Here is a 144179-nt window from a genome sequence, read left to right on the forward strand (position 1 = left end):
TCGGACAGACCCCTAAACAGGGCCCACCCAAGCTCAATCCAGCACAAAACCAGGGACTAGGATCCCTAAACAAATTCCAACAGCCCTACCAAGGGAGATGGGTACAGCTCACTCACACCAGCTGAGACTGAAAGAAGACTGATAGGAATTATGTACTATTCCACAGTTTTGTTTCAGTCGCCACCTGCTGGTCATGATGAGATATATACTAGACAATGACACGGTGAAAAAATTGGTCCCCGTCACCGCCCCGTCCCCGTCTCACCATCCCCGTCACCGCCCCGTCCCCGTCTCACCAACCCCGTCACCGCCCCGTCCCCGTCTCACCATCCTCTTCACCGCCCCGTCACCGCCACTGCCACCCCATTCACCGCCCCGTCACCGCCACTGCAATCCCATTCACTTTTCTTTATTTACGTATAAAGGAAACATTCTTTAAAACTTTAAAACTTTAAAACTTAGTTAAATATTAGTTAATAACTATACAAAAACAAAACACGCAGAGAAAAAATTAATTAATAAAAATTCTCAAAACTGACACATTTTGATCACTAAATTTAAAATAGTTATTTTTCATACAGTTTTTCAATCACTAATCTTCCACCACCCCTGGGGCTAGCAATGCAAAAACAAACACGACATGTACTTTAAATGCTGCCGTGATTAGCATAGTGACCGCGGCTACGGCTGCAAGTCTCCCCTCCCCCCAGCGATCACGGCAGGAGGGCACCCAACCCCTCATGTAGACCCCCCCAACGGCCCTCCCGACAATCGCAGCAGAAGGGTACCCAACCCCTCCTGCCGGTCCTCCCAATGGCCTCTCCTAAGATCGCCGGCAGGAGGGTACCCAACCCCTCCTGCTGGACCCACCCCAACGAACCCTCCCACCCCGGAACCCCCTTAGTCTTACTTTTCAAGTTGGACCGGACAGCTCCTCGCTCGTCTGGCCAGCAGGCCTGCCTCCGTCCAAATGAGGCGGGCCCGCCCCTACCCTGCCCAACCCACAGGATCCTAGGGCCTGATTGGTCTAGGCACCTAAAGCCACTCCCGCTATAGGAGGGTCCTTAGGTGCTTGGGCCAATCAGGCCCTAGGATCCTGTGGGTTAGGCAGGGGAGGGGAGGGGCGGGCCCGCCTCATTTGGACGGAGGCAGGCCTGCTGGCCAGACGAGCGAGGAGCTGTCCGGTCCAACTTGAAAAGTAAGACTAAGGGGGTTCCGGGGTGGGAGGGTTCGTTGAGGGGGGGTCCAGCAGGAGGGGTTGGGTACCCTCCTGCCGGCGATCTTAGGGGAGGCCATTGGGAGGCAGGGGAGGGGAGGGGCGGGCCCGCCTCATTTGGACGGAGGCAGGCCTGCTGGCCAGACGAGCGAGGAGCTGTCCGGTCCAACTTGGAAAGTAAGACTAAGGGGGTTCCGGGGTGGGAGGGTTCGTTGGGGGGGGGGTCCAGCAGGAGGGGTTGGGTACCCTCCTGCCGGCGATCTTAGGGGAGGCCATTGGGAGGCAGGGGAGGGGAGGGGCGGGCCCGCCTCATTTGGACGGAGGCAGGCCTGCTGGCCAGACGAGCGAGGAGCGGTGAAACACAGGTAAATAGCGGTTCCTAGAAGGGGGTACATTGGCCCGCGGGGACAAACCTGTTCACCGTTTCCGCGGTCGGTGAATGGCCTTGTCCCCGTCACCGCAGCGACTGCTAGTTTTCTTCCCCGTTTTCGGCGGTGACCCGCGGCTTAAATGCGGTGGCCGCGGGTAAACCGTCACCGTGTCATTCTCTAATATATACCCACTTGTAAGATTAACCTATTCGGGTCTAGAGAGTGCTAAAGAAGCTTCTTGTCAAATTTTCTTGTAGCCTTCCTTATCAATTTGCATTTAACTTGCCAGTGCTTATACTGCTTTCTATTTTCTTCATTTAGATCCTTTTTCCACTTTTTTTTTTTTTTTTGCAAGATGTCTCTTTCACCTCACTTTTTAACTTCTGGAATAAAACATCTATAGCTTATTAATGAGAGTTGTAAGAATTTTCCTTACACAACTCATTCATGTTCAGTTTAAACAAGCCTTTATGTGCAGCGGGCTATGAATGAAAGGTCAGGGCAGAACTGTCTCACTTGTCCCTTTTGCAATTTTTTTCACAGAAGGGGCTTTGTGAATAAAAGACTGCAGATATGCTGACATTTTTGTTTTTACAGATACCGTTAATGTGCAAATTTGCCAAAAAAAATATATATATATATATCTTACTCCAGTTCTTTAGCCTTGCGGTTTGTTACTTACAATTTTGCTCATCTCCCTTTTATCCTTGTTGGGCAGACTATACAGGTCCTTATCTGCCATCATCTACTATATTACATCCACAGCATCCTAGGCACCTGTATCCAACCCCATCAATTTTTTTCAGTATATTCTGTGATCAAAGCCTACGGCCTGGCTGCTCTGAGTAGGCCCGCTCTTACTATCGGAAGCTAAGCAGGGTCAGGCCTGGCTAGTACCTGGATGGGAGACCACTTGGGAATACCACTCCCGTACTCTTCCATGAAACGTCACAAGGTGGATTCCTTACTGTGTATGTGGCCAACTCGGTGGCACAATCCATTCATGCGTTCTGTGATCCGTTTCCTGTTGCTTTGATTAACAGAGAAAATATTTTTAAAGTTTGTGTACAATTGCGTTGTTGCCAGAGGATGCGGTCAAGGCGTCTAGCAAAGACGGGTATCAAAGGGGTTTAAGACAAATTCCTTGAGGTAAAATACCAAAATTGTTATTAGTCAAGGAGATCTAGGGGACAGGCAGCACTTATCCCCCGGGAGCAAGCAACAAAGAACACAACTACACAGCAGGATAATTGCGATCTTCATTAGATATATTCAAGGGCAGGATGTTCAGCTTGATGGACCTTTTGGTCTGACCCAACATAGCACATCTTATGATCTTGTATGACAGTTTTACAATGGCCTAGCCCTGTAGCAGGAGTAAACTTTTATCTGAGGAGTTTACTGCGACTATCACCAAGGCAAAACAAAGAAAAATCCCAACGAGACTGCACTGAAAGTGGAGCGACAAATCCAAAAGAAGGACCGTTTTTTCACAAAATGGTTCTCATTTGTAAGAAGACAGGATGTGATGCGGTCCGTGTTTCGGAAAACACTCCTTCCTCAGGGCTTTGTAATGTTAGGTGCTTCACTAAATCGAGAACCTTGTGAAGTATAGCAATTTCACATAAAATTTGAAAGAAAGAAACAAGAGCGTGTTGGGTCCTGTCTTCTTACAAATGAGAACCATTTGGTGAAAAACATTTTATTGACCTCAATTTAAAAAGTTCCTGAACCTTGTGAATCATCACTGCAGTCCTTCTTTTGGAACCGTGACCATCACCAACCTCGGCCTTGGTGAGAAGCAGATTTTTATCCTAGGCAATGAACAGCAAATATGGTATTATGTTTTCTATACTCTGTTTTAGAAGACTCATGAAGTTTTGTACAGATGTCATGGAGCTAGGTCTCCGTCTGTAAATAATTCAGCAAAACTTGAGTAAATCCTGTTTTTTTGTTTTGTTTTTATAACAAGAGCAAAAGAAATTGACGCTGGAGAATCCACAGAGAAAAAGTCCAAGAGAAACCAAGAAAAACTGTGGAGAAGTGATGTTCCTGATATAGACTTTATTAAAAAAAAATCAACTGAGCAATCCACATCTTTTTTCACTGATTTGGATACCGAAGTACGTCTCACATACAACTCCTGCGGATCAGTTCTCTTGGTTTGTTTAGTCATTCCACATATCCTCTACCCCAGGACTAGCAGGGACCCCTGAGGAAGACATCCTTGTCAAAACATGGACGTGTTGGGTCCAACACTCTCAGCGGACTGTGTCCTAGAGGTTTTTATATGGATTGATCAGTTGTCTTTTTATGTGGATTGCTCAGTTGTTTTGCTTTTTTACTCATATTCCTTTAAGCGCTATAGTCTCTCTCATGTGTATTCTCTGGTGTGATTTCAGATTTGCTTTCCGAGTGAATCTTTTCTTACATTCAGAACAGGAAAAGGGTTTCGCTCCCGTGTGGCCCTGCTGGTGTATAATGAGATTGTATTTCTTTCTAAATGTTTTATCACACTGAGTACATGTAAAGGATCTCTCTCTCCTGTGAATTAGCCGGTGAGAATCTAGGCTTGTTTTCTGAGTGAAATGCATGCCACATTCACTGCACGAGAAAGGTTTGTCACCTCTTTGGAGATTTTGTTGCAAATGTAAAATCACTTTAGAAAAGAAACTGTCCCCATACACGATGCTTGAAGAGGGTTTCTCTCCAGTATCTATTTGCTGTTGGATTAAATTATTATTGTGTTGAAAGTTTTTTTCACGTTCTGTACATAAGGGGTTTTCTTCTATGTGACTTTCCTGGTCCATTTTAAGGCATTCCTGCCCATTTAATCTTTCTCCATATTTATTATACAAAAGTGGCTTCTCCTCCGTATGGTTTCTCTGGTGCATTTCTAGAACGTCTTTCTGAGTGAAGGTTTTTGCACATTCTTTACAGGAAAATGGTCTCTCCCCCTTCTTATGTTTTACCGTTAGATTACATTTATTTTCAAAGAGTGTGTCACTTTTAGAAGACGAAAATGTTTTTTCATCTGGGTGGATTCTTGGGTGCATTTCTAAAGTTGTTTTCTGAATGAAGAATTCTGCACATTCTTTACAGGAAAATGGTCTCTCTCCTGTGTGAATTCTATGGCGTAACAGATGGATTTTCTGGTGCACTTTTAAACTTGTCTTCCGAGTAAACCTTCTTCCACATGTAGTACATGATAGCGATCTCTCTGTATCATGGACTTTCTGGTGTTTTATTAGAGTATGCTCCCTGGTGAAACTTTTCTGGCATTTAGAACAAGAAAAAGGCCTCAGTTTTGTGAATATTTTCTGTTCTTCCTGTAGGTTGCTCATTCCACTGAAAGTTCTCCTACTATCTGTACCTGTGGATGGTCTCTCTTCAGTGTAAGATTTTTCAAAGGGTGTGTCACTTTTAGAAGAAAATGTTTTTTTATCTGGGTGGATTCTTGGGTGCATTTCTAAAGTTGTTTTCTGAATGAAGAATTCTGCACATTCCTTACAGGAAAATGGTCTCTCTCCTGTGTGAATTCTATGGCGTAACAGATGGATTTTCTGATGCACTTTTAAACTTGATTTCTGAGTAAACCTTCTTCCACATGTAGTACATGATAGTGATCTCTCTGTCTCATGGACTTTCTGATGTTTTATTAGAGTATGCATCCTGGTGAAACTTTTCTGGCATTTAGAACAAGAAAAAGGTCTCTCTTTTATGAGCATTTTCTTTTCTTCCTGTAGGTTGCTCATCCCACTGAAGATTCTCCTACTATCTGTACTTGTAGATTGTCCCTCTTCGATGTGAGATCCCTGATGCACGTTCAGAGCTACAGAATCCATAAGGAGCATCCCACATACATCACATAAACATCTCTGTCCTTTTATGTGTTTCTCCCTCGCGAGTGTGACATTATTGGCAATTTGCACACATACAGTAGAATTCCCGGCCGAGTCTCCTGTTGAAGTTCTTCGTTTTTTCCCTAGGATGTATTGATCCCTGCAATTTCCTTCCCAGCCTGAGCATGAAGAAACATCTTCTCCGCCTCCTTCTGGCAACACGTTGCTGGATTCCATATTCTCTTCCAGACATGTCGGTTCATTTTGGCTCCCTGGTTCATCACTTTCTAATAAAGGAAGATAAAACCACATTATTACATTACCACCACCCAAACCTTTGCCTCATCCTTATTTCTCCCATTTTGATACCCCACCAAAATACAGAAAACTCCACACTTTCGCCACACCCTCCCCCCACAGAAAACTCCATACTTTCGCCACACCTTCCCCCCAACATGCACAACCAACCTGTTTCATACTCCCCATGACTATATGTGTAAACTAGTTTCAATTTAAGAAACAATTAAAAACTTGGTTATTACTGTATTTCTGTGAACTGTTAGCCGGCATTTGAAGAGAAGGAACTATTTAACTATGTCTGTTACTGTATTCTTGAGATTAGCTGATACTTGAAGCGAATAAATTGTTTAATTATGCAGATTTTAAGATTTTAAATATGTTTTTATTGATGCAAACCATTCAGTTTTTTTGTAAACGGTATAAAAAAGGTTTGGTTTTTAAAAAAAAAAAATATTCAGCTCCCGCACACCAGAGCAAGCAATGGGTCATGCAAGTTTATCCATCACCCGTTTGACTCAAGTGACCAGCGACTCATGATCCATGACGAAGACACAAAACTGAAAATCAGAATTTTGTCCATTTTTAAAAATACCGCATTTTGCAAATTTTCAAAACTGCTATTCTAGTATTGTGTTTCCGTTATTTTAATGTCAGACAAACCAGGAGGATAAAAAAAAACCTCCACGGTCCAAGCAGAAACAAACAAACCAAGTGGAGATACGTGGGGATGTTGATGTGCAATTTATTTAGCAATAATGGGAGTCTGTGCGATGGCTCGACAAGCATATCGGCCAATATGGCCTGCCTCAGGAGCCTAATTTGAGTGAACATAACATAAGAACATAAGCATTGCCTCCGCCGGGTCAGACCAGGGGTCCATCGCGCCCGGCAGTCCGCTCCCGCGGCGGCCCTCCAGGTCCATGACCTGAAAATGTTCCCTACCTAACCTAAAATGTCCATACCCTATTTGCTCAATGTCCTGTGAGGTAAACCTCTATCTGTACCCCGTTATTCCCTTCACTTCCAGGAAGTCATCCAGTCCCTTTTTGAACCCCAGAATTGTACTCTGGCTTATCACCTCTCCGGGAAGCGCGTTCCAGGTGTCTACCACCCGTTGAGTGAAGAAGAACTTTCTTGCATTTGTTTTGAATCTGTCTCCTCTCAGCTTTTCTGAGTGACCTCTTGTTTTAGTTGCCCCTGCTAGTCTAAAGAATCTGCCCCTCTCCACCTTCTCTATGCCTTTCATGATTTTATAAGTCTGTATCATGTCCCCTCTCAGTCTCCGCTTTTCCAGGGTAAAGAGCCCCAGCCTGTCTAACCTTTCGGCATATGAGAGGTTCTCCATATCCTTTATCATCCTCGTGCAATTACATTAAACTGGCATAGGATGATTAATTGACTGCCGGCAGTTTAATGGTTTGTTTTCATTATTTATAGTTCATTTCTTCCTTATTTGTCACCAAAGGTCAATGAAGCTCTGTGCATTCCGGTTTCGACAATACATAACGTTGCAGCCCACCAAGCCTAGTACCGACATTCATGTGGCCCTCTCTATATAAATGTTGCTCTTCCCTGACTTAAGAGTCTTGGATCTTTAACAAGGAGAACGTCATTCCCAAGCATTCTGCCACCTTGCTGAGCCATTCCCATGTGTTCCTCTTTCAAAACCACTACTGTAATAGATAATTGTGAAAGACTATTTGAAGAAATTGAGCTTGACGAGGTAGCACAAAAAGGAATAGTGGATGAAAATGAAAGAAGCCAAGAGAGAGAGAGACATCTGGTGAAAGTGCAGGTATCATTTCAGGTATGTTAGTGAAAGAAGGAAGATGAAAAATGGAATTGTGAGACTGAAAGAAGCTATGAACTAGCTATGTGGAGAGTGATGAGGAAAAAGCACACGTGCTAAACAAATACTTCTGTGTTCATGGAAGAAAATCCTGGAGGACTGCAGTTGGCTGGCAAAATTACACCTGAGAATGGCGTAGATACCGCACCATTCACGGGAAAAAAAAAAGTGTTTATGAACAACTCGAAAAATTGATAATGGACAATGCCATGGGAAAGGACGGCAACCATCCCAGGAAATTGAGGGAACTCAGAGAGGTTCTGGTGGCTCCACTTAAAGATTTGTTCAATAAATCCCTGGAGACGGGAGTGGTTCCTTGGGTTTGGAGGAGAGAGGATGTGGTTCCTCTTCACAAACGTGGTCACAGAGATGAAGCAGGAAAACTACACACCTGTAAGCCTCACTTCAGCAATGCTTCCATTATTTTTCCAACAACCGAAGGAGAGGATAGTAAAATTCCTAGAATCAAATGGGTTACAACAGTGGTCTCAAACTCCAACCCTTTGCAGGGCCACATTTTGGATTTGTAGGTACTTGGAGGGCCTCAGCAAAAATAGTTACTGTCTTATTAAAGAAATAACAATTTTGCATGAGGTAAAACTCTTTATAGTTTATAAATCTTTCCTTTTGGCTAGTCTTAATAATAATAATATTGTAATTTATAGTTAAAGAGACATATGATCAAAAATCTGTTTTATTTTACTTTTGTGATTATGATACACATACCAAAGGCCTCAAAATAGTACCTGGCGGGCCGCATGTGGCCCCCGGGCCGCGTGTTTGAGACCACTGGGTTACAAGATTTGAGACAACATGGCCTTAGTAAAGGTAAATCGTGCCAAACGAATTTGATTGAATGCTTTGACTGGTAACCAGAGAATTAGATTGAGGAAGTGCGCTAAATATAAATTTACTTAGATTTCAGCAGAGGCTTTGACACATTCCCTCATAGGAGGCTCTTGAACAAACTTTACCGACCGAAGTTAGGTCCCAAAGTGGTGAACTGGATTAGAAACTTGTTTTTTTATTTATAAATTTATTCATTTATTACGCCAAATAAAACTAGGAATATACACAAATGTAAAGAAGAAATTATTACAACAAAAGAAAATAAACTTTTCAATTTCAAGCCCACATCATTGGGACTTTAATATCACCCGAAAGATCACACATGTAAAGAAAATTTAAAATATAACTTCTAACAAGCAGGTAGCACATCTGTTTTCCATTCTTTGTCACTTCTTATCAACCTCTGCAATAATCTCAGGCAATGTGTTTAATTTAGGGTTATCTTGTAGGAAACTTTCCAACTGAGACGGATCAACAAAAATATACTTGTTACTCTCGTATGTAATCAGACATTTACAGGGAAACTTAAGAAAGAATAAAGCTCCTGTTGCCAAGACACGGACGGGTCTTGAGCTGCAGGAACCGTCTTCACGTCTGGAAACACATTTAGTTTCTGGCCACAGAATAGAGCTTGTTTATTTATAAAATAAAGTTTAAGGATAGCTTGCTTTTCCATTTCAGATTTTAGGGCTCCTTTTACTAAGCTGCATTAGGGCATTAACGTGCGGAATAGAAATATAGAAACATAGAAGATGACAGCAGATAAGGGCCATAGCCCATCAGGTCTGCCCACTCTACTGACCCACCCCCAAGTCTACTATCCTAGGGATCCCACTCTTGGTGACAGGTTCCCTTGGCTTAACCCTCTAAAGCAGTGTTCTTCAACCTTTTTACACCCGTGGACCGGCAGAAAAAAAAGAATTATTTTGTGGACCGGCAAACTACTAGGACTAAAATTTAAAAACCCCGTTTCCGTCCCATTTCCGCGAGTCAGTCCCCACAAATCATCTGATCCCATCCACACAAGCCTCAGTTATGATTTTATATTGAATGTATTTTATTAAAGTATAAAAAGAAACAATATTCTGTACAATTGTCATTTTATAAATACAAATAATTCAGAGCAGGATCAACAAAACCCCTGTCTCCCCTCCCCTTCACATATATCCCCTCTACTATCAAGAAAACTGAACAAGCCAAATTATTACAGAATGCTACACAGAAATATCATGCTAACAGAATACTGCAGTCACACATGACAGGAATAGTTTTAGGGGAGTGCAACTAGGGCAACTGCCCCCTGGTCAGAGAGCGCCCTAAGCCAGCTGGAAGCTAAAGAAGCACTGCCTGGGTTTTGCAGTCCCCAGTTATGTCTAACACCAGCTCTAGCAGGATATATATTTCAAATCTGATATATTCTAATCACAAAATAGAAATAAAATTATTTTTTTCTACCTTTTGTCGTCTCTGGTTTCTGCTTTCAATCTTCTTTTCACTCTCTTCCTTCCAGCGTCTGCCCTCTCTGTCTCTTCAATCTAGCATCTGCCCTTTCCATCCACTGTCTGTCCTCTCCCCCTTCAATATGGTATCTGTCTTCTTTCTATGCCCCTCTCCCCTTTCCATCCAGCTTGTGCCCCCCTCTCTCCTTTTTACATGATTCATTCCAGCTTCACTGCTCTCTTCATTTTTATCTCTCCTACACCAGATCTATCATCGTTGTCCCTCTCTGCTTATTTTTCTGCTGACCCCTTCCTATCATCAATCTCTCTACTTTCTCATGCCTGTGTCTCCCCTTCCCCTCCTCTAATCTCTCTGCCAGCTGTTTCCTTCCTTTTTTCATTCTCCCTTCCCTCCTCCTCCTGTCCAGCAGTAATTCTCTTCCCTCCCCTCCCAGCAGCATCTCTCCTTCTCCCTCTCCAGTAGCAGTTGTCCCTTTTTTTCCTTGCCCAGCAGCTTCCCAGATTCCTTTCCCTCCTCTCCTCCCAGAAGCATCTCTCCTTCTCCCTCTCCTGTAGCAGCTGTCCCTTTTTTTCCTTGCCCAGCAGCTTCCCAGATTCCTTTCCCTCCTCCCCTCCCAGAAGCATCTCTCCTTCTCCCTCTCCAGTAGCAGCTGTCCCTTTTTTCCTTGCCCAGCAGCTTCCCAGATTCCTTTCCCTCCTCCCCTCCCAGAAGCATCTCTCCTTCTCCCTCTCCAGTAGCAGCTGTCCCTTTTTTCCCCTGTCCAGCAGCTTCCCAGATTCCTTTCCCTCCTCCCCTCCCAGAAGCATCTCTCCTTCTCCCTCTCCAGTAGCAGCTGTCCCTTTTTTTCCTTGCCCAGCAGCTTCCCAGATTCCTTTCCCTCCTCCCCTCCCAGAAGCATCTCTCCTTCTCCCTCTCCAGTAGCAGCTGTCCCTTTTTTCCCCTGCCCAGCAGCTTCCCAGACTCTGATAGTGGTTTTCTCCCCTCCCAGCAGCTCTTCTTACTTCCCAGCGCAGCGATTAACGAAGGCAGCCTCGGGTCCTTTGTTGGGTCGTGCCGCCTCTGAGGAAAGAGGAAGTTGCATCATCAGAGGCAGCCGCGACTCAGCAAAAGCCCCGAGGTTGCCTTCGTTAATCGCTGCGCTGGGAAGTAAAGGAGAGCTGCAGAGAGGGGAGAAAGCCACTGTCGGAGGCTCCCCAAGATCTCTCCGGCCCAGCGCACGCTTCACATGTTGATCTTGCCGGCCCTGCGCGGACCGGCAGGAAATTGAAGTGAGTCAATCTTGCCGGCCCTGCGCGGACCGGCAAAAATTTCCTGCGGACCGGCGGTTGAAGAACTGTGCTCTAAAGGATCCCACATGAGCATCCCATTTGCTCTTAAATTCTTGCACGCTGTTTGCCTCGATCACCTGCACCGGGAGCTCGTTCCAAGGATCAACCACTCTCTCGGTGAAGAAATATTTCCTGGTGTCGCCATGAAATTTCCCGCCTCTGAGTTTGAGCTGAATTGCCCCCGCGCGCTAGACCTTAATGCCAACATTGAGCTGGCGTTAGTTCTAGCCGCGTAGCACGCGGTCATATCCTGCGTGCGCTAAAAACGCTAGCACACCTTAGTAAAAGGAGCCCTTAGTGTTACTAATAGCATCATAATTATAAACTGGTTGATGGACAGATGCCAGAGGGTGGTGGTGAATGGAATTCGCCTGGAGGAAGGATAGGCTAGTAGTGGAGGGCCACGCATAGGAAGTGACATCAGAGGGAGAGCCGATGGGGGTCGCAAGGAGCATGTTGTTGACCACCGCGAGCAACAACTTCAACTAGAGGCACGGGATGGGAAGGGAAGGTGCGCATGGCAAAAGGGGGGGGATCAGGGAAGGAACGAGGAGACGGAGATGAGCGTGGGGGAGGGACACCTCCCACCCTCGCTACGCCACTGGCAGCAGCCTAAAAAGCAGGTTGCTAGGAAAGGGATGAAAAATAAGACCAAGAAGACTGTAATGCCTCTATCACTCCACGACGCGACCTCACCTCAAGTATTGGATCCAATTCTAGTTGCCGTAGCTCAAAAAAAGATACAGCAGAATTAGAAAAGATTCAAAGAAGAGCAACCAAAATGATAAAGGGATGGAACTTTAGCTTGGAAAAGAGGCGGCTGAAGGGGGATATGATAGAGGAATGATCTTCCACTTCAGGTAGTTGACGCCAGTAACGTGACTGACTTTAAGATCAAATGGGATCAACACTTCAAAGAAGAACTTAGAGGGGAGGGTTATTTGAGTGGGCAGACTTGTTGGGCCGAAGGCCCTTTTCTGTCGTCATATTCTATGTTTCTATGTTACAAAATCCTGAGTGGTGTAGAATGAGTAAAAGCAAATCAATTTTTAATCTTTCAAAAAGTACAAAGTCTAAGGGGACATTCAACGAAGGTACACGGTAATTCTTTTAAAACAAATAGGGGGAAATTATTTTTCACCCAACAAATAAGTTTAATCTGGTTTAGTTTATTGATTTATATTGCACCTAATTACCTAGGTGGATAACAAAAATTCACATACATAAAGCTCTGGAACTTGTTGCCAGAAGATGCAATTACAGTGGTTAGCATATCCAGATTTTTAAAAAGATTTATTTATTTGAGGACTTACTATACCTCTTAGCTACAAATTCCTGGAGGAAAAGTCCATAGTTTGCTATTGAAATAGAAATAGGGAAAGCCACCGCTTTCCCTGGGATTGGTAACACAGGAACTTACTATTATTTGGGATTCTGTCAGGTACTTGTGACCTCAATTGGCCATTGTTGGAAGCAGGATACTGGGCTGGAAGGACCATCGATCTGAGCCAGTATGGCTATCCTTATGTTCTGTGAGGGATAAAAGTTCTCCAGAGGAGCTTGTGAAGGGGCCATGGCCAGCGAGCGATGAGAGAGCTCTCCAGAGGAGCTTGTGAAAGGGTCACGGCCAGTGAGTTATGAGAGAGCTATCCAGAGGAGCTTGTGAAGGGGCCACGGCCAGCGAGCGATGAGAGAGCTCTCCAGAGGAGCTTGTGAAGGGGCCACGGCCAGCGAGCGATGAGAGAGCTCTCCAGAGGAGCTTGTGAAGGGGCCACGGCCAGCGAGCGATGAGAGAGCTCTCCAGAGGAGCTTGTGAAGGGGCTACGGCCAGCGAGCGATGAGAGAGCTCTCCAGAGGAGCTTATGAATGGGGTCACGGCCAGTGAACGATGAGAGGACTCTCCAGAGGAGCTTGTGAAGGGGCCACGGCCAGCGAGCGATGAGAGAGCTCTCCAGAGGAGCTTGTGAAGGGGCCACGGCCAGTGAACGATGAGAGAGCTCTTCAGAGGAGCTTGTGAAGGGGTCACGGCCAGTGAACGATGAGAGGGCTCTCCAGAGGAGCTTGTGAAGGGGCCACGGCCAGTGAGCAATGAGAGAGCTCTCCAGAGCTTGTGAAGGACGGCCAGCAAGCGATGAGAGAGCTCTCCAGAGGAGCTTGTGAAGGGGCCACAGCCAGCGAGCGATGAGAGAGCTCTCCAGAGGAGCTTGTGAAGGGGCCACGGCCAGGGAACGATGAGAGAGCTCTCCAGAGGAGCTTGTGAAGGGGCCACGGCCAGCGAGCGATGAGAGAGCTCTCCAGAGGAGCTTGTGAAGGGGCCACGGCCAGTGAACGATGAGAGAGCTCTCCAGAGGAGCTTGTGAAGGGGTCACAGCTAGTGAACGATGAGAGAGCTCTCCAGAGGAGCTTGTGAAGGGGCCACGGCCAGCGAGCGATGAGAGAGCTCTCCAGAGGAGCTTGTGAAGGGGCCACGGCCAGCGAGCGATGAGAGAGTTCTCCAGAGGAGCTTGTGAAGGGGCCACGGCCAGTGAGCGATGAGAGAGCTCTCCAGAGGAGCTTATGAATGGGGTCACAGCCAGTGAGCGATGAGAGAGCTCTCCAGAGGAGCTTATGAATGGGGTCACAGCCAATGAACGATGAGAGAGCTCTCCAGAGGAGCTTGTGAAGGGGTCACGGCCAGTGAACTATGAAAGAGCTCTCCAGAGGAGCTTGTGAAGAGGCCACGGCATGTGAGCAATGAGAGAGCTCTCCAGAGGAGCTTATGAATGGGGTCACAGCCAGTGAGCAATGAGAGAGCTCTCCAGAGGAGCTTATGAATGGGGTCACAGCCAATGAACGATGAAAGAGCTCTCCAGAGGAGCTTGTGAAGGGGTCACGGCCAGTGAACTATGAGAGAGCTCTCCAGAGGAGCTTGTGAAGAGGCCACGGCATGTGAGCAATGAGAGAGCTCTCCAGAGGAGCTTGTGAAGGGGCCACGGCCAGTGAGCAATGAGAGAGCTCTCCAGAGGAGCTTGTGAAAGGGTCACGGCCAGTGAGCAATGAGAGCTCTCCAGAGGAGCTTGTGAAGGGGCCACGGCCTGTGAGCGATGAGAGAGCTCTCCAGAGGAGTTTGTAACAGGGTCTCTGCAGTTCTCAGCTGCTCATTCCACTCTTCAACTCAGCAGTTTTACCTCAGTCCCTCTTATTACTGGACTCACCAGAGCAGCTGCTTTTCCCAGTCTCTCTTTCTTCTGATTCCAGCTCATCCTTGACATACGGCTCTTCTCTTTGCTCTATGTGGGGTATAATTTCAGGGGTGATGGTCAGAAAGCCTGCTCAAGAAGTAAGAACACTGTATTAGGTTTCCCAAAATTACTCAGTAATCAGCATGGAGTGGATAAGTAGTTTAATGGTTAGTGCAGTGGGCTGAGGACCTGGGTATCTGGGCTCCTTGTGACCTGGGTAAATCTTCTAGAAACGAGCTATGTCGGGACTGCATCTGCATATGCGCAGATACTGTCTCAATGAGCAAACACATTGAGGAGGCAAGGCTGGGGGCAACAGTCAAAGCACTGCTGACCCCACCTACAGTCAGAAACAGACTGTAACTACCAACAACCCTGCAAAAGCTGTAAAGCATAGTTTTCTCCGCTTCTAACATAGATTTTTGGATTTGGACAGCTCACAGCAAGTTACATTCAGGTACAGAGCTGTATTTTCCCCCCTCCCCCACTGAAAGGCTTACAGTCTGTTTGCGTCTGAAGCAAAGGAATGCCAGAGGGATGTGAACTGGATTCCCCGATTCACAGCCCACTGCTCTAACAATCAGGCTGATGCTCCACTCTGTGTCAGACACGGAGCTTCAACTCTTTTGATGATTTTTTTTTTTTTTTCCCTTTCCTTTTATTTATTTATTTTTTTAACACCCTCTCCGTTTCAGCAAAGGCAATTTTTTGTTGAAGAATTGCAGCCGGCATGAGATCTCCTCTTGCTCTAAGAATCTTAAGAGAAAATGGTTCCTTACATGCTCCTCTATTCTCTTTTCCATCACAGCTGCTGACCCTCATCCTCCATGGGAAATGAATAAGTCAGAAAAAATACCCAAACATAGGGTTACCACATGCCCGGACAGCTTTTCAAAACCCAGCACTTTGTCCGGGTTTTGAAAAGCTAGTGTGATCGGGACCGAGGCTGGAGTGCATCTATGCATGCGCAGATGCACTCCAGCCCTGGCCCAAAGAGACGAGGATTGTGTGGGGCTGAGTTAGGGGTGGGGCCAGAGTGGGGCGGGGCCACACATCCTCTTTTACCAGATGAAAAATCTGGTAACCTTACCCCCCTAACACCACTATGGTACTTAACAAGATATTAAAAATACAAAAATAGGATCAGAGGGCTGGCCTGTTGGACTCCAAAAACCTAAGTCCTTGACAGTTACAGTATAATATTAATATCATTTTTTTCTGTTTGTTTTATGTGAATCCTCAGTGTGAAAGGATGAGTTCTGAAGAGAAAGTTCCAATAGAAAATAACTCTATTGCTCTATTCGGCCCGGTCTTAAACCGGCAAAGAAACCATATTTTGATTTCAGCCACACACCATCATTGGATTCACAAGCGACTCAAACTGTGATTAGTGTCATATGGCTTTTGGCAGGGGGACTGTTCTGTTGAACTCTGAATTAATTTATGACACAATATCTATGGAATATCATTATTGAGTATTATATGACACTAATTACACTGAGGATTCACATAAAAAATCTCCAAAACATTTCTATATTAATATTATACTGTGACTGTCAAGGACTTAGGTTTTTGGATGCCAACAGGACCAATTTTTTTGTATCTTGTTAAGTACCATATGAATAAGTCAGGCAGGGATAGGACTTTTTATGTGCTTGTCAAAGAATTCAGCATGACTTGCTAAAATGCCTCATGCTTGCCCATCGCCCGTTCCTATGCTCCCCATCTCAGCATAGTTCCCGAGTGCCCATGCTCACATTTGCTCTCGACAACTATAGATCAAATAGTGCTTTATCCAACATCACAGGCCCAGCTATTTGATTCAGTTCAATGATGGTGGAACTAACCAAAACAGCCAATTTGTTGCAGTTTACCATATACCAAACGCCCATCTCTAAAAATAACTCACTGGAACTGGAACTGCCTCACTAGAACCCACTGACGCAGCCCTGTGCGACATCCATTCTACCCTTCCTTACTATAACCCCACGTGTTATTAACTTTTTATACCCTGGTCTAGTCACATATCCTGCATGATGATAGCCGACGTGAAGCAAGGTGATCATTGTAGCACTCTCTTTTCACTAAATAAGTGCAAGAATCACTCAGACTCAGACTTGTCTTTTTCATCATGGTGTAGGGTGCAAAATTAAATGTGAAATTTTCTCTTACCCAGTGAGATAATGGTCTCATAATTCTCCTTCATCACGTCCTTGTAAAGTTCCTTCTGCCATTCTTCTAAATCCTCCCATTCCTCCTGGGAGAAGTTGACAGTGACATCTTCAAAAGTTATTGGGACCTGAAACACAAACCATTCCAAACTCAGCAGCACCTCTGGATCATGTCCATTAGCGACCGCCTATTGCTGAATATTCAGCATGGCAGGGGGAAGGTTTTCTACATAGAAAAATGACATCAGAAAAGGGCCAAAGCCCATCAAGTCTGCCCACTCTAGTGACCCTTCTCCTTGATTTTGCTCACCACTCCCTGCCCTTACATCATTAGAGATCCCACATGAATATCCCATTCATTTTTGAAATCCGCCACGCTGTTGGCCTCAATCACCTGCCGTGGGAGTTCATTCCAATGATCGACCACCCTCTCAGTGAAGAAATACTTTCTGGAGTCACCATGAAATTTCCCTCCCCTGATTTTCAGCGGATGCCCTCTGGTGGAAGAAGGTCCTATAAGACGGAAGATATCCTCTTCCACCTCGATACGACCCATGATATATTTAAATGTCTCAATCATGTCCCCTCTCTCTCTTCGTTCTTCAAGTGAGTACAGCTGCAATTTATTCAGCCTTACTTCATACGGAAGATCCTTGAGCCCCGAGACCATCCTGGTGGCCATCCGCTGAACTGACTCAATTCTCAGCACATCTTTCCGGTAATGTGGTCTCCAGAATTGTTTGTAAGTTGCAGGAAGAGAACAGGGTTACTATTCTGCTTTTTCCAGTAGCTGCTGTTTGTCACCCCCCAAAAAAAAAAACCCCACACAATTCCTTTCTTATTCCATCCCTTCATTACATCTGTCTCTGACATATTGATCTTTCCCATTTTTGCTCTTTCCTTCTGTTCTTCCTTCCCTCCCTACTCAAATTTCATCTTTTCTCTCACCCTCCTGTCCTCTATCTCCTCTGCTTACTTTCCAACTGTTTCTCTCACCCCAGCTCTCCCATTTCTCCTATCTTACTCCTTCAACCTATTCTCTTCTGTCTTTCACCCACTCCTCTTAAGATCATAAGAATAGCATCTGGGTCAGACCAATGGTTCTCCTAGCCCAGTAGCCCGTCCCCGCTGTGGTTAATCCAGGTCACTAGTATTTATTTATTTATTTTAAAAATTTCTTCCCCCGCTTAACACCTAAGCTGGTTACAGTATCTGGCAAAAAAAAAAACCAGGTGTATCCAATACTTAACAGACCATACTGGGACAGACTGAAGGTTCATCAAGGCCAGTATCCTGTCTCCAACAGTGGCCAACCTAGGTCCCGGGTGCCTAGCAAGATCCCAAGAAGTAAAACAGATTTTATGCTGCTTGTCCTAGGAATAAGCATAATTGTTCCTGATCCTTCTTGCTTGTTACATATGAAGTGGAGTCCCTAGGTCTCTTCAGCTTCGATAAGAGACAACTGAGGGGGGGGGAGGATAAGATAGAGGTCTATCAAATATAAAGTGGAGTGGAAAGGGTACATAAGAACATTTGATATTCCAAAGATAGTGTGTCATAAATTAATTCAGAGTTCAACAAGAACTGCCGCTGCTGGGTCAGACCAGTGGTCCCTCGTGCTCAGCAGTCCGCTCCCACGGTAGCCCCTAGGTCAAAGACCAGTGCCCTAACTGAATCTAGCCTTACCTGCGTACGTTCTGGTTCAGCAGGAACTTGTCTAACTTTGTTTTGAATCCCTGGAGGGTGTTTTCCTCTATAACAGCCTCCGGAAGAGTGTTCCAGTTTTCCACCACTCTCTGGGTGAAGAAGAACTTTCTTACGTTTTCAAGTTTCCAAAAATACTAGGACTAGGGGCATGTAATGAAGCTACTAGGTAGTAGATTTAAAACAAACTGGAGAACATATTTCTTCACACAACGTGTATCTAAACTCTGGAATTCGTTGCCAGAGAATGTGGTGAATTAGTTAGCTTAGCGGAGTTTAAAAAAAGGTTTGGATGAATTGAGATGGCTTGTGGAAATCCACTGCATACTTTATACCACATTCACATCATCTGCGTACAGGTCTTACCTATCTCGGGGTGGGAGGAAACACATCTTACATTAGAACTTTAGCAAGTAAAATTAATAATTACTGGTTTGTTGCTTCAACATTGCCTTGAAAATGAATGTGACTGTTGGGCAAACTGGAAGGACCACGCAGGTCTTTATCTACTGTTATTTACTATATTATTGTTACAATCAGGGCTCAACTATGCAAGATCTTACCCCCCTAAGACATGTACTTATACCAAGAATGCCTAAAATTGTCCTATACTTTGATTACATTGTATTTCTAGCTGCTCTACTTATAGGGCCTATCGTTTGCCATGCTCAGTACCCAAAAAATGTATATAGGAATTTCTACTATTGCTTTTTCATCTTAAATTTGTTGTTCTGTATATCTGCTGTATGTGAAGTTGTAACTTTGTTGCTAAACTTCTATTCCAGGGGTAGGGAACGCCGGTCCTCGAGAGCCGTATTCCAGTCGGGTTTTCAGGATTTCCCCAATGAATATGCATTGACAGCAGTGCATACAAATAGATCTCATGCATATTCATTGGGGAAATCCTGAAAACCCGACTGGAATACGGCTCTCGAGGACCAGCGTTCCCTACCCCTGCTCTACTCTGTATGTAAACTTGTAACCCATTCTGGGCTCTTCTGGGAGGACGGGCTAGAAACTCGACCGACTAAATAAATAAATAGCCTGGAGCTTCTCCCAGCCATTTTGCGACCTTAGAATTACATGGTTCTACTGTACCGAAAGTCATTGCTGTCGGCTCGCAGTTAGAACCTTGTAAACCCATGCATAGACTAATTTCTGTACATAGAAACATAGAAAAAGCGGCAGAAAAGGGCTATAGCCCACCAAGTCTGCCCATTCCAAGTATCCCCCCCCCTAAATTTACTCCCTTAAAGATCCCACAAGAGTATCCCATTTTTTCTTAAAATCCGTCACGCTGCTGGCCTTTATCACCTGGGGTGGGAGTCTGTTCCAATGATCTACCACTCTTTCGGTGAAGAAGTACTTCCTGGAGTTGCCATGAAACTTCCCTCCCCTGATTTTCAGCGGATGCCCTCTGGTGGTCGAGGGTCCCATGAGCCAGAAGATATCATCTTCCGACTCGATGCGTCCCGTGATGTATTTATACGTTTCAATCATATCTCCCCGTTCTCTTCTTTCCTCAAGTGAGTACAGTCGCAATTTCTTTAGTCTTTCTTCATACGTGAGATTCTTGAGCCCCATGACCATCCTGGTGGCCGTTCGCTGAACCGACTCGATCCTCAGCACGTCCTTTCGGTAGTGTGGTCTCCAAAACTGAACACAGTACTCCAAGTGTGGCCTCACCATGGCTCTGTACAACGGCATCATAACTTCAGGTCTCCTGCTGACGAAACTTCTGCGGATACACCCCAACATTTGTCTTGCCCTGGAGGAGGCCTTCTCCACTTGATTGGCAACTTTCATGTCCTCGCTAATGATAACTCCTAGATCGCGTTCCTCCGTGGTCCTAACCAAGGTCTCACCATTTAGTACATAAATTCTACGCGGGTTTTTCTTGCCCAAGTGCATTATCTTGCATTTTTTAGCATTGAAGGCTAGCTGCCAAGTATTTGACCATTGTTCCAGCAGCAGTAGGTCGTGTGTCATATTATCAGGTAATAAGCATCTGCCTACTATGTTGCAAAGTTTGGCGTCGTCGGCGAACAGTGATACCCTTCCTCTAAGTCCTTGCGTCATATCTCTTATGAATAAGTTGAATAGAATCGGGCCCAGGACCAATCCCTGTGGCACTCCACTGATCACGTCCAACGCTTCGGATGGAGTACCGTTCACCACCACCTTCTGAAGTCTGCCGCTCAGCCAATCCCCAATCCATGTAGTTAGAATGTCTCCTAATCCTATCGATTTTAGCTTGTTCAGTAATCTTCGATGAGGGACGCTATCAAATGCTTTGCTGAAGTCCAAATATACCACGTCCAGTGACTCTCCGACGTCCAGTTGTCTAGTAACCCAGTCAAAAAAGCTAATCAGATTAGATTGGCATGATCTACCTTGGGTGAACCCGTGTTGGTGTGGATCACGTAGTTTTTCTTCATCTAGGATTGTAATTTCTTATGAAATGAAGGAACGGTTAAGTTGCAATAAATCTTTGTGAGTGTTGTAACATTTACATGTCAGATAGAACCTGGAAGTCATCGGAGTTAAAAATACTGAAAATTGTCACTTAATACCCTATAATTCTAAGGTCGCAATTTACATCACTTTGAATGGCAGGCAGAGTGCATTTTATTTATAAATTCTATGTTTTCTTATGGATGTTATTTTATAATCTGCTTGATTCAGGTAAAATTAAATATGCAAATCAATAAATTAATTAATTCATATGCTAGTGTTCAAAGGTTGGAGGGAAGTGCTCTAGAACTTGTGCTGTGTGTTCACAGTTTTTGAGAATTGCAAAGTGATAGCAGCAGCAGAGAAGAAAGGAGGCAGGACCAATATGATAGATAGGGAAGAGGTGGGAAGAGACGCTGAATGTGGCAGGGTTAGAGAATGGTAGGGGAGATGCTGGACTACAGAGGGGTAGGGAGGGGGAGATGCTAGACAGGGGGAGGAGAAGGTAAGGCAGATGGTTCACGTAGGATAATGCTTCTCCGACTTCTGCTGGAGGCACACCTTGCCAGTCAAGTTTTCATAATTATCACAAACAATATGCATGACAGATTGGTGTAAACTGGGTTTCTACTATATACAAATTTATTTCATGCATATTCATTACAACAGTCCTGAAAACTTAACTGAGTAGTTGGACCTCCAGGAAAGGATTAAGAGCTACTAACCAGCCCTACCAACTGGGTTTGGGTCTCAGTGCCCCATCTTATTAGGCTACCGCTCTGTGGGTAGGCTTTGAAATTTTTCAGCAGATTCAGGGGTTACAGAAAACATTACTCTACGGCAGGGGTGTCAAAGTCCCTCCTTGAGGGCCACAATCCAGTCGGGTTATCAGGATCTACCCCAATGAATGTGCATGAGCTCTATTAGCATACAATGAAAGCAGTGCATGCAAATAGATCTCATGCATATTCATTGGGGAAATCCTGAAAACCCGACTGGATTGTGGCCCTTGAGGAGGGACTTTGACACCCCTGCTCTATGGTAAAGGGGATGGGACTTAATATACCACTTTTTCTGTGTCGTTTACACAATCAAAGCAGTTTACATAGTTTAGACAGGTACTTATTTTGTACCTGGGGCAATGAAGTGTTAAGTGAGTTGCCCAAAGTCACAAGGAGCTGCTGGGTGAATCAAAATCACAACCTCAGGGGGCTGAGGCAGCTGCTCTAACCACTAGGCCACTCCCCCACTGCGCAGAAGCGGACAGTCAACAGCAGTTTACGTACTGAAGACAATTGCTCACTGATATCTACCGCGTGAATTATATTCCCTCAACATTGAGCAAGTCATTCATATATTCTAGGAGCATTGCTCACAGATTTGACATGGTCACTCACAAAAATACTTGCAAATCTGGAAGATTGTTAGCTTTTAAAACTTATTGTTCACTTGAAAACATTTTTTTTAGAACTTGTCACTCACATGAAAAAAATGTGCACGTACCCAGCCAATTCTTAGAGCAGGGGTGTCACAGTCCCTCTTCAAGGGCCGCCATCCAGTCGGGTTTCCAGGATTTCTCCAATGAATATGCATGAGATCTATTCGCATGCACTGCTTTCATTGTATGCTAAGAGGTCTCATGCACATTCATTGGGGAAATCCTGAAAACCCGACTGGATTGCGGCCCTCCAGGGGACTTTGCCACCCCTGCCTTAGAGGGAGCATTGGTGAGCAGCGTAGTAAGTGGCCTTTTACCTAACCCACAGCAATACAAAGCTATGCACCAATGTCTACTGTGCAGGAACATGAGAAACCTACAACAGAGAGCCCACGTGGTCTGTAGTAGTAGCTTGAATCTCACCACATCCAACCCGATCTATCTGCCTCTGATAATAAAATACTATTAAAATTTATTCCCTGGTGTTTAGCAGCACCTTCCTCCCCTGACATGACCATCCCTTCCACCAACTCGACAAAGAAAAATCCCTGACGTTTAGCACGTACCCTGACCCAATTCCTCTTCACCCCTAGTTTAGTGACACCCTGCCTGCCCTTCAAAAAAAAAAAAAAAAATCAATTCCCTGGTGTCTAGTGGCACTCCCAACCCCAACGCCCCCCAAACCTTAGTGAGGAAGGAGCGATGCCCACTTGCTCCTGCTTATGCATCACAATCTTTGAACATGGTAGCCCCACTGGATGAATCCTGGGCTGCACCAAGTGGATTGGTCTTCCACATAAGGAAATTTTCCCCTTATTTGGTAGTGTGGGCATAGACTACCAAACAAAGAGAAAAATTCCCTTCTGTGGCAAACTGACCCTGCACAGAAGCACTTCCATTTTTAAAAAGACAGAAGCGAGTGGACTCATTCCTACCTTATTAAGGTGTAGGGTAGGAGGGGGTGTACTAGACACCAGGGATTTTTAGTTTCTTAACTGGTAGGACGGTACGTCAATATGGGGCAAGGGGTGAGATCTTGACTGATTTTTTTTTTTATGTCTCCATTCTAGGCACTGACAAGAAGCTGTAACAGTAATTTGTATGCTCATACTGCATACTGATGGTGGTGGAGTTTCGCTAATTTCACAGTGGAAGCCATGCGCTGAGCTAACTCTCCTGCATGGCTTTCTGTATCAGACCCACAGTTCTCTGCTTATAGAAAAAAATTACCTTAGCTGGAAGCTGAAGAGAAAATTGGACATCACATTTTAAAGGTTCCAGGCAATGAGTCACGGCTCTTCGATCATCTGAAGTTTGTGGCAAGAAATCCGGAAATGATCCCAACTTTGATTCCTTGTAATCTAAATCTCTGTGTTGTCTGTATGCTGGCATTACATTACATTTCTCTGCAAAGTTTAGGATTCTTGCTACCACTGGAAGAGCCATGTTATCTTCTCTGATAACACCCACTCTGTTGGTCCATTCCATTTTAAGTGGTATGTCTGTATTTCTTAAGCCCAGTTTACTTGAGAGCCATTTTTCAAATATTTGGAGTAATTCATCATCTTTAACAACCTCTGGTAGACTTATCAATCTGCTATTGTTTCTTCCTTCACAATGTTCTTGGTCATTAATTCTTTCCAACAGTCTTATATTCTGAGCTTCCAGCATTTTTATTCTTCCTTGCAGAATCTGCATTAGCTTCTCTTGCCACGATATGTGTTTCTCTAATTCTGCAGTCTTAATCATATGGCCGTCTAATCTCGCTTTCATTTCATCAATCGAAGACTGCATCTTGAATAACTGATACTCCAGCTCTGCAGAAACGCTCTGCGAGACTTCGCTAGTGAACTCTGGAAATTTTAGGAGTGGCACCTTGCTTTTTTCACTCGTAAACTTTCGAGTCTTTGCTAAGATAGCGTTATTGCTTTTGTGCACAAAGGTATCCATGCTTAGACACAATAGTGAAATGATTTAAGGATAGCTGACTAAGCAAAAATTCGATTTAGAGACTCAGATCGGCCTCACTTTCCTTGCTCTATCTGCCAGTTGAGGATTTCTGGACAGGTTGTCTTTTTTTCCTCTTAACCTGAATAGGTGCTGTTATTACCGAGGCTTTTGTCATTCTTTCTGCCAATTTTCCAGCTCTACTTTCTCTGTCTCAAAAGGATCCACAACCCTCTGCAGGAGGGTCTCCTTGGTTTGGGGGGGGGGGCCACCCTGGGCGACATTAGGGGGTGCGGGTGGACAGAGAGCACTGAACACTTCCTGTTGCTCGTCTCTTCTCCTTCTTCTTGGATTGCCTGCAAGTGATGTTAGAGAGGTTGGGGGCCAGTCGTCACTTGCTCTTTTTGACCCACTCTGTAGGTTTCAAACAGCGCAGCAGAAACGTTAAACAGTCTATGTGAGCCGGGGGCAATCTCCTATCTGAGCAGAAGCTCCTGCAGCCCTTTTCCTCTCTGCTTTTGCGGCTCTGCAGGATTAGAAATGACCGGGGGGGGGGGGGGCTCTGTCTCTGGCTAAGTGTTGGTGAGAGAAGGAACGCCAGCTGAAAGGCTGCAGGAGAGAGAGAGAAAGAGTCTCTGCTCCCTTCCTTGTCTCCCTCTTGCCCCGAAGCAACTTCTCCTTCCTGGCGCGCACTGATGACGTCAGGAGTGGAAGGCCCTCTTGTGCTGGCGCACACTGATGAGCTGTAACCTAGGAGCCGGCCATGCAACAAGGAGTCTGAGCAATTGTGTTTGCATGTAGGATTTTTCACTTAACAGAGAGCGGGAGAGAGAAGATTGTTTGGGGAGTTTGGTTTTGCTCTTGTATAATTCCCTTAACTGCTGCACTTTAATATTTGAAGGTCCAACAGAATAGAGAGATAATTAATTAACCCTTTATTTGGCATTGTTGCTCGGATGCAACATAATAACATAAGAATTGCTGCTGCTGGGTCAGACCTGTGGTCCATCGTGCTCAGCAGTCCACTCACGCGGCGGCCCTTAGGTCAAAGACCAGTGCCCTATTTGAGTCTAGCCTTACCTGCTTACGTTCTGGTCCAACAGGAACTTATCTAACCTTTTCTTGAATCCCTGAAGGGCAGGGTAGGATTAATTCATCGAGGGCCCCTAGGCACACAAGTGCACTGGGCCCCCTGCCCCGCCACGCCCCACCATGCGCCCAGGCGGAGTCAGGAAGCTGTATCAGAGGAAAGCTTTGGCCAATTCCCGTTGATGCTGAAGGGGCCCATCGCCGTTTGGAAAAAACAATGTTGATGCCCTCCTTCATCGGGCCCCCCTGACCATTTCGGACCCTAGGCACGTGCCTACTTGGCCTATTGATTAATCCTGCCCTGCTGAAGGGTGGTTTCCCCTATAACAGCCTCTGGAAGAGCGTTCCAGATTTCTACCCTTCTCTGGGTGAAGAAGAAGGATGGACCACTCAGGTCTTTATCTGCCGTCATTTACTATGTTACTAACTTCCTTATGTTTGTATGGAATCTATCCCCTTTTAACTTTAGAAAGTGCCCTCTCGTTCTCTCTACCTTGAAGAGGGTGAACAATCTCTCTTTCTCTACTAAGGGCTCCTTTTATCAAGCCGCGCTAGTGGGGTTAGCGCGTCGGACATTTCATCACGCGCTAATTCCCGCGGCCGGCTAAAAAACTGGCGCCTGCTCAATGCAGGCGTTAGCGGCTAGCGTGGCAGGCGGTTTAACACACGTTAAACCCCTACCGCAGCTTGATAAAAGGACCCCTAAGTCTATTCCCTTCATTATCTTGAATGTTTTAATCATGTTCCCTCTCAGTCTCCTCTTTTCAAGGGAGAAGAGGCCCAGTTTCTCTAATCTCTCATTGTACAGCAACTCCTCCAGTCTGAAGGTTGACTGGTTGGGAAGGATGTAACTGACATATATTAGTTAACAGTGTCGTGGTCCCACAAGGGAAGATATTTGGTGGCTGTCCTTCAACTCAGACTCCAGACTGGCCCCAAATGCCTTTTACTTGGCACTGTTGCTCTCAAGTTTAACATCAATTTAGTAAAGCAGCCATTTTACCATCTGCCAATTAAAAGGTTAATTTTCTATACCGTTCTCCAGGGGAGCTTCAGAGCGGTTTACATGACTTTATTCAGGTACTCAAGCATTTTTCCCTGTCTGTCCCAGTGGGCTCGAGTTCCTGGGGCAAGAAAGTCAAAGCCCTCTATTCACAGGTCTGACCTGTGCACCTGGGGCCTCTCTTCAGCAGACAAGCTGTTTGCAAAGTTTGGTGCTGAGGTGTCTGGGAGTCTTCAGAGGTGGTTAAGGCAGTGATAGCTGCTGCATAGGGCAATGGACTCATTTCTAGCTAAGGACAGGGGCCAGAAGACATTTTAACTTTTTTGTTTTGATTGTTTTACAGAAAGATTCATTGTTTCAAATCGAGTTTATTAACAGCTATATTTTTATATTGTAAACTGCTTTGATATGAAAGGCGGGATAACGAATAGGGACAGGGACACTTTTTGTAGTGACACAACCACATTCAAAGTGGTTTTACATACAAGCATTTTCTCAATCTGTCCCTGTGGGCCCACAATCTATCTAATATACCTGGGGCAGTGGAGGATTAAGTGACTTGCCTCAGGGTCACAAGGAGCAGCATGGGGTTTGAACCCACAACCACAGGGTACTGAGGCTGTAGCCCTAACCAATACACCACACTCTCCTCTCTATAAAGATCAGAATAAACTATACATTTAGGGCTTTTTAGAAATGGCAGATTTTGAAAATTGTACCTAAATAGACAGGTCCACCAATGCTTTAAAAATGTCAATGCTGTTCTCAAATTCCTTCTATACTACTACTATTTGAAGGGACACGTATCATGAACCTTGGTAATTTTCCTTAGGCATATGTTGTTTAAAGCTGTAAATCCAGACCCTGTTTGTCTTTCCTTCTTTGAAGAGAGTACAAGGACATTTATGTTTGAAAAGATATGTTCTTAACTTCTTGTGAAGTGAATTCAATTGTTTTTATAAGCCGTATTTGCAAACAGCTTTAGATAAGAAAAAAGCTCTGCTGACCACAGCACCCTTTGTGGACTTCAGTCTTGAGATAGAAAAAATGCTGACGACCCTTACCCATGTAATTTGTTATTTCTTTTAAAGTTTCATGTGACCTGTGTCCATATATGGTTTGTGTTTATGTCACATGCTGACAACACTGATTCATGAATGATATAAAAGGGATGTGAAGCTTATAATAAAATTGGACATGTTTGGAGATCATTTCTTGCCTCTACAATATGTCCCCAGATGCATCTGACTTTCAAATGACAGAGACAGAGAAAGTATGGGGCAGGAATTGGGACCTAATCCTTTTCACTATTAGTATTAATTATTTCTAGAGAGTTACTGGACATACGCAGTGCTGTACAGAGTCCCTGCTCAAATGAGCCCACAGTTTAATTAATCAAGACAGGAAAAAAAATCCTTCTATTGGCTGGATTCAGTAAATCGATCTGAAAAATATGCACTGGGAATTATCAGGTCTCAGTGCTAATCTATACAGGACGCTCCAGGATGAACTCTTTTTGTGTGTGAATTTTCACTGGAAAATGTGCACACTGCTTTGATTATCCAAAACTGAGGGCTCCTTTTATCAAGTCGCGCTAACAGGGTTAGCGCGTCGGACATTTCATCACGCATCAATGGAGGCATTAGCGACTAGCACGGTAGGCGGTTTAACGCGTGGTATTCCGCACGTTAAACCCCTACCGTGCCTTGATAAAAGGACCCCTGAGTGTATCTGCCCCTATTCCACCCCAAGTCCTGCAGGCTATATGCATTTGGATAGATTTTGTGCGCTGTTCTTTTAGCATGGGGAAGGAACAGAAAATGATCTTTACATAATGACATGGAGACAAAGTTTGTTCCCACCCCTGTTCCCTGTCCTCACAGGTTCAGTCCTCATCTGCCCAAGTCTTGAACACTTAATGATTTTATATTTAAATCTTTTTATTAAAGTATACAAAGGGGCAATATTCTGTACAACTGTTTATAAATCACAAATAGAGCTTTCCATTTCTATCTGGTTTTGGTACAACCTTACCAAAGATTCAGTTGCCTATGTTTTTACATCACCTGGGAAGATAATTTAATTGTCTTTTAGGCATGGGTGTAGAACAGAACCAACACTGTGAAGTGGATGAACAGAAAAATTAGTGTTTATTTAATGCTGGAAATGCTCCTTGATGTCAGCAAGGATGGATGAATCTGTTATAGTAACTGAGTATGCAATGGAAGGATGTTGCAGATGGTAGGAATCTGATCAGTAGACGAGACTCTTGTTGCCACATCAAAGGCAGACAAGACACAAATTATGTCATTTAACAATAGTTCATTTAAATCTAAAAGTAGCTTCTACAGGTTTTTTTTTTTAATCACTGAGGGGTAGATTCTCAAAACTTTAACATGGTCACTAAACCGGTTCCAGACAATTTAGTGTCCATGTATTTTAGTGGCAGATTATCAAAATGGTTTACCGTGGTCTTTCCTCTATTGTAACAATATCGTATGCATATAATATTAAACATATAAGTGAAAGTATCATAAGTGCCCACAGTGGCGTAGGAAGGGTGAGCAGCACATGGGGCAGTGGCACCCCTCCCCTGCCCTCTTCCCCACACACCCCTGCTGCATGCACCCACTTCCCTTTCCCCGTACCTTTATAACTTATCCGGTGTGAGCAGTTTGCCCATGTCGGTGTCAGCTCACCCTTTGACATTACTTCCTAAGCGTGGGTCCCAGAAGTGACGTAAGAGAGAGCACCGATGTCGATGTGGGAAGTAACCTTGCGCCGGAGAAGTAAAAAAGGTATGGGTATGGGGAAAGGCAAGGGACACAAACGTGCGGCAAGGAGAGAAGTGGGGGGGGGGCAGAGAGGAGAAGGGGGTGATGCGAAGATGGTGCCCCCTTGTCCCCTATCTTCGCCACTGAGTGCCCGCTTCCCAGATGGAGCATGGAAATTCAGTGACACACATATGGAAGTATATGCATTCAGCTGAAAGAAAGAGCTGGAGATCTATGAAGCTCGGATCTGAGAGGACAATCCTATCAAAGCAAGCTGCACGTGATGCAGAACATTAGCCATCCCACTGCTGGAATGTCAGCTCGGCAAAAGACCGGCTGCCCTGGATCACAGTGCAGTTCACTAAACGCTAAAGGACTCTTCACATTCTGAAATGAGAGACTGAGAGCTAGATGCACTAAAAACAGTCATTAAAACCACACGGACTGATTTTTTTTGGCCAATTTCTACACAGCGATCGATGTTCAAACGGCTTCCCGTGCAGATGAGTTTTGTGGAAGTCTGCCGTAATCCCATTCAATCAGTCGTTTAGAAACTAGCTCTCACACATGCACAGAGGCAGTTTGGAGGAAGCCCGAACAGCTGAGCGGTAAGGGAAGCCCTAAAGCAGCCTCCCCAGATGACGTAACTCTAAATGTATGTCAATGATAGCGACCAGTTTATAACCCTAATAAACACTAAGCCTCCAGAAGGTCAAGGGTGGGGGTTATCATATTTGTAGAGGTAAAAGAGAAGACATGTGGCCACGCCCCCACACAAACCTCATCTCCTCTCCTTTCCTGAGCTCGGGGTAGCATCTGGAAGGCCTCTGAGCATGCGTGGATGTGGCACGATTAGGGTGGCCAGATTTTGTCCTCAAAAAAAAAAAAAGAGGACATATGGCCCTGCCCTGGTCTGCCCATAGCCCTGCCCCATTCTGCTCCTCAACCCCGGTCCCACACGAACCCTGTCTCTTTGGGGGCCGCATCTAGAGGTCATCCGCACATGCGCAGATGCCTTCCAGACACAGCCCCAAGCTTAATGGTTTTTTAAACCCAAAGTGCTGGGTTTTGAAAACCTGTCCAGATGTCTGGACATAAGAACATAAGAAAATGCCTTCACCGGATCAGACCCTAGGTCCATCTAGACCAGTGACCCGCGCACGCGGAGGCCAAGCTAGGTGTTCCTTGATGAATCCCTTGTTTGCCCGTATCCCTCTGGACATCTGGTAACCCTAGGCACAAAGACATCACAGGCATGAGTGTGATGTAATTGTGTCACATCTGTGCATGCTCGGAGGCTCTCCAGATGTCACCTTGAGCTCTGGCAGAGCCGGGGCCTTCCAAAACATGGACAAAACAGCTGGGTTTTCAAAATCTGTCCAGACACCCGGACAATCCTCTAAAACAGGGGTAGGGAACTCCGATCCTCGAGAGCCGTATTCCAGTCAGGTTTTCAGGATTTCCCCAATGAATCTGCATGAGATTTATTTGCATGCACTGCTTTCAATGCATATTCATTGGGGAAATCCTGAAAACCCGACTGGAATATGGCTTTCGAGGACTGGAGTTCCCTACCCCTGCTCTAAAAAGAGGACATGCCCGGGTATATCTTGACATGTGGTAACCCTAGTTAAGGGGGTGAAGGAGAGTATCATGGAAGAGTAAACTAACCTATGTACTTGTAATAATTAATCTATTTTTATGTATTCATGTGATTTCTTTGTATGATGCCAAATTCCCTATATAATAGTCTGGCTTCTGTCCAGAATTTAGAACATACATTGTCTGCCTTTAAGACTTGTATGTCATCATATATTGATATATTAATAAACATTAGTTAATTCAGAGCACAGACTAGTGTTTTTTTTCCACACCAATAATAGCAGAAGTGATGGAACTGGCCTATGGGCGTTTGGGTAAAGGAAGCTTAATATTTGTGGAAGAAAGTTCTGGCTCATAGGAAATACTAGGGTTGCCAGATTTGTCCTAGAAAAAAAGAGGACACATGGCCCTACTCCCACACAAATCTCATCTCTTCTCTTTCCCCGAGTCTGGCCACATCTGGAGGACCTCTGAGCATGCACAGATGAGATATGATGATGCTCATGTGTGTGATGTCATTGTATCACATTCATGCATTTGGAGGCCCTTCAGACACGGTGTCGAGCTCAGGGTCTTCCAAAACCTGGGCAAACTGCCAGGTTTTGAAAATCCATCCAACACCTGGTCTTCTGAAAAGAGGTCATATCTGGGTTTTTATAGATGTCTGATAACCCTAAAACTGGCACTGCTGTAGGATTTAGTGAGTGGGATTAAGCTTCCCTTACACAAGGAGCATATAGAAAAATCACACAGTTCTTCTGTTTCCCTTAATTTTCTCCTAGACTTTAGGCTCGATTCACTAAGGCCAAGGATCCGATCCAATCCGTGAGGGATCCGATCCTGGGGAGCTGATTCACGAAGCGCCCTCATGCAAATGAGGGCGATCGTAATCACGCCTCCCACCGACCGCACACATGACTCTCCAGCGATCCTAACAAATGCGCAGATCATTTCCTTTGCCTGTGTAGATGGTCTGTGCATGCTCCCCGCCGAGCTTGAAACTTTTTTTTTTTTTGTTAAGAGCTGGAAACTTTCTTGAGCCTGTGGTTTTAACCCGCGGGTTGAAAGCAGGGCTGCCCTGTGGGTTAAAACCATGGAGTCGGGGCAGAGAGCAGGAGAAGCAGGATCTCAAGTGATTGGTCCTCACCAGTCACTTGTTTTTGGATCGGCCAGCCCAGTCGGTGTGCCTGCTTTAGTGAATTGTGTCCTTCCTACTTTGAATGCCATTTCCCCTCATTTGCATAAGTGGTTCGGATCAGAGGATGATGGCTACGAGGTTAGTGAATCAGGTCGGAGGAAAATCGGGTCGCAAAGTGGTCGGGACACGATCGGTGTCCTTAGTGAATCTAGCCCTTTGTACATGTTATAGCAAACCTCTTGTGCACTGATTTTCTGCTTTTTTTTCTTCCAGCCCTAGTTATGCTTCAACCCTCCTCTCCTGGAGGCACACTTTAGCAAGAGGGGTTTCCAGGAACTGTATGAAGGTGCATGAGGTAGATCTGTACAAGTCTCCAACATGTGCAAATTTACATCATGCATATACTTTTCGGGAATCCTGAAAACTGAGTGTCTCTCTGGATGCACCTCCAGGAGCACTTCTTTTTTTTTTTTTCCCAAACCCTCTCTTTATACTGTAGTTTTTAACATCCCCACATTTTCCTTGCACAGAGCCACAGGCTCCTCCTCCTGAGAAGACTTGAACAGTCCCTGAAAAATGGACACCTGATATCCTTAAGAGCAACAAAAAAGAAATCCAACCAAATCTGCAGAAAAACCACCGAACCAGGAAAACCAAACAAAAACTGCAGACAATGTGCAGTTTTTGTTTGGTTCATCTGATATCCTTAACCCCAGGAGAAATCCAACTGTTATTTCACAAGAATGACCAGAGATCTCAGTTTCTGATTCAAAACCAAGAAACTTTATTAGCACGCGGCAGTACAATCTGTAACGCAGCAGCCAGATGATGTGTGTCCCACTCTCTGATGACATCATCAGCGTGCGCCAGGGAAGAGCTGCTTTGCTTCCAGGGACAAAGCCAGGGGAGGAAGTTAAAAAAACCCCAAAGAGAGACTTGCTTCCCTCTCAGCCAGAAACAGACTCCCCGGGTCATTTCTAATCCTGCAAAGCAGAGAGGAAAATGCCTGCAGGATCTTCTGCTCAGGTAGGAGATTGTCCCCCCGACATCCTAACCTAGGACACAACATATCAAATTGTTCATGCCGAATCTGAACTTACCTCTGCTTGATCCCCCCCAGTTCTGACCTTAAAAGTCTTCTCGCTTAGCAGTTTCTCCACTCGATGTTTTCTATTTTGCATTTTCTTTGCAGGCTGGTTCGATTGGTACTTGTCTTCTCCCACATGTTCCCTTGCTTGGGACTTAATTAAAATTGTAGTATATTTGGGGGGGGGGGGGGTTAAATTTCAAAGAAAAGGGCATTTCTTCATATATTTTATTTTGATCTGAACTTTTAACTTACGTACAGTATCACTGCTCACCTTTTGTTCTGTTCTGCCTTTCTCTCCTCTCAATGTGTCTTCCCCCTATATCCCTGTGTGTTTCTTCCCCATATCTCTGGTTGCTCTTCTCTCCTTTTCTATGTGTCTCACTCATAGGGAAAATACTTTAAAGAGTACTTGATAAAAAAAAAAAAAAAAGTACATCACTCTGAACTTTTCCAAGGTAGGGCAGTATATCAAATACCAATAAACATAAACTCTTGTTTCTGCCCTCTGCATTTCTGTTCTCTCTCTCCTCTCTTGTGGTGTCTCAACCTCCTCATTCTCTTTCTCAGGTCTTCATCTTTCTTTTGACTTGGTACATGTAGTGATGAAAGGTTGGGGTTGGAAGTATATTTATACTGTAATTATTGCCTCTTATTCTTCTGCCTGGCTTCCCAGTGCTGCACAAGCAGGCCTTTTCAGAGGAATGTCTCCAAAACGATTATGTGTTTCCTTTGAGTTAACCAAGTGAATAACATTCCTCTTTTGTTCAGTACAAGAGTAGGAATAGAGTAGAGTTGAAATCTGGGGGTCTGGAGGCTGAGAAGAGGTACTTTGAAGTCTTTTTAGTATAAAGAGAAAGATGGGGTGGGAGAAAGTGCTTAGAAAAAAGCCCTTATTAGTAAAAGGCACAATATCAGAGATACAATTATGACTTAATTAAAAAGTTTAAAAAGTCCTTATTGGCTAACATTGACTTAATATTCAAAATGTTAGGACACAAAGTTTCCTCCTTTTATCCCTACTCACAAAAAAGTTATTTACAGGAACTCAGACTTTTTTATTTCTTGAATGTTTCATGGGAGGACAAATGCTTTTCCCCCAGAATACAATTTGCAGACTTGTAAACCTTTTGGAGGAGGGGAGGAGGGTGGGGGGGAAGCTAGGGGTGGGAGGGAGGTGCAGGATTCTGGGTGGAGAAGGGCAAGATGCGTGGTGGGGATAAGGAAGGGGACACAGAGCAGACAATTATCCTAGGGCATCTAATATCTTTGGCATGGCCCTGACTGTTTCTGCTTATAAAAGATTTCCACCTTTTCAAGTTTATATAAAGAAATTATTATTATTATTATGTTCTTGTATACCGCCATACCCAATGAGTTCTAGGCGGTTCACATCAATTAATTAAGATCCGATCTGAACACGGATTTACAACATTTTGTCGGCGTTACAAGCAACGAGGAAGGAAATGTTGGAACATTTTAGCAGAAATTTATCAGAGTTACAGGCAGCGAAAAGTTGGATTGGACGGAAAGAGGGAGGGAGAGAGAAACAAAGGAGGGGAGGGGGAGGGGAAGAGAAAGGAGGGGGAGGGCGGGAGTTGGTTTATTGCAGGGGAATGAGGGTTAAGGGTCCTGTTCGCGGAATAGGTATGTTTTGAGAAGTTTTCTGAAGTCGAGGTAGGTCGGGGCCTTGAGCATCATTTGGGCTAGCCAAGGGTTCAGCTTAGCTGCCTGGAAGGCGAAGGTTTTGTCGAGGAATCTTTTGAGCTGACATAATTTTATGGAGGGGAAGGCGAACAGCTGAATTCTGCGGGATTTCTTATTGGTGCAATTCATAGCGAAGTGGGGAGAGAGATATTTTGGTGATAGACCAAATACTGTTTTGTAGCAGAAGCAGGCGAACTTGAAAAGGCTCTGGATTCGAACGGTAGCCAATGTAGTTGGTGGTAGAAAGGAGTGATGTGTTCCCATTTGTTCAGGCCGAAAATGAGGCGGACGGCTGTGTTTTGAATCAGTTTTAGTCTTCTGGTGGTTTTCTTCGTGGAGCTCAGGTAAATGATATTACAGTAATCCAGTTTGCTAAGAATAGAGGATTGTACTAGTAGGCGGAATGCGGTGTCATCAAAGTATTTTTTTATGGTGCGAAGTTTCCAGAGCACCGAGAGACTTTTCTTGACAGTGAGATCGGTGTGATTTTCTAGGGATAGATATTTGTCTAGCGTGACTCCCAGTATTTTTAATGTTTGTTCGAGTGGGAAAACTAATCCTTTTACTTGGATTGTCATGGAAGAGCTGTCATGGAGGAGCTGAATTTAACAAGAAATGGTCATTTAATTAAGTAGTAGTCTGGTTTTCCTGCCATCCCTGAAGAAGAGATGTAAGTTGGGCTGGCCCAAGGCTAGGGTTACCATATGGCTCCAGATAAAGGAGGACAGATTGATAAATCCGGGTTTTATTTCCATTGAAAACAATGGAAGTAAGGAGGATGGATTGGGACATCCAGGTTTTACTTCCACTGTAAGCAATGGAAGTAAAATCTGGATGTCTCAACCCGTCCTCCTTTTTCTGGAGCTATATGGTAACCCTCCCAAGGGTATCAAATGCCTTAGGTGAACCTTCAGCTGTGTGTCCTTTCTGAGGGCAGCCCTTTCCTCCCTCTCTACCACCAAGGCAGCCAGCATCTCTCCTTCCCCTCTTTTCCTCCCCACCACCAAAATGGCCATCTCCCTTTTCCCCTCTACCTTTCCCTCCAATACCAAGGTGTCCTGCATCTCCCGTCCCCTCGCTACACCCGTCCCTCAAGGCAGCCAACATCTCATCTCTCCTTCCCTTCCCTATTCCTACTCTGTGTCTAGTATCTCTAACACTTTCCTCCCTGTATTTGGGCCTCCGGCTATGGCTTTCCTCTTTCCCCTACCTTCTGTGTGGACACAAGCTTAAAGAAAAGCAAAGGCTGCACAAGCCCTGTAATTACAGGTCCACATTGAAACACTGTCATGTCCTGTCCTCCAAGGAAAACTTCCTGTTGAAGGGGGCAAGACATTTCAATACTTCAACAAGGACTTGTACTTAAAGGGTCACATTCTCACTCTTTAAATTCTGGGGCCAGCATGGAAGGAGGTGGTGGTGTGGTGGCAGGTAGAAGACTCTTGTATGCTCCAGAGCTGTGTGCCTCTGCCACACTAGTCCACCTAGGAGGGCCATAAATTTGCCTCCATTACCATTTGAGGATGATTTAAGCTATGGCACGGGCTCTTATTGTAGTCCTCAATACATACAAAGCAAGCTAGATTTTCAGAATAGCCACAGTGAATATGCCTGAGAGATACTGACATACATTGCACCCCCTTACCCAATTGTATGCAGATCTATATTGGCATATGCATTGTGAATACCCTTAAATCTATAACGACCAAACTTCAGGAGTAAGATAAAAAAAGCAAAATAAGAACCTCTAAGATTTGCTTGACCTTATTGTAAAACAATATTCTACTCAGCGTTTGTGGTTTGGAGAATAATAATGCAGAATAATACAGTCAACTCCGCTTAAGTGCAAGGCCTCTAGACTGGACCGCCATGTGCGCTTAATCGGAATACCACCTTTTAGTCATGAAAAATCACAATACGCTGTAGTCAAATGCAATAAAACTTTTATTCAGCAAAAAAGCACACCGAATATAATTTAACACAGTTCAGTTATAGAAACAGCACTGTTCCGTCTAATGCAATACACTGCAAACCTTTTTTTAAACCAACATGCTACTGAAATATAATTAAGGAAGAAACTAAGGATTTTAACACTGATGTTGTTATCCATCTGGGAACAAATGACCTGGCCAACAACTCTACACTTGCAGCACAGAAAGCTTTTCGGGAGCTTGGTGAGGGCGTGAAACCTTTTGTAAAGACTTTAGCTTTTTCTGAAATACTGCCTGCATATGGAAAAGGAGAGCAAAGAGTGAAAAACACAGAGGACTTTAATAGATGGCTCAGAGCCTGGTGTCATCAAGAAGGCTTCAGGTACATAGGAGGATGGGGAAATACATGGAAGGACAAGAAGCTATATTGCACTGATGGACTACATATTACTACAGCAGGAAAAAGAAACCTTGCAGAGAAATTTAGACAATATTTTTCTAGGTATTTAAACTAGAAGGTGGGGGTGGTGTATGTACGAAGGACAATTATAGAGACCACCCCCGGCAAAAGAAAAGATGTGATAGTAGTAAAGGCTGCAACATAAGCAATATCAGCAACTCATTTCTTAGTATTGCAACGGAAAGTGAAACGACACAAAAATCCATACGAAAAAGGAGATTATCGCTGAAAAATAGCTGGAAAGCGATGACCACAAATGCTCGCAGTCTAAGCAACAAAGTTCATGATCTGCAAGCCCTGATATTAGAGGCAGATCTAGATATTGTTGCTATCACAGAGACATGGTTCAGTTAATCACATATATGGGATGCAAACATACCGGGATATAATCTTTTTAGGAAGGACAGAGATGGTCATAAAGGTGGAGGAGTAGCTCTCTATGTAAAGATCAATATCCAAGCGACTGAAATGCAAGGGACCTGGGGAGAGGAAGAAGCGATATGGATTGCTCTGAAAAGAGAAGATGGAACTTCTATCTACGTGGGTGTAGTCTACAGACCTCCGACTCAATCGCAGCAAATTGATAAGGATCTGATTGTGGATATCCAAAAGTTTGGAAGGAAAGAGGAGGTTCTGCTGTTGGGAGATTTCAACCTGCCGGATGCGGACTGGAATGTTCCGTCTGCGGAATCGGAAAGAAGTAGGGAGATTGTGGATGCCTTTCAAGAGGCTCTGCTCAGACAAATGGTGACGGAACCCACAAGGGAAAAAGCGATATTGGATCTGGTCCTCACAAATGGAGAGAGTATCTCTAATGTTCGAGTGGGTGCTCACCTGGGTAGTAGCAATCATCAAACGGTTTGGTTTGATATAACGGCTAAAGTGGAGAGCGGCCGCACGATATTTAAAGTCCTAGATTTCAAATGTATGGACTTTAATGCAATGGGAAAGTACCTGAAGAAAGAGCTGTTAGGATGGGAGGACATAAGAGAAGTGGAAAGACAGTGGTCTAAGCTGAAAGGAGCGATAAAAATGGCTACGGACCTTTATGTGAAGAAAATCAATAAAAACAAGAGAAAAAGGAAGCCGATATGGTTCTCCAACCTAGTGGCTGAGAAAATAAAGGCGAAAGAGTTGGCGTTCATGAAATATAAAAAAACCCAAGAAGAGGAGAGCAGAAAGGACTACAGGGTGAAACTGAAAGAAGCCAAGAGAGAGATACGTTTGGCGAAGGCACAGGCAGAAGAACAAATGGCTAAAAATGTAAAAAAGGGAGATAAAATTTTTTTCAGATATATTAGTGAAAGGAGGAAGATAAAAAATGGAATTGCTAGGCTAAAAGATGCTGGGAACAAATATGTGGAGAGTGATGAGGAGAAAGCAAATGTGCTAAACAAATACTTCTGTTCTGTGTTCACAGAAGAAAATCCTGGAGAAGGACCGAGATTGTCTGGCAAAGTTACACGAGAAAATGGAGTAGATTCTGCGCCGTTCACGGAGGAGGGTGTTTATGAGCAACTTGAAAAACTGAAGGTGGACAAAGCGATGGGACCAGACGGGATCCATCCCAGGATACTAAGGGAGCTCAGAGAGGTTCTGGCGAGTCCTATTAAAGACTTGTTCAACAAATCTCTGGAGACGGGAGTGATTCCTGGGGATTGGAGGAGAGCGGATGTGGTCCCTATTCATAAAAGTGGTCACAGGGATGAAGCAGGAAACTACAGACCGGTGAGCCTCACTTCAGTTGTTGGAAGTGTTGCTGAAAGAAAGGATAGTGTATTTCCTTGAATCTAATGGGTTACAGGATCCAAGGCAACATGGCTTTACAAAAGGTAAATCGTGCCAAACGAACCTGATTGAATTTTTTGATTGGGTGACCAGAGAGCTGGATCGAGGACATATGCTAGATGTAATTTACTTGGATTTCAGCAAAGGCTTTGATACAGTTCCTCATAGGAGGCTGTTGAACAAACTTGAAGGGCTGAAGTTAGGACCCAAACTGGGTGAACTGGGTCAGAAACTGGCTGTCGGACAGACGCCAGAGGGTGGTAGTTAATGGAAGTCGCTCGAAGGAAGGAAAGGTGACTAGTGGAGTCCCTCAGGGTTCGGTGCTGGGGCCAATCCTGTTCAATATGTATGTAAGTGACATTGCTGAAGGGTTAGAAGGAAAAGTGTGCCTTTTTGCAGATGATACCAAGATTTGTAACAGAGTAGACACCGAAGAGGGAGTGGAAAATATGAAAAAGGATCTGCAAAAGTTAGAGGAATGGTCTAATGCCTGGCAACTAAAATTCAATGCAAAGAAATGCAGAGTAATGCATTTGGGGATTAATAATAAGAAGGAACCGTATATGCTGGGAGGAGAGAAGCTGATATGCACGGACGGCGAGAGGGACCTTGGGGTGATAGTGTCCGAAGATCTAAAGGCGAAAAAACAGTGTGACAAGGCAGTGGCTGCTGCCAGAAGGATTCTGGACTGTATAAAGAGAGGCGTAATCAGTAGAAGGAAGAAGGTGTTGATGCCCCTGTACAGGTCATTGGTGAGGCCCCACTTGGAGTATTGTGTTCAGTTTTGGAGACCGTATCTGGCGAAAGACGTAAGAAGACTTGAGGCGGTCCAGAGGAGGGCGACGAAAATGATAGGAGGCTTGCGCCAGAAGATGTATGAGGAGAGACTGGAAGCCCTGAATATGTATACCCTAGAGGAAAGGAGAGACAGGGGAGATATGATTCCGTTCAAATACTTAAAGGGTATTAATGTAGAACAAAATCTTTTCAAGAGAAAGGAAAATGGTAAAACCAGAGGACATAATTTGAGGTTGAGGGGTGGTAGATTCAGGGGCAATGTTAGGAAATTCTACTTTACGGAGAGGGTGGTGGATGCCTGGAATGCGCTCCCGAGAGAGGTGGTGGAGAGTAAAACTGTGACTGAGTTCAAAGAAGCGTGGGATGAACACAGAAGATTTAGAATCAGAAAATAATATTAAAGATTGAACTAGGCCAGTTACTGGGCAGACTTGCACGGTCTGTGTCTGTGTATGGCCGTTTGGTGGAGGATGGGCAGGGGAGGGCTTCAATGGCTGGGAGGGTGTAGATGGGCTGGAGTAAGTCTTAACAGAGATTTCGGCAGTTGGAACCCAAGCACAGTACCGGGTAAAGCTTTGGATTCTCGCCCAGAAATAGCTAAGAAGAAAAAAAAAAAAATTTAAATTGAATCAGGTTGGTCAGACTGGATGGACCATTCGGGTCTTTATCTGCCGTCATCTACTATGTTACTATGTTACTATGAAATAATCAGTCATTGTTTTCTGCACGTGGATTGCACGATTCAGGCTGTGTATCTGACTACTGATGCTGTAAAACTGCAGGTGTTTTTCTTTAGTCGTGATGACCGCAGCAGTATTTCCATCCTCATTGGACTCTTGGTTGTCTGCAGTGTCCCTTATGACTGTATAGATATCGAAATTAGTGCTGTCAGATGATGTGGGCACATCATTGTCAATGGCGACATACAGCTCAAACTCTTGTGGCGAGAGTCCAACTGGGAGTTCAGTGGACAAAGTGTCAGCTTCAGTTGTCTCATCAGATGCGTGAATCAAGCTTGCCCGTCGATAGCAATTTGAAATCGTTGATGATGAGACTCGACTCCATGCCTCCCGTACCATTTGAAGAGAGTCGAGCACCATCATTTTTTTCGCGAGCTCGGGGGCTGGATTCTGTGCTTGCATCAATCATTGCCATCACATATCTTAGGACGAACAACCTGTAATGACGTTTGAATTTTGCAATTATCCCTTGGTCAATCGATTGGATCAAAGAGGTCATGTTTGGTGGAAGAAAAACAAGTTTGATGTTGGTTAGTCTTACATCATTGCTGTGTGCTGCACAGTTATCACATAGCATTACAATGTGCCTCCTAAGCCTTCTCATCAGATTGTCAAGCTTCTGCAACCATTCAGTGCACAGTGTCGCTGTCATCCATGTGTTTTTGTTGCTTCCATATTCAACAGGCAGGCATGTAATGTTTTTGAAACACCGAGGATTTCGATTCTTCCCAATCACAGTGACTCGAGCTTTTCACTACTGTCCATATTGCAACTGAGCAGCAATGTCAATTGTCCCTTTGGCACCTTGAAGCTAATAGTTTTGCTGCGTTTGAAAGCCAATGTTCCATCAGGGATGGCACGGCAGTACAGGCCCATCTCATTGGCGTTGAAAACGTCGCATGGTTCATATCCACCAATGACTGATGGCAACACTTCCATGACCCATCTTTCTGCACCAAATTTATCCGCGTCTTGTTTCTCTCCATGCTGCTTTTTAAATTTTATGCTTTGAAGTCTTCTACACCCAGTTCTTCAGATAGCTGTGCTGCTTTCTTCATCAGCAGAGGCCCACTGAATGGCAGTTGTCGACTTCTAGCTTCAGCAAACCATCGCAGCAACGCTTGTTCAACGTCTCCAGTCTTCCCAATTCTTTTTTGTTTTCTGGTAGGATTGCTGTTGTTTTGCTAGTCTTTCAATATGGTTTGCTTTTTTTTTTTTTGTAAATCCTAGAAATCTGGCTAGGTTGAACGCTGTAATGTTTTGCAATAGAGAACCGACTCTCATGTTGGTCAAGTCTCTTTAAGACATTGACACGTTCACCAAAGACAACTTTTGTCCAGCATGGTGGACACGTTCAGCCAAAGACAATGATTTTTGTCCATGTGACACCATGGTGCAGTTCCAAAAGTTCGAACACCTGGCCAGGCCTAGACTGCTGTTCCGAAACATGTGGCTCAACCACGTGAGAACGTGATTGCTTTTAACCGGAGTGAATGTAATGTGAACGAATAGAGGTGGGACCTATAACATTAGTGCACATAAGCAGATTGTGTGCTTATCAGAATTGCAATTATCCGGAGTTTACGTTCATTGACTTTCATGTAAAAAAAAAAATGGCACCATGGTGGTAGGCTGTGGATAACTGAATCGTGCGCTTAACTGATGTGCACTTAGGGTGGAGTCAACTGTAACTCTGTTATATTCCTGTACAAACACATGGGGTAACTCTCTCCCTGTCTGCTGAGTACCAGTGCTGGGAGATCTCCTGATGAACTAGAGGGCTGCACAGGAATATGGATTGTGGGAATTCTGTGGGTCAGACATCTGGGTTTGTGGGATTTCTGCGGGATGGAAAACATTACATTACATTACATTAGGGATTTCTATTCCGCCATTACCTTGCGGTTCAAGGCGGCTTACAAAAGATTTATAAACGGGGGTTACAATGGGAGAACAATTGATTTACTAGAGTAGTAAAGAGTAGATCTTTTGACATTTCTCGGATAGTTGAGAGTAAGGCGGCTTACAAAAGATTATAAAAGGGGGTTACAATGGAAGCACAATTGTCATTACTAGGGTAGTAAAGAGTAGATCATTTGTCATTTTTAGAGTTGTTAAGAGTACGTGAAGTTAGGGCTGTTTCAGGAATTTCTTGAAAAGTATAGTTTTTATTTCTTTTCTGAATGTCTTGTAGTCTGGGGTGGTCATCAGAAGGTTGGAGATCTGGTTGTCTAGTTTTGCGGCTTGAGTGGCTAGGAGGCCGTCGTGTAGTTTTGATAATTTTCTGGTCTACATTCTGATCTACATTCCTTCTGGTCTACTGCCGGAGTTTAGTCAGAATTTCTGGTGATGGCAGCTGGCTTGGAACGCTCTTAGATAGGCTATTGGAGTGCCAGAATGAGACTTGGAATGCCCAGAAAGGCAGCCGGAACACCAGACATAGTGAATACTGGCCCCAAAAAAACATGGAAGTCGTTTCCAGGAAGGAGGCGGGAGGTGGTTTGGGTTGGGAGAAAATGAGGTAGAAGAAGGTTTAATAATAATAATTTTATTCTTATATACCGCCAAAGCCATGATAGTTCGAGGCGGTTTACAACAAGAGATGCTGGACAATCAGAGAAATGGTCACAATACAAAGTCATTGAATATAAGCTTACAGAATGGAAGAAGTGAAAAACTATACAATTCTTAGGTTACAAATCGATTAAACAATTTTGTTTTTACTGATTTTCTAAAATTAAAATAGGATGAGGAATGCATCCTAGGTGGGGTATTGAAGGAAGTACCTAAGGATATGAGAGGGTATGGAGGAGATTTAGCGGTGGAGATGGAATGGATCTTAGTGGAGGGTAGGTTAACATCTCTGTGCAATTCTCTTTGATGAACATGATGGATGGGTTTGTGTTTCAGGTCCCAGTAACCTTTGAGGACATCGCCCTCTATTTCTCCCAGGAGGAGTGGGAGGCTTTAGAAGAATGGCAGAAGGAGCTCTATAAGGATGTGATGAAGGAAAATTATCAGATCCTGTTGTCACTGGGTAAGGGATCATTTTGCTTGTTTGTTAGCTCTCTGGACCTCAATGAAAAAAAGACAATTTAGAACACTAACATATACACATGCGGTGTTTACTTTTGCTCATATATGCCACTTAAAGACTATTCTGTACCTATGTGATTATCTTGCATAACATGTATGAGGGGTGGGGTAGGGTTCCCTGGTATACATGTAATAACTGCTGTATTTATGTCTTCGCATTTACACCACCTCTAAATTTTAGAATGCCAATATGGTGTTACACTAGTATTCTATATCAGAAATTAGGGGCCTTTAAGTTCCATTATAAAACTGCCTCCTCCTGCCCACCCTTGGGATGCTAAAATGAAGGCACCAGTTATAGAATTGCCTCCATAGGGATAGGAGAAAGGTTAGAGGTTGCAAACAAGCCAGCTGTCGCTCCTTGAAGAGCAGGGGAGAGGGAAAACATAAGGAGTCAATCATGTAATGAATAAAGGAGAAAATCCTCAGAACCTCTGAAAAGAGAGGGAAAAGGGATGATACAATTCAAAGCCTGCTAGATATTTAAATAACAGAAAGAAGCATGGAAATATGTAGCTGATAACTCCTTGGAGATGGGAGAGGTTCTGTGGGCCTGGAGACGAGCGGATGTGGTCCCTCTTCACAAAAGTGGTCACAGAGATGAAGCAGGAAACTACAGGGCAGTAAGCCTCACTTCAGTTATTGGTAAAATAATGGGAAGCGTTGCTGAAGGAAAGGATAGTGACCTCCCTTGTACGAAAGTTACAAGATCCGAGGCAACATGGCTTTACTAAAAGTAAATCGTGCCAAATGAATTTGATTGGGCAACCCGAGAATTGAATTGAGGACATACGTGCTAGATATAATTTACTTAGATTTCAGCAAAGCCTTTGACATAGTTCCTCATAAGAGGCTCTTGAATAAACTTGAAGGGCTCCTGCTTTGGAGCTCCGTGATTTTGTGGACATAGATTCTCCTCAGGGAAAACGTTCTTATTCGATATGAGAGCCTTTCTGGCACACTTTGACATCGTATGCTCGCAGCAGATTGTTGAATGGTTATCTACATATTTGCTGGATGACTGGTTGTAGCATGAGAGATGCCTTTGTTATTTTTCGGTTTGGGGAGGGGGGAAGGGATAACTATAGAACTGGATGTTAGTCTTGATGCTGTATTTTCTGTTTTTTTTTCTTTGTAAGCTTGTTATTGAAAATGAATAAAAAACATTTAAACATAAACTCGAAGGGCTCAATTTAGGACCCAAAGTGGTGAACTGGATTGCGAGCAGACACCAGAGGGTGGTTGTTAATGGCATTTGCTCGGAAAAAGGAAAGGTGTGTAGTGGAGTGCCACCAGGATCAGTGTTGGGGATGATTCTGTTCAATATATTTGTGAGTGACATTGCTGAAGGGTTAGAAGGTAAGGTTTGCCTTTTTGTGGATGATACCAATATTTGTAACAGAGTGGACACCCTGGAAGGGAGTGGAAAACATGAGAAAAGGATCTGCAAAAGTTAGAATAGTCTAATGTTTGGCAACTAAAATTCAATTCAAAGAAGTGCAGAGTGATGCACTTGGGGAGTAGGAATCCTAGGGAGCTGTATGTGCTAGGAGGTGAGAGGCTGATATGCATGGAAAAGGGACCTTGGAGTAGGGTTACCATATGACTCCAGAAAAAGGAAGATGGATTGAGATATCTGGGTTTTATTTCGGTTGCTTTCAGTGGAAGTAAAACCCGGGTGTCTCGATCTGTCCTCCTTATTTCGGTTGCTTTCAGCGGAAGTAAAACCCGGGTGTCTCGATCTGTCCTCCTTATTTCGGTTGCTTTCAGCGGAAGTAAAACCCGGGTGTCTCGATCTGTCCTCCTTATTTCGGTTGCTTTCAGCGGAAGTAAAACCCGGGTGTCTCGATCTGTCCTCCTTATTTCGGTTGCTTTCAGCGGAAGTAAAACCCGGGTGTCTCGATCTGTCCTCCTTATTTCGGTTGCTTTCAGCGGAAGTAAAACCCGGGTGTCTCGATCTGTCCTCCTTATTTCGGTTGCTTTCAGCGGAAGTAAAACCCGGGTGTCTCGATCTGTCCTCCTTATTTCGGTTGCTTTCAGCGGAAGTAAAACCCGGGTGCCTCGATCTGTCCTCCTTATTTCGGTTGCTTTCAGCGGAAGTAAAACCCGGGTGTCTCCATCTGTCCTCCTTATTTCGGTTGCTTTCAATGGAAGTAAAACCTGGGTGTCTCGATCTGTCCTCCTTTTTCTGGAGTTATATGGTAACCCTCCCTTGGGGTGATAGTGTCTTGAGGATCTGAAGGTGACAAAATAGCGTGACAACGTGATGGCCGTAGCCAGTAATGATAGGAAATTATGTTTCATGGAAAAGATGGTGGATGCCTGGCATGCCCTCCCGAGGGAGGTAGTGGAGAGCAAAATGGTGACAGAATTCAAAAAAAGTGTTGGACAATCACAGAAGATCTCTAATCGGAAAGTGAAGAATACAAATTGAAGAACTAGGGCTGGAACTGAGCAGACTTGCGTGATCAGTGTACGTACCCTATATGACTGTATGATTGGGATGAGCTGGCGAGGGCTTTGATGGGAACTGCAATGCTTTGGGATGGTTTAGAAAGGCTGGAGTGAATTTGGACAGCGACTTCAGCAGTTGGAACCTAAAGACCGTGCCAGTTAAACTTCTACAAACAGATATGGGGAAAACCCAAAAACTGGTACTCTACTTAGGGCTCCTTTTACAAAGCCGCGCTGGGGCCTTAACGCTCGGAATAGCGCACGCTAAATTGTTGCATGCGCTAGCCGCTACCGTCTCCTTTTGAGCAGGCGGTAGATTTTCGGCTAGCGCACACTAATCCGGTGCGTGCGTTAAAAATGTTAGCGCACTTTTGTAAAAGGAGCCCCACCAAGAGTGATTAAAGGGAAACATACCAAAGTCAAAAAATCACTCGATAGGTGTAATAGTGAAATTAATACTTCTAGAACACACACTTAGAGTTCAAAAATACGCTCAGAGACATGAGCCGCAGCCCCAAGAGAAAATGGCCTCACCACCCAATCATTGCATATTGTAAATTCCAGTGGAAAACAAAATTCTTTGCTGCAAACTTAGAGAAATCAGTGGAGGAGGCTCGTATATATGAATGCAACTTGAATTTTTGAGACGCCACCACTTTTTGAGAGCTTTGCCGAGTGCTCCATTTGGTTCCCTGACGCAGGATCGAAACGGGCCCCGTCGGAACCTTTGATCAAGCTAAGTGATTGCTTGTGACTGTTCAAAGTATAAGAACTTTTTCTATGCTAGTTTGCAGCAAAGAATTTTGTTTTTCCCTGGAATTTACAATATGCAGTGATTGGGTGGTGAGGCCATTTTCTCTTGGGGCTGCGGCTCGTGTCTCTGAGCATATTTTTGAATTCTAAGTGTGTGTTCTAGAAGTATTAATTTCACTATTACACCTATTGAGTGAACTTCACGGTATAGCGGTATATAAGAAATAAATTATTATTAAAATTTTTTTTTTTTTTTTTACTTCTGTAGGCAAACTTCTATGGCAGAAATATCAAAGAAAAAAAAATGTTGAGCAGACTGGATGGACCTCACGGGTCTTTATCTGCCATCATTTACTATGAAAATGAGTATGGGGCTTGTGCCAAAAGATGTACCAGAAGAGATTGGAAGACCTGATTATGTATACTTTAGAGAAGAGGAGAGACAGGGGAGATATAATACAGAATTTTTTTTTTTTTTAATAATCTTTATTCATTTTAAAATAATTTCAATAAGTGAAGAACAATAAATAAAACATTTACATTATAGACATCACTTAAAATATTACAAGATTCTTACAGATCAATAACCCCCCACCCAAATTATTCTTTATCATTCAAGTATCTAAAAACTTAACATAAGTCCATAATTCACTACATATTTTAAACATAAAATTACACATTTATCCACTTAGACATATTTTAAACTTTATAAACCACCCTTCCCCCATCCATAATAATAGTTGATTATAACCCTTGTATTCCTTCCACCCTCCCTCCATTGAAGTGCGTTGTCACCGATTCCAATGGACTTTAGCCTGGACAAGAGGGAGAGAGTGGTTGATAGTGTTGAAGGCGGAGATCTAATAGTACCAGAAGTGCGTCATTTCCATCATCTAGGATTTTCCAGCAGTCATCTAGGATGTCCAAAAGCACAGTTTTTGTGCTGTGGTGTTTCCTGAAGCCTGATTGGAAATTGGAGGGGGTGGCGTTTGTCTCCATGAAGTCTTGCAATTGCGTGAGTACTGTCTTTTCCAATATTTTTGAGATGAATAGGAGGTTTGAGACAGATCTGAAGCTGCTTGGGTTGTCTGGGTCCATGGTTGGTTTTTTTCAGGAATGGATTTACTAAGGCAGATTTCAGCTCCATGGAACTATACCTGTCGTAAGGGACTCATTTATTAGGGGTTGGATGGGTTCCTCGTTTGTGTTCAGGAGTGTAGTGGAGGGACATGGGTCCAGGATCAAGGTTGCGGGGCGTAAGGAGTTGATTATGGTTTTGAGGTCGTTGTGGGAGATCAGTTTGAAACTGTTCAAGGTTTCCGTTTTGAGTGGATTGTCATCTTGGGTTGTCTCTGGGGTGTATGAGAGTGCTTTGGCCTCTGAGTCCAGATTTGCGCACATCTTTGCTATTTTGTTGTAGAAGAAGGTGGAGAGGGATTCGCAGTCTAGGTTCATTTTCTGGGAATGCATTGGACCTTGGGATGAGGAGAATAGGTTTTTCGTTATTGAGAAGATGGCCTTCGATCTGCTTGGGACCTTGGATAGTAGAGCGGTGAAATGTGCTTTCTTTGCTTCATGTATGGCTAGTTTGTAGTTTTGCAGCAAGTTTTTCCAGGAAGATTTGTCCTCGTCATTGAGAGTTACCGTATTTTCGCGGATATAACGCGCACCTGTGTAAAACGCGCACAGGGGTATAGCGCGCAGAAATCACGATGATATGTACCAAAACTTTTCTATACCGCGCTCAGGCATATAACGCGCATGATGCCCGACGCTCCTTTCGCCCGCCCTGACTTTCCGTGCGCTGTCCCGACTCTCCGTTCACCCCCCCTGACTTCCGTGCACTGTCCCCCCTTGAAGTCCTGTCCCCCCTTGAAGGTCTGTCCCCATCCTGAAAGCCTGATGCACCCCCCCGACGTCCGATACATCCCCCCCCCCGGCAGGACCACTCGCACCCTCACCCCGAAGGACCGCCGACTCCCCAACAATATCGGGCCAGGAGGGAGCCCAAACCCTCCTGGCCACGGCGACCCCCTAACCCCACCCCGCACTACATTACGGGCAGGAGGGATCCCAGGCCCTCCTGCCCTCGACGCAAACCCCCCCCCCCCCCCAACGACCGCCCCCCCCCAAGAACCTCCGCCCGTCCCCCCGCCGACCCGCGACCCCCCTGGCCGACCCCCACGACCCCCCCACCCCCCTTCCCCGTACCTTTGGAAGTTGGCCGGACAGACGGGAGCCAAACCCGCCTGTCCGGCAGGCAGCCAACGAAGGAATGAGGCCGGATTGGCCCATCCGTCCTAAAGCTCCGCCTACTGTTGGGGCCTAAGGCGCGTGGGCCAATCAGAATAGGCCCTGGAGCCTTAGGTCCCACCTGGGGGCGCGGCCTGAGGCACATGGGCCAAACCCGACCATGTGTCTCAGGCCGCGCCCCCAGGTGGGACCTAAGGCTCCAGGGCCTATTCTGATTGGCCCACGTGCCTTAGGCCCCACCAGTAGGCGGAGCTTTAGGACGGATGGGCCAATCCGGCCTCATTCCTTCGTTGGCTGCCTGCCGGACAGGCGGGTTTTGCTCCCGTCTGTCCGGCCAACTTCCAAAGGTACGGGGAAGGGGGGTGGGGGGGTCGTGGGGGTCGGCCAGGGGGTCGCGGGTCGGCTGGGGGGGCGGTCGGAGGGTCTTGGGGGGGGGCGGTCGTTGGAGGGAGGGGGGTTGGCGTGGAGGGCAGGAGGGCCTGGGATCCCTCCTGCCCGTAATGTAGTGCGGGGTGGGGGTAGGGGGTCGCCGTGGCCAGGAGGGTTTGGGCTCCCTCCTGGCCCGATATTGTCGGGAAGTCGGCGGTCCTTCGGGGGGGGGGGGATGTATCGGACGTCGGGGAGTCGGCCGGGCAAGAGGGCTTGGGCTCCCTCTTGCTCCGATCGTGGATGCGGGTGCGGGTGGGAGCGCGTGCGAGCGGGTCGTTCGGGGTGGGGGTGCGAGCGGTCCTGCTGGGGGGGTGAATCGGGCGTCGGGCGGGGTGGGAACTATGTTTAAAAACTTTTCTATACCGCGCTCAGGCATATAACGCGCGAGGGGTATGCGCGGTAGGTAAAATCGCGTATAACGCGCGCGTTATATCCGCAAAAATACGGTATGTGCCAAGTATTTTCTGCTTTTCTGACTCTCCTTTTTTGTACTCTCAGGTCTTCTGTAAACCAGGGTGAAGAGAATGGTCGTGAGTTAGGTTTGGTCACCTTGACTTTTGCTAGGTTCTCATAGAGTGTTTTAATGCCTGAGTGCCAGGTCAGTGCCTTCTCTTCTAGGGAGTTTGTGCTTAGTTGTAGTTTGGAGATGCTGTGGGAAAATGTAGTTGGGTTTACAGACTTTGGGTCGAACATAATTGTTTCCTGGGAATTTGTTCGGTCTGATGCCTCTTTAACTCTGGTGTGCAGGCTGAACGTGATTATATGGTGGTCGGTCCAGGGGACCACGATGTTTGTCGTCAAGGATGTTTTCTGGTCAATTTGTGTGCCGTCTGGGAGAAAGATTAGGTCCAGTGTGTTTCCAGAGGAATGAGTGGGAGAGGTGACTTGTTGAGTGAGTCTCAGATCTGACAGTGTTTTGATGAAATCTCGTGGGGTGCCCGTGACTTCTGGGTAGTCTGCAAAGTTGAGGTCTCCTAGGACTATAATTTGTTTAGGCATAGGAAAGAAAGGTGCTCTGTATACTAGTATAATCGTGATTTTTTTGTCGTGGCCTATTGAGAAAACGAGGCATTCTAGGTCTGGTAGTGTTATGGAGTTATTTGGCGTGGGTTTAACTTGGATTAACTTTAAAAATGCTACTAGCCCCTAGGAGTAGGGATGGTTGGGAAGGGTACATATTAGCATGGTGAGATTCCCTAATAGGCTAAGTGAAACATAGAAACATAGAAATAGACGGCAGATAAGGGCCACGGCCCATCAAGTCTGCCCACTCCAGTGATCCTCGCTATCTATCTTTGCGGATAGATCCCACATGTCTATCCCATCTGGCCTTAAAATCCGCTACACTGGTGGCCTCAATAACCCGAAGTGGAAGACTATTCCAGCGATCAACCACCCTTTCAGTGAAGAAGAACTTCCTAATGTCACTGTGCAGTTTCCCGCCCCTGATTTTCCACGAATGCCCCCTTGTTGCCGCGGGACCCTTTAAGAAGAAGATGTCTTCTTCCACCTTGATGCGGCCCGTGAGATATTTGAATGTCTCGATCATATCTCCCCTCTCTCGACGCTCCTCGAGTGAGTAGAGCTGCAAATTCCCCAACCGCTCCTCGTACGGGAGCTCCCTGAGTCCCGAGACCATCCTGGTGGCCATCCTCTGGACCGACTCCAGTCTCAGCACATCCTTGCGGTAATGCGGCCTCCAGAATTGCACACAGTACTCCAGGTGCGGTCTCACCATGGATCTATACAGTGGCATAATGACTTCAGGTTTACGGCTGATGAAACTCCTGCGTATGCAACCTATGATTTGCCTTGCTTTGGATGAAGCTTGCTCCACTTGGTTTGCCGACTTCATGTCTTCCCTGACAATCACTCCCAAGTCTCTTTCTGCTACAGTTCTTGTCAGGATCTCGCCATTTAGGGTGTAGATCTTGCATGGATTCTGGCTTCCCAGGTGCATGACTTTGCATTTTTTGGCATTGAAACTGAGTTGCCAGGACCTAGACCAGTGCTCCAGCAGAAGTAAGTCATGCACCATATCGTCTGCCATTGCTTTTTTGTCTGTTGTGCTTTTGCTCACTACATTGCACAGTTTGGCATCATCGGCAAACAATGTTATTTTACCTCGAAGCCCTTCTGTCAGGTCTCTTATATAGATGTTGAACAAGATCGGGCCCAGGACGGAGCCCTGTGGCACTCCACTTATCACCTCCGACATCTCGGAGGGAGTGCCATTCACCATCACCCTCTGAAGCCCACCTCCAAGCCAGTTCCCAACCCATTTGGTTAAAGTGTCGCCCAAACCTAAAGAACTCATCTTGTTCAGCAACCTGTGGTGTGGCACGCTATCAAATGCTTTGCTGAAATCCAGGTAGACGATGTCCAGGGACTCACCAACATCCAGCTTCCTCGTCACCCAGTCAAAGAAGCCGATCAGGTTGGATTGGCACGATCTCCCCTTAGTAAATCCATGTTGGCGGGGATCCCGCAGATTCTCCTCGTCCATGATCCTATCCATTTGGTGTTTGATTAGGGTTTCCATTAGTTTGCTCACTATTGAAGTGAGACTCACTGGTCTGTAGTTTGCCATCTCCACCCTGGAGCCTTTCTTGTGTAGTGGAATGACGTTAGCCGTCTTCCAGTCCATCGGGACGTTACCTGTACTAAGGGAGAGATTAAAGAGCGCGGATAGTGGTTCCGCCAAGACATCTCCCAACTCCCTGAGTACCCTAGGGTGTAGGTTGTCAGGCCCCATTGCCTTGTTGACCTTGATTTTTGACAGCTCGCAGTAGACGCTGCTGGGTGTAAATTTGAAATTACTAAACAGGTCTACTGATTTAATCCTTGTATGTGGTTGAGGGCCGATTCCCGGCACCTCGCGGGTGAAGACTGAACAGAAGTATTCATTTAACAGTTGGGCCTTTTCCGAGTCCGTCTCCACATGGTCTCCGTCTGGTTTTCTGAGTCGTACTATCCCACCCGAGTTCTTTTTCCTGTCACTAATATACCTGAAGAAGGATTTATCTCCCTTCTGGATATTCTTTGCTAGAGACTCCTCCATGCGGAATTTGGCCTCTCTAACTGCCGCTTTGACGGCTCTTGATTTGGTCAGATAATCTACTCTGGAGTCCTGTGTCCCTGATTGTTTGTAAGAGATGAATGCTTTTTTCTTCTCTTTGATGAGGTCTGAGATCTCCATAGAGAACCACTGTGGCTTGTTGTTCCTACTCTGTTTGCTTACTGATTTAACATAGCGGTTTGTTGCTTCCTGTATGGTGGTTTTCAAAGTTGACCACATTTCTTCCACGCTGTCGGTATCTGCTTGGGTTTGTAGCGCCTGGTGAACGAAGTCTCCCATGTCCTGGAAGTTTGTGTCCTTGAACTTGAGAACCTTGGTCAATGTGGTAGATTTCGTGAAACCTTTCCTGAGATTGAACCATATCATATTGTGGTCACTGGAGGCCAAAGTTTCACCCACCGAGACCTCTGTGATACTTTCTCCGTTGGTAAGTACCAGGTCCAAAATTGCCTGATCCCTTGTTGGCTCAAATACCAGTTGCCTGAGTCCTGCTCCATTCAAAGAGTTTTTAATAGCTTCCTGCTGCTGCCGGAAGCAGAGGAAAGCGTGACCCAATCCACATCGGGCATGTTGAAGTCACCTACCAATACTGTGTCCCCCCGCAAGGTGATATTCTCTATATCTCCGATTAATTCCAAATCTAGGTCTTCTTGATGTTTTGGGGGTCTGTATACCACGCCAATATACAGGCATTTGTCCTTCCCTCTGGCCAAATTTACCCAAAGGGATTCCCCAGTGTACTGTACATCTGTGATTCTGGTGACCTTAATGTCATCTTTAGTATATAATGCTACCCCACCTCCCATTTTGCCCTCCCTGTCCCGACGAAGCAAGTTGTAACCTGGTATGACCATGTCCCATCCGTGGGAGTCTGTGAGCCAGGTCTCAGATATCGCCACCACATCCAGGTCGGCATTCCTCATTTCTGTCTCCAAATCTAGGATCTTGTTTCCCAGACTGTGGGCGTTGACGTACATAGCCCTCCATGTTGTGTGCTTGTTGTATCTCAGTGGGGACAATCCCTCTATATCAACTAGACCACCATTAGTATTTTTCGCTTGTCTCTTACACTCCCTAGACCCAGAGCTACAGCGTGTACCTATCCCGGACTCCCCATAACTACAGTGCGCTCCTATCAGAGACTTGGTAATGTGTGTACCCTGTGGGGGTATTCCCGTTTGGGCTACTTGAGCTCCTTTAGTGCAATTTGCAGCGTGTGCACTCTCGCTGGTCCCAGAATTACAGTGTGTACTCCCTCTAGACCTAGAATTGTAATGTGACCCAATGCAGTGTTTACTTAGTTCAGTTCCAAAATAGTATTGGTAGCCCGTACCCTCCCCCAACTCACCTAGTTTAAAGCCCGTACCCTCCCCCAACTTACCTAGTTTAAAGCCTTGTGTAGTAGGCGGGCTAGACGGTGTCCAAGGACGTTCTTCCCCCTCTTGGTCAGGTGTAACCCGTCTGGTCCAAGCAGTCCTTGCAGTGCCTCTCCGTGGTGCAGGAACCCAAAGTTCATCTCCTTGCACCATTCCTGCAGCCAGTCGTTCTTATAGTGGTCTTATAGGATGGGATATAATTCAGATTTTTGAGGTTCCTTTAAAGCTGGGTTGTGGGGGGTTGTTTCTATTGTTTGTTGGATAATGTGGTTCTGTTTTGTGGGGGGTAGGGGTTCGGCGATTATCAGAACACAGATTTCCGAAAGTTATTGTTTTGGTGGGATTTGATGGTATTGGGTTGCATCTTCTAGAAGTGCAGTAGCTGGAGGGAGGAGGGAAGGTTGGGGGATGCTGATTGACACTGTAGTTCTTTAGTCTTTGGTTGTATTCTTGTCTTTTGCAATTCTCAATAAAATGGTTCAACACAAAAAAATGCTACTAGCTCCCGAAAGAGAGAAAAAAGAAACACTGGTATAGCACAATTTTTATACTCATTATCTCTTATCACTCTAAATTACCATTTCCTGTAGGACCCCTGAGGAAGAAATGTTTTTCAAAACACAGATCATGTTGGGTCCGGTACGCTCTACAACAAGAACCAGTCCTTGGGCTAGAACTTTGCAGCGCACGAAGATGGCTGGGTAGAGGATTAGCTCTGTTGTGACAGGCAAATTTTATTAAGATTTTGGCAGTTAAAATTAAAGAAAAGTGAAGGAAAAGAGAGAATTGAAGTAAGAAATGGCTTCGGGTAAAACTAGTAAAAGTAATCCGGTGAATTCAGGAGCAGGAAGTAAAAAAAAGAACAAAAATTGATTCGGTATCCCCGACAGCGGTCCCTTTGCCTCAGGAAGAAATTGATAACAGTGATTTGATGAATGAACTTCAGAAAATTAAAGAAATAGTAAGTGATAACGCTAAAAATATAAAAGATGTGAAGAAGGAAATAGAGAGTCTGACAAATAGAATGCAGGCAGTTGACTTCAAAATTGAGCAGTTAGAAAAGCATGCTGAGAAATCTGAGGCAGAGATGCTGGTGTGTAAAAAAGATCACAGAGAAATAGAGGCGTTGAAAAAGGATTTTGAAGACTTATCAAATCGTGAAAGAAGGAATAATTTGCGTCTGATTGGGATACCTGAGGGGATTGAGCAGAATGATCCTATTCAATTTGTGACTAATTTTATCCCAAAGATCTTGCCATTTAAAAGTTCTTTTCCTTTGGAGATAGAAAGAGCACATCGGATACCGATGAAAAGATCAAATAGTCAGAAGGGTCCCCGTCCAATAATCTTTAAGCTGCTAAGACATCAGCAGGTGGTAGAGATTATAAAGCTGGCTAAAACAAACAAGGATCTTAAATGCCAGGATTCTAAGATCTTTATAGTACCTGACTTTGCAAAAGCTACAGCCTACAAAAGAAAACAGCTTTTGGATTTAAGACCTAAACTGAGAGCAATGGGAGCAAGATATGGATTGATATACCCTGCTATTATGAGGGTAACTTATGAGAATAAAACTTATAATTTTGAAGAAGCAGGCAAATTACAGGAATTTCTAGATCAATATAATTTGCCTATGGTTTCATGAAATTATTTAGAAAATGTAATAAATAATATACTTAGATTATTTTTGGTTTATATTTTTGAGTGAAAATTGAAAGATATTTTATAAAGAAGGAAAAAGTGGAAAAAAAATAGAAAAGGAGAAAATATTTTCTAGAAAATTGTTGCAGTTAGGTTTAAGGGGGATCAACATTTCAAACAAGATTTAAAGAAAAGAAATGAAAAATTTTAAAGAGACAATAAGAAAAGAAGAAAAGAAGATTTTGACAAGGTAAGAAGAGGGATGGAGCATATAGGAAGTGAAGAAAATATGAGGAACAATTATAAGATTTGGATGGTTTCTTAATGTGAATTTATAATTTGCATTTGAGCGTGACTGAGATAATATGAGGACACATAAATGCTGCATTGGAGAAATGTGGGAATTTAGAATATAATAAGATGAAAAATACAAAAGACTATTGATGTAAAGAGAAGAAGATGTGAAGATGGACTGATGGAAATGACTTGAGCATTATTTAGATTTACAATTTGCATCTGAAATTGACTGAGATATAAGGATGATGTTGCAAAAATACTTTATTGGAGAAAGATGAAATAGCAATCTGCAAGAAGATGGAATAAGAGACTGAAACAGCAGGATGAAGATGTACAAGTGTTACAGTTCTGCAGAATGGAGAATAGACTGTAATAGATTGAAGATGCAATGAAAATTAATGAGAGTTTTAAAAAAATATGAGGTCTGCTTGGTTGAAATGTTTGATCCTTCTTTTGATGTAAGGTTAAAAAAAAAAAAAAAAAAAATGAATATTATAGGATGGAGTGATGTATGTTCCATTGAAGTTGTGAGAAACTTAGGTTAAAAAAAAATAAATAAAATAAAATAATAATATTAATCTTGGGGGGGTATATATTGTAAGAAATGGTTTCCGAAATATTGGGTATATACTTTTATAAATATATTAGAGGTATAGGATGGAAGAATGTTTGGAAATTTGAATGAGAGGGGAAGTATATAATAAAGAATTATAGTAAATATAGGTATTTAGGGTATTGAAGAATGGATTGACTGCAGGATAATTTAGTGTTGGTTGTTTGAAAGATTAGAGAAAGAAAAATGAGTATGTTATTGCCTGTGGGGAGTTTATTTTTGCTCAGTAATATGTGCGTTTCGAAGTTTGCATTTGTGTTAGGGGAGGGGAGGGTGGGGGATGGGAATAGGGGGGATGGGGAAAGAGGGGAGGGAGGGAGACTCATATATTGGTTTAAGGAAAAAGAAAAAATGTATATTTTATGTTTGAGTGGATTATATATGTATTTTATATTTTATTTGTAAAATGGGTTTTAAAATTTTTTCTTTGAATGTAAATGGCCTTAATCACCCTATAAAAAGGAAAAAGGTATTGGAATATATTAAACAACAAAATATAGATATATGTTTCTTGCAAGAGACACATTTGTCTGGAACAGAGTCTATGAAGCTGACAGATAAGTGGATAAAACAATGTTTATTTGCACCAGCGGTAAAAAAGAAGGCAGGAGTAGCAATATTGATTAATAAAAAATGTTCAGCAACATTTAATATGGTAAAGGCAGATCCTCAAGGAAGGTGGGTACTTGTTGACATGAGCATGGGCAGTAATACAATGGCGTTACTAAATATATATGCACCTAATTCGAATCAAAGTGAATTCTTTAAATCTCTACAACAATTAGTTTTACCACTGGCTACTACTAATTTAGTGGTGGCTGGGGATTTCAATGCTGTTATAGATCCAATAATGGATAAAAAGCCTAGTAGAATTATGAAATCAATGGGATTAGAAAATTTGATACAAGCATGTAATTTGAAAGATATATGGCGTATTCTTCATTTTAATGATCGGGAATTTACATTTTGTTCACATGTTCATCAATCGTTTTCAAGAATTGATTATATATTTGTTTCAGATCAGATTGTACAGCAAGTTGTAAAAGCTGACATAGAACCAATAGTAATATCTGATCATGGTGGTGTGTGGATAGAAGTTAACTTATTAGATCAAGATAATTCCAAACCTGTATGGAGGTTTGATAATACTTTGCTTGCTGATTCTAAATTTTGCACTGAATTTCAGATAAAAATGAATGAATATTTCAGACTTAATGACCTAGAGGAAATGTCGATTGGAATATTATGGGATGCTTTCAAAGCAACTATGAGAGGACAAATTATATCATATTCTGCGTATAAAAAGAAACAGATAAGAAAGCAATTTGCAAATTTGGAAAAAGAAATTAAAAATTTGGAATTAAAATTGGTTAATAAATGGGAACAAGAGACATTTCAATTATTGTTAAAAAAAAAATGTGAATATAATGAAATTTCCTCTGGATTAGTAAGGAAAGATATTTTTGCTCAGCAAACGATGTATTATGGTAGTGCAAATAAGGCTGGAAGATTATTGGCAAATTATTTAAAAGCAAAGAAAAGAAAGGAGAAAATAAGCATAATTAAGGATGAATTAGGACATTCTCATTCTCAAATTGGAAATATATTAAAACAATTTTTAAAATATTATAAGTCACTGTATTCTTCTGAGTCTTATTTAGATAAAGAGAAAGATGGGTTGGATTTTTTGAGTTTAGTTAAAGGACCTAAGGTTCCTGATCATATAAAAGGAAGTTTAGATAAACCTATATCATTAAAAGAGTTACAAATGGCATTGAAATCCCTTAGAGTTGGGACCGCTCCAGGTGGAGATGGATTTACAGTGGAGTTTTATAAAGAATTTCAAATTTCCCTTTTACCATATTTATTAAAACTATATCAGTACCAACTGAATAAAGGTTGTATATCAGGCACTATGGCAGAATCTTTAACTATTGTTTTGCCAAAGCCAAATAAAGATCCAACATTGGTGTCAAATTACAGGCCTATATCTTTAATAAATGTAGATGGTAAAATATTAGCTAAGATTTTAGCATTAAGATTGGCTAAAGCTCTTCCGCATATAATAGGAATAAATCAAACTGGATTTGTTGCTCAAAGACACTCTTCAAATAATACTAGACTGGCATTTCAGATGTATTATTTAACAAGACAAATTAATGATCCGGCTTTTTCAGTATCACTAGATGCTGAGAAGGCTTTTGATCGTGTAGAATGGAATTTCATGTATCAAGCTATGGAATGGTTTGGTATTGGATCCGGATTTATACAAATGATTCAAGCACTGTATAGCTCCCCAACTGCTCGTTTATACATAAATAATAATTTTTCAGATGCTTTTAAATTGCAGAGGGGAGTTAGACAGGGTTGTCCATTATCTCCTTTGCTCTTTGATATAGTTCTTGAACCCTTGTTGTTAGCTATTCAACAGGCAAAGGACATAGAGGGTATTCCATGTGCTGGAGTGGAATATAAAGTATCCGCTTATGCAGATGATATATTGCTTCATTTGAGGAATCCGGAAACAACAATTCCATGTCTACTGGAGATAATAGATACATTTGGAAAATTCTCAGGATACAAAATAAATTGGAATAAATCAGAAATTTTACCTTTAAATGTGCATTGTACAAAAGGTATACTTGATTCTTTCCCTTTTATTTGGAAAGAGGATGGTATAAAATACTTAGGTATTTGGTTGAATAAAACACTTGAAGAGACAATGAGAATAAACGAAAAATTTTTATTACAAAAAGTAACAGAGTTATGTGAGCAATGGAATCCTTTACATTTGTCATGGTGGGGAAGAGTTCAAACTGTTAAAATGATGATTTTGCCTGTAGTTTGCTATCAATTGGGAATGATACCAGTGTTTTTTCAGGGGTCTTTTTATAAAAAATTAAATAGTATTCTGGTTAAATTTATTTGGCTGGGTAAAATTGCAAGAGTGGCTCTAGTGTCTTTGCAAAGACCAATTGAGGAGGGTGGGGTAAATTTTCCCAATTTTTATAGGTATCATCAGGCCTATATCATGCGCCAAGGTATGTATTGGGTCCTCCCAGAGCTTTTGGAACAATTACCAGAGTGGTTAAGGGTGGAGAGATCACTTATTTTTCCACTTAGGCTTGATCTTCTGCTTGGTATAAAAGTGCCTAGAATACGTAAAGACAATAGAGTATTAATGGATACTTGGAAAACATTAAGATTTGTAGATAAATTAACTAGTGATTCTATTTTAAAATCGAAACAGCAGACTATTTGGGTAAACTCCAAGATACAAATAGGCGGGTTTAAGATTGTCTGGAAGGATTGGATTAAAGCAGGTATAAGATCCTTAACGGAAGTAATTGATAATGGTAAGCTGCTTGATTTTTCACAATTGCAACATAAATATGGTCTGAATAAAAAACAAAGTTATAAGTGGTTGCAATTGAAGCAGGCTATTCAGGTGGGGTTCCCTGAATGGAAATCTTTAAATGATCATTACAGCTTAGAATTCTTATGTTTCCAGGCAGATTTTCTGGGACACCAGGCCGCAAAGTGGTATAAAATGATATCTAATTATTTGAATAAGAAACCAAAAAATGGATTAAGAGATATTTGGAGCATTGAGATTAAGCATCAAATTAATGCATCTCAATGGCCACGTATTTGGTCTTGGAGAATTAAAGGTACGATGTCGGCATCTATTAGGCAAACATGGTTCTTTTTGTTGCATAGAGCATTCTGGACCCCTACTAAATTACAAAAATTAGATTGCTCTAAGTCTAATAGATGCTGGCATTGTAAAATTGAAATTGGAACTTTAGACCATCTTTTATTTTATTGTCCATGTATTCAGGCATTTTGGATATCAATATGGGATCAAGTTAATATATTGATGGAAAATCATGTAGCATTATCCTACGACACAGTGATTTTTGGAATGTGTATGAGGGCCAAAAGTCAAATATCTGCAGCAAACAACAAATTATTGATGATTCTTACTGGAGTGGGAATTCAACAAATAACGACTAATTGGAAAGACTGTTCTAGATTGAATTGTAGTTTTTGGTGGAACTCAGTTTGTCATTTATATAAGATGGAAAGATTTCTTGCCGTACAGAGGGGATATTTTAAAAGGTTTAAGGAGGTGTGGAGGCCATTAATTGAATATTGTAATGATTAAGGGTTATTCTTTTTCCTTAGGGGATAATTTGTAAAAATGGGGGGGAGGGAGAGTCTAAATATGTATATGTTTGGATAAAATATTTTGTTGATAGGGGAGGGGATGGGAGGTGGGTGGAGGGAATTAAAACATGTGTAATAATATTGCTTAAGAATGTCAAGTGAATGATGTGAATTACTTGTAATAATATTGTACACTTGTTGAAAGAAATAAAAAGGAATAAAGATGAAAAAAAAAAAAAAAAAAAAAAGAACCAGTCCTTGGATACAATTATTTTTATTGATGCTATTAAACATGTTTTTTTATGATTTTTATTGAATAAATTTCTTCACCTTTTACATTTTCTGCAGTTTTGTTTTTGCGTTGCATCTATACTGCAGTTCCTGTTGGTTTCTTTTTGTTTTGCCTTAAAGACTATATTAAAGCCACACAATTGCAGGATCTGCAGGGCAAGGAAGAGGCACTGTGGATCAATTTGGACAGAGGGAATGGTAAATATATTTACATTGGTGTGATATACAGGCCTCCTTCGCAGATGATCCAATTGTACCTGCTCTACTCCACTCAGGATTTTGTAGACTTCAATCATATCTCCCTTCAGCTGTCTCTTTTCCAAACTGAAGAGCCCTAACCGTTATAGTCTTTCCTCATATCATCTTGGTCGCTCTTCTTTGAACCTTTTCTAGCGCCACTATATCTTTCTTGAGATAAGGAGACCAGAATTGAACGCAATACTCCAGGTGAGGTCGCACCATGGAGTGATACAGGGGCATTATAACATTCTTAGTCTTGTTAACCATCCCTTTTTTTAAATAATTCCTAGCATCCTGTTTGCTTTTTTGGCCGCCGCCACACATTGGGTGGAAGGTTTCATTGTATTGTCTCCGATGATACCCAGATCCTTTTCTTGGGCGCTAATCCCCAAGGTGGACCCTAGCATCCGGTAACTGTGATTCAGGTTATTTTTCTCAATGTGCATCACTTTGCATTTGTCCACATTAAATTTCAGCTGCCATTTGAAAAATTGTAAAACTGTTTCTTCTCATCTCGCAGACTGTGGTTTATTGTTATTGTGTTGGCTCTTACTGTATTTCTTGCCAGAGTTTTTCATTGTTCTGCTTAATAAAGATGATATTTAAAAAAAAAATAAATTTCATCTGCCATTTGGACGCCCAGTCTTCCAATTTCCTAAGTCCGCCCTGCAATTTTCCACAATCCACATGCATTTTAACAACTTTGCAGATGACACTAAACTGTTCAAATTTAACCACCTCACTCGTCGTTCCAATTTCTAGATCATTTATAAATAAGTTAAATAGCACCGGTCCCAGTACAGACCCCTGCGGCACTCCACTGTTTACTCTCCTCCATTGAGAAAAATGACCATTTAACCCTACCCTCTGTTTTCCAATAACCAATTCCTAATCCACAACTGAACTTTGCCTCCTATCCCAAGACTCTTTAATTTTCTCAGGAGCTTCTCATGAGGAACTTTTTCAAAACCTTTCTGAAAATCTAGATACACTGTATCAACCAGCTCACCTTTATCCATATGTTTATTCACACCTTCAAAGAAGTCAAGCAAATTTGTGAGGCAAGATCTCCCTCGGCTGAACCCATGCTGACTCCATCTCATTAAATCATGTTTGTTTATGTGTTCCACAATTTTATTTTTTATAATTGTTTCTACCCTGGGAAGCAGGGGGGGGAATTCATTATTTGTTTCATTTGGTGGAAGACGATGGGACCATTAAGTCCTTTGCTCAGTTGTGTGAGGAATTTGCCATCCCTCCTACTGATGGTTTTGCTTACATACAGATTCGTCATTATATTGCTTCCTTATCCTGTGCCCACCTTACGGCTTCTTGCCAAGAGCTGTTGTGTACTGCATTTACATTTGGTTCCCAATTGCCTGTTCCTCTGAAATTCCACCATAGGCATCTTAAGGATGAGGCCCCCTTGCTTGACTCTGACCGTTTAAGGGAGGCCTGGGAATGTGATCTTGATGTTGAATTGCCTGAGGATCTTATCCTGAAGGCGGTTAAACGTTTACCTGCTCTCAGTAAATACACGACTTTTTGGGAGCAACATTATAAGCTGGTCCTTCACTTGTACATCTCTCCTAAGCGAGCGCACTTGGCAGGGATTTGAGCTTCTGCTGTTTGCCCTCGCTGCAGTGCTCCTGATGCTGGATTGGGGCATATGTTCTGGACATGTCCCTCCATCTAATCCTTTTGGGAGGCTGATTTCCTCTTTGTGGATGCTACTTGGAACATTACTACGCAACGTTCTCCTCTCCTTTTGTTTGGAGCCTCTCTACATTTTCATCCCCAGCGCCCTGGGTTGGGTGCTTTTCTTCGATGGACTGTTCTGATTGCACTGAAGTGCATCTTGCTTAAGTGGCTGGATGTGAACGCTCCAGACTTTTCCTTGTGGCGTTGCCGAATGATTACCCTTCTGATGTGGGAGCGCCGTGGAGTGCAGGATTTCTCCTCATTGCATGTAAGAGTCTTTCAACGTACCTGGGAACCTTTTTGGACTACCATGACTCTCTTGGCGCGTAGCCGATTATTGAACTGTTAACTTGTTTTCTATTTTGTGTCTTGGAAGGATTCTATTGTTTGTATCTGGGTGAAGGAGGACTGGGGGGGTTGGTATGGGTGGGGGGGTGGATAGAGGGGGTTTGAGGGGTTTATGTTAAATCTGTGAGCCTGTAATGCTGCATTGTTCTGTTGCTTGGTATGTTGTTTCTTTTAGGCTCAATAAAATATACAGTGGTACCTTGGATTACGAGCATAATCCGTTCCAGGAGCATGCTCGTAATCCAAAATGCTTGTTTATCAAAGCAAAGTTCCCCATAGAAAATAGTGGCAACACCGAAGATTCGTTCCAGAACCTGGGGTCTGTACCTGTCGGGTGCCGGGTGCTGCAGCACCGTCTCCTCCGTCCGCCTCCTCTGTCTGTCATCCGAAGAAGAACCCCACAGTGCCGCTTCAAAGGGATTCTTCCTCCATCCGCTGGCCAGCCCTCCACGTCGGATGCCCTCCGCTTGCTGGAGAGCCCCCACCCGAGCCCACGCAGCCGAGCGCCGCCCCACCTGCACGCCGTGCACAACGCCGATGATTGACGCTGTGTGCATCACAAGCAATGCGCAGGCGGGACGGCACCCGGCCGTGCAGGCCCAGACAGAGGTCCGCCAACCTGCGGAAGGCACCCGATGTGGAAGGCTGGCCGGAAGATGGAAGAGGAATCCCCCGAAGCGGCGCTTCCTGCACTGTAAGTGCTCGTTTATCGGCGCAGTGCTCGGTTTGCGAGTCAAAAGTTTGCTGAGTGTTTTGCTCGCCTTGCAAAACACTTGCAAACTGGGTTACTCGCAAACCGAGGTTCCAATGTATTTGACAATAATTGTTTCTACCATTTTGCCCGGCATTGAAGTGAGGCTTATCGGTCTGTAATTTCCCGGATTTCCTCTGGAGCCCTTTTTAAAAATCGGCGTAACATTAGCCACCCTCCAATCTTCAGGTACTACAGCCGTGCAGGAATCACTTCTGCGGCTTTGTAAAAAGGGCCCTTAAAGCCTAATATTGGTAGTAGTCGGGGTCAGAGTTGAAGGTTTGGTGCACTGATTCCACTGCCCTGTACCTTAGGCACCCGCCTTATTCCTGTTATCTGTCTGCTGGTTTCTTCTAGAGGGGCGTAGGAGTCAGGACTAGTGGCAGCTCTCTGTCCTCTGTCTCTAGATGTGTAACTTCCGTGTAAGTTCCTGCCACATCCAGTACCTATGTACTCTGCAGAAAGGACACAGGAGGTACAGCGTGTCTTCAAAGACATAAGTGTATATTTGAGATGAGGCTGATAATGCACTGCATTGTTCATAATGAGAGCTGGATTTCAGAGATGCATAAAGAGTCTTTGAGCGAGCTACACACAAACTCCTTGATCAAGAGTTCCCCACTGGATTCCAAAATACTGGGTGTTATATTGGACCAGAGTCTGACCATGAGGAATCAAGTGGACTCTTTGGTCAGGAAGGGATTCTTTACCCTCTGGAAACTTCGTTCTATTAGGGCTTACTTTGATGCCTCATCGTTCAGACTCTTGGTCCAATGTTTGATTCTTAGTCAACTTGATTACTGTAATATTGTTTACCTGACAGTTTCCAAGAGAAATGTGCAGTGATTACTTATAGTTCAAAACCCCGCGGTCAGATTGATTTTTGGGCTGAAGAAGTAAGACCATATTATAACACCTTTTTTTTGTGAATTATACTGGTTGCCAGTGGAGGCACGGGGAAAGTTAAAGTTTGGCTGCTTCTGTCACCAGGTTTTGTTTGGACTTCCAAATATTTTACCGATCTTTTTTCTCTTGCTACTAGCAAACATATGAGATGCTCGTATTCGAACTTTACCTTCCCACCTGTGAAAAGCTGTAAACTTTTTTTTAAAAATCACCAACATTTACTGTCGTATCAGACGGCTTTATTTGGAATTTAGGGGTATCTAAAAACATACCTGTTTGCCAAATATTTGAGTAACAAATTTTCTCCATTCAATTGGGGTTTTTTTCTCTTTTGTAAACCTCATAGAGCTTCATGGTCCTGCGGTATATAAGCTGATATGTTTATGTTATGATTCACATTGGATCAAAAGGATGTATCCAGTTCTAGGTTTAACCCATTATTTGCAGCTTTTGTTTTGTTTCAAAATCATGATAGCATTAATCCTGTTAGGAAAATCTGAAGCCAGTTGGTAAACTGTATACTCTGAATGAACTGTCTCTATAACTGGAGTCTATGAATGTCTTTATGTTGAAAATATTCAGCACAGCCAGAGTAATTATAGGAAACCTAATGTAGTACGTTTGCCCCAGGAATAGGGTCTCTGAATGTCACTCCCGATATTATATCCCACATTGAACGAGGGGAAGAGCCGTACATCAGGGATGAACTGAGATCAGAGGAAAGAGACACTGGGAAAAGCAGCTGTTCAGGTGAGTCCAGTAAGAATGAGGTAAAACTGCTGAGCTGAAGAGTGGAATGAGCAGCTGAGAGCTAGAGAGACCCCCTTCACAAGCTTCTCTGGAGAATTCGTTAATAACTTACAGGCAAAGAGGTCTTTTCACAAGCTCCTCTAGAGATCTCTCTCATATCCCTCACAGACAGAGACCTCTTCACAAACTCCTCTAGAGATCTCTCTCATATCCCTCACAGGCAGAGACCTCCCCACAAGCTCCTCTAGCGATCTCTCTCAGAGACCTCTCCACAAGCTCCTCTGGAGAGCTCCTTCATCACTCACAAAATTTCTGTTAGAGGTGCCTGTTGCAGAGATGTCCTTTTCCAAACCCAGATAGTCAGAGACCTAAGATTTCTGAGGACCAGAGGTGACGTGTCCTAAGGCATATTCTAGTTCAATATGAACATCAGTCTTGAACTATGGGGTTTATACACCTTCATCCGCAGAGTGTGTATAGAGAGCCTCATTTGCATTTTTCCACTCCGCCTTCCTTCTCCCTTGGCTGTCCTGTACTCCTCAGTTATTCTTGCTACATGTGAGGTGGTAGGAGCCTGTCTGTTTTGCTTGTGTTTATTTTTTTCTTTTTCGGGATTTTATCATCCGGTTGAGAGGCTTTTCTGGTGCTGTAGATGTTCCTGGTCTTGGGACATCTCTGGCTGCAGGAGAACACAGACTTTTAGGTCAGAAGTCTGTAGCCAAGGGGGCTGCCTGCAAGGCAGGGCCCCCCTTGGCCAACCCGCACTAATAATTCAGGAGCTCAGGAGCCTGTCCCCCTTGGGAGCAAGGCTCGCCCCAGGTTCTGTCCACAGTGAGCTTGAGCACAAACTAAGCAGCTCCATGGCGGTTTTCCAGGATTGGGGCTGACTGCGTTTCTTCCCCCTCATCCTCGGCACACATGTGAGTTCGGTGAGGGGTTGAAATTAGAGAATGACACGGTGGTTGTTACCCGTGGCTAGCTGCGAGTAGCCGCGAGTAACCCGCCGAAACGGGGAAAGAAAAAATAGTGGTCACTGCGGGGACTGGGACAAGGCCATTCACCGCCCCATGGAGCGGTGAATGGTCTTGTCTCCGCAGTGAGGCAATCAAGGATCGCGCGGTCCAACAGCCTCCACCCGCCCGATCGCAGCATTCCGCCATCTCCCTCCCTCCACCTCACCTTATATGCAGAGTTTGCCGGCTTTCTTTTTCGCCCAGCCACACACTTTCAAAAAGCCGCACATGCGCGGCTGCTCAGTTGTTCAATCTTCTCCTCTGCTGCAACTTCCTGTTTCCGGTTGTGTCAGAGGAGAAGATTGAACAACTGAGCAGCCGAGCGTGCGCGTTATTTTGAAAACGTGCGGCTGGGCGAAAAAGAAAGCCAGCAAACTCTGCATCTAAGGTGAGGTGGAGGGAGGGAGCTGACGGAACGCTGCAATCGGGCGGGAGGGGGCTGCTGGACCGCACAATCGCGTGTGTTCCCGGCTCACACTAGGAAGGAGGGAGTGAAAGGGAAAGAGATTCTGGGCCAAGGGGATGAAGAGGGAGAGAAAGAAACCCACAGCAGGAAAGAAAGGGGAGGACAGGCAGGTGAGCCAGATGCTGGAAGCAGGGGGGGGAAAGAAGCTAGATGGGGTTGAAGAGAAGAGACACATTGGTGTGGAAGAGGAAGAGAGGGGAAATCTGGACACAGGAAGGTAACAGAAACAGAGGGGAAATTATGTGCAAGGGGGCATAGGGACAGAGACATAAAGAGGACATACATGTCATGGGGATGGTATATGGACACAGGGAGGGCAATGCCAGATACATAGGGGAGATATTAGAAATGGGGAAAATAGTAACACAGAAGTGAGATTGTTTGGGGACCGAGCTCGCAGGCTCCAGCGGCTTGCACAAATTACATTGTAACGTGCCACAAAAGTAAGAGGGAGGGAGGTAGATAGATAGGCCGCGCGAGAGGAGCTGAAGGGTAGTAGAAAGGAACAGATGGTGAAGGAGGGAGGGAAGGGTGATGGTAGAAAGGAATAGAACAGACATTGAAGGAGGGTGGCGAGGAACAGACCCTGAAGGGAAATGTGGAAAACAGAGTGGGGAGAAGACGCTGGAAGGGAAGAAGACAGATGCCAGACTATGGGGGAGCGGAGGGAAGAAGATGGGTGCCAGACCAATTGGGGGAGTGAAGGAAGAGGCACAGTAACAGAGCAAATGGAAGACGCAGAGAGAAGACACACAGTGAATGGAAGGAATTGAATGAGAAAATGAGGAATGCAGAAGCCAGACAACAGAGGTAGAAAAAAAAAATTCTATTTATTTTCTTTTTCTTTTTTTTTTTTTTTTTTGCTTTAGGATAAAGTAGAATATTAGTTGTGTTGATAACAATTTATAAACAAAACCCTGCCAGCTGAACATCTCTTTCTCTAGTTCAGCAGCCAGAACTTTGATTTATAAGGAAGGGAATAAGCTAAATATTGCAGTACTGAGGCTTATATGGATGCTGCTGGGATGGTGACGGGGCGGTGAATGGGATGGCAGTGACGAGACGGTGAAGGGGACGGTGGGCCAGGGATGGGGCAGTGACAGGGACATATTTTTTTCCCCATGTCATTCTCTAGTTGAGATCTTGGTCCCGCCGGAAGGAATGAGAGGAAGTTGGAAGAAGCAAGCAGTCCAGTTTCCAGGCTTCACCGAGGCTGAGGTTCTCCCCTTCAACTGGCTGCAGTCAGCCTATGCAGCTCAGCATAAAGCATTGCACAGTGAGTACAGGGCTGACAGCCCATAAAAGAAAATGGGGAGGGGAGGTCTCAAAAAAGTGTTTTTTAGGGGGGTTCTGGAGTAAGTGCCAGGGTTCCCCACCCCTAAAATTGCTGGGTGCTGGGTTTTGACCCCTAGTGTAGCTCCCATAGGCTGTTTTAGTACCAAAATCGCTGCCATGATGGCCATCTTGCATGTCACAATTTTTTAATAAAAGCCTCTTATCTGCCTCAAAGCACCTTGATTTTGCTCAAAATCAGGTTAGATGAACTCCTCAGGCCAGGATACTCTGGATTCATGCCAGATTATTGGTGGAATACTGGCCAAAGACCATTTGTATTCCATGTGCAGTATAGCATGTGAAGTTGGGGTGGGGGGGGGCAGGAGCCATGGGCTTAGCCTCCCCTAGTCCCTCTGGTGGTTTGGGTTCCCAGATCAGAAATCCTGGTCAGAGCTGGGAAATGCCAGCTGTGCTGTCTCACCATTACTGGGAAACCCCAGGAGGAGACATGAGGGTGCTTGCAGGGACCCTCGAAGCGTCCTGGTCATGATGTACAAAGCATACTTCAGTTATAGTGGCTGCGTTAACCCCTCAGGAATCTTGGCAGCTATAGCGCCGGGGTTTTCTTCCACTCAGAGTGCCTGTGCCCCGCAGCAAAGCTATGCTCCAGTGACTGAGTCCAGTCTAATGAAGACTGGGAGGAAGAGAATTTGGGAACTATGCCATTACTCTCCCAGTCAGGGTCCTCATTGGCAGGTGATATGGCCTCCCACTTGGAGATACCAGAGGCCAACCAGATAGCAGCCCTGGATCTAGGAAAGGACCTGACAGTGTGCAGGCTTTTTAAGCCCTGAGAGCTATTAGAGATGCTCACCGAGTCTCTCTCAGAATTAAAGATAGAGCAGCCCCAGTCATCTGTAACTCAGTGCTCGCTGATCAGCAGCAAAAAAGCTCAGATTAGGTGCTTTCCCTTGCACCCGGACATCACTAAGATGTTAACGGACCTTTGGGATACTCCAGAGGTCCCCCCCCCTCCAGGTAGAAAAGGCCATGGATGCTGAATTTTTCATCTCGCCAAAGGTGGATTCCCTGGTGGCACAAGTTACCTAGCACAACTCCCTCCCTAGCGAAGGGGGAGTTGTGTTAAAGGACATGCAGGATCAAAGGCTGGATTTTGTTCATAGGAGACAATTTGAAGCTGCGGTGTTGGGATTAAAGATAGCAGCAGTGTCCTACATCATGTGGGTGTGCCACTCGAAGTTACAATGGACCCCAGCAGGTGAAAACAACGCTGACAGCCATTTCCTGTTGGAGGGAGTGGATTATGTGGCAGACATGGGATCTCTTAGAGAGAGGAATGGGTACTAAGGATGGGTAGACTGGATGGGCCATTTGGCCTTTTATCTGCCATCATGTTTCTATCTATGATCTGTTCAGAGTACTCAGCAAGATTTCTGCATAAGGTCTCTCTGTCCATAGAATGCTGTAGATTAGACAATGGGTGCCTCTAAAGCAACTGAGCAAATTGCCTTTCAAGGGTCAATTGCTTTTTGGTAAAGGACTGGATGATCTAATGACTAGTGTACAGGACTTCAAACCCAAGTCTTTACCAGATAGCAGGCCAAAGACCCCTAGGGAGTCTGCTCATGGTAATTTTCATGGCTCTAGGTGCTTTCATCACAACTCGGCAGGATCTTCGACCCAGAGATCCTTCCAGAGCCTGAGGCAGAGATTTTGGGGCGCTAAACATCCCCAATCTTCCACAGCCTGTGTCTGAGGAGCCCCCAAAAAAGCAGTTATGACGCCAAGATCGCAGCCGTAAACCCAGGATAGGAGGGAGGATAACAGTTTATTGGGAAGAATGGGTGAAAGTCACCATAGACCGCTCGGTGCTGGACATTTTTCAGGAAGAGTACAAGCTCGAGTTCTTCCATCCCCTCCCAGAGCTGTTTTTAGACCCTCGGGTGGGAAGACGGGAAAAAGCGGTCAAGGTCCAAGCCACAGTACAGAAGCTATTACACCTGGCAGCTATCAAGGCTGTACCGGATGAAACATAGAAACATGATGGCAGATAAAGGCCAAATGGCCCATCTAGTTTGCCCATCCGCAGTAACCATTATCTTTCTCTCTCCGAGAGATCCCACATGCCTATCCCAGGCCCTTTTGAATTGGGATTGGGCAGATACTCAATATACTTCTTTGTGCCCAGAAGAGACTCCGAGGATTGGAGGCCAATTCTGGACCTGAAGTTGATAAATGCTGCCCTTAAGGTCCCACTCTTCTAGGTCAATTGCACCGGGGGAGTTTCTGGCCTCTCTAGATATGATAGAAGTCTATCTACATATTCCCATCTTTCTGGACCACAGGAAATATTTGAGATTCCGTGTTCTGGAACAATACTTCCAGTTTTCTGCCTTGCCATTTGGGCTGGCCTAAGGCACCGCAAACCTTCTACAAGGTGATGGTCATAGCGGCAGCTTACCTCCGCAAGGAGGGTATACAAGTACATCCATATCTGGGCAATTGGCTGATTCAAGCCTCGTCTGCAACCGAGGGCAGAAGAGCAGTGAAGCACTTGGTTCAGCTCCTCCAGACCCTAGGCTGGGTCATAAATTGCCCAGAAGAGCCACCTGAAGCTGTCACAGTCCCTGGAGTACCTGGGCATATGTTTCAATATTGGTCTCCGTACCTTAGGAAGGATATGGCGTTACTCGAGAGGGTTCAGAGGAGAGCGACACGCTTGATAAAAGGGATGGAAAACCTCTCATACGCTGAGAGATTGGAGAAACTGGGTCTCTTTTCCCTGGAGAAGAGGAGACTTAGAGGGGATATGATAGAGACTTATAAGATCATGAAGGGCATAGAGAGAGTAGAGAAGGACAGATTCTTCAAACTTTCGAAAAATAAAAGAACAAGAGGACACTTGGAAAAGTTGAAAGGGGACAGATTTAAAACGAATGCTAGGAAGTTCTTCTTTACCCAACGAGTGGTGGACACCTGGAATGCGCTTCCAGAGGGAGTAATAGGGAAGAGTACAGTACAGGGGTTTAAGAAAGGATTGGACAATTTCCTGCTGGAAAAGGGGATAGAGGGGTATAAATAGAGGATTACTGCACAGGTCCTGGACCTGTTGGGCCGCCGCGTGAGCGGACTGCTGGGCATGATGGACCTCAGGTCTGACCCAGCAGAGGCATTGCTTATGTTCTTATGTTCTTATTTCTTCCCGAGGCCAGCTGACTGTAGCTCACATGGCAGATAAGGAGCTGCGGGACAAACCAGCACCAACAGCTTGGCAGTACTTGCAGGTACTGGGATCAATAATGCGGCGATAGATGTGGTCCCTTGGACCAGGGCACATTTGCGTCCCCTACAGGAGGCACTTTTATCCCACTGGTCCCCGCAAATGGATTTGTTGCAGATGCCGCTTCCTCAGACAGCCCCGGAGCATCACAACCACAGTCTTTGACCCGAGGACTGCCACTTTGAATTTCCTCCTGGGTGATGCTCATGACAGATGCCAGCCTCTTCGAATGGGGAGCGCGCATTGCGAGGGACGACCGATACAGAGGCGTTGGTCCCCCATACAGAGGAAGTGGTTGATCAACAGGTTAGAACTAAGAACTATCCGCTTGGCGCTTCCTACAGGGCGAAGCAGTACAAGTATTCTTGGATAATGCAACGGCAGTAATGTACGTCAGTTGACAGGGAGGCACCAAGAGTGCTCCTCTGCGCTTGGAGGCCCAATTGCTGTTTTCATTGGGTGGAGAACCATCTGTTGGTGGTCTCAATGGCATATGTAGTGGGAGTGGACAATGTCCAAGCAGATTACCTCAAATGCCAGACCCTAAATCCCGGAGAATGGGCTCTATCTCAGGAGGTATTCAACGCAGTCGTAAGTTGCTGGAGACATCTAATAATCGACCTCATGACATCGGTGTCCAACAGGAAAGCAGTTTGGTTCTTCAGCCGAAGATATGAGTTTGGAAGCAATGGCTTGGATGCTCTTGTTCAGCCATGGCCCCGGGAGGGACTGCTCTATGCCTTCCCTCCGTAACCATGATAGGCAGAACCCTGCAAAGGATAATGTACCATCAAGAATTAGTAATCCTGCTGATGCTGGATTGGCCAAGACAGCCGTGATATGCGGATCTAGTCTGTTTAAAGCGACATCAGGGTCTCAGATTACCTTGCCATCCAGGCTTACGAATGCTGGGCCCTATTGCCCTGTAGAATCCGGACTTCTTCGGTCTTATGGCATGGCTCTTGAGCATGCAGCATTAGCATGCAAAGTCTATTTGGAAGTGGTCATTGTCACTCTCCTGAAGTCCAAGAAGCAAACAACACTGTCAGCCTACATGAAAGCCTGGAAAGGTTTCCAGAGCTGGTGTGCGCAAAAGAACGAGGACCTGGTTACAGCCCCAACTGCAGTGGTGCTAGAATTTCTTTAGGAAGGCTTGAAAAGGGCCTAGCAGTGGGCTCTCTTAAAGAACAAATCATGGGTCTCTTGTGCTTCAGACGTCAAATTTTTGAAGTGAGCATTACATCTGAATCCACTAATATGGCACCCTTTCCCGGAAAGGCATCTGAATCTTATCCTGCGAGCTCTAGCCAGAGCTCCATATGAACCACTGGAGAAGGTGTCAATAATGAGCGTCATTGTGAAAGCAGCATTTTTTGGTAGCTATCACGTTTGCGCACTGAGTATAGGAACTACAGGCTACATCCTGCACCGAACCTTTCCTCGGAATATCAGAGATGGGAATAGCACTACATACAATCCCGTCCTTCTTGATGAAGGTAGTGTCCAGCTTTCATGTCAGCCAGGAGGTCTAGTTGCTGGCATATACGCCTTTGAGATCCAAGAAGATGATCATGAAATCGCTAGATGTGCACAAAGTGTTGCTGTACTACCTAGAAGTGACCATTGAGTTTCGGCTGTCAGATCATCTCTTTGTGTTAATGGGCACTAGCCGCTGGTTTAGCTGGCTTCAATAGCAACCATATCCAGATGGATTCGAAAGGCCATTTCGTCGGCTTATATTGGGAGCGGTAAGATACCTTCGACTTCCCTGAAGGCCCACTCCACTAGCAGCATCACTTCCTCATGGGCAGAGTCCAAGGCAGTGTCCACGGAAGAAATTTGTAGAGCGGCCAATTGGTCTTCTCTCTATACGTTTACAAAATTTACAGGGTGGATGTAGTGGCAAGATTGGGTACCTCTTTCAGAGCTTCAGCAAGCTCATCTGTCCCACCCTAGATTCCAGGGACTGCTTTGTAACGTCACAGTGGTTCAAGACTGACGTTCCTATTGAACTAGAAGGGAAGATTATGTACAAGGTAGGTATATAATCTTCCCTTAGACTGGACCTAGCTAATCCATGCATTACATGATTTATTCTGCTCATTAGAGATCTCCCTATGTTAGGTTCCCTTAGTAAAGAAAGAGGAAATGCTTCAGCAGCCTCTTTCTGACTCTCCCAGGAGCAGAGGGGCTTTGCTGGAGCCTGGAATCTCCCAGTAGGGAATTCTCACTATAACCTGCAAATCATTTATTACCACTACTTTTTTGGGGCCGAGCACTGTGTCTCAAACATATGTCTATTCTTTCTTTTGTTACCCAGGAGCTGATGCGTCCAAGAACAATAATGCAGAGATACATTACTGGGAGCTTAGTTTTAATCCAGAAGGAAAAATACTATCAAAAAAAGAAAGAGAGGATACTTCATCTTCTGAAGGGGGAAAAAACTTAAGAAATCAGTACATCTCAGAAAAGAAACAAAATATGTCAATGGGAGTCTTGGCTGAGAATTCAGTGGTGCATGAGCAAAGTGGCAGTAATATCCCATGCAAAATAGAAGAAGAAAGAAGCCAATCAGAAGGACAAAGATGTATAAATGATGTTTATAGGATATTCCTCTGGGATCCTGTAACTCTGAAATCCCTGCAGAGTTCTTATCCTGAAGAGAAACACTCTACAAATACAGATCACAATTATGGTCAGAAGAAAGAATGCTTAGAAGAAGAGAAACAAGATATGTTTGAATCTGAGAAAATCCACACAGAAGATGGGGATTTTTCATTTGTTAAATGTGATCAAATCTTCCCTCATAAGGAAGGCCACAAGGTAAATCAAAAAGTTTTCAAAGCCAAAAGCCAATTTACTTGTTCTGATTGTGGCAATAGCTTCAGTCAGAAAGCAAACCTTATAAAACACCAAAGAATCCATACTGGAGAAAGACCATTTTCATGTACTGAGTGTTATAAAAGCTTCAGCCAAAAGATAACCCTTATAGAACACCAGCAAACCCACAGTGGTGTGAAACCTTTTCCCTGTGCTCAGTGTGGTAAAAGCTTCAGGCTTAAGAGAAAACTCACAAGGCATGAAAAATTCCACACTGGTGAGAGACCTTTTTCATGTTTAGAGTGCGATAAAAGCTTTTGCTACAAGATAAACCTTGTAGCACACCAACAAATTCACACTGGCCAAAAAAGATTTTCATGTACTATTTGTGATAAAAGCTTCAATCATAGGGTGCATCTGACAAGACATGAAATAATTCACACTGGTGAAAGGCCATTTTCATGTGCTGAATGTAGTAAAAGTTTTCAGCAGAAGACAAACCTCACAAGACATCAAAAAATCCACAGTGGTGAGAAACCATATTCATGTACTGGTTGTGATGAAACCTTTCGATTCAAAATAAACCTCACAAATCACCAGATAATCCACACTGGTCAAAGGCCGAGTGTGACAAAAGTTTCAGTCAACAGTTAAGCCTCACAGAACACCAAAAAATTCATGCCAGTGAAAGATCCTTTTCATGTCCTAATTGTGAGAAAAGCTTCAAGTGGAAGATAACCTTAATGAGACACTTGAAAAGCCACACAGAGGACAAGGGTGTGATTTTATAAAGGACTTGAGCATGCTGAAAAGAGTTTTACCCGCCCAAGTAGGTTTTTATAAAATTGTCCAATAAACACACATGCAAAAGTAGCCTCAGAGAGCTCATAACAGCTACTTTCAGGGAAAAAAAAGCGTAGGTGTTCTAAGACCAGAGTATAAATGGAGTGGGGTTGGACAATGAATGAGAAAAGTACTTACTGTATGCACACACATGCCCACTTTTTATGTAGCACATATATATCTGCTGAGGAGCTGTAAATGTATACACCCTTATAAAATAAACACCGCATATGTACCATTACAAATTAATCTGTATTGTACTAATAGAGTGTGGGGTAGTGGTTAGAGCTACAGCCTTGGCACTCAGGTTGTGGGTTCAAACCCTGTGACACTGGGCAAGTCACTTAATCCTCCACTGCCCATTAGATAGATTGTGAGCCCACTGGGACATATTGAGAAAAATACTTGAAGTACCTGTATGTATACTGCTTTGAGTGTGGTTATAAAACCATGAAAAGGCAATATACAAGTCCCAATTCATTTCTCCTTAATTTAAACTTTAAGTCAAGCCTTGCTGAGAACCTTCACTTGGTGATAACATTTAGATTAAACTTTAGCAAGGCAGCTACTTCTATTGAGAGGTGAAAGGAAACATAACAGAAATTCACATTAGCCAAATGTTGCCCAGGATAAAAGGGTACTTTTGTGCCCTTATCCTCAGCACTATGGTTATTGGGACAGAGAGCACAAGGTTTTCAGATGACAATAACACCTCTGCTACAGTTATAGGCCATGGGTCACTTATTCATGGACCCACAGCATAGGACACAGACAGCAGCCAGGGTTGGTGGCTTTGTTTAGACTATTCATTATTGTGATATGCAATTTTGCATTTTTTAAATTTTATACTTTGTAGTGTTCTGTAGTAAGTGTCCTGTGTTTTACTGAATAAAAGGCTAGCTATAATTAATTGGCCCACTGAAGATAAAAAGGAGAGCGTGTATTACTTATTTATGTAGTAAAGTCAGTATTTAAAAGTAGAGGGCACAGAAAGAGATTTGTTTATTTTATTTTTATTGAAAAAATTTCTTCTATACCGCACATACAACATGCATACGATAGAATACACTCCAGAATGCAGCAGCCAGACTAATGCTCAAAGCCGGGAAAACGGAGAAAGCTACTCCGCTACTGAAAGAATTACACTGGCTACCAATAAAGAAATGCAAGGCTTGAGGGTCAGTGGTTGTGCCTATTCATACTCTGATTATTTCTTCTCTCCTTAAAGAATGACGGGATGGTTTCCCACAAGGGCAGGGTTGGTGACAAATTCTCTACGACAAATCTCATTCTTCTGCTTCCAAAAGACACTTCTTGTACAATCTCTCTGGAGGCTGAACTGGTGGGATCTTGCATCTCTGATAGCTTCAGCTGCAGGGCAACTAAAAGATGATCCCTCCCCTTTGGGCTACCTGCCTGGGAGCTTCCTGACATGCTCAGTTTGTTCCTGCAGCTTCACTGCATGGTTTCATATCAGTGATTTGTTCCTTCAGGTTCCAAGTTTCAGGACCGTGTTCTTTGGTCTCTGGATATACAGCGTCTTCTTTTGAGATACCTAGGGGCCACTAACGACTTCTGTCTGTCAGACCATCTGTTTGTCCTGGTGGGCCCTGCGCGTCTGGGTCAGCCTACTTCCAAGACTACTATTTCGCGTTGGATACGAGCGGCCATTTTCGCGGCCTATCTGGCGGTGGGGAAGAAGCTTTCCCTTGGGATGAAGGCTCACTCTACCAGAAGAATGGCTTCCTTGTGAGCAGAATCTCATGCGGCCTCACCTGAGGAGATTTGTCGGGCGGCCACTTGGGCTTCCCTACATACCTTTTCCAGGTTTTACAGGCTAAGGGTGATACGTCCTTTGGCACTTCTGTTCTTGCGGCGGGCTCATCAGGCCCCCCCCCTGAGTTTTGGGACAGCTTTGAAACGTCCCATCAGTTCAGCCTCCAGAGAAATTGTACAAGAATGACAAATTCTGTACAATAAATCTCTTCATACTTCTGCTTCCAAAAGACTCTTAAGACATATCTCTTTTCCTTGCAAGATAAGATTACTCTTGCCAGTATAGATGTCTCTACTGATCTCTCATACCTTCTGTAAATTTCCTCGATCTACTTCCCATTGACCAAGTTCTCCCAAAACCTTCACTGCTTACCCCTCTGTACGACCTGCTCCCCTTTGACTTACTCTTATTGTAAACCCGTCCCTACAAGGTTACCTTACTCTATACAAACAGCCATGTACTCAAAGACGTCATTATTTCTTTTTCGCTGTATGTCCAGCTCTTCTATACTGCACTGCATTGTATTGTACTCAAAGACTTCATTGTTTTTTCGCTGTATGTCCAGCTCATCTTTATTGTAAACCGCCTCGAACTACCTTGGCTTTGGCGGTATATAAACAATAAATTATTATTATTATTATTCTGCATTGTTCCTACTGTAAACGCTTTACAAAGTCTTTTGTTAGCCGCATTGAATCCTTGTTGAAAAATTGCGGGATATAAGACCTGTGTAGTATCCAAAAATAGAATGTGCCTCAAGACATTTGCAAATTCGGTAGAAGAATTATCCTGTGTTTCAACTTGCAGCACTGCAGGAGTGGCCTAGTGGTTAGAGCAGCTGTCTTAACACCCTGAGGTTGTGAGTTTGATTCCCACTGCAGCTCCTTGTGACTCTGGGCAAGTCACTTAATACTTTATTGCCCCAGGTACAAAATAAGTACCTGTCTAAAATATGTAAACCACTTTGATTGTGTAAACCACACAGAAAAAGTGATATACAAGTCCCATCACCTTTACAACTTCCCTACTCAAAACCTGAACAGTAGCTTAAATACCTCTTTTCTGCCTTATAAAAGTGCCTGTGAAAACAAATATGTTTTTAAAGACTTTCTGAATATGCTCAGAGACCCCCATCGTTCTCAATTCCCTCAGAAGAGAATTCCCACAACCATAAAGATCGAGTTTCTGACTATCTCCAGTCTAGTTTGTTTAAAATTTGGACTATCAAGTAATGTCTGATTGCATGAGCGTAAAGGGCGTCCTGAACCCTTAAATTTGCAGCCAAAAAGGAAGGTTGTTGATCATGCAAAATTTTAAAAAGCAGTGTTAAAATCTTCAATTGAATACGCCAAAAGTTAGTAACCAATGTAGTTGTTTAAAAATTGGTGTAATATGATTATACAGGATATAACATACTAAATGACAGCAGAGAAACATAGAAAGTGATGGCAGAAAAAGGCCGAGGCCCATCGAGTCTGCCCACACCACTGACCCACCCCCCTATTTAATCGCTCTCTGATGACCTTTCCCTCGTAGAGATCCGACATGAGCATCCCATCTGTTCTTAAAATCCGGCACGCTGCTGGCCTCGATCACCTGCACTGGGAGCTTATTCCAGCTGTCGGTGAAGAAGTATTTCTTGGTGTCGCCATGAAACTTCCCGCCCTTTATTTTCAGCGGGTGTCCTCTTGTGGCAGAGGGTCCTTTAAGAAGGAAAATATCATCTTCTACCTCGATACGACCAGTGACATACTTAAACGTCTCAATCATGTCTCCTCTCTCCCTACTTTCTTCGAGAGAGTATAGCTGCAATTCATTCAGCCTTTCTTCGTATGATAGATCTTTAAGCCCCGAGACCATCCTGGTGGCCATTCGCTGTACCGACTCGACTCTCAGCACATCTTTACGGTAATGTGGCCTCCAGAATTGTACACAGTACCCCAGATGAGGCCTCACCATGGTTCTGTACAAGGGCATTAGGACGTCGGGCTTCCGACTAACAAAGCTTCTCCGGATACAACCCAGCCTAGCCCTGGATGAGGCCTTCTCCACTTGATTGTTTTCATGTCTTCACTGATGATCACCCCCAAATCCCGTTCTGCTGTAGTCCTTGCTAAGGTTTCACCATTTAATGTGTACGTTCTGCACGGATTATTGTTGCCCAGGTGCATGACCTTGCATTTGTTAGCGTTGAAGCTAAGCTGCCAGGTCGAGGACCAAAGTTCCAATAAAACCAGTCCATCTAGTCTTCCCCATAATTACATGCGTTACATTTCTTGATTAAATTGTCTTTTTTCTTTGTTTCTTCTGGTCCACAGACCCTAGAAGTCCACCTGATACTGTCCTTGGGTTCTAACTACTGGAGTTGCCATTGAAGCTCACTCCAGCCTATCCAAACCATCTCTTTGCGGGATTCAGACTGTGAAAGTTTGCCCCTTCATATTCTACTTAGAGATCCTTGGTGTTCAGATGCTTTTTTTTGAATTCTGTCACCATTTTGCTCTCCATCACCTCCCTCAGGAGGACATTTCAGGCATCCACCACCCTCTCCATGAAAAAGAATTTCCTAACATTATTCCCAAGTCTACCTCAATTTATGCCTTTCAAGTATAAATGTCCTTTTAAGGATTTAAAACATTCCTTTATTTTTTTGTGAGTCCTCTTGTATTGGACTTATTTGTTTTTAACCCCTTCCTTATGTTTATACCTTTATATCTTACTTTTCTTTAACCATTGTAGTTCTACCCTTTTTTTCCACTCGTACCCGTTTGTCTAGTCTAGTATGTTATTGTTTTGTCGAGTGTTTTTTTTGTTAAAGTTATGTTAATTTGTATTATTTGTTTTTACCCTATTTTAAAATGTATAACCACCTTGAAATAAATTGATAAGGTGGTATATCAAATTTTTAATAAACTTGAAACTTACCAATTTCCATTCTCTGGAAAAGATTTGGTCCTATATTAATACCTTTCAAATACTTAAATGTCTATATCATATCACCCCCGGCCCTCCTCTCCTTCAGAGTATACACGTTGAGGACCTCTGGCCGCCTCTTGTACTTCTTTTGGCTCAAACCCCCTACCATTTTCATCGCTTTCCTCTCGATCGCTTCAAGAAGTCTTGGCCAGATGCGGCCTCCAAGACTGAGCACAGTACTCCAAGTGGAGCCTCACCAACGACCTGTATAGGGGCATCAACACCTCCTTTCTTCTGGTGGCCAGTTAACCCAGGAAATTACCATGGACAGTTTAATATGATACAGACATTCAATAGAGTTGCTATTGAGCTATTTGTAAAAAATCTTAAATCTTTTTTGGGAAGACCAACTAACAATGAATTACAACAGTCAAATAATGGATGTGTATAAGCTTGCACAACTGTTCAAAAATTATCCAAGCTCAACAGTCCTTTCAATGGCCGTAAAAATATCTTCTGAACCAACTGATTTAAGATATGGTTTCATAGATAATGAAGGATCAAGAAGTGCCCCAAGATATTTCTTTTCTGTCAGTATAGGAATTTCTGTGTTCTCATAAGAAAAAGGCACAGGAAATATATTTTTTTTTCTACCAGAGAGCACTAAAACCTGAGTTTTAGATGGATTCAGACATAATTTATTAGCTGAGAGTCAAGACTTGATTGTTGTAAGGCATAATGTCAAAAATGCAAGTAAATCCTAAATAGACTCTTGAACCTGAAAATAAAATTGAATATCATTAGAATAAAGCTGTTACTGTACACCCAGACAACTTAAGATTTTACAGAAAGTGAAGACCCTCGTGTCACTCCTTAACAGATTGTGACCCATAATGAACTAAAAGTGCCCAATTTAACCTGAAACTGAAGATCCTTTAAAAACGAAGTAAATCATTTCAAGACTTGTCCGGCTATAAAAAGAGTTTATAATCTTTTCAACAAAAGCTGATGATTAATCTTATCAAACTAACTAAACTAAACTAAACCTTAGGTTTGTATACCGCACCATCTCCATATTCGTGGAGCTCGGCACGGTTTACAGGAATTGTGGTGAGAAAGGAACTCCAAGGAAAGGGCTAGATGAAGATCGGAGGAAAGAAGAATGTTAGAGGGCTAGGATGTCAGATGAGGAGGGAGTGTTAGATTTTTGAGAAAAGCCAGGTTTTCAGATGTTTACGGAAGGGTTGGAGAGCACTCCACTGCCCTAATGTCTAACGTAACCAGCAAAAACATTTTACTCTTTGTCAAAACCAATTCTAATAGCATCAAGAACAGAGATAAACAAAGTCTCAGCGTTATGTTTGAATTTAAAACCAAATGGTGCTGATCCCAAACCCCCCTTTTATGAAGCCGGTTTAGAGTTTTTTTATCGCAGGCCACGGCAGTAAAAGCTCCAACGCTTATAGAATTCCTTCATAAAAGGGAGGTAAACTTCTGAATCTGATTTAACGTTAACTTCTCCAATACTTTAGTCAAAAAAGACACAGATGAAACTAGTCTAAAATTGTCTACTATAGTAACTTCAAATTTTGGATTTTTTAAAAGTGGCTGAACTGCCTGTTTTAGAATTTCAGCGACATTTTCTTTGCTAACTGATGTATTCACAATTGAAGTAATAGCTGGGGGCAATTTCAGTTAACAAACCTTTCACTACAGAGGTTGAACAAGCATTCAAGCAATTTGATGAATTGTTTAAAGAACTTAGGACCTCTATTGTTTCTCAACTTGGTCCTGGAATACCCCCTAGCCAGTCAGGTTTTCAGGATATCCACAGTGAATTTGCATAAACTTTATTTGCATGCACTGTCTCCTTTATTTGCAAATTTCTTTCATGCATATTCATTTTGGATATCCTGAAAACCTGACTGGTTTATCAGACACAGTTTTAAAGCTAGTCCAAAGAACAGAATCATCAGCGGGTTTCAGTGCCTTTAGTGCTCTGTAGCCACATCTCTGTATCTGCTAGCCCAGGGGTGGACAATTCTGGTCCTCGAGGGCCAGAATCCAGTCAGGTTTTCAGGATTTCCCCAATGAATATGCATGCAAATAGATCTCATGCGTATTCATTGGGGAAATCTTGAAAACCCAACTGGATTCCGGCCCTCAAGGACCAAAATTGTCCACCCTTGCACTAGCCCGCTACCCTTTTTAACGCCTCCATAGCAGAAGCCGGTCTCGGTTGTCCTACATAGTCCTGCAAGTATGAAGGCACCAGCTTTGACCTTGACACGCATGGTCCGAAGAAGATGTTTACAAAGCATAGATCAACAATTTATTATAAAATTAAAGAACGTAAAAGGCTAAAAAAAAGAATCAGCGGGTAGATGCCCTGGATCGGTAGCATGCGATGTTGGTACTATTTGGGGGTTTTTTTGCCAGGTACTTGTGACCTGGATTGGCCACCGTGAAGATAAGATACTGGGCTAGATGGACCATTGGTCTGACACAGTAACACTGGTTTTATGTAGATCAACAACAGAAAATGGATCCATATCAAGATCCTGCGCAATTTGTGCTGCTTTCAATTGGGAATCTATAAGCAAACTGTTGAGGAGCTGGCCATAAATCATGAACTGCAATATTAGAAGCTGTTAACTTTGTGACAACAGAAAAAATTTCTCAAGTTTTATTTGCTACAGAGTCAACATCCAAACTGTGCAAAGACAGTGGGAGTCTAAGAGCCCTGACGAAACGGCTAAGCGCCGTGAAGCGTTGGCTATGAGCAAGACGCCACTTAAATTCTATAACACAGTTATTAGTTTTGCTATCCAACATCTCAGTCCCACACTAAAATGAGCATAGTGGCAATTGGTTATTCTATACGGAAGATTTTTCAAGCCGATGATGTGGGTGGAGGCAGTTTGAGCATTTACGGTGCTACCAGAATAGACCCGAGGCTTTTTCTTCCGTTAGAATAAGACTCTCAGCCCAATAAGTGGAGCAATTTTGTATGTGTGTTATTTATTTACCCACTTCCACCGATTTATAATTTATGTTCAAATACATTTTATTGAGCTCAATAGTAAAAACAAGCAAATACACAGGGTGAATCAAAAACAAGCTCAAGTTATATCAAAAACCCCACAACACCATATCCCCCCTATCCAACCACCCAGCCCCTCAAACAATCCCCCCATTGCCCCCCCCCCGGTCCTCCTTCTAGATAACAGTACAAAAATACGTAGGCTTACATAAAATAAACATAACAATATAGAAGAACAAGATATCAGCAGTTAAGCAAGCGGCTTCGAGCCAAGGGAGTCATGGTGGTCCAAAAGGGTTCCCAAATGCACTAAGACAGGCCAATTTATAATTTATTAGTATCCCTATTTGATAAGCATCTCTAGAATTACTGTTGGGATATTTTCTTCGATTTTCTGCTTATGGGGTGCCTCAGTGTGTACCATGGTACTTTCTTTGATCGCTTCTCAACAATAGTTTTAACTGTTGCGCAAAATTAGCACCTGATTGGACCAAGGCATGTTTTGTGACTGCCAATAAAAAGCATTCAAATCAGCTATACTATCGGGGTAAAAAGTCAAATCTAATGTATGAGTATGAATAAGTGTAGAAACATCTATGACCAATCTAAACACAGATAATGCATAAACGAATTCAGTTGCAATAAAAATCCTCTGGAAATAAATCAACACATAAATTAAAATCTAACTCATTATCTATAAAGCTTCAATTAAAGGTGATTCTTCTGTATACAACAAGCCTGGAGGACAACACAGTAAAATATTAAAAGCTAATGAATGAAATAAAGACTCGTAAGCATTATCAATGATGGATTCTTTCAAATGTATGAAGATTTTAAAATGATCAACAGACCCCCCACTACGTTTACCAACATGAGGTTTAGAAAAAGAAGAGAACCCTGGAGGATAGAGCTGATTTACTGCCACACAATCACAATCATACAACCATGTCTACTAGACTACTGTAACATCCTCTATCTCCCCTGCCCTACAACACTAACAAAACAACTACAAACAATTCAAAACACAGCACTGAGACTCATCTACTCGTTGAAGAAACACGACCACATTACAGAAGTATACCTCAACTCTCATTGGCTTCCAATTCCAGCAAGAATACCATTTAAATTTACCATTTAAATTCTATTGTCTACTATTCAAAACTCTATATGGAGACAGCCCAACCTACCTGAACAACCATCTCATACAAACCACCTCAACCAGATATAGGAAAACTCACACCCCATTCACACACCCCCTCAATCAAAGAAGTTAAATGGAAAAAACTATATGATGGCCTCCTAGCCACCCAAGCAGCTAAACTGGACAACCAAATCTCCAATCTACTGATAGCGTCCCCAGACTACAAAACATTTAGAAAAGAAATAAAGACCATACTTTTCAAGAAATCCCTGAAAAAGACTTAACACATCAAGTTTAATTCCTACTTCTCACTAAATTCCCAACCCCAAAACAACCAGCTCTACTCTTTATTTTCCTTGAAAATGACCAGATATCTTTTTGTAATACATCCTCGATAACTCTTTTGTAATCCGCCTTGAACCGCAAGGTAATGGCGGAATAGAAATCCCTAATGTAATGTAATGTAATGTCTCGGTTATACAGATATTTAGCTTAAATTTTATAATTAAATCAAAAACTGATCTAGCATTAATCAGTGCAAAAGAATAACTTTCAGATGTACCCACAACACATGAATCTCTAGCTACTAGACTGAGTACTCTGAATCATTTTTCTTCTCACTGGAGATGATAAATCACCATATCTACCCTTGCCTATAATAACAGACATAGGTAAAGCCTTCATAAATCCAAACTAAAAGTCCCTATCAAGTCCAGAATGCAAAATCACACAAATTCTACTCTAAGGGAGTGCTCCTTAATCGTGTTCTGTCGGCGCAAAGAGAAGGCTTTTCTGGTGTGTAACGCCTACAGCGCTAACCTGCTCTTTTTCAGTCAATGCTCCTGAGTGATGTCACTAGGGTCATGGCCATAGATCGTCCAAGGGCACAGTCAGGTGGAGCAAATGCTGGAGGGGCACCAAGAAGCTGTAAACTGGACCAGCAGCAGCAGATGGAAGTAGGCAGAAAATCTGGGCGCGAGCTCAAACCTCACCCGGCACCAACTTGCTCTTTTTCAGCTGATGCTCCCAAGTGACTTCACTCTAGGAGTGTGGCCAGAAATCCTGCTAAAGTTAGACGGATGTGCAAGTTTATTGGAGGAAAATCTTCAAAAAAAATTAATCAAGTTCACGTGAGCTCTTTAATTAGAAAAATACAAACAAAACAATACAAAACAGATGGCAACTTAGAGATGTTGCAGAAATAAAGAGACCCAGAAAAGAGCTGATGCCAGATTGGCCAGTTTCTTGACATATTGGAAATAGTGAAATATATGATAACTAGTATTTTAGCCCGTTACATTAACAGGTGCTAGAATATATGTCTGTGTGTCTTTATTTCTGTCTCTCTCTCCCTCCTGCTGTCTGTCTCTCTCCCTGGCCCCCTTTGTGTGTCTGTCTTTCTGTGTCTCTCCCTGCCCCTGTGGCTTTCTTTTTTCCTTCTATCTATCTGTCTCTCTCCCTGCCTCCTATGCAGCACCATTTCTGTCCCACCACTTCCCTGTGTGTGTGCATGTGCCCAGGCTGTAAGTAATGGACAGGCTGATCAGGTTAAATTGCATAGTTTTTTGAATCAGTAGGGATTGGTCATTCTGTAGCATGTGTTACATCCAGATCTTAAGGACTTCACTTATCATTCTTCTAAACAGTTGTTTGGCATTTTTGGGGCAGGTGTTGGAGGTTTCTATTCAAGCTGACACGTGGTGGGATTGTGTCTCCCTTTTTTTTAGTTTTATCCTGTGAGTCTCGGGTTTGAGGTCTTAGAAGTTGGCACTTAATTATTTTTACTGTAGCTCTTGTCCGCCGTGGCCTGCCGCGGCCAACATCTGCCACCGACAGCCACCGCGGCCGATATCCGCCTCCAACAGCCGCTGCCGACATCCGCCTCGGGGGGGGGGGGGATTCTGGGGCATGCGCACTCCTACCTGCAGTGCCCTACAGCGCATGGAAAACGGAACACGCAGATGCATGCGCGAGTAGCCTTTTATTATATTAAATATTGCATCAACAGCTCATGTTTTGGTTCTGTTTTATGTGCACAGAAACTACTTTGGGTACACTGTATTCTATCATACAGAAATGATCTGCAATTATCTCCACGGCCAGGGGAGCAATTTTAACCTGTCCTGAGTTTACCTCATTGCATGTCCTTGTCTTCAAACCTAGAATAATGCTGCAATAAAGTTGCACCCAAGGAGATATAACATGAAAACCTAGTCTCCCAGACTCTTTTGCTAACCACCTGAGATTAAATGTTAAAATATTCGGCCATTTTGCTTTAGAAACTGGGATGTTAAAACTGGGCATGTTGCTACTTTTTGAGGGTTTTGCCAGGTACCAGTAACCTGGATTGGCCACCGTGAGGACAGGCTACTGGGATTGGTAGCATGAAATGTTGCTACTTTTTGAGGGTTTTGCCAGGTACCGGTGACCTGGATTGGCCACCATGAGGACAGGCTACTGGGTTTGATGGACCGTTGGTCTGACCCACTAAGGCTATTCTTATGATTCTTATGATCAACATTCAGTGGGACAACTTTGAGGACTGATAACATCAGATTGACATTTGGCCTCAACTGATAATTCAACATGGCTTTCTATGCAATTAATTAATTTGAAAAGTAATCAAAAAGGTCTCCTTGACTAAAGATTGTAACATAAAAGAACTCAAATAAGAATCCACACATAAATATGTAGGTGTAAGCAAAGATGCAATAATGCAAAGCAAAATATTATAAGACAATATCAGCAAACAGGTTACAACTGAAATTTTGGTGTCAGGGCAAAAGCGCGCTGGGACAAAGGCGCGCACAGACAATTGAGTGCAGCGCGGAGGCGCGCGCCGAAGAAAATTACTGTTTTTAGGGCTACGACCCCCACTTTACTTAATAGACATCGCGCCGCGTTGGGGGGGGGGGTTGTAACCCCCCACATTTTACTGAAAACTTCACTTTTTACTGAAAACTTCACTTTTTCCCTGTTTTCAGGGAAAAAGTTAAGTTTACAGTAAAATGTGGAGGGTTATAACCCCCCACAACGCCGGCGCCATCTCTATTAAGTAAACTGGGGGGGGGCTCCCCAACAAAACCCCCCGTCGGAGCCCCTAAAAACTGTAATTTTCTTTGGCGCGCGCCTCCGTCTTGCACTCAGTTGTCGGTGCGCGCCTTTGTCTTTCACGCGGTTGTCTATAAACCGAAATTTTAAAGAGTGCTTTAACACTAAAGAATAAGATGTCATCCTTCCTCGCCTCCCAATTCTTCACCAACTGCCCGAATAAGACCTCTCGCAGCGCACAAACCTCTTTAATTACCCATCTCTGAAATCATGTCACTACAAGAAGTTCCTAGACAGAATGCTATCTTTCCAGGCAGCTCAACTGAACACATGGCTAGCCAAACCGATTCTCGAGGCTACATCATACCGCTGACTCCCGAAAATCACTGAAGACCCGTCTCTTTAACGCAACCTGCGTTTCTCTTCCTCTGCCAATTTCACTTCCCTGAAAGCCCTTTCTCTCCCCCCCCCACCCTTCCCCAATTCGACGTATATTGCTGTAATCCTCTCTTATTCGCATCTTCCTGTAAACAGCTTTGATCTCCTATATCCTGTTGTAAACCATTTCGTACTGTATCCTGATCTAAAACCCTTGCTTCTTGTTGCAAACATCTTGTTTTCTCATTGCATGTATCTTCTTGCAAGCCACCCTAATCTTATGTATCCTGTTCCAAACATATGTCTCTTGCTGTAATCACCGCATTCTCTCACTGCACGATTCTTGTTGTAAACCGCTTTGAACTTGTGGTATAGCGGTATATAAGAAATAAAATTATTATTATTATTATTATCAAATAACAGCCTCCACTGGGTTTCAGCCCAGTGGAGGGATTGGTTTTCTATATCACATAGGAGCTGTCAAACATTTTGCTGATCAATTTTTGAGTATGGTTTCAGGCTCCTTTTACTAGCTGTGATAAGCATAAGAACATAAGAATTGCCGCTGCTGGGTCAGACCAGTGGTCCATCATGCCCAGCAGTCCGCTCATGCGGCAGCCTTCTGGTCAAAGACCAGCGTCCAAACTGAGACAAGCCCTACCTGCGTACGTTCTGGTTCAGCAGGAACTTGTCTAACTTTGTCTTGAATCCATGGAGGGTGTTTTCCCCTAATGACAGACTCCGGAAGAGCGTTCAGTTTCTACCACTCTCTGGGTGAAGAAGAACTTCCTTACGTTTGTACGGAATCTATCCCCTTTTAACTTTAGAGAGTTCCCTCTCGTTCTCCCTACCTTGGAGAGGGTGAACAACCTGTCCTTATCTACCAAGTCTATCCCCTTCAGTACAGTACTTTGAATGTTTCGATCATGTCCCCTCTCAATCTCCTCTGTTCGAGGGAGAAGAGGCCCAGTTTCTCTAATTTTTCGCTGTACAGCAGCTCCTCCAACCCCTTATCCATCTTAGTCGCTCTTCTCTGGACCCTTTCGAGTAGTACCGTGTCCTTCTTCATGTACGGCGACCAGTGTTGTACGCAGTTCTCCAGGTGAGGGTGCATCATGGCCCGGTACAGCGGCATAATAACCTTCTCCAATCTGTTTTATTATCCCCTTCTTTATCATTCCTACCACAGCTTCAAAAGGTTTTCCACGTCCTATGGTAAGTTCTGGATGAGCGCATGCAATCTATGTGGGACAGGATTTTTCTTAATTTTTCTTCTGAGGGGGCATATCTGAAGATGGAGAGCATGCCTGACAATGCGAATCAGCGCAGCCACATTACCGCTCACTAACTGATTAGTGCGAGATCAGCATTTAAGCCCTTACTGCCTACAAAATATGTGGCAGTAATGGTTCATACACTAGTTTCTGGCAACATTAGTGCATGGCCATTAATTCAGAAAATAGAAAAAATGGCCTTAGCACCTCAGAAAAACTTGCATAATGGCATGCCAAGGCCACTTTCTACTACCGCTTTGTAAAAGGGTCCTATAGTAACTGTATCACAGAAGTGACTGGCTGCTTCCTTCCAAATTTGCTGTGTAGAGTAGTGGCTCCCAACCCTGTCCTGGGGGACCACCATCCAGTCAGGTTTTCAGGATTTCCCTAATGAATATGCATGAGGGAGATTTGCATATAATGGAAGTGACAGGTATGCAAATGTCTCTCATGCATATTCATTAGGGAAATCCTGAAAACCCGACTGGATGGTGGTCCCCCAGAACAGGGTTGGAACCACTGGTGTAGAGTATATATGTATGAGGCGTGGGTATGTGTGGAGGTGGTTTGTTAACTGCCTCCTAAGCTTGTATGAAGGGGTATTGGATCATGATTGTATCAGCTCTATGTGACTCACTAGAGAACATAATGAACATGAAGGGATGATTTTGAGATGTGGAGTTGTGTGTTCAAGGCGTTGAATATCATGTGGTTTTGTTAAATCATATAAAACCTTCTGGAGTATGTTGTTTTGTTAATTCAAAGCAAAGCAGATTATATAGATAAAAATCAACAATTCTAGTGCAATGTGTCTAGTGGTCCTGAACTGTGGGGTTTTGCATCTGAACCCACAAATTGCTTGCAGAAAACTGTCAATTATCTTTTCAACTCCGCCTCCTTCCCGGGGAGCTGCTCCTGTCCCCCTCAGTTTGTTTTCTGAAAGCAAGTTGCTCAGAAGTGTTTCCGCTCTACGGTTTTATTATTTTCGGGTATTTGTCTGTGTTCAATTGGAGGCTCGATGCACAGAGCTTCCCACTTGTTGGGACCTCTACCTGGGAGAAGATGCAGATTCACGCTGCTGAAGTCTTCTTCCTAGCAGGATCAGCCCTTGGGGACAACTAGCTAACCAGCCTGCTTTTGTATTTTTGAAGCTCAGGGGTCATCCCCTGCATAGCTGCTCGCATCCCTGATTTATTCAGGAGCTTGAATGCAGGCTGTTTGGGCTCCTTTTTGGCTCGGCCGGGATTAATAGTGGACTGGTTTCATGGTCCTCCCCCCTTTGAAATACGGTTTTCGGGGGGGTTGAGGCTCAGTCTGACCTTGGTTCTACTGGCAGCCTGAAGAACAGGTTTGTCCAGTGAATCTGTGAGGCAGATTTCTTCTCCATCTGTTCCATCTGAATTCCTATGTGAAGCAGGCAGGCACCACATGGCACAGTGAGTAAGGCTATTATAGTCTATGGGGGAAAATCTAAGAGGGGTGTCTTTCGAAGTTGAATTTGAAGGTTTCTGCACCCAGAGAGCCTAAGTCACCCTCTTCTAAACCCTCTTTCCCTGCATTTATTTTCCTTCAGGGAAGTCTCCACGATGGTTTTTGACATGATTTTTGCTGGTGGTGTCCATCTTGGATTTTAAACTAGCTTCTTTTCTAAAGCCTACAGCTGCCTCAAAACCCCTCAATTTTGCTTAAAATTGACAAGGATGGACCCCTCAAGCCTTCTTACCCTATATCTTCTCAGATTTGCACTGGATGGATGGCCGAAGGTCATCCATGTCCAGCGTACAGCGGAGTGCATGGGGGAGGGGTGGGAGCCTTGGGATTAGCCTCCTCTGAGTCCTCCAGGGCTGGATATCCACTGGGGATGAGACCCTTGTCAGAGCCCTCCAAAGGCTTTTTGGCTAAGCGCAGATGCTTGAGGGTGGAGGAGCCCAGGAAGACCAGCAGGGGGTCTCTGCCAGGGTCCTTGAGACCTCCCAGTACAAGGCTTCACCCCAGATTTTGTGAGCCTCATGTCAAACACCTATTTGAAATGCCAAGGGTCCTCAGCCCCTGCTTGCAGTGCACCTGAGGTGGTGGCACAGGGGAGCTCTCCTTAGCATGCGGCCAGATGAGGACACAGTTTTGGACCAGGAGGTTCAGTCTTACATAGACTGGGAGGATGGAAAGTTCAATTCCATACCACTGTTGTCCCGAGATGAAATTTTGCTGGCAGAGTCTGGTCCTTTGCATGAGTATTACTACTACTACTACCATTTATCACTTCTATAGCGCTGAAAGGCGTACTCAGCACTGAAAATATTTATATTTAATAGACAGTCCTGGCTCAGAAGAGCTTACAGTCTGACTTGGTCAGACAGACATGACATATAGGGTTCGGGATTCAGAACCCAAGGTGAGAGGAGTTAGGAGCTGAAAGCAGTCTCAAAGAGGTGGGCTTTTAACTTGGACTTGAACACTACCAGAGACGGAACCCGCCGTTGAGTCCTAGAAGTTGTTCAGGATGGTTACAAAATTGAGTTCTGTGCCCCCTTCCAGACCGCTTTGTAGATTCTCTGACCAGCCGACCAGAGAGAGGCCTCAGTCCGAGCAATGGTGCAAAGGCTTCTGGATCTTTGTGCCATAGGTTCGGACAGATACGCCACATACTTCATTGTGCCAAAGGCTCAGAGGACTGGTGGCTAATTCTGGACCTCAAGTCAGTCAATGCAGCCCTGAAAGTGCTGCATGTCTGCATGGAGACCGTTCGGTTGGTCATAGTGGCAGTGGTGCCGGGGAAATTTCTCGCTCTCCTCTATTTGACAGAGGAATATCTTTGGCTCATCGGAGCTCCATCCAAGAAGGGAAAGGGAATGGGGACTTGTATACTGTCTTTTTGTCACTTTGGCATTTCCAAAACTGTCATTCAAAGTGGTGGGTGCTGGAGGATTAAGTGACTTGCCCAGGGTCACAAGGAGCAGCACCGGGATTTGATCTCGCAACCTCTGGGTGCTGCTCAAACTGGCAGTTTCAAGGGTGGTGCAACTCCTCCAGGACTTGGGATGGGTTGTCAACGTCAAGAAAAGTCGGCTGGAGCCAACCCAGCGCCTGGAGTACCTGGGAGTTTTGTTTAACATGACCTTGGGCCAAGTTTTTCTCCCAGAGCCATGCAGACTGAAGCTCCAGAGACAGATTTTGGACCTGCTACAGAGTTTGACTCCCATGACATGGCATTATCTGCAGATCCTGGGGTCGATGGCGGCAGCTATAGAGGTGGTCCCTTGGCACATGAGACTTCTCTAGACTTTGAGAGGGAGAAAGTTTTCCACTACTCTGGGAAGGCTTCCGGGTCAGCTATAGGCAGCATTTAGGAAACACTGTCTGCGGCTTTGTGAAGAGAAACGAGATCAGAGTTAGATACAAATTCAACTTAAGAATAGTTTTAAAAATAGAACTCGTTCTTAACCTAGGAGCTGCCTGTAATGTTTATTGGTAATGTTTGTTACATAGCAGAACTGCTTGTATTGTCGGGAATTCTTTTCTGTTTTCCTCCTTCCAGTCATTACTGTGCTATTTAACTACTTTTATTTTTTAATTTTTTTTTACAAACTTTGAGGTGGCAGGAGCAGCTTCCTGGGGCGGAGGTGGAGTTGAAAAGATTATTTGACCGTTTTCTGCAAGCAATTTGCAGGTTCACAAGCAAATTCCTACAGTTCAGGACCACTAGACACATCTACAAGAAAGAAAATGATTGCGGTAAGAACCTAATCTTTCTTTATATACAGTATACAGTAGAATCCCAGTTAACTAGCACTCAACTGCCAAAAAAAAATAAAATTTCCAGCAAAAAAAAAATCATCTCCCATGCTCCTGACCTGACACCCCCCCCCCCTCCTTCCAGCCCTGGCAGGGCCTTTCCTCTGCCGCATCACTTCTGATGTAGCAGAGGAAAGGCCCTGCCGGGACTGGTCGCAAGCAGCCTGTTTACAACGCTGCCTCTGTTGACTTGGCTGCCACTAATGCTTTGGGAGAATCGCAGGTAAGAAATACCAGCTCTATAGGGTGAGGGAGGTCCCTTGGAGGCCAGACCCACGCAGAGGGAGGGAGGGCAAACCTGGGGGTGGGGGACGAGGTGGACCAAAAATGTGTTGGGGCAGGAAGGGACATGGATGCTGGACCTACAGGTGAAGGACAAGGGAGGGGGGGATATATGGATGGATATTGGACCCATAAGTGTGTTTGTGGGAGATACAGTGACTCAGGCAAGAAAGGAGGGTGGGAAGGGAGGAAGAGATTCTGGACCTACAAGTGGGGTTGGGGAGGGTGATAGAGAGAGGAAGAGAGAGTGACTCTCCAGAAAGGCGATGTGGGAAGGGAGACAAAACTGCAGTTGGAGTGAGAGAGAATAGAGGAGGCTGGAACCTGAGAAGGAAAAGACATAAAGGAATTTCAGGCCTAAGGATAGGGGAATTCTATGCAAAACACTACAAATAATCTTTGCAAAATTTTGTATTATGCACAGAATTTTCAAAAAATTTTGAGCAGAATTTTTCTTTTTTTTTTTGCGCAGAATTCCACTAGGAGTAAAATTTTGTGTTCTCACCCAACCCCAAGTATGCCGAAACAGGTCCCAAGTAAGCGTAAACGTGTGGTGCTTACCCTGAAGCAGAAGATGGAAATATGCAAAAGGCTTGCGAAAGGTGAGAGTCGTGTGGTGCTCATGAAGGAATTTAATATTGGTTCATCAACGATCTATGACATTAAGGCTCAGTCTCAGAAGATAAAGGAGTTTTATGTTAAGTCGGGGAGTGACCAGAGTATAGAGAAGCGTCATACTCTTCATACACCGAAAATGGAAACGCTTGACCAGGCCCTGTATGAGTGGTTTTTGCTGAAAAGATCGGAGGGTGAATGTATTTCTGGATCCATGTTGCAGGAAAAAGCGAGAGAATTTCATGAGAAAATGAATATTGAAGGTCAGTGTTCATTTTCAAGTGGCTGGCTTAACCGATTCAAGGCTCGTCATGGCATCTGTAAGCTGGACTTGTCAAGTGAGCGGAAATTGACTGCAGCTTCATTTCGTGACATGTTTCGTGAATTTGTTGTAGAAAATGGCCTGACCCCAGAGCAGGTTTATAATGCAAATGAGACTGAATTAATGTGGAAGTGTCTGCCTAATTCTACTTTGGTTGGTGGCAATGAGAAGGTAGCTCACGGGTTCAAGCTAAATAAAGAGCGTATAATTGTGCTTGTTTGTGCAAATGCATCAGGAAATCATAAGGTAAAGTTGTCTGTGATTGGCAAATTCCCTAAACCAAGGTGCTTGAAAGGCATAACTAACCTCCCTGTAGATTATCACACACAGAGTAACAGTTGGATGGACCCAGAAGTTTTTACCAAGTGGTTTCAATCTTCATTTGTCCCCAGTGTTAAAGAAAATTTACGAAAGAAAGGAATACCAGAGAACAGTAAAGTTCTGTTGCTCCTGGATAACTGCCGCACACATCCTCCTGCTGAAGAGCTCGTTAATGGCAACATTTTTGTATGTTATCTTCCAGTTAACGTCACGAGTCTGATCCAACCAATGGATCAGGGGGTGATACAGAACGTAAAAATGTTTTACATGCGTGACTTCATGCAGAAAATGTCTAATTTTGACGGGACAGTTCTGGACTTTCAGAAAAAATATAATCTCAAAGATGCTCTCTACGCTGTCAGTTGTGCGTGGGACTCTGTGAGAAGCGAAACATTGCGGAAATGTTGGAGAAAGTTGTGGCCAGCTGTGAGGTCTGTGGACTCCTCCCCCGTTGACATTGAGGGGGTTCCAAGCTACAGTGCAGCCGCCAGTAGCAGAGTTTATGATGAAATCTGTGAATTAGTTGGTTCTGCTAACGACAACATGGATTTGTCTCGAGACGAACTCAACAACGGTCTTTCTGCGGATGAAGCTATTCCAGTAACTCATACACTAAATACAGACGACATTATAGAAGCTGTTGTGAATCATGGAAAAATGAATGTTGCAGAGGAGCAAGAGAGGGATGACGATGCGTGTGAGGTGGAAAAAGTATCTTGGCAGAGAGCCGCTGCAGCATTTGAAACTGTAATAGCTTTTGCAGAACAGCAACCCTTCTTCACTTCTCAGCATGTTATGCAGCTGCAGATCATGCAAAACCTGACTTTGCATGAGAGATTTAGGGCCTTAAAGCAAGCTGCACACAGGTTTGCCAGTACAGCATCTTCTGTAGATCCAAAACCATCTACATCCATTTCTCCTGACTCTGGGGAAGATTCTGAAATGTTCGTGGTAAAATCTGGTGGGCAGCTGTCGCGGTCGCTACTGTAACAATTAAAAAAAAAAAACAAAAAACGTGCATGCAAATGAGGGTTCACGGAGGGTTACTAAATTTGCATGTGCCGATCACTGGAAGTAGAGATGTCCACTCCCTTCCACCACCAAGCAACCCCCAACACCTCCCTGGCAGCGGGAGAGATGCCCATTCCCTCCCACTGCCACCGTCGTGCCTTTGACGATCCCCCCCCTTACCTTGTTTACAAAGGCCAGTCAGAGAGATGCCTTCCTCCTCCGGCCAGCAGGCCCACCTCTTCAAAATGGCAGACCTTCCCCTCTCTGGTGCATCCTGGGATGCACTAGGGAGGGGCCTAGGGCTGTGGCCCAGGTTGCTTAATGCCCCTCTTATGGGCGTGGCCTTAGGCATCTGGGCCAATCAGAGCCTTAGGCCCTTCCCCAGATGCACTAGGGAGAGGCCTAAGTCTTTGGCCCAGATGCCTAAGTCCCCACCCATAGGAGGGGCCTTAAGCAACCTGGGCCAATTAGAGCCCTAGGCCCCGCCCCAGTGTATCCCAGGATGCACCGAGAAGGGGAAGGTCCACAATTTTGAAGAGGCGGGCCTGCTGGCCGGAGGAAGAAGGCATCCCTCTGACTGGCCTTTGTAAACAAGGTAAGGGGGGGGTCGTCAAAGGCACGACAGTAGCAGTGGGAGGGAATGTCTGAGCTGTCAAAGCCTTACTTTCTAGTGCCTGAGCGCTGATTGGCTCAGGCATTGAGGAAAGCAAGGCTTGACAGCTCAGACCTGCCAGAAAATTTGGCTCACAAATGTAGGACAGCAAGGTTTGGGAATCACCCGACAATAATAGAGAATTGCCCAGAATGTTCCTTTAAATATTAATGACCTCATTGTAATACATTTGCATGGCAGAGTCAGAGACTGCTAGGAAGCTCGGAAAAGACCACAGTAAACCGTTTTGATAATCCCTGCTAAAATATATGAATGCTAAACCGGCTGGAACCGGTTTAGCGACCTCGTTAAAGTTTTGAGAATCTTCCCCTCTGTCTCAGCGACACCATCATCAGATCCTGATGACCCTGATGCAATGTCTACCCAGTAAACTCTCTACCCCTACTGTAACAGTTTTAAGTGTGTATGAATCTGTTTTTTTTCCAAGTTACTTGAAGTTAAAAAAAATTATGTTGGTGAAGTTCACTGTTGAAAGCTTTGACTGTTTTTTTTTTTAAACTTTATTATTTCCCAAAATGAACAGTGCAATACAAATATATACATCTGAACCACATCAAACCATAAAGAAACACCTTTGAACTACAAAATTTAAAAATCATCATTTTCCCCCAACCCTTTACAGATCAGAGATGTAGACATATTCCAATATATTGCTATGAAATACCCCCTCCCCCCCCTGGATGTGTATGGAACCAAACCTATCTTAACCTAAAAAGAGATATAAATTAAATAGATGCAACAAAAGCTGCTAACGGGCCACACACTAATTTAAATACCTTATTATATATGACTGCTATTTAACTAAAATTACACACTGCATTCTCAAAGCTTTTTTTTTTTTTTTTTCCTTATTTGACTTAGTTTGCTTTTATTTACTGTATTTCAATAGCGCTAGGTCCAAAAACAGAGCTTATAAAAACCTGGATAACACAAGAAAACCTGGACTGTCTTTTCCTCACAGAAACCTGGCTAACCTCCGACTCAGACCCCAGAATAACTGAAGTCTGTCCACAAGGATACAAAATTACAGTGGTCTGCAGAGAAAAAAAAAGAGGCGGAGGCCTAGCAATCTTAATCAAACAAGATCTAACCCTTAATATAATTGAGAAAACATCTAACCCGTACATGGACCTTTTAGCTTGCCAACTCTCAAGCACCACACTAAAAGACACACTAAACTGCATACTCTGCTACATAGTGCCGGGAAACTGGTCTTTAGCAAGAACCGAAGTGGAAGACTTCATATACCAAAACTCACTAATAGCAACCTACAACCTACTCCTAGGAGACCTAAATCTACACCTAGATGATCAATCATCCAAACAAGTAGACAACTTTCTCTCATTTCTCAAAGCCTTATCCTTCCAAATGCTGAATCCACAAACAACTCATGAAAAAGGCCACCAACTTGATATTGCAGCCTTCATGACCCACCAACCATCCTTAACAGAAATTCATACATCTAACGGAACATGGTTCAGATCCATCTGGTCAGACCACTACACCTACACTTTCAACATTGACTGGACCAAAAAAAAACAAAAAAACTATACCAAAACTCAATAAAGTAACATACACCTCACGCAAACACATCGAACCCTCCATATTCTGGTCAAAAATAAATGAAACTATTCTAGAAAACAACCCCGAGGACTATATCTTACATTGGGAAAGACTTTGCTCCAACACTCTTGATGATTTAGCTCCACTGCAAACCAAATCCAGACCCAGCAGGAGATCAGATAAATGGTTCGATTCCGAACTGCTACAACTCAAAAGACAATGTAGACGACTAGAGAGAAAATGGAGAAAATCGAACTCGGATCATACAAAATCCACCTGGAAAAAAATCAACAAACAATACAAATCACAATTAAAGGACAAGAGAAAAGCACACTACACCAACCTAATAGGCACTGAAACCCAAGACACCAAAAAACTATTCCAAATTCTAAAAATCCTAACCGACACCAAACCCTACCTGACCACTAACAATACTACCCCCCCTCAGCCACTCTATTAGCAGAACACTTCCAAAATAAAATTATCAATGCAAGAGCTACCCTCAATGACACCTCTACCCATCCTAACGAATTCACAATTCTACCCATAGATAGAGATTCTACTGCAGCAGATAGAATATGGTCTCAATTCCCCAACATACAATGGCCCGAATTCAACAAATACTACAAAAAATACAGCCACGCATCCTGTGACCTCAACAACTGTCCACCATATCTCCTAAAAACATCCAGCACAAAATTCTGCACTCTTCTTCTAAACTGGATACAAATCTCGCTAATAAATGGCCACTACCCTACCAACCTCAGCGAAATCATCATCACCCCGATCCTCAAAGACCCCAAAGGACCGATAGACCAAACAGCCAACTACAGACCCATTGCCTCTATTCCACTCTACGTCAAAATAATAGAAGGACTAGTTGCCAAATTCCTCTCCAATTACCTAGAAAACCCTAACATACTCCATCCCACACAATCAGGCTTCAGAAACAACTTCAGCACGGAAACACTACTAGGATCTCTCTTGGACAGAGCCAGACAACATCTCAGCACAGGAAAAAAAATGATGCTCATACAACTAGACCTTAAAGCTGCATTCAACTTGGTGGACCATAACATTCTACTACAAATCCTGGATACAATAGGTATCACAGATAAAGTATACACATGGTTTGAAGGATTCCTTAAATCAAGAACCTATAGAGTAAAATCAGACAAACAAAAATCTGAACCTTGGTCAAACCCCTGCAGAGTTCACCAAGGATCCCCTCTATCCCCGACTCTCTTCAATCTCTATACAGCCTCCCTCAGCTCTCACCTTGACAAACAAGCCATAACCTCCTACAGCTATGCCGGTGACATTACCATTCTCATACCCTTCGATCAACCTAAACTCTCCATGACGAACACAATATACCAAACACTAAAATCAATAGCAACCTGGATGAAAGATCACAAACTGAAATTGAACCCAGATAAAACGAAATTCATCCTCCTAGAAAACAACAAAATACCAACCATAACCAACATTGAAATCAACGCAATCAACTACCCCATACAAACCACCCTAAAACTGCTAGGAATAACTATCGACAGATGCTGCACCATGCAACCGCAAATCAATAAAACAATACAAAAGTCATTCTTAGTCATGAGAAACTTAAGACAAGTTCGGAAATTCTTCGAGAAAACTCAATTCCAGCTCATAGTTCAGTCCTTAATACTAGGCCTACTTGACTACTGTAATATCCTCTACCTCCCATGCCCTACAACCATAACAAAACAACTACAAACTATCCAAAACACAGCACTAAGACTCATCTACTCATTAAAGAAACATGATCACATTACAGAAGCATATCTCCAATCGCACTGGCTTCCGATCCCAGCAAGAATACAATTTAAATTCTACTGCCTACTATTTAAGACTTTATACGAAGACAGTCCAAACTACCTGAATAACCACCTCATCCACAACACCGCAACCAGACATAGGAAAACTCACACCCCATTCTCATACCCCCCCCCCCAATTAAGGAGGTCAAACGGAAAAAACTATATGATGGCCTCTTGGCCACTCAAGCAGCCAAACTAGACAACCAAATCGCCAATCTACTGACGGCATCTCTCGACTACAAGACTTTTAGAAAAGAAATAAAGACCATACTCTTCAAGAAAACTCTGAAAAAAGAAATAATACCGCAAGTCTCAAACTCCACCTCTCACTAAAGCCAACTACCCCAAACAAATAACCTTACCCATTTCTCACTCTTTTTGAAAATGACCAATTTTTTATTTTTTTTTTGTAAGTTCTTGTTGTAATACATCTTGGATAATTCTTTTGTAATCCGCCTTGAACTACAAGGTAATGGCGTAATAGAAATCCCTAATGTAATGTAATGTAATTAATATCAAGTCAATACAGTCTATAGGAGGGGCCTTAAGTAACCTAGGCCATCCCAGGATGCACCAGGGAGGGGAAGGTCCACCATTTGAAGAGGCAGGCCTGCTGGCCGGAGGGGAGGCATTCCTCTGGGGCAGTGGTATCAAACTCAAACCCTTTGCAGGGCCACATTTTGGATTTGTAGGTACTTGGATAACATGACCATTTATTTTTTTCATCAAAAGGGGACATCTATTAATTGTCAGCCTCAACCCAATCCGGCCCTAGCCCCACCACCAATCCTGCCCCAAATTTCTTCCATTCATTTTTCATGTACACATATCTTATTAATTCATAATGGTAACCATAAAATAAATTTAAAAAACCTACAAAGCACACTATACGCAGAGAAAATGTTAATTATCATTTATATTTGGAGGGATTTTCAAAGATGTCAAGGCAAATGACTTTCAAATATGCAATGTCACCTCAGTAACTATAGAAAAATAGACAAATATAGTGCAAAATATAGACAGCAGATATAAATTCTCAAAACTGACAAGTTTTGATCACTAAATTGAAAATAAAATCATTTTTCCTACCTTTGGTGTCTGGTGATTTCATGAGTCTCTGGTTGCATTTCCTTCTGTCTGTGTCCTTTCTTTCATTTCTTTCTGAACTCAGGCCCAACAATTGTCCCTTTCTATTCCCTCCCTCCTTCCTTCCTACATCCTTAATTCCCCAGTGCCTCCTTCCCATGTCCTTAGTGCCCCCAGTACCTCTGTCCTGTGTCCTTAGTGCCCCCAGTGCCTCCTTCTCATGTCCCTAGTGCCCCCAGTGCCTCTGTCCTGTATTCTTAGTGCCCCCAGTGCCTCCTTCTCATTTCCTTAGTGCCCCCAGTACCTCTGTCCTGTATCCTTAGTGCCCCCAGTGCCTCCTTCCCATGTCTTTAGTGTCCCCAGTGCCTCCTTCCCATGTCCTTAGTGCCCCCCAGTGCCTCTGTCCTGTGTCCTTAGTGCCCCCAGTGCGTCCTTCCCATGTCCTTAGTACCCCCAGTGCCTCCTTCCCATGTCCTTAGTGCCCCTTCCTATGTCTTTAGTGCCTCCTTCCCATGTCCTTAGTGCCCCAGTGCCTCCTTCCTGTCCTTAGTTCCCTTTCCTATGTCTTTAGTGCCCCCAGTGCCTCCTTCCCATGTCCTTAGGGCCCCTTCCTATGTCTTTAGTGCCCCCAATGCCTCCTTCCTTATGTCTTTAGTGCCCCCAGTGCCTCCTTCCTATGTCCCTCTCACTACCTTCCACACTTGTCCCACCCCTGAAGCCAGCCTGCCTGCCTGTCTACCTCTCTCCCTCCCTCCCTGGCCAAAGCCAGCCTGCTTACCTCCTTCCCTCCCTGCTGTGCAAAGAAAAAAAGCCTCCCTCCTTCCTTTCCCTCAGTCGTCTGCTATCTTACCGCCCTACTGCTGCTACTGCTAAAGCCAACACGAAGTCTGGACAGCCAGGCAGCGATTGGCTGGCCCAGAATGTCCTCTCCAATGTCAGAATTGACATCGGAAAGAAGACTTCCTGTTGGCTTTAGCAGCAGCAGCAGGGCGATAAAATAGCAGCGGAGTGGGAGAAAGAAAAGAGGGAGGCTTTTTTTTTTTTGCGTGGCAGATAGGGACAGGAAGTGATCGCCTGTCCCGTTGTCCCCGAGCACAGCTTCGGGATGCTGTCCCTGAAAACGGGACATTTCGGCAAAGTTGTGTGTGGGGATAACGGGACAGGAGGTCTGAAAACGGGATGGTCCCGTTCAAAAAGGGACGTATGGTCACCTTATACTTGGAGGGCCTCAGAAAAAATAGTTAATGTCTTATTAAAGAAATGACAATTTTGCATGAGGTAAAACTCTTTATAGTTTATAAATCTTTCCTTTTGGCTAAGTCTTAATAATAATATTGTCATTTATAGCTAGAGACATATGATCAAGAAACTCTTTTCTTTTACTTTTGTGATTATGATAAACATACCGAGGGCCTCAAAATAATACCTGGTGGGCCGCAAGTTTGAAACCACTGCCCTAAGACATTCCCCTTCCTCACTCATCTGATCCCTTCCAGTAGGCAGAAATCAGTGAGAAGCACTTTTCTTCATCTGACTTTTCTATGTAGCTGGAAATGGCTGAGGCCCAAAGGGTTCCCTTTTCCTTTTCTGGCCCTTCCCCCTTCTGACAGCAGAGAAAGAAGCAGCAGCAGGTACCATCTTGGTCGCTCTTCTTTGAACCTTTTCTAGTGCCACTATATCTTTCTTGAGATAAGGAGACCAGATATGAACGCAATACTCTGGGCAAGTCACTCAATCCTCCATTGTCCCAGGTGAGCCCACCAGGACAGAGACAAACAACTGAGTACTTGAATGTAAACTGCTTAGACAAGTTTCCAAGTGTATTTATTATTTGATATGCCATCTATCAAGAACCAGCTAAATGTTTTACAAAGAGAATTGTTTAAAAGCAGCTAAATTTTTTTTTAAAAAGAGAAAGGGGGTTCCAACACTGACGAAGACAAACATGACTAGAAGGGAAGGACATGAGGGCATGAAAAATACATCGAGATAAAATTGAGATAAAAATGGAGGGGTGGGGGGGAAGCACTGGAGGGAAGGGAAACACTTCTAAAGAAGTGTTTTTGTTCTGTTTGCTGAAATGAGATTGTTGGTTTGAGGAGGGGGGGGTCTCAGCTATCGCAGGCATCTTTAAAGAAGAAAGTTTTAACTTTGGATTGAAATTTTTCGAGTGAGGGCTCTAGTTTGGTGGTCTATAAATAACTAAAATAAATACATAAAACTTGGTTAATCATTAAAAATGTATACAAAACAACAGTAATATGTCAAAACCGCACAATTGCGAGCAGACAAAGCGGCGCGCCGGATTTAAACTCAATTTGAAAGCGCTCCGAGTTTGCTCTGAGGGTGTGTGTGTGGGGGGGGAAAACGCCCTCCCTCCACTTAACTTAGTAGTGTTGGTGCTGCCGTTGGGGGGAGGTGTGGGGGGAACCCCACCACATTACAGAGGAAACTGAGCTGAACTTTTTCCCTAAAAAACTAGCACCTGTCTAAACCCACCTACCTCCAAAAGTTGTTATGGAAGTCAACATGTTTTGAAATCCCCCGAGGAAGATCCAGGAGTGGATTGAAACGCCTATACCAACAGAAGGCGTTGGGACTTTCACAGCCTATCCCAGCACTGGTTTTGGCAAGAGCCACATAAGATAAGGGTTGCCTTTCGACTTTTGAACACTTTGCCCCAATAATTATTATTATGTTTTAGAAGGCATAAGGAACCAGCGTTTAGGTGTTGTTCGCAACAAAAAAACTTCTTAAGAAGGTAGGGAGGAGGGGTGAGCAGAAGTGATTAAACAATAAAGATACAGGATAGAGACCTGAACTGATACCTAAATCATAATCTTTTTCCTTTTTATGATATGCTCAGCCGTTCCACTCAGCATACAGTATACTGTTCAAATAGGAATTTTTGTTACGATTTCAAAAGTAAAAATATTTAAAAAGCTCTCCTTAGATCGTTGTAACAGTAAATTTTAATCAGCAGTTTTTAGCGTGTGTAAGATGTAAAGATTCTTGAAAAATAATCTAATCTAATCTTCTTTCTCTGCATCGCTCATACCTAGGTAGGCTGAAAGTGACTTAAAGAGGGGGGCGAGGAGGGGGAGAAGAATAGAAGAGGAGGGTAGGAGGGGGGAGGGAGAGGGGTGGAGGGGGGAGAAGAGGATACAGGTGATTAAGTGTCAAATAGATGAGTTTTCAGTTTCTTCCAGAATATGGTGTAAATAGGTTCCGTCCTGGTCATTTCAGTCAGGTCATTCCAAGATTTTACGCCTAGAAAGGTGAGCATGGAGTGGAAAACACGTTTGTATTGCAGATTTTTTGTGGAAGGGAGATTTAGAAGTATTCTGTTGAGGGTTCTGCGGGAAGTTGTCCATACCTTGGAGAAGAGCTGGATAAGAGGAGCCGCGGAGTTTCCGTAAAATATACGGTGAACGATGCATGAAGTTTTGAAGGTTATTCGTGACGGGATGGGTAGCCAGTGCAGTTGCCTGATGAAGACTATAATCGAGTCATATTTTCTCAGGTTGAAGATTAGTCTGACAGCGGTATTTTGGAGGAGTTGCATTTTGTGAATCAGAGTGGTGGGTGTTGATTCCCATGTAATCATCCTGTTACTCACTTTACTCTTCTCAGTTTTGGTCAGGGTAGGATGTTTCCTTATAGGCCTACATTGGGTGGTATCTTTAGTACTTTCAATAAACTTAGCATTATGAGAAACACTGCTTTTTAACTGTAACAGATAACCAAGCAAGATCTATTAAATAAATAAATAAATAAATAAATAAATATCAAGCAATTAAGAACATAAGAATTGCCATACTGGGACAGACCGAAGGTCCATCAAGCCCAGTATCCTGCTTCCAACAGTGGTCAACTCAGGGCCCAAATGCTCAGCTAGATCCCAATTACCAACACTACAGTCCAACTCCAACTTACCGTATGCACATAAAAACCTGGAGAATTTTTCAATGAATAGGAACAGTTACATATTAATTAATTCCCACCAAAATGCTGGCTTCTGCTTCAGAAAGGGTGGAAAGAGGCTGGGATCTAAATATTTAGTTCAGAACTTCCAACTCATTCTTCACACGTTCTGTTAACTCTAGTCTGCACGAAGTTTCCTGACAGATACTGGGCTTTGATAGCTCGTGTTTTCCATTTCAAGAACATTCTACAAGTTTCTTTAGACTTTAGGCCTGCAAGTAGGCTGTGACAACTGTAAGGCTGGTTCTTGCTAGTCTGCATGCTGTTTTACCCTCATCTTCTACGAAACCGCGCTAGTGGTTTTTAGCGCAGAGCTGCACTGCTCCCGATGCTCGAGTTCCTATGAGCGTCGGGAGCAGCGGGAGCCATTCAGCGCGGCTCCCCGTGCTGGAAACCGCTAGCACGGTTTCTTAGAAGAGGGGGTTAGATTCTGTGATTTATAATTTTGCAATCTGTATTTCTTAGCTTTTCATTACACTTTATTCACTAATTTTTTTTAGGGCTGCATTTTGATTAAAATTTCTAATCGCACTTACTCACTCAATTAAAGGTATCGCACTTAATCACTCAATTAAAGGTATCCAAGAAGCTTAAAAGGCGCATGCCCGCAATTGCCAGCTTATGTGCTCTGAGGGCGTATTCTCTAAGGGCTCGCCTTAGCGGCTTAGGATCTAATTGTAAGAGGAACATATATCCAACAGTAGTTTTGTCTTCAGGGCTAAGCTCTGATTGGGATGATAAATCTTCAAATTACAAGCAAAGCCAACAGGAGCTTCATTATTCATTGTAGACTCTATACAGCCTAAGTCTATTTGGTTACTACTGCATTGGATTTGCCAGACAAACCTAGCTGACCTCCTGCCCCCATTTCATAACCTGGTAAACCAGCCTAGCTAATGCTCTTAAGCTTTTCATCTTTACTTTTTCATTGTAACTTGTGGCTACCAATCTGCCTATGGCCTGTGGTATTTCTAGGTTATGCGTTTACTATCCTCCTCCCTTTTTTTTCCCCCCCAGCAACTATCTTTGCTTAACCCATATATTCTTGAAGTCGGTTATTGTATAAATAATAAAACAAAGAATAATAATAATAATATTTCCCAGTGAATAGAATGCTCTAGAACAAAAGGAGGTTCTAAGGGGGTAGACTAGAGAGGAACATCAGGAAATATTACTTCATGTGGGATGATAGTTGAGAATTAAGGCCAAAGCCGGGCAGACCTCAACAGGCTTTCGCTGTCACCTTTTCAACCTGTTTGGCCACTTTAAGATCATCACATACAATCACACCCAAGTCCCGCTCTTCCGTTGTACACATAAGCATTTCACTACCTAATCTGTACTGTTCCCTCTGGTTTTTGTAGCCCAAATGCATGACCTTGCATTTCTTAGCACTAAATTTTAGCTGCCAAATTTCAGACCATTCTTCAAGCTTCGCCAGGTCTTTCTTCATGTTATTCACACCATCTTGTTAAAAAGAACAGGCCCAAGAACAGAACCTTGAGGCACACAACTGGTAACATCCCTTTCCTCAGAGCCATCTCCATTGATCTGTTTTGGGCTGTAAACCGACTCTGAGGAGACATGGATCCAATGTACCAGGGGCAACTACCAGCCTAACACCGTCTATCAGCTGGGCCTCGATCAGAGGGACTTGGGCCCCTGAGTGGCGCCAGGGAGGCAGACTTCCCTCGCCATTCCTAAGGGGATCCTGGTTAGTTACTTTTCCTCTGCTTAGTAATATGCTTAAATTCAGCAGGTCACCATGTTTGTTCTGAGGCTGTAGCTGCAGAGTAACAAGGGAGGGGGTGAGAGGCGCACGAATGGGTACCTTGCACAACCTGCTGAGAGCCCTACACCTCCCAGGAGCAGGGGGACAACCCTCGAGATTGAGGATTGTGGAGGAACAGAACCTGCAGGAGGACCATGGGCATGGGGGCAGCTTTGCTCTGACTGCAAACACACACACGCAAGAGATGAATGCCATGGCCTAGCCCCATAGGGGACCAGTGAGGCATGTCAGCTCTCTGCACATCTCTGTACTCCACAGGCGAGGGTGTCCCTGGGTCTGCTCTTGAGGGGACAAAGGGTCCGAGGTGAGGGCGTTGCACAGTCATTCTCTTCCTCCTTTGAATGGGTGCCCCAGTGGCACGCTCGGCAGGAAACACTGAGGCAATTAATGCAACAGGCGATCCTCAGATAGGCATAGCCTTGGAAGGAGCACAAAGCTATGAGGTGTGTTCAAAGTATCAGTGATCAATGTGTCCTGCAATTCATACTAATTCTCACAGCTACTGTGTACTTCATCAATGCATGAGCTGAGTGATCTACTGCTAAGAGTTGAATGTGAGCGCTCAAGGCTTCAGCTTTACTGGTTTGGTCTCATGAGGAGGCATTAATTGGATGCTAGGTCGACAGTGAATGGATGTCATGAGAAAAAAAAATGGTGCAGGTACTCAGCCCTGGAGGTTCCCGCAGAGACTCTCTGGACCAAGAAAGGCAACAGCCACACACACCCCTCTTCTGCTGACCCTGCCAGCTGCTGTGTAAGTTGCCAGGGCTCCTCACCACTATGCCCTGGGTCGCTCGAGTCTTTAAACCTCCTCCGTGTCCCAACTCGCCACTTCACTTCACCTTTTAACTATGCTGGCTGTTATTCGCTCTTGTTTCCACCCTGACTCAGCAATACTCTGTATTGGAGAATGACATGGGAACAAATCTGTCCCCGTCCTTGCAGGATCCCTGTCCTTTTGATTTCTATCCCTGCCCCATTCCTTTAAGCTTTGCCTTAACCGCACAAGCCTCGAACACTTATGATTTTAAAGTTTCGAGGCTGGGATCGGTCACCGCAGTTCAATTTTTTTTTAATAATTTTTTTTTTCTGGTTCGTTGAGGGGGGGATGGACTTTTCATTGGATCTGCCGGGGGCCACCAGAGCACGGGCCTTTGGCAATTTGGAGTTACGTCTTTTAGCTTCTGTTTGCTTTTGGGGATGGGGGTGGGGGGTTTGTACGGGTGGAACGGGATGTTTGGGAGGGGGTGTTCGGGGCTGGGGGATTGTTTCTTCTGCTTTACCTCTACAACGCACTGACTTTTGTATTCCTGGAAGTTTATTCATTGCCATTGTTGTATTTGTTGTTTGATGTTTCCTATTCCTTCTAATAAAAAGATTTGAACGTAAAGTTTCGAGACTTATGCAGATGAAGACAGAGCTTACCGGGACAAGACAGGGATAAAGAGATCCCATGGAAATGAGGAAAATATGTCCCCGTGTCATTCTCTACAGTCTGTATCACTTTCTAAATAGTAGGAAATAGTGGTGCGAGTGTATAGATCACATACACCCAGGTAAGTACATGCAAGTCGAAGCAGTTTACAAGGTAAAAATAAACCAATAAATGAAACACACTCCATAAAACAACAAGAAACACTCTCCATAAAACAACATAAAACACACTCCATAAAACAACATAAAACACACTCCATAAAACAACAATCATACAAAAGATACAGTCAAGCAAACATTCTGGGGCCTAGAGCAATAAAAAGGACAAGAGAATATTAATTCTCAGCAAGTTCAAAAGCCGCCACTGTAAAAAAAAAAAAGAGTCTTAAGTTTAGATTAGAAAACATTATAAGAAGTCTCAGTGCACAAAGATGATGGTAAAGAATTTTGATAGGGAAAGTCATAAAAAAAAAGAAAACCCTAAGGGCTCCTTTTACTAAGGTGCGCTAGGGCTTTAACGCGTGGCATTGCGCACGCTACATTGCCCCGGGCGCTAGACCTTAACGCCAGCATTGAGCTAGCGTTAGTTCTAGAAACATAGAAATAGACGGCAGATAAGGGCCACGGCCCATCAAGTCTGCCCACTCCAATGACCCTCCCTATCTATCTTTGCGGATAGATCCCACATGTTTGTCCCATTTGGCCTTAAAATCTGGCACGCTTCTGGCCTCAATAACCTGAAGTGGAAGACTATTCCAGCGATCAACCACCCTTTCGGTGAAGAAGAACTTCCTAGTGTCACCGTGCAGTTTCCCGCCCCTGATTTTCCACTGATGCCCCCTTGTTGCCGCGGGACCCTTGAAAAAGAAGATATCCTCTTCCACCTCGATGCGACCCGTGAGGTACTTGAATGTCTCGATCATATCTCCCCTCTCTCTACATTCCTCGAGTGAGTAGAGCTGCAACTTCCCTAACCGCTCCTCGTATGGGAGCTCCTTGAGTCCCGAGACCATCCTGGTGGCCATTCTCTGGACCGATTCCAGTCTCAGCACATCCTTGCGGTAATGCGGCTTCCAAAATTGCACACAGTACTCCAGGTGCGGTCTCACCATGGATCTATACAGTGGCATAATGACTTCAGGTTTACGGCTGACGAAACTCCTGCGTATGCAGCCTACGATTTGCCTTGCTTTGGATGAAGCTTGCTCAACTTGGTTTGCAGACTTCATGTCTTCCCTGACAATCACCCCTAAGTCTCTTTCTGCTTCAGTTTTTGTCAAGATCTCGCCATTTAGGGTGTAAATCTTGCATGGATTTCGGCTTCCCAGGTGCATGACTTTGCATTTTTTGGCATTTCCCCGACAACATGGATTTACTAAGGGGAGATCCTGCCAATCCAACCTGATCAGCTTCTTTGACTAGGTAACGGGGAAGCTGGATATTGGGGAGTCCCTGGACATCGTGTACCTGGACTTTAGCAAAGCATTCGATAGCGTACCACACCGCAGGTTACTGAGCAAGATGAGTTCTATAGGATTAGGTGACACATTGACGAAATGGGTTGGGAGCTGGCTTGGAGGTAGGCTCCAAAGGGTGGTGGTGAACGGCACCCCCTCCGAAATGACGGAGGTGATTAGTGGAGTACCACAGGGCTCAGTCTTGGGCCCAATCCTATTCAACATCTTTATAAGAGACTTGGCAGAAGGGCTTCGAGGTAAAATAACATTATTCGCCGATGACGCCAAACTGAGTAATGTAGTGGGCAAATGCACAACAGACGAAGATTCAGTGCCCGACAACATGATGCACGACCTACTCCTACTGGAGCGATGGTCTAGGACATGGCAACTCAACTTCAATGCCAAAAAATGCAAAGTTATGCACCTGGGCAGCCAGAATCCATGCAAGTCTTATACCCTTAATGGCGAGATCCTAGCAAAAACGGTAGCAGAACGAGACTTGGGGGTAATCGTCAGTGAGGACATGAAGTCTGCCAATCAAGTGGAGCAGGCTTCGTCCAAGGCAAGACAAATCATGGGCTGCATACGAAGGGGTTTCGTCAGTCGTAAGGCGGAAGTCATTATGCCATTGTATAGATCCATGGTGAGGCCCCACCTGGAATACTGTGTGCAATTCTGGAGGCTGCATTATCGCAAGGATGTGCTGAGACTGGAGTCGGTGCAAAGAATGGCCACCCGGATGGTCTCGGGACTCAAGGATCTACCATACGAAAAACGGCTTGACAAATTACAGCTATACTCGCTCGAGGAGCGCAGAGAGAGTAACATAGTAACATAGTAACATAGTAGATGACGGCAGATAAAGACCCGAATGGTCCATCCAGTCTGCCCAACCTGATTCAATTTTAAAAAATTTTTTTTTTTTTTTTCTTTCTTCTTAGCTATTTCTGGGCGAGAATCCAAAGCTTTACCCGGTACTGTGCTTGGGTTCCAACTGCCGAAATCTCTGTTAAGACTTACTCCAGCCCATCTACACCCTCCCAGCCATTTAAGCCCTCCCCTGCCCATCCTCCTCCAAACGGCCATACACAGACACAGACCGTACAAGTCTGCCCAGTAACTGGCCTAGTTCAATCTTTAATATTATTTTCTGATTCTAAATCTTCTGTGTTCATCCCACGCTTCTTTGAACTCAGTCACAGTTTTACTCTCCACCACCTCTCTCGGGAGCGCATTCCAGGCATCCACCACCCTCTCCGTAAAGTAGAATTTCCTAACATTGCCCCTGAATCTACCACCCCTCAACCTCAAATTATGTCCTCTGGTTTTACCATTTTCCTTTCTCTGGAAAAGATTTTGTTCTACGTTAATACCCTTTAAGTATTTGAACGTCTGAATCATATCTCCCCTGTCTCTCCTTTCCTCTAGGGTATACATATTCAGGGCTTCCAGTCTCTCCTCATATGTCTTCTGGTGCAAGCCTCCTATCATTTTCGTCGCCCTCCTCTGGACCGCCTCAAGTCTTCTTACGTCTTTCGCCAGATACGGTCTCCAAAACTGAACACAATACTCCAAGTGGGGCCTCACCAATGACCTGTACAGGGGCATCAACACCTTCTTTCTTCTACTGACTACGCCTCTCTTTATACAGCCCAGAATCCTTCTGGCAGCAGCCACTGCCTTGTCACACTGTTTTTTCGCCTTTAGATCTTCGGACACTATCACCCCAAGGTCCCTCTCCCCGTCCGTGCATATCAGCTTCTCTCCTCCCAGCATATACGGTTCCTTCCTATTATTAATCCCCAAATGCATTACTCTGCATTTCTTTGCATTGAATTTTAGTTGCCAGGCATTAGACCATTCCTCTAACTTTTGCAGATCCTTTTTCATATTTTCCACTCCCTCTTCGGTGTCTACTTTGTTACAAATCTTGGTATCATCTGCAAAAAGGCACACTTTTCCTTCTAACCCTTCAGCAATGTCACTTACATACATATTGAACAGGATTGGCCCCAGCACCGAACCCTGAGGGACTCCACTAGTCACCTTTCCTTCCTTCGAGCGACTTCCATTAACCACCACCCTCTGGCGTCTGTCCGACAGCCAGTTTCTGACCCAGTTCACCACTTTGGGTCCTAACTTCAGCCCTTCAAGTTTGTTCAACAGCCTCCTATGAGGAACTGTATCAAAGGCTTTGCTGAAATCCAAATAAATTACATCTAGCATATGTCCTCGATCCAGCTCTCTGGTCACCCAATCAAAAAATTCAATCAGGTTCGTTTGGCACGATTTACCTTTTGTAAAGCCATGTTGCCTCGGATCCTGTAACCCATTAGATTCAAGGAAATACACTATCCTTTCTTTCAGCAACACTTCCATTATTTTTCCAACAACTGAAGTGAGGCTCACCGGCCTGTAGTTTCCTGCTTCATCCCTGTGACCACTTTTATGAATAGGGACCACATCCGCTCTCCTCCAATCCCCAGGAATCACTCCTGTCTCCAGAGATTTGTTGAACAAGTCTTTAATAGGACTCGCCAGAACCTCTCTGAGTTCCCTTAGTATCCTGGGATGGATCCCGTCTGGTCCCATCGCTTTGTCCACCTTCAGTTTTTCAAGTTGCTCATAAACATCCTCCTCCGTGAACGGCGCAGAATCTACTCCATTTTCTCGTGTAACTTTGCCGGACAATCTCGGTCCTTCTCCAGGATTTTCTTCTGTGAACACAGAACAGAAGTATTTGTTTAGCACATTTGCTTTCTCCTCATCACATGATCGAGACGTTCAAGTATCTTACGGGCCGCGGAGGAAGATATCTTCTTTTTCAAGGGTCCCACGACAACAAGAGGGCATCCGTTGAAAATCAGGGGCGGGAAACTACGAGGTGACACCAGGAAATTCTTTTTCACTGAAAGAGTGGTTGATCGCTGGAATAGTCTTCCACTACAGGTGATTGAGGCTAGCAGCGTGCCTGATTTTAAGGCCAAATGGGATCGGCACATGGGATCTATTCACAGGGCAAAGGTAGGGGAGGGACATTAAGGTGGGCAGACTAGATGGGCCGTGGGCCCTTATCTGCTGTCTATTTCTATGTTCTATGAAACTGAGTTGCCAGGACCTAGACCAGCGCTCCAGGAGAAGTAGGTCATGCATCATATCATCTGCCATCGAATTATTGTCTGTTGTGCTCTTGTTCACTACATTGCTTAGCTTGGCATCATCGGCGAATAATGTTATTCTTCCTCGGAGCCCTTCTGTCAAGTCTGTTATGTAGATGTTGATCAAGATCGGGCCCAGGACGGAGCCCTGTGGCACTCCACTTATCACCTCTGACATTTCGGAGGGGGTGCCATTCACCACTACCCTTTGAAGCCTACCTCCAAGCCAGTTCCCAACCCAATTGGTCAATGTGTCGCCCAAACCTAAAGAACTCATCTTGCTTAGCAACCTGCGGTGTGGTACGCTATCAAATGCTTTGCTGAAATCCAGGTAGACGATGTAGCGTAGCGTGCGGTAATTTCCTGCGTGCGCTAAAAACGCTAGCACGCCTTAGGGGTCCTTTTATCAAGCTGCGGTAGGAGGTCTAACGCACATTAAACCGCCTGCCGCGCTAGCCGCTAACGCCTGCATGGAGCAGGCGTTAGTTTTATAGCCGGCCGCGGGGGTTACCGCGTGATGAAATATCCAACGCGCTAACCCCGCTAGCGCGGCTTGATAAAAGGACCCCTTAGTAAAAGGAGCCCTATGTCTGGTGGACTTTCAGCATGCAACGGATGGTCCTGGAAGAATCCATCTGTGATCATTCATAGAATGTAAGAGACGGGTGGGGACACAAGCGATGCTAAAAGGAGTTAGGTACACCCTTGTGCAAGGCTTTAAAGCGGTGGTCTCAAATCCGCGGCCCGCCAGGTACTATTTTGAGGCGCTCGGTACATTTATTATAATTCACAAAAGTAAAATAAAACAGTTTCTTGATCATATGTCTCTTTAGCTATAAATGACAATATTATTATTAAGACTTAGCCAAAAGGAAACTCTCCTACAGCCACTTTATCCCCCAACTCTGGAACCAACTCGCCCGGCAAATCAGATCACAAAACTCACTGATGACCTTCCGGAAAGCGGTATAGACCCTCCTCTTCAACTAAAATGAAACTGCGATCTACCCCTTAAACTCCCCCTTCATCCTGAACCTGTACTTAAATAGCTGTGTAATCCCCGTACTTGAACTACTGTATAATCTTTGTACTGTCCAAATATACTCCACTGTGAATGTTTCCTTGTAGGTCGTTCTGAGCTACTGGGAGGATGGGATAAAAATCAAAATAAATAAAATAAATGATAAAGAGTTTTACCTCATGCAAAATTGTCATTTCTTTAATAAGACATTAACTATTTTTTTCTGAGGCCCTCCAAGTACCTACAAATCCAAAATGTGGCCCTGCAAAGGGTTTGAGTTTGAGACCACTGCTTTAAAGGTATGTCTAAGGATCTTGAATTTCACTCTTAAGTCTACTGGTAGCCAGTATAGGCGGAGGAAGAGGGGTGATCCCTGCGTTTTGCATGGCAGAGTACACGGGCAGACAAGTTTTGTAGTGTCTAAAGTAGAGAATGACACGGGGAACTCAATTTCCCCATCCCATCCCCACGAATTTTGTCGTGGTCCCTGTCCCCCATTCCTGTAAGCTCTGCCTTAACTGCCCAAGCCTCGAACAATTATGATTTGAAAGTGTTTTGAGGCTTGTGCAGATTTATTTCTTCATTGATTTAGCCCGTCCTCCCAAAGGAGCCCAGAACGGGTCATAAGAGTACATCCACAGTATAAGCAGGACAAACTTTGGTGGGAAATACAGACTTGGCACACATGGAGGGGGGTTAATTTCAGCTTTTACAGTATGGATGAGGACAGAGCTTGCAGGAATGGGTCAGGGACGGGAAACAAGTTTCAAGTTTATTAGGATTTTATATACCACCTATCAAGGTTATCTAAGCGGTTTTTTACAATCAGGTACTCAAGCATTTTCCCTCTCTGTCCCGGTGGGCTCACAACCTATCTAGCATACCTGGGGCTATGGAGGATTGAGTGACTTGCCCAGGGTCACAAGGAGCAGCGCGGGGTTTGAACCCACAACCCCAGGGTGCTGAGGCTGTAGATCCAACCACTGCGCCACACACTCCTCGCCGGAATGGGATGAAAAAATTGAGTTCCTGCGGAGACGGGGGAAAATTTGTCCCCGTGTCATTCTCTAGTAGGAAATTTTATTTCATTCAAACGTAGGAATACAAGCAGATATCGCATTGAGTAATTGTAGTGACAGGCAATGAAAGCATGAAACAGGGTAATGGTGTGGATGAATTTTCACTGGCGAAGGGCAAAAAAAGCTGGATCGCAGTATTAGGGAAATCTGTTGAAAAAAGAAAAGCTTTGAGTTTAGAGTTACTCTCAAATATAGAAAAGCATCAACAAGGGATACTGATAAGTTACAGAAAGTCAGCCTACAGTTTGGCACTGAAGAGTGACCAATTAATCCAGCAACCGGTAATTTTACTGGGATTTAATACAAGGTGATTATCGGGGAGTCAGTGGCTTAGTAAGTGGGGGGGGAAGGGCGGTCCACCCCGGGCTCCGTCTTCACCGCCCCCTCCCCCCCACTGCCACTTGTGCGCACCGCTTCCCTTCCCATGTACCTCTGTAATGCTTCTGGCGCGAGCAGAAATCCCCCCCCCCAACCTGCTGTCATGCCAGCATCGGCTCTTCCTCTGGACCCGTGCCTAATAACACTGCACAACAATTTTTTGGTTAAGTCTTGATTCCTGAAAAGTTTTTGGTGATTATGACAGGTACCAACTTGGTATGCTCAAATATGGTTTTGGTTTTACTGCATCACGTAAGAACTATGAGAAATAGACATTTTTATGTTTACTGACAATAAAATATATAGTCAAGTTTACGTTTCGCACAAGCGACTAAATGAAACAGAATTAAAAGTGTTTTGCTCCCGAGTTTCTTTTATATTCAGTGTCTGGTGCATCACGTTGTAGCATCCAACAATAGTCGGCAAGCATTGACGGATTCCAATTGCCCTGGTATCGTTTCTCCATCGTAGCTATGTCTTGATGAAACCTTTCACCGTGCTCGTCACTCACAGCACCGAGATTTGCGGGGAAGAAGTCCAAGTGTGAATGGAGGAAATGAATCTTGAGTGACATATTGCACTTCATTCTCTTGTATGCTTTGAGAAGTTTGTCTACCAGCTGAATGTAGTTTGGGGCTCTGTAATTGCCCAGAAAATTGTCAACAACGTCTTTCAAGGCTTTCCAGCCAATTTTTTCCGGCCCAACTAACAGATCTTCAAATCGCTTGTCACTCATAACATGTCTGATCTGGGGGCCAACAAAAATACCCTCTTTGATCTTGGCATCAGTTATTCTTGGGAACATCTGTCTTAAATAACGAAAACCTTCCCCTTCCTTGTTCATTGCTTTCACAAAATTCTTCATGAGTCCCAGTTTAATGTGAAGAGGAGGCAAAAATATCTTTGTCGGGTCAACAAGCGATTCATGTGCTACATTTTTCTGTCCTGGAACTAACTTTTTACGGAGTGGCCAGTTCTTTCTAGAATAGTGCGACTCTCTGTCTCGGCTGTCCCATTCGCAGATGAAACAGCAGTACTTTGTATAGCCAAGCTGCAGTCCTAGTAACAGAGCAACGACTTTGAGGTCTCCACAGATATTCCAGTTATACCTGGTTGATAAGACACTTATGGGAGAAAAAATTGTTTGCATCCAAATATAAGAAAAAATCACGACAAAATTGAAGATTTCTCTGAAATGGTACGTGATGGGTAATTTTTGATGTAATATTCATGATCAGCACCCAAAATTCTATAAGAAACACCCAGCAGTGTTCAGGAAGCAAAAACTTTGTTGTGCAGTGTAAGTGACATCGGAGGAAGAACCGACGCTGGCGGCGTCAGCAACTTGGGAGTCACTGCTCGCCCCAGAAACGTTACCGAGGTACAGGGGAAAGAAAGCAGCGTGCGTGTGGAGGTGAGGGGGTGAGCAGAGAAGAGGGCGGGGGAGGGGCGCCTCTCACCCTTGCTACACCACTGTGCAACAGCAACATCCTTCAGGCAGGTCTGCAAGGGGAGAAGACCAGGTGAGTCAGCTGTGTATAATGAGAAAGGATATCAACCGCATAAAGAGAAAGTGCCCATACCATGAATCTGAATTAGGGTGGCTAGAAGGCTAAGAAATAAATTGGAAATTGTAGGGGAGAGGACAGAGCCTCGAGGAACACAGCAGGAAAGAGAGTACGTGACAGCCAATGATAAAAATACAGAAGGAACAGGCAGGTAAGAACGAGGTAAACCAAACACAAATAGTACCTGCAATGCCTAGTGAAAACAAACATGCCAGTAAATCAAGGTGAACAAATCAAATGCAGCAGAGATCCAGGGAAATGACTAGAACAGTGGTCTCAAACTCAAACCCTTTGCAGGGCCACATTTTGGATTTGTAGGTACTTGGAGGGCCTCAGAAAAAAACAGTTAGAGGGGCATAATTGAAAGGGACATCAAAGTTCATTTACGTCCATCTCGCAAGTCGTCCAAAGTAAAAAAAACAGCTTAAGACACATTTTTGAAAGATACGTCTAACTTTTTTTTTGTTTCAAAAATCATCTAATTATACTTCCTGCCAATCTGATCGTCCAAGCCACTAAATCGTCCATCTTTATACCACATTTTCATCCAACTTTCCGTCCAAGTCCAAAACGCTTAGAACAAGCCCTGTTGGACATGGGAGGGGTCTGTAAAGTGATGGACTGCACACCCAGACATGGCACCTAAATAGTGGGGTACCTTACAGGGCACTGCTGTGAACTTCACAAAAAGGGTGCCATGTCTTCTCCTCCCTATAGCTCCCTTATAGGTTACGGTGAGCCCCCCAAACCACCTCCAGAATCCCCTAGACCCACTTATCTATCATCCCAATAGCCCTTATGGCTGCAGGAGCCACTTATATGCCAGTACAAAAGGGTTTTGGGGGTGTATAGGGGAATGCACATGTTTAAGTATCAATGCAGTGATTACAGGGGCTTATGGGCATGGGTCCTCCTCTCCATGAGTCCCTAATCCACCCCCAAGAAGACTTAAGCTGCCTCAGGGCTGGACAACTAGGCTTTCCTATGCCAAGCGGCCAGGTGATGATGGTCTGGAGGCTAAATTTTAAAGTTATGATTAAAATTTTTATGGGGGTGGTGGGGGGTTGGTGATCACTGGGATAGTGGGTCTGTTTTATATGTTTGCAGTGCTTATCTGGTGACTTTAGGTGAGTTCTGTCCAAGTTCTGTCTAGGCTTTGTTGTAAAACTTTCGGTTATACATGATGGATAGGCTGGGGCTCTTCTCTCTGGAAAAAAGGAGGCTCAGGGGTGATATGATAGAGACCTTCAAGATCATGAGGGGCATAGAGAGGGTGGATAGGGACAGATTCTTCAGGCTGAAGGGGACAACAGGTACGAGGGGGCATTCGGAGAAACTGAAGGGAGATAGGTTCAAAACGAATGCAAGGAAGTTTTTTTTCACCCAAAGGGTCGTGGACACTTGGAATGCGCTACCGGAGGACGTGATTGGGCAGAGTACGATACAAGGATTCAAACAGAGACTGGACGGATTCCTGAGGGATAAAGGGATCGTGGGATACTGAGAAAGCTAACCAGAAAATAAGTATAGAAACCCGACCAGGTCGTGCATGTGCAAGACCGGAGGGCTAGGACTTTGATGGGAAGATAGGACTCAATAGGAAACCAAGGTGGCATGGGGGCCCCTTCTGGTGATTTGGACAGGTCGTGACCTGTTTGGGCCGCCGCGGGAGCGGACTGCTGGGCAGGATGGACCTATGGTCTGACCCGGCGGAGGCACTGCTTATGTTCTTATGTTCTTATGTATGACTAAGTCTAAGCCGGCCCACGTCCCGCCCAACTCCCGCCCTCGACACGCCTTCTGAAACACCCCGTTTAGCTTTGGTCGTTCAGCGGCACTATGAAGGCCTAGGTCGTTAAGAAATATGTCCAAAACCCGTTTTTATTTTCGGCACTTGGACATTTTTGAGAAATGTTCATCCAAGTGCCAACTTAGGCCGGTTTTTGGACGTTTTTCTCTTTCGATTATGAGCCCCTTAATGTCTTATTAAAGAAATGACAATTTTGCATGAGGTAAAACTCTTTATAGTTTATATGATCAATAAACTGTTTTATTTTACTTTTGTGATTATAAAAAACATACCGAGGGCCTCAAAATAGTACCTGGCGGGCTGCATGTGGCCCCCGGGCTGTGAGTTTTAGACCACTGGGCTAGAGCGATTTAGCCACTGTCTAGTTTACTATGGACTTCCCTGAGTAGAACAGTAAATACAGTTTCAGTGCTAAAGCCACGCCAAAAGCCTGTTGAGGTCTGCCCGGCTTTGGCCTTAAATCTCAACTATCATCCCATGTGAAGTAACATTTCCTGATGTTCCTCTCAAGTCTATCCTCTTAGAACCTCCTCTTATTCTAGAGCATTCTATTCACTGGGAAATATTATTATTCTTTGTTTTATTATTTATACAATAACCGACTTCAAGAATATATGGGATAAGCAAAGATAGTTGCTGGGGGGAAAAAAAAGCGAGGGGGATAGTAAACGCATAACCTAGAAATACCACAGGCCATAGGCAGATTGGTAGCCACAAGTTACAATGAAAAAGTAAAGATGAAAAGCTTAAGGGCATTAATCAGGCTGGTTTAGCAGGTTATGAAATGGGGGCAAGAGGTCAGCTAGGTTTGTCTGGCAAATCCAATGCAGTAGTAACCAAATAGACTTAGGCTGTATAGAGTCTACAATGAACAATGAAGCTCCTGTCAGCTTTGCTTGTAATTTGAAGATTTATCATCCCAATCAGAGCTTAGCTCTGAAGACAAAACTATTGTTGGATATATGTTCCTCTTACAATTAGATCCTAGGCTGCTCAGGTGAGCCCTTAAAATAGCCCTCAGAGCACATAAGCTGGCAATTACGGGCATGCGCTCAGAGAATTGCCTTTTAAGCTCCTTGGATAGGGACGTGCTCGCATTATGCCTCTGTACTTATCACAACGGTACAGTGCCGCCAAGGTCCAGGCAGTGTTATAAAAAGAAGTACAGTACTTTCAAGTCAGAAGACTAGAATTCCCAATACCAGCCACAGATCAAGTTTCAAGTTTATTAGGATTTTATCTACCGCCTATCAAGGTTACCTAAGCGATTTTTTTACAATCAGGTACTCAAGCATTTTCCCTCTCTGTCCCGGTGGGCTCACAATCTAACTAACGTACCTGGGGCTATGGAGGATTGAGTGACTTGCCCAGGGTCACAAGGAGCAGGAGATGTGTAAAATGATGTGGCGTGATATTTATTAGCCATTAAAAACGCTCCAGTTGCTGTTAGAGACTCGTGCAGTCTCTGTTTGAGAAGCCAAGTCGTCTTCTACAGTAGAGATTTCATTCCATATCGACTTTCTCATGGCAGAGATCCTGTTACTCTAAGGCAGGAGTGTCCAATGTCGGTCCTCGAGGGCCGCAATCCAGTCGGGTTTTCAGGATTTCCCCAATGAATATGCATTGAAAGCAGTGCATGCACATAGATCTCATGCATATTCATTGGGGAAATCCTGAAAACCCGACTGGATTGCGGCCCTCGAGGACCGACATTGGACACCCCTGCTCTAAGGGATCCTTTTACAAAGGTGCGTTAGGGCCTTAACACACAGAATAGCGCTTGCTAGCTGGCGGTAATTTTTCGGCTAGTGCACGCTAATCTTGTGCGTGCGCTAAAAACGCTAGCACACCTTAGTAAAAGGAGCCCTAAGCTTCCATCCTCTCTTCCCCTAAATTCCTCATTTCTACTGCCCATCCTTTTTCTACTCTCTACTGTATTCCTTTTGCTTTTCTAAGTCCATTCTTGTTTCCTGATCTTTATCCCATTTATTTCTGTTCAGCTGCATATCTTTCTCCTTTCTCCCCTCTCATCATCCTTGTCTACTCATTGCTCTTCTCCTCCTTTCCTCTCTGCAACTTTCCCCTTCCTCCTTCCCTCCCCTCTTCTCGCCTTTCTTCGCCTCTGTTCTCTTTCCTCCTCTGCCAGCCTCCACCTCCCCCCCTCTCCCGTGCCTGCAGTCGTACTTTGAGCTCAGAGCTACCGTCTTCCACCTCCGATTGTTTCTCCTGAGCAGAATGAAACCAATTACCCTGGCCTGCCTCCTGATCCCACCTAACACGACAGAGAAGGTTTTTGTTGTCTGAGCAGCCTCCTCCAGAAGTTCCCACTCTGGCTAATACGCAGCTTGAACCCCTGATTGTGTAGGCCCTGTTTAAATGTTTCTCTCTTTTTTTCTCCCAGTAAGTCCCTTTAAATTTCTCTTGCTAGTGCCTCCAAATAGGTCTCTTCTGCTCATACATAACACTAATAAACTTTGCTCTTCAGGGGATGATCTAAGCTTCTTAAAAGTATTACTAATGCTCTTCTTTATACTTGAATGTGCTCATAGATATTTTCATACGCTCTCCTGCTAAAGCTCATCTTATTACAGTCTTCAGTCAGAGATCTATTGTCAGTTTTGGTTAGTTTTCCTCCAATAAATGACACCTTAGCACATTTGTCCAGGTCGAATACCATCCTGATTATCATCTGAGAAGTTTAAATATATCACCGGCCGTATTGAGGTGGAGGATGATATCTTCTTTTTTAAAGGCCCCTCTGCCACAAGAGGCCATTCGCTGAAAATCAGGGGTGGGAAATTTCATGGCGACACCAGGAAGTTCTTCTTCACCGAAAGGGTGGTCGATCGTTGGAATGAACTTCCACCTCAGGTGATTCAGGCCAGCAGCGTGAAGGATTTTAAAAGGAAATGGGATACACATGTGGGATCTCTAGGGGGGTAAATTCAAGGGGGTAGGGTTGTTGGAGTGGGCAGACTTGATGGGCTGTGGCCCTTTTCTGCCGTCATCTTCTATGTTTCTATGTTACTTCCTGGGCTAACTGCTGGTTACTAGAGTTGTAAAGCTTCAAATCATCTACAAATAGTAGATGTGATGTTTTTTTGTGAGTCATTAGTATGCGTAAAGTTAAGGCTAAATCCAAGGGGGGATGGTACTCAGTGAATTAGTGACAGAACTGTATGACTGCTCTGGTGTTTTAATAGGGCTCTCTTCTGCCTGAAGCTTTTATCACATTCAGAGCATGAAAATGGTTTCTCATCTGTGTGGATCTTTTCATGTGTTGTAAGGTTTGCCTTTCGATTGAATCTTTTATCACATTGGCTACATGAAAACGGTCTCTCATCAGTATGGATTATCAGGTGTGTTGTGAGGCCTATCTTCAGTCTGAAGCTTTTAGCACACACGGGGCATGAAAATGGTCTCTCGCCAGTATGGATTTTCTGATGTTTGGTGAGGCCAACCTTCTGCCTGAAGCTTTTATCACAGACAGTACATGAAAAAGGTTTCTCATCCGTATGGATTCTTTGATGGATTGTGAGGTTTGTCTTCCTATTAAACTTTTTATCACATATAGAACATGAAAATGATTTTTCACCTGTGTGGATTATATAATGTGTGGTGAGGTTTATCTTTAGTTTGAAGCTTTTACCACACACGGTACATGAAAATGGCCTCTCAAGAGCGTGGATTTTTTCATGTTTTGTGAGGCCTGTCTTCTGCCTAAAGCTTTTCTCACACACAGTACATGAAAATGGCCTCTCACCCGTGTGAATTCTTTGATGTATTTTCAGGTTAGATTTCCGCTTAAAGCTCTTTTCACACACAGCACATGAAAATGATTTCTCACCATGATGGATGATCTGATGTGTAGTGAGGTATAGCTTTAACTTGAAGCTTTTACCACACAAAGAACATAAAAATGGCTTCTCAACCAGGTGGATTTTTTGATGTTTTGAAAGACCTATATTGTGCCTGAAGCTTTTATTACAAACAGTACATGAAAATGGTTTCTCATCAGTATGGATTTTTTGATGCATTTTGAGAACTTTTTTCTGAAAGAAGCTTTTATTACATTCAGAACAGGAAAAGGGTCTCTCTCCTGTATGGATTTTTTCATGTGATATTAGCAGTCCGCTTGTAAAGAAACCCTTATTACATGTAGTACACAAAAATGGTCTCAGACCCGTATGGATTTTTTGGTGTTTTACTAGGTTTGTCTTATGCCAGAAGCTTTTACCACATTTAGAACAGGGAAATGGTTGCACTCCTGTGTGAATATTGGGGTAGGCTGTGAGGTTTTCTGTTTTAATAAAGCGTTTCTCATCACCTGCAGCTGTACACAGGCTCTCAACTTCTTTGATTTCCTCATGTTGCATTAAATCTTGCTTCCTGCTAAAACCTCCACATTCAGTAGCTATGCAGGGGGTTTTCTCTTCTTTCTGCATGTCTCCCTTCTGGCTGACGGTTCTCCCACTATGTGCACAGATAGATAGTCTCTCTTTAATGCGAGACTGGTGATGTGATTTCAGCATCACGGGGTCCTTGAGAACTATCCCACATATATCACACAAACCTTGCTGTTCTGTTGTCAGAATTCTGCGTTCATCCCCTGTGTGTATGATATTGCTAGCACTTTCCACACTATCGGTGGCGTCTCCCATTGAATTTCTCTGCTCGTTTTCTGAGCTGTATTCGTTCCTCACCCAGTCAGAACAAGAACGGTCCTCTCCATCTCTTTCTAAGACCTTGTGCCCTTCTGAAGTCTCCCTGAGTTTCCAGAAACATGTCTTTGGATTACTGTTTTCCAGATCATCATTGTCTAGATAAAAAATAAAAGAGAAAGAACAGAGTGAATGGCTCTTCATGGAACCACAAATCAGTCTGTGCAGGGAACAAAGGATTTCTTTTTTTTTTTTAATCATAAAGTCAATTTAGACACTTGTTAAATTCTGAGATGACTGAAAGAATCTGGGAGGCTTCAGGCTCCAGCAGTGACTCTCTGACGGACAGGAGCTGAGACAATAAACATAAGCACTTCCTTTTCCCTTACCAAGAAAAACCCTAACGTATGAAAGCTCTATGTACTGACAAGTTCAAAACATATGGAGTTTTGTTCTGCTCTGTATACAGAGCAGAACAAAACTCCATATGTTTTGAACTTGTCAGTACAGGTGGCCCCGCCCAGTGTTTTAACCAATAAAACACCCTGATGCAAAAATCATTAAAATGCATGTTTATTGGATAAAAAACAGGACACCTCTTCCCCTAATTCTCTGCCACCCTTCCCTTGGCTTCTATCCTCTGCTCAGTTTCTGGACCTTTTATGTAATGGTTGGATTTTCTCATAAAAGTGATTAATAAAGAACCTAAAAATAGCCTTACTGGGTCAGACCACTGGTCCATCTAGCCCAGTATCCTGTCTTCACGGAGGCCAATCCAAGTCACAAGTACCTGGCAAAAAAAACCCCCAAATAGTAGCAGCATTCCAGAGCTGAGTTTGTGATGTCATAATGCCTCATTCCACCAATGCCAAGAGCCAGCCTTATCAGTGATGTCACAATGGCTTCATTGCCCTGTATTTGGCTCACATAAGAACGTAAGAATAGCCGTTCATAGTAACATAGTAGATGACGGCAGATAAAGACCCGAATGGTCCATCCAGTCTGCCCAATTTGATTCAATTTAAATTTTTTAAATTTTTTTCTTCTTAGCTATTTCTGGGCAAGAATCCAAAGCTCTATCCGGTACTGTGCTTGGGTTCCCACTGCCGAAATCTCCGTCAAAACCTACTCCAGCCCAGCTATTGAAGCCCTCCCCAGCCTATCCTCCCCCAAACGGCCATATACAGACACAGATCGTGCAAGTCTGCCCAGTACTGGCCTTAGTTCAATATTTAATATTATTTTCTGATTCTAGATCCTCTGTGTTCATCCCACGCTTCTTTGAACTCCGTCACCGTTTTCTTCTTTAACATCTCTCTCGGGAGCGCATTCCAGGCTGGGTCAGACCAATGGTCCACCTAGCCCAGTATCCCATCTTCACGGAAGCCAATTCAAGTCACAAGTACCTGGCAAAAATATAGTAACAGCATTCCATGCCACCAATCCAGGGCAAGCAGTGGCTTCCCTCAATAAATAAATGATTCATAGGTGATAGAAACATACATCTTTGATCCCACCGGCAACAGTACCCAGTAATACATGTGATGTAACAACGCTGATAAATACTTCTTTTTGTACTGTTAAAGAACCCCTAAACAAATTCCTACATTTACAATTTATAAATGCGCAGGAATAAAGCGCTATGCATCACTAACTTGGGGAAAGGTAGATTTAAAGTTAAAATAAAATAAAGTCCCTGAGCTTACCTAATTAAGGACTCTGCTCATTTTGGGCTCCTTTTACTAAACCATGGAAGAACTTCTTACCACGGGCTGGTGAGGTACAGGCTCCGACGCTCAATCAATTCCTATGAATATTGGAGCATTTACCTCACCGGCCCGGTGAGATAAAGGCTCCAACGCTCAATCAATTCCTATGAATATTGGAGCATTTACCTCACCGGCCCGGTGAGATAAAGGCTCCGACGCTCAATCAATTCCTATGAATATTGGAGCATTTACCTCACCGGCCCAGTGAGATAAAGGCTCCAACGCTCAATCAATTCCTATGAATATTGGAGCATTTACCTCACCGGCTCGTGGTAAGACACTCTTCCGCAGTTTAGTAAAACCCAGCCTTAGCAAGGGAGTTCAAGGGACAGTGTATTAGTCCAGTTTGTCTGTCTTGACTAGATTGTAAGCTCTTTTGAGCAGGGACTGTCTCTTCTGTGTTTTGATGTTCAGCGCTGCGTATGTCTAGTAGCGCTTTAGAAATGATTAGTAATATTAGTTGCAGTTTTTTCTCAAGCGTAGAAAGTCTGTTACAGTTCATAGGCTAGCATTTAAAGGAGCTATAGTCTCTTTCATTTGAAAGGAAGCTCTGGAATGAGAGGGCATAGGATGAAATTAGAAACATAGAAATATGACAGCAGATAAAAGCCAAATGGCCTATCTAATCCGCACATCTGCAGCATCCACTATCTCCTCCTCTCCCTATTGGCTAAGGCTCTTTACACCTGCATTGTGAGGTCATAGAGCTTTATGGTTATAGAAACATGATGGCCAAATGGCCCATCCAGTCTGCACATCCACAGTAACCATTATCTCTTTCTCTCTCCGAGAGATCCCACATACCTGTCCAAGGCCCTCTTGAATTCAGACAAAGTCTCTGTCTCCACCACCTCTTCTGGGAGACTGTTCCAGGCATCTACCACCCTTTTCTTACAAAAGTATTTCCTTAGATTACTCCGCAGCCTATCACCTCTTAACTTCATCCTATGCCCTCTCATTGCAGAGTTTCCTTTCAAATGAAAAAGACTCGACTCATGTACATTTACATTACGTAGGTATTTAAACAACATAAGTTCTTCACCCCCCTAAACTGTACTGTTCCCTCGGGTTTTTGCAGCCCAAATGCATGACCTTGCATTTCTTGGTATTAAATTTTAGCTGCTATTCACACCATCCAACGTGTCTACTCTATTACAGATTTTGGTATCATCCGCAAAGAGGCAAATCTTACCCGACAGCCCTTCAGCAATATCATTTATAAAAATGTTAAAAAGAACAGGTCCAAGAACAGAACCTTAAGGCACACCACTGGTAACATCCCTTTCCTCAGAGCCATCTCCATTGATCACTACCCTCCGTCGCCTTCCACTCAACCAGCTCCTGACCCATCCCAAACTCAGTTTATTTATTAGACGTCTGTGTGGAACACTGTCAAAGGCTTTGTTAAAGTCTAACACATCTAGCACACATCCTCTATCCAATTCTCTGGTCACCCAGTCAAATAAATAGATCAGATTTGACTGACAAGACCTACCTCTAGGGAATCCATGTTGCCTCCGGTCCTGTAATCCACAGGATTCCAGAAACCTGACCATTCTCTGTTTTAAAAGCGTTTCCATTAATTTGCTTACCACAGAAGTCAGACTTACCAGCCTGTAATTCCCTCCTTCTTCCTTACTTCCACTTTTGTGGAGAGGGACCACATTCACCCTTCACTAGTCCTCCGGTACCACTCCTGACTCTAGAGACTTGTTGAAAAGGTCAGTCAGCGGAGCTACCAGAACTTTCCTAAGTTCCTTCAGCACCCTCGAATGTACACCTTCCAGCCCCATCGCTTTGTCTACCTTTATTTTAGCTAGCTCCTCACGAACACAACCTTTTGAAAATCGATCAGGGTCTATTACTCCTCCATCCCTATTCACATTTGTTTTCTGCGGTCTCGCTCCTGGCGCTTCAGCAGTGAACACTGAACAGAAATATTGGTTAAGCAATTTGACTTTTTCTTTATCAGCTTCTACATATTCCTCCCCTTCACCTTTGAGTCTCACAGTGCCACTTTTGCACTTCTTCCTATCACTAACATATCTAAAAAATGTCTTGTCTCCCCGTTTTACCATGTCAGCTATTTTTTTTTCTTTCATTTGCATCTTTGCTTTCCTGACTACACGACCAGCGTCTCTTAACTTTTCCAGATATTTTTGCATGTCTTCCTCTTTCTGTGATCTTTTGTAGTTTATGAAAGCTAACCTCTTATTCCTTACCTTCTCAGCTACTACTTTTGAGAACCAAAGCGGCCTTCTTTTCCTCTTACTTTTATTTACTTGCCTCAAAACTCCTTTCAGTTTTGCCCACGGCATTTCCACTCCTTCCAGACTTTCCCACCCAGAAAACAATTCTTTGATGTAAACCCCCATCCGAACAAAGTTAGTTTGTTTAAAGTCTAGAACCTTTGCTTTTGAATGAGCCCTCTCTATACCCATCTTAATATTAAACCGTACCATGCAGTGATCACTGGATGACAGATCACCCACTGTAACATTAGAAACACTTTCCCCGTTTGTAAGCACTAAGTCCAGTATGATCCCATTCCGCGTGGGTTTCATTACCAACTGCTGCAACAGTTCTCCTTGTAAAGAATCCAGGATCTCCCTACTTCTAGATGACCCTGCAATAGGGATACCCCAATCAATATCCAGTATGTTAAAATCACCTATTAGTAAGACTTCCCCTTTTTTAGATATATTCTGAATGTCTACTATTAAATCTCTATCTACTTCTTCTGTCTGTGAAAGAGGCCTGTATATCACATCATTGTAAATATATTCACTATTCCCTCTTTCCAAATTGATCCACAGTGCCTCTTCCTTGCCCTGCAGATCCTGCAATTGTGTGGCTTTAATATATTCTTTAACATATAACGCTAATCCTTCTCCTTTTCAGATTATAGCCCGGTATAACCACATCCGTTATGGTTCTCTGTGAACCATGTCTCGGCGATCGCCACTATATCCAACTCCTCTTCTTCCATCACAGCTTCTCTAGATCCAGAATCTTGTTTCCCGTACTTTGAGCATTAGTATATACTGTTTTCCAGACATTGCCCCCTTTTCTCATCCGTGTAGAGGTATTAAGTGATTTACTTACCTGAGGGCTTATACTCACCCGGGAGCTTTGATCACTCTGCCCCATCACTTCTGGTTTAAAGCCCTCTTTAGTAGATTAGCCAGCCTGCCGGCAAAGACACTTCTTCGCTTCTTTGATAGATGCACACCATCCCTGCTCAGCGGCCCTTAGAAAATCATCCCATGGTCCAGGAAGCCAAAACGCTCTTGATGACACCATCCAGGTAGCCACACATTCATCTCCAGGATGCGAACTTCTCTGCCCTGGCCTCGACAGGGAGGATGGATGAGAATACCACCTGTGCACATAACTGTTTCACCTTCTCCCCCAGAGCCACAAAGTCACTTTTGACACGTTCTCAGGGGTACCTGTCAGTATCGCTAGTGCCAATGTTAAGAGGTAATAGGCTCCAGAGTAATCTGAGGAAATACTTTTTTACAGAAAGGGTGGTAGATGCGTAGAACAGTCTCCCGGAAGAGGTGGTAGAGACAGAGTCTGTGTCTGAATTCAAGAGGGCCTGGAATAGGCATGTGGGATCTCTCGGAGAGAGGAAGAGATAATGGTTACTGTGGATGGGCAGACTGGACGGGCCATTTGGCCTTTATCCGCCATCATCTTTCTATGTTTCTAGTATAAAGCACAGCTAAGAATCATAGAAAGCCTTCATTTAGATTTGTTTTTTACTTAGCCATTTCAAAAGGACCGCTCTATCAAATCAAATATAGCAAGCAGCAGCGTAGCAAGGGTGAGAAGTGCCTAGGGCCCCCCACCCCCATCAGCTCCTTTCCCGCCCTCTTCTGCCATGTGCGTGTGCCCCTTCCTCTGTACCTTTTTAACGTTCGCAGCACGAGCAGCAAACCCAATCTACTGCTCACACCAGTGTCAGCTCTTCCCCCGACGTCACTTCCTAGATGCGGGTCTAGGAAGTGATGCGTGCGCCCGGTAGTGGGGGGGTGGAGCAGAGAGGATGATGGGTGTTGATGCCCTCCCCCCTTTACTATGTCACTGATACCCTGTTTACCCGAAAATAAGACCTATCCCGAAAATAAGCCCTAGCATTATTTTTAAAGATGCTCCTAATATAAGCCCTACCCCAAAAATAAGCCCTAGTTAAGATTAACCCCCTGAAGCCCCCCCCCCCAAATGTCCCTGACTCCATCTCTGACACTGGTGTTGTCCGATTTGCTGAAAAAATTGGACTCATTGATTCAGCAACCCCCACCCCTGCTGCTTTAAGAGGCCTCGGAGCGGAGGTATGTCAGTCTCACGGTGGGAGGGTCGGTGGGGTTCTGCTGCACAGGGGGATGGGAGGGAGGTGCACATGGGGGGTGGGGTAGAAAGGAAAGAGGAAGAGGAAGAAATGGGGTGGAGGAGAGGAAGGGAGAGATGATTGTTGTACATGAAAAAAATAAGACATCCCCCGAAAATAAGCCCTATTGTGTTTTTTGGACTCAAAATTAATATAAGACACTGTCTTATTTTTGGGGAAACATAGTAGCAAGCTAGGACCATAAGTGTGAGTACCCAGTTAAAATTATTACCAGACAGAGGAACCTTTGCAGAGGAACTTTGCAAGAGTTTTCCTTCAGGCAACAGGATAAGCGAGCACTGTGCCAGTTATCTGTCAATCAAACCACAGTAACTGATGAAATAAAAATGGTTCAAAAGAGCCCTACTGTTTACAGTAGGGGTCTCAAAGTCCCTCCTTAAGGGCCGCAATCCAGTCGGGTTTTCAGGATTTCCCCAATGAATATGCATGAGATCTATGTGCATGCACTGTTTTCAATGCATATTCATTGGGAAAATCCTGAAAACCCGACTGGATTGCGGCTCTCAAGGAGGGACTTTGAGATCCCTGGTTTACAGTGTGACTCATCAAGGACGTATAAGCACAGAAGTGGAGCAGAACTGATCAGTCCAGAAGAGGTGCTGTGAGAGGACTTCCAGAGACAGGTATTCACTGGGAAGAATTTGCTGGGAAGTAGCTTGTAAACTTGGGAAAGGGTAGATGTAAAGTTAATTCAAGTAAGCTCAAGGAGTTTATTTTATTTTAAGTACTCCGCTCATTTAACAAGGGAGTTTAAGGGATAAGGTTTTTTCCTCAGCACAGAAAGTCTGTTAAAGTTCATAGATAAAGATGCGTTCCCAGAGGATGTGGTAAGAGCGGTTAATGTAGTTGGTTTTAAAAAAGGTTTGGACAAGTTCCTGGAGGAAAATTCCATAGTCTGCTGTTGAGACAGACAAGGGAGAAGCCACTGCTTGCCCTGGATCGTTGGCATGGAATGACATAACATAACATAACATTGTGCTAACTGACCGCGTAACCAGAAGTTCAACGCGGTTTACAAAAAGTTATAAAAGTAAACATGTTACATGAAATAAGATGATTCGTTAAACAGTCAAATATTTAGAAAAAAGATAGGTCTTCAATTGTTTTCTAAAATGGCCATAGGAATGAGTAGTAAGCATCAATATTCGGAATTCTTTGTCATGAAGAGCTGCCCGAGATGCCAAAGTATGATTGCTATTGTTTGAGTTTTTGCCAGGTAATTGTGACTTGGATTTTCTCCGTGTAGATAGGATACTGGGCTAGATGGGCCATTGGTCTGATCCAGTGAGGCTGTTCTTATTCTGTCAGAATCTTAGGTGCCACATCAGATTATAGAATCTTCCGGAAAGAAATCAAAAACAACGTTATATAGGAAATATGTCCTGCGATGCTAATCCAATCTCTGACTACGGTAATAAGCTTTGAAATGTAATTTCCTGGAAATGTCCAGATACCTATTATTGTAATCTGCCTAGAACGGATGGGCAGTCTAGATAGGCCATATGGTCTTTATCTGCCTTCATTTTTTTTCTATAATGGAACTCGGTTCATAGACAACCCCACGAAAGACAAAGGCGCGCGTCGACAACTGAGCGCAAGACGGAGGTGCGCACCAAAGAAAATTACAGTTTTTAGGGGCTCCGACGGGGGGTTTTGTTGGGGAGCCCCCCCCAGTTTACTTAATAGAGATCGCGCCGGCGTTGTGGGGGGCTTGGGGGGTTGTAACCCTCCACATTTTACTGTAAACTTAACTTTTTCCCTAAAAACAGGGAAAAAGTGAAGTTTTCAGTAAAATGTGGGGGGTTACAACCCCCCACACCCCCCACAATGCCCCCACAATGCGGCGCGATCTCTATTAAGTAAAGTGGGGCACGCCCCCCCGTCGGAGCCGTAAAAACAGTAATTTTGTGCGGCGCGCACCTCCAAGCTGCGCTCAATTGTCTGGGCGTGCCTTTGTCCCGGCGCGCTTTTGACCTGACACTATGGAACTCTCCAGAGGAGCTTGTGAAAGGGTCCCTGCAGTTCTCAAGTGCTCATTTCACTCTTCAGCTCAAGTTAGTTACCTAAGTCCCTCATATTACTGGACTCACCTGAACAGCTGCTTTCTCCAATTTCTCTTTCCTCTGACTCTGGCTCTTCTTTAATGTACATCTCTTCCCCTCGCTCAATGTGGAATATAATATCCGGTGTGACAATCTTTGAGCCTGTTTCAGGAGTAAAAACAATACATTAGGTTAGCCATAATCATTCCTAATTTTCCTAAGCTGAAGAATTAGAATAAAATTCCAGCTTAAATGGTGTTTTTCACTTTCAATATACATAAATATTCAAAACCTCAATTAACGGAGAGGAGACATAATAAAAAGCTGCAGTAAGTAAAACACAGAAAATGTTGGTCCAAGGAGAATAGCATTTAGGTACACAATCTAAGTTGTACCCAAAACAATGGATGATGAAGCAACGTACACAAAGTCACAAGGAACATCACTGAGAAAGTAAGATGTGAACTCTGGCTTCACTGGTCCATGACCAGCTTCTCTAACCACTAAGGTGCTCCTTACATGCTCCCAGAATTCACCTTTAATCTATGAAGGTTCTTCAAAAAGTATCCACACTTTCATATTTTCATGGGAAATGGTTGGGGTGGGAGAAGTGGTTAAGAGGGCATGTTAGTAGGACGCTGGGAAAAATGTATCACAAAACAGGGTGATTATGTGGAAAAGTGATATAATTTGCTTGTAAATAGTGTTTAAAAAAATAAAAGTACGGAAACATTTTGAAGATCCCTCGTACGTGGCGCTAGAAAAGGTTCAAATGGTAAAGGGGATGGAACTTCTCTCGTATGAGGAAAGACTAAAACAGTTAGGAAAAGAGACGGCTTCAGCTTGGAAAAGAGACGGCTGAGGGGAGATATAATTGAAGTCTACAAAATCCTGAGTGGAGTAGAACGGGTACAAGTGGATCGATTTTTCACTCCGTCAAAAATTACAAAGACTAGGGGACATTCGATGAAGTTACGGGGAAATACTTTTAAAACAAATAGGAGGAATTTTTTTTTCACTCAGAGAATAGTTAAGCTCTGGAACGCATTGCCAAAAACTTGATATACTTTATCGTGCCAAAAAAAGACTCAGAAGATTGGAGATCAATCCTGGATCTCAAGTCACTCAATGCAGCATTAAAGGTTCCCAGGTTCCAGATGGAAATGGTGAGATTGGTCACTGCCTTGATAGCTCCGGGCAAATTTTTGGCCTCACTGAATTTGACAGAGGCTTACCTACATATACCCATATTCTCAGACCACAGGAGATTTCTCAGGTTCCATGTGCAAGAAAGCCATTTTCAGTTCTTGGCACTGCTCTTCGGCTTGGCGACAGTGTCTCCCACTTTTGCCAAAGTAATGCTGATGGCAGTAGTACATCTGCACAAATCAGGCATTCAAGTTCATCCATACTTGGTATGTGGATAACACTGTATCCTGGTGGGCACAGATGGAGTAGTTCTGGGAAACGTATGTCTTTGAGCCAAGTTTCTGAGAAGAAGACGAGGCCTAAGTCATTTGCAGATATCATTGGTTTAAGTAATAGTAGTTTGTCGCCTACAGATCTCGCATTTATGTAAATGCAAGGCACAGGGGTGGTTGCTCTTTAAGTGTTGATGTGTGATGCAGACATAGTGTAGGTTACAACTAGTTCTAGCAGGAGAGGGCATGGGTTTCTTTTTTTTTTTTGTGGGCCGGTTGTTGGAGATTGTAAGGATCAGATTGCAGAGCGAGGAGTAGTAGTTCTTAAAGTGTAGGTTTGTTTGTGAGGAGGGTCTGCGTTATGATTTGTTGTGTGCCAAGTTTTGAAAAGGTTTACCTATTGTTTGGCAGGCTTCTGTTAAGTTTAAAAGACCTAGAAAGACTGGGACTAGTGTATGGTACCACTTCATGATTGAGGTTTATTCTACAAAGTCTGTTGGAGGTGTGGAGAATGGGAGGATTTAAAATTAGCTGACTGGAGATTACCTTGGTACAATATGATCTAATCTAATCTTTCGGAGTCGCACAATGCCTAAATCGGTGATTTACAATGCAATTTATATGGATAGAAGCAGCTCTTAGTGGTACATTACAATACAGTTTTGAGGGGGGTATAATACAACAGAGGACAGCTAGTACTGTTTGAGAGGGATGCTATGAGGTAGAGATTTCCTTTCAGTGCAATTATAAAAGACAAACAATTTAGTGCTGTCCAAGGATGCTAAAGAAGGTACATTCAGTGATGCTATAAGGTACAGATTGTTCATCGTCAGGTGGTTGAACTGTGCACAGTCTAGGTAGTAGAGGTTATAGGGTGATTTGTGGGCACGCTGCTCCGTTTTCTTGGGTGAATATGGTGTCGAAGAGATAAGTCTTTACTTTATTTCGGAGTGTGAGGTAGTTCGGCTCGGATCCGATGGTTGTGGAAAGGTTGTTCCAAATCTTTACGCTGATATACGTAAACATTGTGTTGTAGGTACGTTTGTGTTTGAGGCCTTTTGTTGAGGGAGAATTCAAATGATGTTTACTAAGATTTCTGTTCAAGGTGTCTACAAGTGGCGTTGTGGAATTTCCATGGAGGATGCAGAAGATTATACATATCATCTTGAAGTGTATTCTAGTATTGACGAGCAGCCGATGTAGCTGTTTGATCTTCAGTGGTCGTTCCAGACGGTTGATTGTCCTCTGGTCCACTGATGTATGTTGTATTGTGGAAGAGAGGATAATGTAGCCTTTGTTCTGTTTGGATTTCAGTTGCATTTGTAAACTGTATAAAGAACTGTGCAACAAAACGCGTCTTTGGCTTGCACCTTAGGCACACAGCAGGAGGGTTGGGGAAAGGCGGCGCCACTCTCCCACCCCGGCCCGACTCACTTCCCTCCTCTGCCAACGCTGGATCCCAGTGAGGCAGCTCCTGATGGCAACGGAACTGCCCTGTATTTAGGCCCTTGTTGACGGCGGCATACAGCAGGAGCGTCAGGGGGCAGAACGACTGACATAGCCATGAGTTATTCTGGGTTTTCTCCCTACTCGTTTTGTATCTGCTGTGTGCTTTACAGCTAACAGAAAGCAAAGTGATCCCTGCAGTACTTGCTTTCTCTCTCTTTTTTTTTTTTTTTACAAAATTGCGCAGGGAATTCCTCAAATTCAATTCTCTTTCTCTTGATAGTCTATGGCTGTAAATGAAAGATTAAACTTCTCCCTTACCCAGTGAGATTAGGTTCTGATAATTCTCCTTCATCACATCCTTGTACAGCTCCTTCTGTCATAGAAACATAGAAGATGACGGCAGAAAAGGGCTACAGCCCTTCAAGTCTGCCCACTCTGCTTACCCACCCCCTGTCTATGCCCTAGTGACCCAATTTCCTTATCTTGACTCTCGTAGGGATCCCACATGGGTATCCCATTTATTCTTAAAGTCTGGCACGCTGTCTGCCTTGATCACCTGCACTGGAAGCTTGTTCCAATGATCAACCACTCTCTCTGTGAAGAAATACTTTCTGGTGTCGCCATGAAATTTTCCGCCCCTGAGTTTGAGCGGGTGCCCTTTTGTGGCCGAGGGTCCCTTGAGAAAGAAAATATCATCTTCCACTTCGACACGTCCCGTGAGGTACTTAAATGTTTCGATCATGTCTCCCCTCTTCCTACGTTCCTCAAGAGTGTAGAGCTGCAATTTGTTCAGTCTCTCTTCGTACGAGAGACCCTTGAGCCCCGAGATCATCCTGGTAGCCGTCCGCTGAACCGATTCAATTCTGCGCACATCTTTACTGTAATGTGGCCTCCAGAATTGCACACAGTACTCCAGATGAGGTCTCACCATGGCCCTGTACAACGGCATTATGACTTCAGGCTTTCGGCTGACGAAACTTCTATTGATACAACCCAATATCTGCCTTGCCTTAGATGAAGCCTTCTCCACTTGATTGACAGTTTTCATGTCGTTCTTCTAAATCCTCCCACTCCTCCTGGGAGAAATAGATGAGGATATCGTCAAAGGTAACCAAGATCTGAAACACAAATCCTTCCAAACTCAGCACAAATCCTTCAGGAGACCTCACAGCACTGAGGAAACTGTCAACGAAACTTTTGAGCTTTCTTCCAGTTTGTTTGGGGTTTCGGTTGGGGTTTTTTTTTTTAAACTTATTCTTTTTGCTTGCGTTTCCTGGCATGTCTTAAAAATAAGTGGCAGTCCTTGAGATTCACTCTGACAAACTGACCCAATTTCGTTTCTTTACAAGCCACACTAGGGAAGGGTTGGAAGAGAAAATGCGACTGCTTGCTCAGATTTTCACGTCTTCTCCTTAACTATTCTTATGTTGGGTTTCTGATCCCTTTGTAGTTTCTGAAATAATTCTATAACTTTCCAATTTGCTGGTCTGATTCATTAAAAATGATGATAGGAGAGTGGGGCGGGGAGGGGGAGTGGGAGGTACTTGAATGGGATTGCATACAAGTGCATAGGATAACATGCACGTGTTAGTGTTTAACGTGTGATTAGCACGCATTAATATTTACTGCACGCTAAAATGCATAGCGCACCTTAGAGGGGGGTTAATTTTTCATTTTACTAACATCTCAGTGCAAAAACATAAAAATTAAAAAAAAAAGTTTTTTGTCATATAGTGCTCAGAAAATGGCCATTTTCTCAACACTACACAACAAAAAAAAACTTTTTGCACTGAGATGTTAGTGAAATGAAATATTATTCTGGAAATTAGGAGATTTGTACTGAAATAAATCTGGATATAGTTCTCCCAATTTGGATATATCATTATGACAGTATTGCCCATGACACCCCCCCTCCTATAGGTAACATGTAGATTGCTGTGTACAAACAGGCAAAATACTGCAAAATGGTTTTGACACAGTTCCTCATGAGAGGCTCCTGAGAAAATTAAAGAGTCATGGGATGGGAGGCAATGTTGAACTGTTGATTAAGAACTGGTTATCAGACAGAAAACAAAGGGAAGGGTTAAATGGCCATTTTTCTCAATGGAGGAGGGTAAACAGGGGCGTGCCTCAGGGATCTGTACTGGGACTGGCACTATTTAACTTACCATATATACTCGAATATAAACCGGGATTTGGGGGCCAGAAAGAGTGACTAAAATGGTTAAGGGGCTGGAGGAGTTGCCGTGCAGCGAGAGATTGGAGAAACTGGGCCTCTTGAAAAGAGGAGACTGAGAGGGGACATGATCGAAACATTCAAGATACTGAAGGGAATAGGCTTAGTAGATAAAGACAGGTTGTTCACCCTCTCCAAGGTAGAGAGAACGAGAGGGCACTCTAAAATTGAAAGGGGATAGATTCCGTACAAACGTAATGAAGTTCTTCTTCACCCAGAGAGTGGTAGAAAACTGGAACGCTCTTCTGGAGGCTGTTATAGGGGAAAACACCTTCCAGGGATTCAAGACAAAGTTGGACAAGTTCCTGTTAAACTCGAATGTACACAGGTGAGGCTGAACTCATTTAGAGCACTGGTCTTTGTCCAGAGGGCCGCCACGTGAGCGGACTGCTGGGCACAATGGACCACTGGTCTGACCCAGCAGCGGCAATTCTTATATTCTTATGTTCCCAGAATTATTGCAGGCTGCCGCCAGGGCTCTGCACCCTTCCCCCCCCCTCCCTGCCTTATCCTCGTACCTCCTCTGCTGATCCCTGGTGGTCCAGCGAGCAGGAGCAAGCTTTCCGCACTCCTGCTCCGCTGCTAACCTAGGTGGCGGCGGCTGCCGCAAAATCAGGTTTCTCCAGCCGCGCTGAGTAGGAGCGCGCTTTGACGCTGCTGCTCAGCGCTGAGCAACGATGTGATCAACAGATCAAAAATGAATTAAATAAAATGAAGTAGAACAGACCACCATAAATTTTTGGTTTAAAGAATGAAAGCAAACTCTTCGCAGATCTCGTATTTTCTTCCACCTGGGAGCAAAGTGTAAATGTGCGATAAAATTTTCACCATTATCCATATATTTTCATTGTCTTTTTTTAAATTTTATCCATGGTGAGGCACCACCTGGAATACTGTGTGCAATTCTGGAGGCCGCATTACTGTAAGGATGTGCTGAAACTGGAGTCGGTCCAGAGAATGGCCACCCGGATGGTCTCTGGACTCAAGGATCTCCCGTACGAGGAACGGCTGGATAAGTTGCAGCTGTACTCACTCAAAGAACGCAGAGAGAGGGGTGACATGATCGAGACACTCAAGTATCTTACGGGCCGCATCGAGATGGAAGAAGATATCTTCTTTTTCAAGGGTCCCACGGCAACAAGGGGGCATCCATGGAAAATCAGGGGAGGGAAACTACACGGGGACACCAGGAAATTCTTTTTCACTGAAAGGGTGGTTGATCGCTGGAATAGTCTTCCACTTCAGGTGATTGAGGCCAGCAGCGTGCCTGATTTTAAGGCCAAATGGGATAGACACGTGGGATCTATTCACAGAGAAAGGTAGGGGAGGGTCATTGGGGTGGGCAAACTAGATGGGCCGTGGCCCTTATCTGCCGTCTATTTCTTTGTTTCTATGTTACACTCTTTCCGCATTGTTAGTTGGTGCACACATTTTAATCATTAGAGTCATAAAATACAGTAGAGGGTCCTTTTACGAAGGCCCTCTTTTACAAAGGCACACTAAGCATTTTAGCGTATTAGCGGTTAGCATGTGCTAAATCAACGCATGTGCCAACCGCTAACGCACCCATACGATAACGCGCATGCTAGCGTTTCGCGCGCACTAATATTTTGCATGCGCTAAAAAGCTTAGCGCACCTTTGTAAAAGAGGGGGGAAGGCACGCTAACCGATTTAGCGCGCGTAATTAATTTAGCGCACACTAAAGATTAGCGCTCGCTAAATGCTAAGGCGCCCATTATATTCTATGGGTGCCTTAACATTTAGGGGTCCTTTTACAAAGGCGCATTAAACCGCCTGCCGCGCTAGTACCTAACGCCTCCATTGACGAGGTGCTAGGATTTTAGGCTGCCGCGGGGGTTAGCGCGTGATGAAATGTCTGACGCGCTAACCCCCGTAGCGCACCTTGATAAAAGGAGCCTTTAGCGTGCGCTAATCTTTATCACTCGCTAAACTGGTTATCACGCCTTAGTAAAAGGACCCCCCCTAGGTTATATTTAAAGCCATGGCATCCCACTGCCTCTGGAAATGATGCACAGATCAGAAACTCCCAGTTGATATTTGTTGAGGGTTACTTAGAAGCCTTTTTAATAAAACTTAGCTTGAGCTAAATGCTAAGTAGCCCTTGGCTATAAAAGGGGCTTCTTAGCATTTAGGGCGTGTTACTTTTGTTGGCACAGCTAAGCTTTAGTAAAAGGATAGTTTAATTTCTTGAGACTTAAGATACAGAGAATCTCCCCGTATCAGGGGTCTTTATATGCACCTGGACTTCGAGAATCCAGAAAGTAACTTCCATTCAGGGGGAGAGAAGAGAAGTAGGGAAGGGGGAGAATCTTCCATTCAGGGGGGGAAGGGGGAGAATCTTCCATTCAGGGGGAGGGAAGAGAATTAGGGAAGGGGGAGAATCTTCCATTCAGGGGGGGGGAAGAGAAGTAGGGAAGGGGGAGAATCTTCCATTCAGGGGGAGGGAAGAGAAGTAGGGAAGGGGGAGAATCTTCCATTCAGGGGGGGGGAAGGGAAGTGGGGAAGGGGAGGGGAGTGGAGGGTATAAGATGTTTTGCAATGGGTCATTTGGAAATATATTTTGAAGGAATGATAAAAATATGTGTGAAAATATAATAACTGTGAATCTAATTGAAATGAAAATCTAGGTATATTATATTTAATTATTTCCTTCAATAAAATGTTATAAATTACATTAAAATTACATAAATACAGTACAGTACTTCCTGGTTTCTGTTCCTGTTTTTCTAAATATTAAAAAAGGATAATAGCATTAGAGCTTAAATTCTGAGCACTTCAGCTCTTCCCAAATGCTCCTTATTTCCACTGAGGTGAAAATTCCTTTCAATCAGAGACTGTGTAGTGTAGTGTGTACCATAGTGACACAAATCAAAAGCTCTTAGAAACACACCATCAGTCTCGAAAAGGCAGTCAATGGGGGGAAAAAATCCATAACACAAAACAGCATTTGCTGCAAGAGAGATTTATATGAGAGGGGGGAGCCTTCACCCCAAATAAATTGATATCATAGCTCATGCTGATTATTTTCATGAATTACACACACTTTGTGGGACTCCTGATCCCCCCCTCCTCACACTCAGCGCCTTTCCCCAATCAGGGATCTCAAAGTCCCTCCTTGGGGGCCGCAATCCAGTCAGGTTTTCAGGATTTCCCCAATGAATATGCATTGAAAGCAGTGCATGCACATGGATCTTCATTGAGGAAATCCCGAAAGGATTGCGGCCCCCAAGGAGAGACTTTGAGACAAGTCAGGGCTAACTGTCCCAGATGAGAAAAGCCGCAGCCCTGCTTGTACAGAGAGGGCAGGATGTTGGGGGCAATCTCCTACCTGGGCAGAATCTCCTGCAGGCATTTTCCTCTCTGATTTGGCTGCTTTGCAGGATTAGAAAAATGACCTGGGGAGGGCTCTGTCTGAGTGTTTAGGAGAGAGGGATCTCCAGCTGGAAGGCAGGCTGCAAGGCAGAAAGTCTCTTTTTCTTCCTTCCTCCCCTGGGTTCCCCCTCCCTGGAAGCAGAGCAGCAGCTCCTCCTCCTCCTCCCTGGCGCATATTGATGCTGTGTCAGTGGTAGGCATGGCTCATACAAAATAGATCTCCCCCCCTCCACCCCCCCAATCCAGCAAGAGAAGGGGAATGGAGCAGTGCTATTACCTTCTCTGTTCAGAACTTCGAGTACCATCTTCTTCTGTTTTCTGTCATGCCATCCATCTGAATTAGCAGGCACTCCTAGTAAGGTTGAAATCTGATGCCTCTCCTTCCAGCAGGGGGGAGGGGAGGAAGGACATATGAGGCTGCAGAGGAATGCTGACCATGAAGCAGAAGGAAGGATTAGGGGGGGTGGGGGGCACAACCAAGGTTGTAACTAGGGCTGGACCAGAGGGGCTGCCAACCAAGGGACAAAAATGGCTTAAGTGCAATACGCTGTTAGTGGGTGAAGAGCCAGGAATAGGGTTACTATAGGGCTCCAGGAAAAAAAAAAAAAGAGGCTGGATCAAGACATCCGGGTTTTACTTCCACTGAAAGCAATGGAAAGGAAACCCCGGATATCTCAATCCATCCTCCCTTTCCTGGAGCCCCTATGGTGACCCTAGCCGGCAAACCTGATGCTCTCCCCACCATCAGATTTCTGAGGGGTGAGGAAAAAGATATTTGGGAATCAGACCGAAAAGGGTGGAGGAAATGAACAGGAAGGGATCAGGGTGGGGTACGAACTAGAGGTCTGCACGGGAACGGGGATCGCGGGTATCCCGCAGGTCCCGCAGGAATCCCCCCCTTAACCCACGGGACTCCCATGGGGACCCCCCTCTAGCCAACGGGACTCACACGGGGATGGAAGGCTTTGGAAGCAGGGTTCATCCATATAATATAATGGACACGTCAGCCTTAGTAAAAGAGGGGGGTTTATAAGTTAATTACTTGAATAGAAAACAAAAAAAGGGTTCCACCAAAGAGATTCCACAAGGAAAACAGCAGCGCAAACACAAAAGAAACTGTGGAATTGATGATCCTATCAGAAGTAATTGCTGCTTTTTATGGGGACGGGCGGGGATGGAGGTAATTCCTTGCGGGGATGGGTGGGGACGGAGAGGATCCTGACGGGGACGGGTGGGGACGAAGAGGATCCTGACGGGGACGGGTGGGGACGGAGAGGAGACGGGTGGAGACGGGCGGGGATGGGTAGGATTTCTGTCCCCATGCAACTCTCTAGTACGAACTTCTATAGCCACAGAAAACTGTATGCATCTATGTTGCTCCTGCAAAAACATGTTGAATATAACGGGAGTCTCACGGCACTAGCCCTTTGCTCGCACATTGTCCTGTTTCAGTTATATGGAGTTCTTTTCCCACCATTAACCCCCATCAAACCTGTTGATTTTTAACTGAAGCCTCATTTGTGTCTTGCTAGATTGTAAGCTCCATAGAGCAGGGACTCTTTTGTGTTTTGATGCTTAGGGTGCTCTAATAGTAGCAATACTGTAATATGCTTGGGACAGAATCCCCCATGGGTAAATTACAGACCTAGATAAATGGGAGAGGCACAGAGGTTCTTAGAACTTAGGGCTCCTTTTTAGTAAGGTGCGCTAGCGTTTTTAGCATACGCAGGAAATTGCCGCGCGCTACGCTTCTAGAACTAATGCCAGCTTAATGCTGGCGTTAAGGTCTAGTGCGCGCAAAAGCCTAGAGCATCTAAGTAAAAGGAGCCCTTAGTAGGCGATCCTGATGAGCAGACTGGATAGACCCTATGGTCTTTATTTGCCATCAGTTTGTCTTTTTGTAAATTACTATTCTTCCTTTGTGTGTAGGCCGTGGCGTGTGGCTTCAGCACTCACACTATGCCTGTTGACTCTAAAAATGTTTTTCCTGTTTATCACAAGTCACACATTTTTTAATGTAATTTTTTTTTTTTTTTAAACTTTTCAGGCTTTGCTTTCACATTTCAGTTCTCCCTCATCTTTTGAGCCCCTCTCCCTGTTTTCCCTACTCATTTCAGCCTATACCTTAGCTCAGTGGTCTCAAACTCGCGGCCCGCCAGGTACTATTTTGAGGCCCTCGGTATATTTATCATAATCACAAAAAGTAAAATAAAACAGTTTCTTGATCATATGTCTCTTTAGCTGCAAAAGGAAAGATTTATAAACTACAAAGAGTTTTACCTCATGCAAAATTGTCATTTCTTTAATAAGACATTAACTATTTTTTTTTCTGAGGCCCTCCAAGTACCTACTAATCCAAAATGTGGCCCTGCAAAGGGTTTGAGTTTGCATCCCTCCCCTCCATCTGTCCAGCTGCTCTCCTCTTTACTGTCCCCCTACCAACCATGATTCTTCTTCTCTCCACTACCGTTCTAACCCTCTCCTTCGGGCCTACACCTCCAGGCAATGCCTCATTCTCAGACTCCTGAGCACACATCATCCGCTCCTAATACATACATCGATTACAGACGTGCATCACCTGTGCAGAAGCATGCTACTTCTTTGAGTATTTCATCACGCTCTTCTCCACGCTCTTGACGCAGCTGTAGATATTCTGGTATGTATACTAGTCCCTCATCTCAGTGTACTCAGGCTTCCGGGACCCATGTTGAGTCGTATGACTGATATTTCTCTACACTCTTCTCAGTCAGAGTACTCAACAGATGATTATCATGGCGCAATTTGGGATTAATCTCTACTACTACCCGCCCAAAATACGCCTCCAGAGACACTCTCTTTTAAAAAGTTTATCAAAGCCCTGGGGCAAGCGCTTCCTATCAAAATGGAGTCTGACACAGAGCCAAATGAAAAGCTCAGAGATGCTCTAGATCAGTGGTCCCCAACCCTGTCCTGGAGGACCACCAGGCCAATCGGGTTTTCAGGCTAGCCCTAATGAATATGCTTGAGAGAGATTTACATATAATGGAAGTGACAGATATGCAAATCTGCTCCATGCATATTCATTAGGGCAATCCTGAAAATCCGATTGGCCTGGTGGTCCTCCAGGACAGGGTTGGGAACCACTGCTCTAGATCAGGGGTAGGCAATTCCGGTCCTCGAGAGCAACAGGCAGGTCAGGTTTTCAGGATATCCGAAATGAATATGTATGAGATGGATTTGCATGCACTGCCTCCTTGAGATGCAAATCTGCTCTAGATTATGAGTTAATCAACAAAACATTTAAAACTTCCCCTTCATGAGCTCATGAAAGAAGACTTATTAGAAAAATTGGGAAGCTCCATATTGTGTCGCAGATGGCCCAAAGAGATTAGACAAATCTTTTACAAAATCTGGCTTTTGACACACCTCAGTTACAGCACCAATCTCTGGTTGTGGAATCTGTCTTGAAGAGAAATAGCAGTTTTAAGAATTACGCCAGTTATCCCCCTGGAAAAGAGGGCAGCACTTTTACAGTAGATGAGTTTGGCCGCAGAATTTTCAAAACTCTATTCTTGCCAACAGAATTATAAGCTACAGTTTTTATATGATATCCTACATCAGGGCTGCCCAAGTCCAGTCCTCAAGATCTACTGGCAGGCCAGGTTTTTAGGATATCCACAATGAATATGCATGAGAGAGATTTGCCTGCATTGCCTTCTTGGTATGCAAATCTCTCTCTCATGAAGTCTCATATATAGAAGATGTCTGTGTATTCCAACTGAGCATTTTATTTTATTTTTTTTTTATTTATTCAATTTTTCTATACCGTTCTCCCAGGGGAGTTCAGAACGGTTTTGCATGAATTTATTCAGGTACTCAATTTATTCAGGCATCTCCCTGCTCATCAGTATGCTTTTGGCATTACTTCTCGAGGCTCTGCCATATCTATTGCTATGTGCAGACAGGCCTAGCTCAGAATTTTAGATCTTGAAATCAATGTCCAAGACCGTCTCTTCAATGTACCCTGTATGGGAGATGATTTATTTGGAGACCGTATAGAAGAGGCTACTCAAAGCGCTTGCTGACTACATGATAACTTTGTTTTTCTCAGTCGAGATGATACTCCAACACCTCCAGGTATAAGTCTTATTATTCTAGACCAGTGGTTCCCAAACCTGTCCTGGGGGACCCCCAGCCAGTCAGGTTCTCAAGATATCCCTAATGAATATGCATGAGAGAGATTTGCATACCTGTCACTTCCATTATATGCAAATCTCTCTCATACATATTCATTAGGGATATCTTGAAAACCTGACTGGCTGGGGGTCCCCCAGGACAGGTTGGGGAACCACTGGTCTAGACGTAAATATTGTCAGCCTTCTACAGCTTCTCGACCCCTGCCTCAGAGGATCCCAAGACAACAAAGTTCAATCTAAACAGCACCAGCTCAATCTACACAGCAGCAGTCTTTTTGACTTCCTTCCAGACTGCTCGGCCCGACCACACCAGGGCTGGGCTTATTTTGGTAGAAACATGATGACAGATAAAGGCTTCATGGCCTAACCCAGTGTATCGCAAAGTGATTCCGCGGTACACCAGTGTGCCTTCCGAGATTTCAGGTGTGCCGTGGTACACTGGGGAAGAGGAGAGATGCTGGCGCCAGCTGTCTACAGGACGTGCCTCTCGCGCAGAGAGGCACGTCCTGTAAGCAATCTCCCGATGCCGGCACCCCTTCTCTCTGCCGGCCCTTCTCTCCAGCTCTTCTCTCTTCTTGCCGGCTCTTCTTTCTGCCGGCCCTTTTCTCCTCTCGGCACAAGGCCCGTTCGAAGGGCCTTTGCGCTAACATCAGCACGCCGACGCCAGCGCACTTCCAGGTGTCTCGAGCCGGGGACACT

At 44.1% G+C, this 144179-nt stretch overlaps 3 protein-coding genes and 1 pseudogene across 10 annotated transcripts; 1 reads left to right on the forward strand and 3 right to left on the reverse strand.

The window, feature by feature from the left end:
• Positions 1–3528: 3528 nt before the first annotated feature.
• LOC117354477 (zinc finger protein 585B-like) lies at positions 3529–24902 on the reverse strand. Of its 4 annotated transcripts, XM_033932107.1 has the most exons (5): positions 23435–24902; positions 16610–16736; positions 14411–14524; positions 5033–5716; positions 3529–4621 (listed from the first exon to the last, which is right to left on the reverse strand). In XM_033932107.1, the coding sequence occupies exons 1-5, from the start codon at positions 24152–24154 to the stop codon at positions 3933–3935; spliced, it is 2334 nt and encodes a 777-aa protein (XP_033787998.1). In that variant the 5' UTR covers positions 24155–24902; the 3' UTR covers positions 3529–3932. The 4 variants fall into 4 exon arrangements, with proteins under 4 accessions (XP_033787998.1, XP_033787996.1, XP_033787995.1 ...); XM_033932105.1 differs by having other exon boundaries at positions 3529–5716; positions 14411–14485; positions 23435–24901; XM_033932104.1 differs by having other exon boundaries at positions 3529–5716; positions 23435–24900.
• Positions 24903–31691: 6789 nt separating this feature from the next.
• On the forward strand, positions 31692–95224 carry LOC117354479 (jerky protein homolog). Of its 3 annotated transcripts, none has more exons than XM_033932109.1 (6): positions 31692–31895; positions 43179–43305; positions 65297–65416; positions 68031–68171; positions 73792–74294; positions 93261–95224. In XM_033932109.1, exons 1-6 carry the CDS (start codon positions 31713–31715, stop codon positions 95034–95036), a joined length of 2850 nt encoding a protein of 949 aa, XP_033788000.1. In that variant the 5' UTR covers positions 31692–31712; the 3' UTR covers positions 95037–95224. The 3 variants fall into 3 exon arrangements, with proteins under 3 accessions (XP_033788000.1, XP_033788001.1, XP_033788002.1); XM_033932111.1 differs by lacking the exon at positions 31692–31895 and adding an exon at positions 32407–32783; XM_033932110.1 differs by lacking the exon at positions 68031–68171.
• An 11184-nt stretch (positions 95225–106408) lies between these two features.
• LOC117356068 lies at positions 106409–106561 on the reverse strand (annotated as a pseudogene).
• A 14275-nt stretch (positions 106562–120836) lies between these two features.
• Positions 120837–142144, reverse strand: LOC117354484 (gastrula zinc finger protein XlCGF57.1-like). 3 transcript variants are annotated; one of them, XM_033932120.1, is made up of 3 exons: positions 141884–142144; positions 130854–130967; positions 120837–122738 (listed from the first exon to the last, which is right to left on the reverse strand). In XM_033932120.1, exons 2-3 carry the CDS (start codon positions 130912–130914, stop codon positions 121075–121077), a joined length of 1725 nt encoding a protein of 574 aa, XP_033788011.1. In that variant the 5' UTR covers positions 130915–130967; positions 141884–142144; the 3' UTR covers positions 120837–121074. The 3 variants fall into 3 exon arrangements, with proteins under 3 accessions (XP_033788011.1, XP_033788008.1, XP_033788009.1); XM_033932117.1 differs by lacking the exon at positions 141884–142144 and adding an exon at positions 139583–139685; XM_033932118.1 differs by lacking the exon at positions 141884–142144 and adding an exon at positions 139262–139462.
• Between the last annotated feature and the right edge of the window lie 2035 nt (positions 142145–144179).

Source organism: Geotrypetes seraphini, chromosome 2 (assembly GCF_902459505.1).
Source record: "Geotrypetes seraphini chromosome 2, aGeoSer1.1, whole genome shotgun sequence".
Lineage (NCBI taxonomy): Eukaryota > Metazoa > Chordata > Amphibia > Gymnophiona > Dermophiidae > Geotrypetes > Geotrypetes seraphini.

Bases quoted from the DNA above. Each gene is read 5' to 3' on its own strand.
- LOC117354479 (XM_033932109.1), top strand. From the start codon at position 31,713: ATGGAGTCGGGGCAGAGAGCAGGAGAAGCAGGATCTCAAGTGATTGGT. The intron at 68,172-73,791 runs GTGAGTACAGGG...TTTGTTACCCAG, and splicing joins TCAGCATAAAGCATTGCACA to GAGCTGATGCGTCCAAGAAC. The intron at 74,295-93,260 runs GTAAATCAAAAA...TTTTTTGCGCAG, and splicing joins CTCATAAGGAAGGCCACAAG to AATTCCACTAGGAGTAAAAT.
- LOC117354477 (XM_033932104.1), bottom strand. From the start codon at position 24,154: ATGGATACCTTTGTGCACAAAAGCAATAACGCTATCTTAGCAAAGACT. The intron at 16,737-23,434 runs GTAATTTTTTTC...TTTGTGTTTCAG, and splicing joins CTCTTCAGCTTCCAGCTAAG to GTCCCAATAACTTTTGAAGA. The intron at 5,717-14,410 runs GTGAGTCCAGTA...TTCCTTTATTAG, and splicing joins TGGGAAAAGCAGCTGCTCTG to AAAGTGATGAACCAGGGAGC.
- LOC117354484 (XM_033932117.1), bottom strand. From the start codon at position 139,610: ATGGTACTCGAAGTTCTGAACAGAGAAG. The intron at 130,968-139,582 runs GTAATAGCACTG...CTCCTGAAACAG, and splicing joins CGAAGTTCTGAACAGAGAAG to GCTCAAAGATTGTCACACCG. The intron at 122,739-130,853 runs GTGAGTCCAGTA...TTTTTTATCTAG, and splicing joins TGGAGAAAGCAGCTGTTCAG to ACAATGATGATCTGGAAAAC.